At 48.1% G+C, this 144179-nt stretch overlaps 4 protein-coding genes and 1 long non-coding RNA gene across 5 annotated transcripts; 1 reads left to right on the forward strand and 4 right to left on the reverse strand.

Moving 5' to 3' along the window:
* Positions 1-16545: 16545 nt before the first annotated feature.
* Positions 16546-17207, reverse strand: LOC149365774 (uncharacterized). Its single transcript, XR_016282990.1, has 2 exons — positions 17060-17207; positions 16546-16946 (listed from the first exon to the last, which is right to left on the reverse strand). It is a non-coding gene; the product is annotated as an uncharacterized LOC149365774 (long non-coding RNA).
* A 5824-nt stretch (positions 17208-23031) lies between these two features.
* On the reverse strand, positions 23032-37952 carry LOC149365775 (uncharacterized). The gene is made up of 3 exons (XM_089544350.1): positions 37629-37952; positions 36192-36355; positions 23032-23286 (listed from the first exon to the last, which is right to left on the reverse strand). Exons 1-3 carry the CDS (start codon positions 37950-37952, stop codon positions 23076-23078), a joined length of 699 nt encoding a protein of 232 aa, XP_089400476.1. The 3' UTR covers positions 23032-23075.
* Positions 37953-60805: 22853 nt separating this feature from the next.
* Dbct (Dihydrolipoamide branched chain transacylase E2) lies at positions 60806-76955 on the reverse strand. Its single transcript, XM_089546000.1, has 10 exons — positions 76792-76955; positions 75118-75308; positions 72807-72991; positions 71555-71709; positions 69981-70071; positions 66310-66620; positions 65161-65238; positions 64547-64738; positions 63484-63555; positions 60806-61350 (listed from the first exon to the last, which is right to left on the reverse strand). Exons 1-10 carry the CDS (start codon positions 76870-76872, stop codon positions 61183-61185), a joined length of 1524 nt encoding a protein of 507 aa, XP_089402126.1. The 5' UTR covers positions 76873-76955; the 3' UTR covers positions 60806-61182.
* A 227-nt stretch (positions 76956-77182) lies between these two features.
* On the forward strand, positions 77183-79493 carry LOC149365777 (transmembrane protein 203). Its single transcript, XM_089546014.1, has one exon. The coding sequence runs from the start codon at positions 77409-77411 to the stop codon at positions 77811-77813; it is 405 nt and encodes a 134-aa protein (XP_089402140.1). The 5' UTR covers positions 77183-77408; the 3' UTR covers positions 77814-79493.
* Positions 79494-82900: 3407 nt separating this feature from the next.
* On the reverse strand, positions 82901-114200 carry LOC149365778 (uncharacterized). Its single transcript, XM_089544467.1, has 7 exons — positions 113941-114200; positions 94163-94462; positions 90975-91137; positions 89007-89268; positions 88057-88234; positions 86752-87018; positions 82901-84612 (listed from the first exon to the last, which is right to left on the reverse strand). The coding sequence occupies exons 1-7, from the start codon at positions 113988-113990 to the stop codon at positions 84507-84509; spliced, it is 1326 nt and encodes a 441-aa protein (XP_089400593.1). The 5' UTR covers positions 113991-114200; the 3' UTR covers positions 82901-84506.
* Between the last annotated feature and the right edge of the window lie 29979 nt (positions 114201-144179).

Consider the following 144179-nt stretch of genomic DNA (forward strand, 5'->3'; position numbering starts at 1 on the left):
CTTCTTTGCCGCCCATTCGCCGAACAAAAAAAGATAATAAAGTTGGCCAGTCTGCGCGTTTTTTTTTTTTTTCGGGGTCGTGTCGTCTGCCCGATTGACCGTTAAACTTATTTCTCCTCTTTTCATTTGCTTTCGCTACTCATTTGCCAGCTCGTGTTCAGGTATCGTATCTCAGTGTAATAGCGGGTCATGCGTAATCTCGCTGTCTCTCCTTAGGAGGAGTGGGTCGACCTGCCGCGGTATGCAATTAGGGGACATTCGAACGTGCGGTCTTTCCCGAAAAGGGCGCCGTGTGTGAATCTCGTGATCTGTTCTTGAAAGCACTGCCAAAGGATATGCACCCTTCACGCCACGAAGGAAGAAGGAAAGCTAGGGCATTAGCTCTACACAAAAGATACGAAGCGGGCAAATGAGCTCTCTATGTAGACGCGGCAGAATACACATCAAGCGGAGCGTTCACACCGGCGGTAGTGGACGTGCGCAGGCGGCTGCGGTCTTCGGGGTCGATAGTGGCAAAATCTTCTGAAACAGCGGAGAGAGGCAGCTCGGCCACTAGCAATGGCTAGCACTGGCGCGGATACAATATTCTCGGATTCCAAATTGGCCGTCCGTAGCTTTGCAGGGGGGGGCAGACTCTTGACTGCGTACAACAGATGCTAAAACTGACCAGGCAACCTCACAAAGAATTTGAGGTGATATGGGCGCCGGCTCACGCGGGGTGTCCCGGGAAACAAGGCGGCCCACAACATAGCTCGAGGTTTCGTCAACCGAGTCGGTAGGTCGTCGGTATCCGTGGATTGCTCCAAGGAGGGGCTGGCATCTTTCCACAATATCACAAGCCATTACAAGTTTGAAAGGCACAAATTTCCACCACCTGACAAAGCGTTGGATAAGGCACAATCCGAGAGAAATTGGCCAATGGCCGATGGCTGGTAACCCGCTGGTCTCGAATGGTAGCCGACGTGCTCGGCTGACTTAGCTCGGGCCAGCGTCGGGCAACGACTGGCCAACTGTTGTGTCGGCCTATGATTGGCAAAAGGCAAACAACCGACCACTGGCAAAAGCCTGACAATTGTTGGCCTCAGACGCGTAGGCAAGCAAACACAGGCCGACGCTGGGCCGCTGCTGGCCACCGACCACTTCGGGTAAATTCTGAGACAATTTTGCGTAATTAATAAACAGATTCGCAACAGCGCTACGGAACGAGGACAGAAGGAACACGAAAAACACAGGACGGGCGCTGACTATACCAACTCTTTATTGCGTGAAAAAACCAGTACAGATTTATACTATTTCTTGGACCACGTGATACACTGACATCCACGGGACACAGCGAAGGAACGCCTCAAACGTTTGGCGAGTCATAACACAGCTCGAAAGAACTCATGAAAAGTGCATGCATGTAGTGCTCTGACCAAACTGAAGATAAAAGGACTAACAGATACAAAGATGTGCATGACCCAGCTACAGCCTTTGACAACTACAGCCCAGATAGGAAGAAAATGATTACATGTGTAGTTGAGTACATGTGTGTAGTGCACAAGTGTGTGTGTAGTTGTCAAAGGCTGTAGCTGGGTCATGCACATCTTTGTATCTGTTAGTCCTTTTATCTTTAGTTTGGTAACGCTATAGTTTGATAGTGCATGCACTTTTCATGAGTTCTTTCGAGCTGTGTTATGACTCGCCAAACGTGTGAGGCATTCCTTCGCTGTGTCCCGTGGCTGTCAGTGTATCACGTGGTCCAGGAAATAGTATAAATCTGTGCTGATTTTTTCACGCAATAACGAGTTGGTAGTCAGCGCCCGTCCTGTGTTTTTCGTGTTCCTTCTGTCCTCGTTCCGTAGCGCTGTTGTGAATATGTTTATTAAGCATGAACCAACTAGCCCACACTAGAATCCTCTTTGCGTAATTAGGGTACAGCCACTGGTCAGAGCACTACATGCCTTGATCGTACGTGTAACAGTAGGCAGAAAGTTTTTTTTTTTCAAATGTGCGAAAGTATGACCTTCATGACACGCGCATGTCGCGCAGTCGTGGTGCCTGAGAAATTTTACTCTCATGAGGAAAGGGGTCGCTTTTCCTTCTTTTTTTTGAGCTCTGATGTCCTGAATATCATTCTAGAGGTTGGCGTTCAGTGTCGCTCAGTATTAAAGGGAACACGAGAGCACGCGTGGCCGCCGCACTTCGCAAAGCGCTGCCTTCGAGAGCTGGCGAGAATCCATCTACTCCAAAGAAGCGAGCATTGACGCTGGATCAAGTTCACAACGTCTACGTCTTGGGCCAAAGTGTGCTGTTGAGCCAAAAATGCAACCTCCTCAGCTACTCGCTATGGTAAGGCGGGTTGCCCGACGAGCTGACGAAGAGCAGGTCAGTAGATGTGTTTCCGATCGAGTGATCTTGTGCTCAGCGCTGTGCTTTGTCCGTTCCTTGTATGACTTCGAGCCGTTGCGCTGTTCTACAATAGAGAAAACACACACACACAGATATATATATATATATATATATATATATATATATATATATATATATATATATATATATATATATATATATATATATATATATATATATATATATATATATATATGAGAGAGAAGCCAACAGCCACAGAAACCAAGGGACACAGAGGATTTTTTTAATTAATTTATTTCGTGGTGTTGATCAATTTAGACTACTGCTGAAATGTTATCGCTTAAAGATAATTGATTAGAAAAACAGAAGAAAAAACAACCACGTGCCGCCGGTGGGAGCCGAACCCACGACTCCCATATATAAACGAAATATATATAAACAGGCGCTTCCAAACCTCAGCTTGCGGCGATGACAAAGGATCCGCGCCGCGCTGCGCAAGTCGGAGGGAAGGCCAAAGGCGAGCGGATGATCAAACCCACTCGCGGCCGTTGTATTCCTTTAGGCGAGCGAGCCGGCAACGCGCTCCCCGAGGCCATTGTCTCATCACAACAGCCAAGGCCGCCCGCAGCTGCCTCACCAATGCACACACGCCGGGCTCTCTCATATCCTGTCAGCGTCCCAACCGCATGTGTTTGTTGTTACCGCGAAAGCTATTGTCCAACGGGATGCTCGTGCCAGACCCTTTCGCTGTCGTGAAAGTACCGCAATTGCTCGGATGCTTGTGTCAATATGTAGTAACCTTGTTAGAGCTTAATTTGTTATACACAAGTTGTGGCGCCATCTTTCGGAAAATAAACAAACTGTTTATTGCAACTTTAAACGTTTTAAAACTCGTCGCCAATAGGTGCTAATTATTATAGCGGGCGCTTTTGCCATTTAGTTTTTGGTGGAATGGCTTGAAAGGTGCCCGAATTTAGAACCACAGTTTTGCAACTGGCATGTAGACTAGAAACTGTGCCGTTGCGTAAGAAAGCCCCAAGGAGCAGCCGCGAATCGAAAATGGAAGGTCGCGAAAGCTGTGCTCTGTCAGGGAGTAACTTCTGGCGCGTTTTGCGCACAACACTATAGCCACGGCCGCTAGATACGCTTTGCATCAAGCGGCCGTGCTATAGATGGCAACGTTTCCGAGCATTATGGCTTCAGCCCATTCTTATGCGGTGGCTTCGGAGTCATTCTGTTCGACGTCGGCTAGGCTTCGCCGGTCGTGTGTACAGACGCATTTGAATGCTCGAGACCTTCGGATTCGTCTTCAATGAGGCGCCGTAGCGGGCTGTCGTCTGCAGCGAGGAAGTTTATTAATGCGAAATCATTATATGACTCATCGACAACGAAACCTCTCGTTTGTGTCCACCAGCAGTGGCCCGAAAACACCAATGACGTCACCATTGTCTTCCATGACATCAGCAGTAAACCATGAGATAGTAATGGGTGACCATAGGCAATGAGGCAAAAACATGGGATGTAGGTATATGATGTTCGAAATGCTGTCTTGCGTCTCTTTTGCGGCGGTTTTGAACGAAGCGAAAGTACGCTATGGCTGCCTTATATCTACATATCTTGCTTCATCACGGCCTGCAAGGAAAAATAAAAATGAAGTTGCCTAATTGCGTCAAAGCTCATTGTACGATAAGAACCAGACATACGCAGGAACACTCACTGGTAGCAATTTTCGCCCGCACAAACACATTTAAAAATAGTTACTTCCCTAGAACTGTATCCGAATGGAATGCATTACCTTCTCATATTTTTCTGTCCAGCAATTTTGTCGCATAGTTGGAACGTCATCTCTTTATTTCGTGAGTTTTGTTTGTTTTGTGTTGCGATGCCTGTCCATATATTCAATTCTGATTGATTGTCTGACTTATTATTTTTTTTCTCTATGCATATGCTTGTCATTTCTTGTATTGCAAAATGTTTGAATGTGCCCCGCCTGCTAGGACCATGCATGGTCCGCAGTATTTCAAATAAATAAATAAAATATACAGCGCAAGAAAGCGACAAAATATTACTCGCAGCCATCTCGTTCAGTGATTCATACACACACACCCTCTTATCAACAGGTTTTTGAATAAAAGAAAAGGAAACACCTCAGCGCGCACCGCGACGCATTTACGCCTGTTCCGGTCGCATTTCAAATCACCCGCTGGGACGCCCGGTTTATAATCACGGGCCGTCGTGAATCTAATACGCGCTGATACCAGCCCGACCACGTTTGTACGCGTCTTGTTGGCTGTGCTTGCAATCCGCCTCGTCATAAGTCTCTTGGCTTCCTGCCTCGCCGCCTCGTCGTGTAGGGCGTGTGTACTTCATCATCATCATCATCAACACCACAAATTAGGGTGAAAAAAATAAGAGCAAATGCCGCGTGTTGCACTAGAAAAGGCCCCTGCTGGTTGAAGCGCGCATTGGTCGATGACACCGATAGTGTTACTGAAGCCTTCGGTGGACTTTATTAAGCTCTGCACGTGTCCCCTGTAGTTCGCATGAACAGGCTGCACGGCGTCACATTCCAATGACGCAGTGCACACGCTAAGGCGTCCGTGCAGTGATCTCAGCCGCCATATGGGGTGACGTAAGCGCCTCTTCGCTGTCCATGCGTTTAGGCCTCCGCATCACGTCCTCCGGTCCTTCGGCCCGTAACTCCCTTTCCTTCGTTTACGCAAGACTGCCGCTTGGACGTAAGACACTTCGATGTCTTGAGAAAGACGCGTTAGCCACGCACGCCGATTTGGACGTGGTTTCGTCTACAAACGTGCGTTGGTTCTTCTCTTTTCTCCATCGTCTGCTCAGCAATCTGTTGTTAGCTCAACGATCGAAGTTCACCGGCTGCGTGGGTAAGATCAAGCCGATGGTGCTGCTAAGCGGAATTTGCGTATTTGTTTTGCCGTTGAGGGTGGTGCAGGCGAAAAAACGAAATGTAAGATCACTATGGCTTCCCAGCCGAGCCACGCATCTAACAGCCGAACTTCGTTGTAACGAAACGGTTTGTATAACGAAATAATGGATATAACGAAGGAATGAAGATTCCCTTTGGAAGCTCAGTCAACACGGGCTGTAACGAAATTACGGCTATAACAAAGTGATCGCCGGGCACCTTCACCTTTGTTTAAGCGAGGTTTAACTTTCTTTCAGCACCGGCGCTAAAGCATCCCGGATTCCCTGTAGAACTATCCGGAGGTTGGGCTAAAGGAACAAAGAAAATAAACGTGTCGATGATACGAGCTTAGAAATCTTATACTTACTCTTGTCTCTCACTCGCTGATTGCTTTAAAAATCATTCTTCTGCCTTCAGTTGTGTTGTTGCGAGATTTTTATTTATTTTTAGCCCTGTGACGTCGCCTGCCGAATCTCACCAACCCCTCACAGTGCGTGCCATTTTCGATCTAAGACGGAAGCCAACGATCACCGAAACCAAGCAGCAGAGGGGATTAATATATATATATATATATATATATATATATATATATTCCCACCGGGCGCCAATGGTTCTGCCAATGGGAGAACCTCACCTGGTGCTCGGCTTCTCTGGGGTGATATAATTGGTCTTTGACACCACCCTGTGTACACCGAAATCACCTGCCACGGCACTCCTCGGCCAAAAGCGCCTTTGCGCCATTAAAAATTGTATTTGTCATCATCGTCACCATCATCATTTGCGATCACCGATTCCATTGATGCTTTCAGCTACGAAACTCCGAATCAAGTTCGGGGAATACTTGTTTAGTCAGTTGACGTAGGCTGTCAGCAGAGCCGAGTCCTATACGAGCTGCGAAATCTGATACCCACTCTCTCGAGCAACTTTTATTTTCAAAGTTTTTAGCGGCCTTCGCGAGTTTCTCTGGTTGCCTCTAGTGGCGTCACATCGAGCTTATCTCTTTACCCGCCTTGTTCTGGACCCATCGGAATACCGGAATGGATGCGTGGACACAGCTGCGAGTTTCGCACATATCGAACATATCTCTGCTTCGATCAAGCCAGTCTCGGAGTTTCGTAAGTGCGACGATTGACGAACATCGCCGTGTGGTTGGCGGCGCGAAAAGCACGTCTTGTGTCGCAGAGGCGGCTTCTGCGAAGCGACTGGTCAATAATGTTGAGCAATAATTAATTCATCAAATACGCAAGCCTTCACGTATATAGACATTCGGTTATAGAAGCAACCACTGTCTTCACGAAGGTTTTGAAAGCCACGAGCGACGACTAAGCCGACCTTTCAGTTACCCAGCTTAAATAGACATGAGCCTATTTATACTAGCATATCAATACGAAAATAGGCATGGGCCGGACATGTAATGCGAAGGCAGGTAACCGGCGGTCCTTTGTGGCAGCAGAATGGCTTCCAAAGAAGGCAAGCGAGGCAGGAGGTGGTAGGAGATCACGAGGAAGGGAGGCAACCCGAAAAGTGGTCGAGGGGGCTCTTTTTACCATCTGTCTGCTGACCTTTTAGACAACATTTCTTTCAGTCTGAAGTGACCCGACTTGCAGCCCTACTCTGCTAATACGGACTGATCATACCGGAGCACATCTTTCACCGAGGACAATTATACCTACGCCATTACTGCTTCGAAAAAGCACCGCATGCGGCGTCGAAAACGTAATGTTACCGGTGATGTGAGGGGGTTTTAGCATGGAGGAGAAGTACCAGCTTAGGCACATGTTTACCGGGCGCCTTCTGCGCATGCGCAGCTGGTACGTCTCCACTATGCTAAAAGCCTCACGATTTTAGCATAGCGGTGACGTATTAGCGTAGACGTGAACCGGATCAACCTATGCTAACTGCATACTCGCAGTGACAGGTGCGCACCTATCACTACTCATGTCATGTGCAGCGAGCTTATGTCGATCCGGTTCACGTCTACGCTAATACGTCACCGCTATGCTAAAACTCTCCGTCAACTGTGTACGCCAACGACCTGGGTTAACCTGTGCTAACTGCGCACTCGCAGTGACAGGTGCGCACCTACCACTACTCATGTCATGCGCAGCGCGCTTACGTCGATCCGGTTCACGTCTACGCTAATATGTCACCGCTATGCTAAAACTCTCCATCAACTGTGTACGCCAACGACACTATCGGGCACGCAGTTCTGCGCAATACGAGAGCAGAAAGATGGGCCGCTCGGCTGTCGCCTAAACAGCGCGGGACAAACATTTCGAGCGCGTTTTTCCGCCAGACTACATGACGACGTACGATCGGCCGTCTGTCGGAGGAAGTCGCGGCGGCGGCGGCGGCAACTCGCACGCAGGCGGAAAAAGACGCCCCAGACTCGTGGGCGGCAAACCCTCGGCTCCTCGAAAAGAAAAAAACAACAACAACAAAACAAGTGGGAAAGGAGAGCATGCGGAGGGGAGTCGTCGTCTGTCGGCCCCTCCTGCGCATGGGCGGCCGGGAGTCATGCGCGGAGAGGAATAGAAAGAAGCAAGAAGAGGGAGTCAAAAGGGTGTTGCTCGGAATCCGGGGGATTCCAGAGCACGGGGATCACGACAAACGTGTCGGGGGCGTATTACACGCGGTGGGTGCCGGCTAGCGGGGGAGCCGCTGCCGACGAGATGTATAGCGGTCTCTTTTAAGGTCTCCATTTTTTTTGCGCGCGTGTACGCTCTCTAGGGTCCTTCTCTCTCTCTCTCTCTCTCTCTTTTAATGTTTAAAACTTTCTTTATCGATATTTCTTTTTAATCTCTTCTGCCCTTCCTGTGATACTCAGCCTGACAAAGAATGAACGCTACACCCTTTCAAAGACGCCTGCAGCCGCTGGGGAAAGATCGTCGTTTTGGAGTTTCTTGCCTCAAAAATACATATATGCATTTCGAATGGGAAGATATGACAGCTAGCGGGAACAAACATCGACGTAGATCGAGCTGTGTAAATGCTTATATATTGCTTATATTTCATATATTAACTTATGTGCATATATTGAAAGAAAGACTGAAAGAAAAATTAAAAAAATTAAAGACAATTACGATTCTCCCTTATGCGAAATTTGAGCGTAGCTGTCTTGGTGTTTCAGCTGTGTAGGCTCATTGTTTTGCTTTGCTGTGTCGTACGCACGTCTGGCGACTATATTAGTTAGATAGATGTATTAGTTGAAGAAGACGATGTGCACTACAAACCGCGAAGTGTGTTGCAATTCACCACGTGACTTCACCGGCTGCAGCGATAGCCAAGTGCTCTCGTGCAGTGGCCATGGCTAACGCCTCAGCCGGCGAAGCTGATATGTTCGCGGCGCCGCGGGTTGGAATTCCAGGTCGCGGTAAAGTTTATTATTATTTATTTATTTATGACTTGGCTTGGCTCGGTTACACCGACGGCGGCGACGCGACTCAACCCACGAACGTTCGCTTAAGGGCTTCACTCTAAAAAAAAAAAAAGGAGCCATCGCTTCGATCACATGATATCAGAACAGCAGCTTGAATCCTTTTGTAAAGCGGTCTTCGTTGAAACAGAAGATTAGAAACTGTGATTATACAATTAGCATCCAAAGATATATGCCGTACGAACCGGTGGTTCTATCGTTATCGCACTGTAAGCATGTGAATCAATTTTCTACAGGATTTACTGTCTCTGCCATCGGGACGCTTCATCCTTTTTCGAAGCCGACTGCGCAGAGTTTGTCGCATTGTCCTTGCTATTCAAGCTCTGAACATATATGTGGCAAACGACCACCTGACAAAACCTGCGCATGTTGCGTAAATTGTTACTGGCAGGCGTTTTCGATGATGTTGGCATCTGTGTGGACCTGTTGCATGGAACATGAGAGCAAGTCTGTACGTACAGACTTGTCTAATCGGACCCGAATGCCCAAGCTCTCAGTCTAGTGCAGCATTAAGGTTATTTTCGCATTACAGCTGAACGTTTTGCCTCACTAGTCAGCGGAAAGAGTTCCTCAATAGACATCTTTAGCATACCGTGTAGCGTGTTACCGTTACCATTACCGGAGTACCGGGAGCCCGCCCACCGCCAGTGCGCACGCGCTGATTGGTTCAGATACGGCCGGCATTGCGCCCAGCTGCCAGGTGCCTGGCGTCCTCAAGGCGATCTGCGCATGCGCGCCGACGGCGCACAAGTTTCCTGTACTCCGGTAACAACTGCAGTGATACGGTACGCGATGGGCTAAATGTGTCTAAAAATACCATTGTTGAGGGACCGTTTTATGAATGTCGTTTCAGCAAACATGGAAACATAGGTTCCGCCCATGAGCTCTGACGTCAGCTATTGCAAGCATTCAATTACACACTCTAGAGACGTTTTAAGGGCGTATTTACGACTGACTCTTGCAATGCTTGGACTTTCTTCATCGCAAAAAAAAAAAAAAAAAAGTTTTCATGGTTTTCCCGTAGAAAATTTCTCACTGAGGGGAGCGGCCGTACCGCCTCCTCCCCTCTCATAAAACCTCCCCTCGCGTGTCTTACGTCAAAGGTCGTGCTCCAAATTTCGGATCAGATAGTGCGCTGGTTTTTGAAACGGGCATTTGTGGTGAACGACCCTTTGCAAACTAGAATGAATAAGGATGCCCGATACATGTTCACCTCCGCGTCTTGTAAAATGTCCACAGAACCGTCACAGAGCACTCCAAACCTGTAGCGGACAATCGGTGCTAGAAAGTAATTTGCTGTTAAATAAAAGAAAAGAAAACACGCATACTGACCTAAGGCCATCGCACCTTCGTTCTGAAAAGCGACGTAAAGCGATAAATTGTGGAAAACCCTTCAGAACTGGATCTGTGTTTATGCGACAGGCAAGGGATGTGAAATTCTTGCACGTACTACATAGTCTGCAGGCAGCGAGTATTGTGCCGCGTATAGAGTGTATCCACCGAGAGTGGAACATTCCATTAGCGAAGGCATCTTCTATCTGGCAACTGCGACGAGATCTGGAGAGGATCCCCCCCCCCCCACTTGTCGAACAAGAATCGCGTAGTAAACGTGTGATCAAGGTGAACCTGTTCGGGAGCAGACTCGATGTACGCACGTGTGTGTATGGTGGGGCTTATTCTTTTGTACGAGTCGTTCTTTTGTTTCTGGAGCTTCCCTCTCCTTGCCGCAACTCTTTCTCTCTCTCTCTTTTTTTCTCCCTTGACGTTTTTCCGGATTCTCCGGCTTTGGCACGCGCATATTTGTCTGACAGGCTCGCGCGGTCGCAAGCGTCGACTCCGAGCCGTCTACTAATCCGATGACTCATTGGCCGCACGCGCGGCGCTGACAACGGAGTCTGTGTGTCCGTTAGAACTCTACCCCTTTCATGGCACTTCCCCGTCGAGCATGTAAGCCTCGGTCCCGGCCAGTTCTAGCGCGGGCTTGCTTTTTCCTACGCAGTACGGAGTTCAGTACACAAAACATGATCAGACACTTAGATACACTTTCAAGGGGCTACATTCTAAGCAGAAAGGAGTGAAAACGGAGTACGCCGTTCTATACACCCTTTTATAAAAGGGAGTGCGCGCTATAAAACGGCTTACTCACTTTTTACTCCCATATAATCGTATTCGAATTTAGAGTGTACAAGAGCCAGCGAATTCGTTGCTGTTTTCGCTGTGAAATCCTTACATCGAAAGCATCTTGTTTGTGAAATGGGGCACAACCGTTGGGGACAATTATGTACTGGGATCAGCGTAAAATAAATGTTTTATAAAAAATTCCAACCTCTTCGCCCCGGTTGTAAATCCCGCCGCTACATTTCCTCTGAGTAGGTGATCACGTGGTTTCGAAGTGATGACGTCATGGGATTTGTTGGTTCGAAAAGCGCACGACTATTACGAAGACGTGGCCGCAGCACCCGGTGCAGATCTCGCTGTGAGAAAAAGATAATAAACACCTGGTATACCAATCCTGATGGTCACTTGCTGTGCTAGCCCTACAAATTACAGTGTGCGAACAGATTTCCGATGGCGTCGCGAGGTTGACTTAAAGTGATGATATTCTTTGGAATACGGCTACCCGTTATTAGCCTCAAATCGAATCCAATTACAGATAAAAAGCGTCTCGGACCTTAACGAGATCTTGATAAAAGCAGTGCATCTGAGAACTACACTCCAAACAGAAAGGAATAAAGAGGGAGTAAGCTTTCTCTTGCGCGCCCCCTTTTAAAGGGAATGCGTTTGAGGACAGCTTGCTACCTTTTTATTCCCATATGGGCATATTCAGGCTTAGAGTGTGTGACTGCAGATCGTACGCGAAAAGGTTCATTTAGAAAAGATAGTGTGCTAAAAGACTGCACAGAGACATAACAACGACTGGAAATGCGTTTCTCGTCGCACGTCCGTCATTTTGTCGTCCATAAACCAACTTTACGCACTTGTTTTGCAGTGTGCGTGTGTGTGCATATATATATATATATATCACTCCTGAAGAAGATCGGTCTTCCGATCGAAACGTCGAGTGGAATAAATATGTTTCCTTTAACGAAGCGTATACTTCGCTATATATATATATATATATATATATATATATATATATACTGCTCCGTACTGCGTACTGAACTCCGTACTGCATAGGAAAAAACAAGCCCGCGATAAGACTGGCTGTTGGCTTCTGTCATATATATATATATATATATATATATGTGGGTTTATGAGGATTTTAACGTCCCAAAGCGACTCGGGCTATGAGGGATGCCGCAGTGAAGGGCTCCGGAAATTTCGACCACCTGTGGTTCTTTAACGTGCACTGACATCGCACAGCACACGGGCCTCTAGAATTTCGCCTCCATCGAAATTCGACCGTCGCGTTCGGACTCGAACCCGCGTCTTTCGTTCGGGTATATATATATATATGTGTGTGTGTATATATGTATGTATGTGTGTATGTATGTATCTCCCAGGGCCAGCAGGAGAACCGGAGGCAGAAACAACGCACTTACAAAAGTACCTTTTTTCTCAGCCTTCTAACGCAACTATAGTCGCAAACATCTTACAACGCTTAGTGTACATCACACTCTGATCTCCTTTATTAAAAAAAAAAAAAGAAACAACCTTCTTTTGAACGGAGCGAAGCAGGGGCGTTTTGTATACGCGCAACAAAATGGTCACGACACCTAAAAGAAGAAAGAAAAATGTAGATCTCCCACACATATACGCTGCATCGCAAGCTTCACGCGAGCTCGTTATACGGCAGGGAGAGATATGTACGTGTGTGCCGGAGAAAAGAACAGGGAAGCGGCTCAGAGTGAGAGATATCTGAGGCCGATTCGGGCACGAAAAATCGTGAGCGCGCACCCATGCCTATACAACGCGACGGTCGGTCAGTCATACGAGTATAGAACCCATCGCTCTCGGCAGCAACCGACTGCGGGCTGGATTTCACCGAGATATGGCCGGAAAAGAAGCAACCGGTCTCGGCGGCAGGGACGGAAGAAAGGCCAGGCCGATGGAGCGGCGATCGGAGTTGGAGCGGGTGTTTGCAGTTTGCCTCGCTACATGGTGGCTTGGTTGTCTATTTTATTTATTTTTATTTTTTCTCCCTTCATATGCTGCAGCGGCTTTCCTTACCCGTACGCGGGCTCCCAGAAAGCAAAGAATCGTGGCTTACGCTAGCGCTATGCGGCCGAAGCAGTTAGACGGAACCGTCGTGAGTTACGTGAGCGTCGACTAGGCTTAGCTATAGAAGAGGCGGTGTAAGGCACGTCGTCCGAGCTTGCATGTGTCTTCTTTGCGGTCGGCAGCTTGGCAGGACGCGTTGTAGTCGTTCGGAGAGATTCGTTTCCTTCTTGGAAACAACCGACAAAAAAATCTATACCGTCTGTCGCTGTCCGTGCGACCTGTCTGGGGACGTGTCAGGAAGTTAACCAGGGATAGCTCTGTTGGTGCAATCCTAAGCTAGTAGTATTCGGCAAAAGCGTTATTATTACGCTGTTTCGAATTTAACAAACGCCGCGCGACGGGCAGCAGCGCGGTCGGCACGAAAGGGGTGTTTTTAATATTCCATTTGGGGCTTTCAGAGTATCTCGGCCAATTTACTCCTTTTCAGAGTGGGGTAAAACCAAGCGAATTCACCGTTTCGCTCGCTGATTTAATGATAGGAGTAAAGGTGCTTTATTACCCTTTTTTACTCCATACTGACTGAGCAAATATTCTACGACATGAAGTTTGAAGGGCGACATAAGCCATTAAAGCTCTCATTGCGGTTCATTCTTGTTTGTAGTGCATGCGCGGACGATATTCAGACATACTGCCCTTGATTCACACTTACACTTGCGAAGAATTAAGTGGTTCCATAGTGCTAAAAGCCTGAACGGTCGGTTTTACAGATATTCTTGGGTACCGATCACCCTATAGCTCGTCGGCACTAACTTCGTCAGCTATCATGTTCCACAGCTGTGCACATAATAGGAAGCACGCGCTACTTATTAAGCAGCGTTGACGCAGATTAGTTGGTAATAACGCTATTTTGAAAACTGGTTGGTTTATGGGGTTTTAACGTCCCAAAGCAACTCAGGCTATGAGGGACGCCGTAGTGAAGGGCTCCGGAAATTTCGACCACCTGGGGTTCTTTAACGCGCACTGACATCGCACAGTACACGGGCCTCTAGAATTTCGCCTTCATCGAAATTCGGACGCTGCTACCTGGATCGAACCCGCGTCTCTCGGGTCAGCAGCCGAGCACAGTAACCACTGAGCCACCGCGGCGGGTACTTTAAAAATTACCAGGAAAGAAAACGTTATGAATTTGATTGGTATCACGTTGACTCATCGTCCAAGTGGAATCACATCGTGCCGCTGGCTCAGACGGGGGATGTGCCATTAAAAGCCGGTGTTGAGACTGATGCGAACGCGTTTAGCGTTTAGTGAATGCGCTCTTGTTACCGCGTGCTCCCGTCACGTGTCGCAATGAACAAAATAAGGGCACCGCCCTTACGACACATTATCATATCCAAGCCGACGAGCGTGCACGAAGCATCAGCGCGGAAAGTGATCGAGGTCGTAACTTTGCCGACGCAGTTAGCAGAATACAGCGACGCGTCTGGCAACTATTGCCGCGCACGCGCCTCCTCCTCATCTCGGACGATCATGCAGACGATCGAGTCGGGGGCCGCAGATCGCCGGAGGCGGTGTCGTGACGGAACCGGCCGCCATCGTGAGCGGCGTTCGCTATCGCCCGAAAAACAATGGGTCGTAGTACATGCGAAGACGCTAATGGTTCCTTCGCGCGTTCTAATTCCCTCGAAAACAACGCCGCTGCCGGCGCCAAGGCGGAAACGATGGATCAATTCCAAGCGCACGAGAGATGAAGGGAGAAAGTGCGTTAGGCCTAGCGCGAAGAAAAGCAAAAGCCGTACGCTTGGCGGGCGCGATGCCTTGCTGCCTCGTGTTTAGTTAAAGCGGCCCGCCGCTTACAGTACGCCTCCGGATGGGGGTGTAATTGCAGCGGCGTGCCGATAGTCGCCCGCACGACGCCTCGATCGCTTTTTGAGCAGCGGGCGGTCATTGGTATAGCGGGCTGTGCAAATCATTAGGCCGTGGTTAAGGGTTTGTTTACTTCCTGGTTTGGCCGCACCGGAAGAGTCCGCGTACTTACCGGACTCTGAATGGCTCTTTTGGTTTGTTTCTCATGTTGGCGAGAGACCGAAAGAAAAATTATTTTCCTTTTTTTTTCGCATACAGCGTTTCTAGGTGTCTTGAGAGTTTCCATTTGTGCGGTGAAAAAAAGATATATATATATATATATATATATATATATATATATATATATATATATATATATATATATATATATATATATATATATATATATATATATATATGATAGTGCACGTTACAACTCCCGGTGGTGGAAATTTCCAGAGCCCCTCACTATGGTGTCCCTCATTGCCTGAGTCGACTTGGAACGTTAAACCCCCATAAACTACACACACACACACACACACACACACACACACACACACACACACACACACACACACACATTAATTTTAGTTTTATGTGAACAAAAATATGCACAACGCTTTTAACGCCCTGCATTCTTTATTTATACGGGGGCGTACTGCGCCTTACGCACAGAACTTTTTATTTCAGTTCAGGGAAGACAAGTTTGAACGATTAACAGGGTGGTCCATTCACATTTTAATCAACGTGACGCCTTTACGAGCAGGCGTCCAGTGAAAGCTTTCATTCGACGTCTTAAGTTCACCGAAACACACCCTGTTCTGCATAGAGTGTAAAGTGGGGAACGCTGCAACCCACAGTGTTCTCAAGGAAACATCCTAACACGTGAACGTTTAGTTTTCTACTTGGCATACAGCAGAACACATGCACACACTGACCACACTGAGACCCATCCTATAGTCTGAAAGGAGTACGTACTTGCGCGAAAGACGGGACGAAAGCAAGGGAACACAAACGACATGTATGCGCTTTGTACATGTCGTTTGTGTTCCCTTGTTTTCGTCCCGTCTTTCGCGCAAGTACGTACTCCTTTCAAGCTATGAACCAACTCGCCCAGATTAGAGTTTTAATTAACCCTATAGTCGGATACAACTTAAGTCTGCAGTGAAGCTCCGCCCACATTCAGCCTCCGCGGACAGAATTCCTCCACGACGAAAAAGTAGTCCGCTGGATAAACGTTTCTTGTTACCTGAGCAAGAAGCCTATCACAAGAAATAGATTATGAGCTCTAGAATTTTGATACGTGGCTTGTATGATATAGTCAAACATTAAAAAGCTGATTTCGTTACCTGTTGCGATTGGCCAGCGGAGCGATTGCCCGCGGCCCAGTGTTAGCAACTGCTGTTTTTTTAAGTTGCATCCTACTTTAGCTCTTCTACAAGTTAGACGGTTCAACATGTGCACATCCAAAGTGCTTCTCAAAAGGTACAGGCATCTCTGTTGTGAAATGAACAGTAAGTTTGCACACAAGAACAGAGGAAAATGTGTGTTTTCACTCATTCTCACGTATTTTTCATTGGTACCTTTGAGCACGTTCCTACCGAAGGTTTTCTGCAAAATGTACAGTCTAGCACGTGTACACGCAGTTCGTCACAAGACAACATCTTTGGCACACACTCTACCCCGAACTCTTCTTCGAAAACTACAATAACACACTCGCACAACCGACGCCTTCTCCTGGACATGCACCGAGACACGAGCACGTTCTGCAAAGCCTTCATGTTTCTCTTGTTTCGTATACAACAAAAGAGACGCCATCTAAGTGCTTTCTTTATTTTATTTTTCACCTTCTCGCACGTAAGAAGACAATGGCAGGTTCGTGTAACATTTCTTCTGTCTCCTCCCGAGCGGGCGACGCGCCCCTCTCGGCAAAGCAGACGGCGCGGCGCTCTTATTTCGGTAGCACGCTGAAGCCCGGCAAGCGTTCTGGCGGCCCGCTATCCCGTTTTGCCCTGAAAAGAAAGCAACATCAAAAACGGCAAGGTAGCGGTATAAAAACGAAATACGGTATGCTCACGGCAAGCATCGCCGAGACGCAAAAAAAAAACGAAAACGGTTACGGTGACGATTAGCGGCAACAGGCAGGGAGAGGGCAGGCATGGAGGAGGTGCGAAGACGAAACCCGACCGATGCAGCTTGAATCCAGGGTACCGCCGCAGGCTGCGGTCAACGGAGAAAGAACGAGTGAAAGAGAGAGAGGGGGGATTAAAAAGAGAGACTAGTAGACAAGAAAAGAAAAACGGCGTTGTTAGGCCTAACTGAGCCAAGCGCACAGGTGAGTGGAAGCACAGAGGTCCACGCTTGGCGTCGCCGTCTGCGAGATTCTTGGTGGCTCCCGGAGCGCCAACCGAAATCGTGACGGCGCGAGAAGCGCGCAGATGGGTCGGCTACGACGCTGAATGGAAAGAGAAAAGGGAAGCGGTCAAGCCGTCCGTGGTATGCAGCGTCGAGAAAGCTGCAAGGGACGCCGAGTTTACGAGGCCGATTGAAGAAGAGAGGGAGGGAGCGATCGGCCTCCGCGCCGCCGACGGGGGCGCCCCGCGTTGGTCATTACGCAAGCCGGCGGGTATTATGCGCGCGACGAAGAGGCATGGCTGACCGGCATGCGATCGGCGTTCTGCCTGCGAGGCACCATTTCCCTGCTCCCCTTTTATCCTCCTCCGTTTTGCTTCTTTTGATTCCTCGAGTCTTACGCGCGCTCTCGTCGATAAAACGCGTTTTGTATACGCTTTGCCTGCGAGGTTCGCGTGGAACGGATCGTTGAGAATTCGCCGGTGAGCGAGGTTCTATGCACGTATACGCGCGGTTATTGACGCCCCTGAACTTGGCTCGTTATTGTTCCTCTTCTCGTGGAGACTGCGCCGTGGGCGAGAACTTCTTGAGCTTTCGTCACAATACGCCCCGAACAAGATGGCAGCATACCTTTCTTTTGGTACCTAAGAGTTCATAGTCCCCATATAAGGGGTTTCATTGGGGGGAATGCCACGCGATTTAGAAGATTTCAGTTCGTTCCCGCGGAAGCCGTTGTAGACCGACCGGCTTCCAACAAAAACCGTTACAATCTGGTCGAAATCCAATATAAGTCATTCTAATCTAACTGAAACTCTCGGGAAGGCATAACACTGCGATTCCTCAAAGGTCGAAGGAACCTGTGAAAATCCACTTTTGAACACGTTTCAAGATATATAGAAGGGTAATCTAGCGCTGCTGTAGTCAACAGAGAGCACCAATATTTAGTGGTAAAATTCAATTTCTGTTTAAATATTAAATAGGTAACATCTAGTACAGCGAATTACCTCCTCTTCATGCCGCTTCCGCGTTTTTACAGCGACAGCTGTATATGCGGCAATCGGCGAAATAACGTCGGCGCCGTCCGCTCCCCCATCTCCCTCCGCTCCTCATTCTCTCTCTCCCACTCGCTGCACCCGCCGCGCCAGTGATGGATGGCGGGCGTCCGGCGAAGCAGACAGGCGCTGTGAGGGGAACGGGAGAGGGCGAAAGCGACCGTGCGTCACGCGTGCCTGTTTTACGACTCGTGATTGGTTACGTCTCCCGGCTGCCGCTCTTAGAAAAATCAGCTCTTTCTCTCTATGATGATGTTTGTCCGTAACAAAAGACGCCCTTAATTCGCATTTTTCACAAGATGTCGCGCCCTCTGGGGAGTGGCGAAAATTCGCCTGCCACTGGTTGAAAACAAACGCCCCTGCGAAGCGCCGGCGCGATCTGGTTCCACGAGGAGCTAGCTGCACCTGCGCTGTGGCAAGTGTATGTGCTTGACAGCTGCCGCCATCTGTCGCATGCGCCTGTCACTAACATAAACAGCGCATGCACAGTAGGAGCTGGAGGAGGAGAGGCGCGCATGCGCAGAATGGCCTTGTTGAAAAGGCGGGTTGGGGATCAAATGTCGTGGAAAGATTTCCCCGCATAGGGCAGCAGGTGGCACGCACCAGCTCTCCCGGAAGTAGAAGGCGTACGAGGTAGTGCGTTGACAGACATGAGTAGTATGACTAGCCAGTAACACATATGATAATCCCTTCAGCACATCAGATAAGCCCTTCATATAATACTCATACTGTCCTCTCATCTTTTTCAATTAAACGCCTCCCATCTTAACGCGAATCCCGACACCATTACTCCCTTCCAAAACGTTTCAGCACATATTTTCTCAGACGGTACAAACTTCCGACGGACGTCCAGTCAAGATCCGAACGTCCAGAAACGAATTCGGACATCAGCCGGAGGTACGACTAACGTACGACATGTACGTCCCGAGTTGGACGTCCATAGGACATCCAGATGTCAGCTTTTGGACGCTCGTTGGGCGTCCGTGGGATGATTGGCGAAGCTACTATTCCTAGTTTGCCAGATCCATGTCGGACGTAAACGGATCTCCGTTGGACGTCTGAACCTCCGTAAAAGGACGTCCGTCGTACCTTCATGGCCGTCTGGGTTGTCATCTGCGATGTCCTGTTGTTCATTCATGCGACAAGAGCTCCCAGTGGCGCCATCTAGTGCAGCGGCGTAGAAATGGCGGTGGACGAGGAAATAAAAGCAGCGAGGAACGCGAAACGTGGAATCCCATGAATCAGCCGCGCGACCCAGAAAAGCAGGCGTGGGCACGTGCCGCTTGGTGCACCCGTGGCCACCAGATTCCGATGCCTGGGCGTGCGAGAAAATGCGCGCCTTCGCGGCGAGCTCCTAACGCGGCTGCTTGTGAAACACAAAGTCGCTATCGACTGTCTTCAATGCGCATCACGTTGGATCCGCAACGTTGTTGACAGCATATACGTACACCGTTTTTTTTTTCAACATTTTGAGCAGAGGATCACATCACATTCCTCTGAGTCATCTCTATCCGGCACAAAAAAAAAATGTGGCGGGGTTTGAGCGTATCTAAACCGAGTAGACGTGCGAAAGCATGTGTTTAGCATGACTGGCGTATGGTTTTGCTTTGCTGGGTTGTCGGTGCGGCTGGCGACGATATTAGACTATTCGCACCACCCAGCAAACCAAAAACCTCTCAGAGACGTCTAGCTAGACGTCTCTGAGAGGTTTTTGGTTCGCTGGGCACCGATGGAAGTTGACGAAGGCGACGACGTGCAATGCACAGGTGTTGTAGGATTTTCGTGTTCTCTTCTTTCCTTTTACTTTTCTCTCAAAATTTATTTATTTATGATTATTACGTTTCAATTAATATATTTTAACCCTCACCTCTTTGTTTCCTCAATTTTCATTGCAGTCTCCTCAAAATCTCTCAAAATTCATTATTCGTTTTACAGATTCATCAAACTTCATTTATGAGCCGCTTGAGATAAGTCTGGGTGAATTTTTAGTGCTTTCGCACTGAACCCGGTTTTTAAAATACTGAGTAGAGGTATATTAAGAAAGAAAAACCAGGAAACCAAAAGTGAGTTTCAACCAAACTCTGATGCCACGACAGACTAAACTATGAGCTGTAGAAGGACCTGGCAGATTGGGCGAGTTGGTGTTCCATGGTGACAAGAAAATTCAAACACCGCTAGAAAACAGGACCAAAAGAGCAGGAGGCAAACAAGGCACTGAGTCCACGTGAGGTCACGGATAATGCCATAAAACCTATCGGGTGCGCGATGATTAGCTGAACTAGCGACTGTTAGTGACAGCTTCGATCGTTATTTGTCTTGAAATTGTCTTGAAAACAAACTTGAAATTTTGTCCTTCAGCAAACGCTCAGGGAATATCGACTAGCGCGCAAACTCTGACATAACACACCCAAGGTTGCCCGTAGAAATCGCCCCGACTGAAGATTTAAAAAAAAATGGGAAATTTAAACATTTTCGCTGCACAAACGCGCCGCCCGCGGCTACGAAATCTGGCGCACGAGATCAGAGCACTGCGTATAACGGATGGTGGAATTTTCAGTCAAATCTGTGGAGGTCGAAAAAGTTGTAGGGGACACCTTAGCTCCGCCTTAAGGACATGAAGCGACAGTGTTGATGAGTTAATGCCCATATATGCGCAATTGGTCATTCTCTACTTTACATTCATAGATCCCTGGGAGTCCTCACACCACTCCTTGTGCAACAGCGCAGTGGTTAAGAGATGCCCCACTTAAGTACTGCCTCCGGTGTGACATACGAACCAAGTTGCTCTTCCCGAGCGATCTCTCGCGATCAATCCTTAATTTAGCTGCCACCTGCCACGCTGGTTAGCTTGCTCACAATCACGTGGGCAGGTTGTGATGACGTCAGAAGGTCACGTGACCTAGTCAGCCCACCTACGCTGCTTCACCGGGAGGAGGCCAGTAGGGCCACCCTATTTTTCGCTCGCAACGCCGACGACGCCACATTTTCTGGACAACGGCAGCGTCAAGGCTATCGCGTTAAAAAAACTCGGAGTTGTCCGCTCACAGTTTGTACGAATTAATCGCGTGCAGTTGCTAAGATAGCGTGCGACTATCGGCAGCCTGACGCTCCTGGGAGTCTCCTGAACACAGAACACCACCTTCTGCAGTCACCTCTCGATAGCTCTTTGCTGCTCTATAGAGCGCTCAGAGATGGATAAGCTGTCTTTCAACGAGTCGCGTTTTTTTCACTTGTTTGCTTACGGCATCGCAGGCTTCGCCGACTGAAACGTTTCCTTCCAGGTTAGGCAACAGAGGAGAAGTACGGTTCTTAGTGTGTTCTAATGACAGCACAGTGCGTTTGCTTGAACGTGTCCGCCCTGCTGACCTCGATATCCGTGAAATGAATGAACTTCAAATGAACTTCAAGGTGGATCCTGCGCCTCGTCTCGATTCTTGCTTCAGCTTTGGAGAAAAACGTCGAACTCAGTTCAGAGGTCGTTTAAAAGAATTCTCTAGTTCTACTAAACTGGGTTAGATGAGAACACGCAGTGGAGGATAGTCACGTGACCCTTATTTTAAATAAAAATCATGGGGTCTCCTAAGTCACCTGAACAGTTAAATTCGATAGTGTTAGATTTCACTTTTGTCCGAACTTCTATTCCAAATTCTGTGTTTGCGTCAGTTTCTTTGCAAATGTCAATCAATCAGCCTCCATATTCGGACTGCCAGCTGCTGTCGCAGGTATCCGCTATGCTGATACGGTGGCGACATTTGCATCCTAGTATAAGAGGACGTTGCTCTCAACACGATGGGCAGATTGCGATATCACAAGTTCATATGATCTCTCTCGGCCAATTAATTTCCACATGCCACGGTGGGAAGATTTCTCACAATCCAGTAGCCAGGCTCCCGCCTGCCTCGGTACAGGTTGGGACGGCGTCACAAGGTTACGTAACCTCACGCGACCAATCAGGGTGGCCCATCAGGGCAGGTTGTGACGGAGTCAAGGTCACGTGACCTCTCGACACACGTAATCACGGTCACATTACCTATCTAGATCAATCAGCAAATTTTGTGACAGATCGGACGGCGGATTTGCTCCTGACGTGAACTCTAGTGCTTTCTCGTTAATATTCGGTGATTTAGTTACCTGGAACGGCTTATATGGTTGCTGTGACACCTGCCACGACCCTGCTTTAAAGGCCCCGATTTTGCCATCCAACCTTCCACTGTCGAAAGTACAGCGGTTTGCATTGACCGTCCCTGGGCTGCTAGTCGAGACTGACCAATAAGAACTGAAACCACTACTCGACCGACGGACAACTCATTGGTTCTTGATCGATTAACTTCTGTTTGCATCATAATGTGCTAGCGGGTATTGTTTAAAAAAAAACGTATTGAAATGAAATGTATTTTGTATACCTCTTTAGAAAGTGTAAACACTGCATTTGCTGTTTGTATAAGTTTCATGTTCATATTCATTTTGATATCTGCTGTGTGTTTAAATCTTTATGTAACCACTGCATTTGCTCTAGGTACAAGCTTCGTGTTCATATTCATTTTTATTGTGCTGTGAGGTCCACGGCGTGATGCTGCTTGGAGGACCCCAGGGCCCAGTCAAGCTGTCTGTGACAGCTTTTTGCCTGGGGGACCCCAAACTTGTAGGTTGGAAAATAAAGTGGAAAGTGGAATGATAAAGAGAGCTGAAGTGCACAAGGGCGGTGTTTATTGCACAAGGCGCGGAACGAAACACCTGTTTCTCCTGGTTCCTTGTTCTCCGCTGGAAGAAGACACCTTGAGGTCTCCTAGAAGACGCCAGCGTGACACTCGAGATCTAGCCCTCAGCTTCAGGTTTGCTTGCAGACTGGTCTGCGAAAGGTTCGCAGACCAGTCTGCAAGCAAACCTCTGCAGTAGCAACGACTGCGCAAGTGACAAGCGGCGGCCAGGGCAAGCGGGCGGTGGTCTAGACTCCGAAGGCGACCGAGGATGGAGTCTTGCTGCGGAAGGCCGCCAGGAAGGACCCGAGCAGGACGAGGCTTGAGCCGGTTCCCAGGGACACGTAGAAGAACGGGGTGGCCTGCACGAAGACGTTGAAGATCCAGCCGAACGCCAGGATGGAAAAGCCAGACACCAGGGATATCCAAATGCAGACCATCAGAAGGGCGGCCAGGGACCTGCATTATGCCACGCCGAAACAATCAATTTAATTTCCAAATGCCGTGAGTAGGTTGTTCACAATCCAGTGGTCAGGCTGCTAACAGCCATAGTGGACAGGTTGTGATGAGTCAAAAAGTCACATGTGGGGGAATTGAGTTGGTCTGTTATCCCACCTTGTGTGGACAGAAACACATTGTGACACGGCGCACTTTGGCCAAAGCTGCCCTTGCGCTATTTTAAAACTCATCGTCGCCAGCACCAACCACTGGTGACCAATAAGGATGACCCTTCAGGGTCCTTCAGGGTAAGTTTTGATGGAGACACAAGGTCATCAGCACCAATCACTGGTGACCAATCAGAGTGGCCCACCAGTGTTTGGTGCTGATGGCCTTGTGACTCCATTACAATTTGCCCTGAAGAGCCACCCTGATTGGTCAGCAGTGGGTAGTGCTGATGACGATGAGTTTTAATGGTGCATGGGCGAGCAGCGCCGTTTCACAATGTGTCCTTGCCCACACAAGGTAAAAGGTGGGATAAAAGAACCATTTCCCACGCATTTTATCCCAGAGAAGCCGAGCACCAGGCCAGCGGAAATCTTGTACCCATTGGGTAACCGTTGAGACTGAACCACCCACCTCCCGCATACTATGGGCAGAAGCTCTAAGCACTGGGCTATTGCTGCGGTAACAGTAGTCGTTGCCAAGATATAGTTGGGTGCTCATAGTATGTGCAGCCGGAGAAAAGGTCCGAGGGAAATCTATAGGCACGCCAAATCGATGGACCCGAATGTCCAGAGTAGTAAGAGGTTTTATTAAACATAGTAAATGGAAAGAAAAAGATTATTGCTAGCCCCGGAATATGCTATCGCTGCTGGAAGCTCCTGAGCTGGGGCAGTGGAAACAAAGTATAGCAGGCAGTGTGTAGAAGTGATATGAAAGAGGTGAGATGGTAGTAGAAAGGAGAGGGGGAGAGGTACACTGGCAATAAATCTATTTACATATCTGCCCTATCTATTTACAGCAGGGTGCCTTGTGCGGGCAGGTTGCTGTTGAACTGTCACCGTGGGCAGTTTGCTCACTATCCGGTGGGCAGGTTGTGACACGCCGCAAAGTCACGCGACCTGTGTGGCCCACCTGCCTCCCAGGTTGCTTTCTGGGCACCACCTGCCAGAGCCATGCTCACAACGCGGACGACACCGACGCCGACACCGGATTTTCTGGACAACGCGACCTCTCACGCTATCGCGTCAAAAGGTGAACTGAACTTAGAGTCATTTCTCAAAATCCCACCCAGACGCTCATACGTTTCCAGCGCGCTGCCAAAAAGGGCCGGCTTTCTATGCATAGCAGCGCGTAGCTCCGCAGAGGAAATACCCTTACGCAACGGTTCTGTTTTTGTCACCCGCCGGGCAGGCAGCGTTCGCTTCTCACGGAACGGACGTATAGAACAAAGCGCGTGTGTGTAGGAAGCAATGCGCCATCCGGGAAGTCGTCGAACCAAGCCAAAGGCGAAGCTAGGAGAGAAAAAAACAAACAAGCAAAAGGACGGCTTACATGGCAGATTGCGCACAGCGTGGCGCTGCTGCAGCCGCTGCTGCCCAAACGTGTTACGTACGCGACTCGCTCGGCGTGACAAGTGTTCGGTCACGCGGGCCTGTGCTGTGCGTGCGTACGTGTACGCAGTGTGATCCCGCGGGGCGGTGGCGGGGCGGCCGCATTGTCTGCAGTGGGAACGGGCGACGCGCGCGGTCGACGCCTTAATTAGCGTCCGCTTTTTCACGCGCAGACGACTTTTCCCAAAGACCTTCATCCTCGTCGCGCAGGCTCTTATTCTGTCTAGATACACTATTTCAGTTTCGGTTTGTGGGTGCGACCATATTGAAAAATTGAAGCAAGAAAACGAATAATATGGGTGGGTCAGCGACACAGAACAGCCCACAAGGTGGCCGCTGCCATCGACCGAAACGGAAATCTCTTGCGGCCGCGAAGAAAGTAGCCTGCGGCAGTCTCGCTTTTACTGCGTTAGCAGTATAGCCCTCCTTGCGCGGAAGAGCCGTGGTCTGTGTGAAGCCCCTCCCCTGCGCCCCTAGCAGATGGGAGCACAATTCCGGGCACCCTCCGAGCCGGTAGGTGTCACCTCCGGAGGTACCCTCCGGTACCGGTGATAATAGAAACTTTTAGCATGCCGTATATCGTGTTACCATTACCACTGTACTGGGAGCCCGCCCACCGCTAGTGCGCGTCCGCTGATTGGTCCAGATGCGGCGGCCGCGCGCGCAACTGCGCGGTACCTGGCGCCATCTGGCGCCCTGAAGGTGACCTGCGCATGCGCACTACCGACGCACGGGCCTCCGGTACTCTGGTAACGATAGCACAGTACACGGTATGCTAAAGGTACCTAATGCATATCCTACCTACGCATCCACGCATCACCCAGACATCTCCACCCTCCAGATGGCTCCACCAATCAGAAGCCCGTGCAGTAGTGCAACGAAAAAGCGACGGTGAAATCAAATTCAAAGACACAATGGGAAGGCGATCAATGTAAAAGCAAAATGTGAAACCAACACTGCGAACGATTTCTCGCATTGTATCGTATGATCGTCTGTGCGGTTTTTTCTTTCTGTTACTTATTTTGTGACTTAATTTCTTTCATCGTTGCAATCCTCCCCGGTTACATGTAAATGCCGACCTGGTGCTTTATTGTAAAATAAAAAAATATAGTTTGGTCTATGGTTTATGGGGGTTTAACGTCCCGAATCGACTCAGGCTATGAGGAACGCCGTAGTGAAGGGCTCCGGAAATTTCGACCACCTGGGGTTCTTTAACGTGCACTGACATCGCACAGTACACGGGCCTCTAGAATTTCGCCTCCATCGAAATTAAAACGCAGTTTTGTGGCCTATGAGCTGAGTGCTCGCCTCGCAGTCTAAAAAAAATAGTGACAAAAGACGCATGTGTTCTGTGTGACGTCAGTACACGTTGATAAGCCTCGACGTGGGTCAAATTAAACCGGAGGCCTCCTCCATTACGCCGCCTTTTTCTCTCTTCCTTTCCCTCTCTCATTACTCTTCACTCACTTCCCTTGATCGCAGTTTGAGCCACATAACAAATGAGACGTTCACCAAACAAAAAAGCCTTGAGAAAATTTGTCCTTTCTGTCCAACATTTTTGTAGCAGCTCAAACACCAATGATTAACACATTCCCAGTGCAAAAAAAAAGAATGTGCAAAGAGAGGGGCTAGGAGTTTCCTGAAGTGTTTTGTTTTTAATAGCATTAGAACCCCCATGATGCCATAATGCGTCGTCGGTCATTAAATTCACCCATTGGCTGGAGGGAAATGACGTCACTAGACCGGAGCATTTCCATTGGCTGAAGGTAAGCGACGTCGCCATCCGGCAACTGACATCACCATACCGAAAGTGGCGACACTAAAAGCGATTCCTTTACCGGAAGTCATTTTCAGCTGGTATTCCTTTACCGGAAGTGACGTCACTTCCTGTAAAGGCATACCAGCTGAAAATGAACGCATAATGGAATTGGGTGTCCCCGTGAATTTTCTTAAGGCCATATCGCTTAGGAAATGCGAGACTTGGATTGCCCTACTTAAGTTTATGCTACATTGCCTAAACGCCTCCACCGATGCATTTTTTGACCGCGGAGTAATGAGACTGCTTTTGGGCACAGCTCAGAATGAATCCACCTGACTAAATTGATTGAGCCTAGTGCAAATTGAATTAAATGTAGCTAAATTACCTTAATTGGAAAGAGCCGCCGCGGTGGCTCAGCGGTTATGGTGCTCGGCTGCTGACCCGAAAGACGCGGGTTCGATCCCGGGCGCGGCGGCTGGAATTTCTTTGGAGGAGAAATTCTAGAGGCCCGTGTACTGTGCGATGTCAGTGCACGTTAAAGAACCCCAGGTGGTCAAAATTTCCGGAGCCCTCCACTACGGCGTCTCTCATAGCCTTAGTCGCTTTGGGACGTTAAACCCCATAAACCATAAACCAAACCTTAATTGGAAAGAGGTGACCTTAACAGCACCCCTGTTGCAATATAGTCGAACCTAGTTATAACGAAACTGTTTATAGCGAAATAACGAATATAACGAAGGAATGACGATTTCCCTTTGGAAGCTATGGCTGTAACGAGGTTCACCTGTATATCGTACGGCGCGCGCACGCGGAAGCTAACGCACATGACGCCATTAACGAGCGCAGCAGACATTATACTTGAACTTTCGCTTTTGTTTTGTCTTCTGCAGGTGAATTTTCTTGGGGTACACCAGTGCTGGCCACGAATTAAGCCATGACGACTGGGCTTCCTGCGAGCGGTAGTTACGTGTCGAGCCATCGACTCCCGAGAAATCGAGCGCTACCTGATATTCACGCCCGCCATCGCATAACAGTGCAGTGCCGTGGGCGATACAAGGTGCGTTCAGTTGGCTACGTAGTGGGTCCGCGTTTCGAGGAACGCTGCGTTCCAACAATACTCCGATTTGGGGCTGTAGTTGGAATATCCTACAAAAAGCATGATTGTCCTTCCCGCCAAATTACACGACAGGCACGCAGAGCACACAGACTGCTCAGGAACTGACGGGAGATGCACTTGCCTGACCTGTCCTGCTGGACACCTACCTCTCCTGTTGCATCTATGCCCGGCCGGTTATTTTCTGCACACCCTGCCAATGATCTGTTCTTATCGAATCTCCATAACTCCATTGGTCAGTGTACAGCAGGCCTGTACTGTCGTGTCGCGTCCTGTAAGCGTCTGTCTCGCAGTCTCTGCTCCAAACATTCCACCATCCAAGCTCGCTTCTGTCCGTCTTAAACGAGACAAGGACAGGTAATGAACTTATGACGTCCTCACAAGCTCAGAGCCAGTCCTACAGCGTACATCTCTGGCGTGTTCTTACGTTTGCATCGTATATCGAACCACCAGCTTGTCCGACATGTCAAAGCATACGGCGCCTGTCTGCTGTCTTCATTGTATATACCTTTAAGAGCAGACGACATGGACCGATGCAGGGCGTAGCTTACACAGTACTGCACACTTCTTTGGGGCCAAGTGTAGAGTGTATGTGTACACACATACAGCTGTGCGCAGAGGCCACTTTACACAGTCCACTTAATCGAATGGGGCTCACACACACATAACACACCCTGGCTGCTGCCGCCGTTACGCCTCCCTGTCCCGACCAGCGGCCGCTCCCTGCGCTGGCTATTGATGAGATTAAGGTTCCCGATAGCAGACGAGACGAAGGCGAGCCAGTCCCGCTGAGAGCAGCGCGCGCGCGCCCAAGAGCCGCTGACCTGAATCGTCTGCTCACGTGGAGGAGCGCCGCGCGCGCCACTCTGTCCCCGCGGCGCTTTTATGCAGATACGAGCGTGTCGCTTGGCAGACGTAAACGCGCAGCGGAAGAAACCGTCTGCTCGACAGCCGACGCCATGTTCGACTGTGGCAGGCACGACGACACTCCCGTATGCGGGGTTGTCACAGTCTGAAAGCCACACGTTATATAGGAGTCAACAAAAGGCCTATGCCATCAGACGTAGATGCAGTCTCCAGGACTAAATCCGCCCAGAAACGCACGTCAAAGAAAGCCTGCTGGCTCTATGGGCATATGCAAAAGCAGTGCAGATTCTAAACAGGATTTAATGTCGCCAATGTGACGTCATCTCAACCCACACCCTGTCATATAACGAGGCACTCTGCAGATTTTTTTTGCCACCTAATTCACGTGTGCTCCCGTCTTCAACTACCACCTCACCGAAACTTGATCTTGGTCTTATTTGTCCATTACTCTTTGTAAATTGTTAATTGTACAGTTTAACTTCCTCAAAAGACACATAGGCTATAAGGGCCGCTGTAGTGGAGGGCTCCGGATTAGGAGGACGCCAAATAGAAAGTTTGCGGAAATGAAAAATATATATAAAATGGTTGGTTTTGAAGAAAAAGGTGTGCCGATGGACACCATAAATCCCGCCGTGAGGGAAGGGTGGAAGCCAGAAATGAAAGAAGGGAGAAAGAGGTGCGGTAGTGGAGGGCTCCGGAACAATTTTGACCACTTGGGGATCACTGTCATGCACTGAATTAGTGGTTTTTGAGGAAAGGAAATGGCGCAGTAATTGTCTCACTTCTCGGTGGACACCCCAACTGCGCCCCGAGGGAGGGAAGGTGGGAGTGAAAGAAGAAAGAGGTGCCATGGTGGAGGGCTCCAGCAAAATTTCGACCACCTGGGGATCTTTTTCGTGCGCTGAATTAGTGGTTTTTGAGGAATGGAATTCGCAATAATTCTCTCACTTCTCGGTGGACACTCCAACTGCGCCGCGAGAAAATGAAGGTGGAAGGGAAAGAAGAAAGAGGTGCGGTAGTGGAGAGCTCGGGAATAAGTTCGACCACCAGGAGATCTTTTTCATGCACTGAATTAGTGGTTTTTGAGGAATGGAATTCGCAGCAGTTGTCTCACTTCTCGGTGGACTCCCCAACTGCGCCGCGAAGGAAGGGAGGTGGGAGTGAAAGAAGAAAGAGGTGCCGTGGTGGAGGGCTCCAGCAAAATTTCGACCACCTGGGGATCTTTTTCGTGCGCTGAATTAGTGGTTTCTGAGGAATGGAATTCGCAATAATTCTCTCACTTCTCGGTGGACACTCCAACTGCGCCGCGAGAAAATGAAGGTGGAAGGGAAAGAAGAAAGAGGTGCGGTAGTGGAGAGCTCGGGAATAAGTTCGACCACCAGGAGATCTTTTTCATGCACTGAATTAGTGGTTTCTGAGGAATGGAATTCGCAATAATTCTCTCACTTCTCGGTGGACACTCCAACTGCGCCGCGAGAAAATGAAGGTGGAAGGGAAAGAAGAAAGAGGTGCAGTAGTGGAGAGCTCGGGAATAAGTTCGACCACCAGGAGATCTTTTTCATGCACTGAATTAGTGGTTTTTGAGGAATGGAATTCGCAGCAGTTGTCTCACTTCTCGGGGGACTCCCCAACTGCGCCGCGAAGGAAGGGAGGTGGGAGTGAAAGAAGAAAGAGGTGCCGTGGTGGAGGGCTCCAGCAAAATTTCGACCACCTGGGGATCTTTTTCGTGCGCTGAATTAGTGGTTTTTGAGGAATGGAATTCGCAGCAGTTGTCTCACTCCTCGGTGGACTCCCCAACTGCGCCGCGAAGGAAGGGAGGTGGGAGTGAAAGAAGAAAGAGGTGTCGTTGTGGAGGGCTCCGGAATAACCGTGCACTGATATCGCACAGCATAGGGCGCCTTTTTCGTTTCGCCGGCAATAAAACGCAGCTGCCGTGGCCACAATATGAATGGCGTTAGAAAGTAGGTGCAGAAAGGTAAGTTAAGGAAAGGTAAGGTAAAGTAGTAAGCATGCGTGGCTTCACTAAATGCTGACTCCTCAGTGTCGTGCCCTGCAGTGACGTCATGCGTGACGCCACTGCATGTTGAACAATCAGCGTGGTGTGGTGTTACGTCAACAATGCCGACATCGCTTAGACAATAAACTGCCATTAACAGATATGTTCCCTGTAAGACTGGCATAGTATATCAAATCCCCCTGTCCTGTGGCTTTGCCTACATAGGCCAGACTGGCCGCTGTATTAACGTGCGGCTCATGGAGCACGCTAATTCTTTAAAAAAGAAACCAACCTAGCTAAGCATTTTTCCACATGCAAATGCACGCCGTTTTTTGGTGACACTGATGTATTGTTCATTCTGACCAGCGCACTATAGAAGTAGCTGAAGCCTTATTATCCGGAAAGATAAAGGGTGCGTGAGTACGCCATCTGTAACATTATATCTTTGAGAAATGAATATGCTACATAGTGGGTAGCGGTTCTACGGATGCACACGTGCTTTTAAAGCGGTTTTCACCTTTTACCAGCACTAGGAGATTGTTGACATTGCGCATGTGCGCGGTTTTTTTTTGTGTGTGTGCATATTATGACGTGCTTCTTCCCAATAGAAAATCAGTTCTAGTTCAGTGCTGGTGTTGTGTCTCGTCTCCTCCTTGGTCTGTGTGTGTGCGCGCTGTTGACCCATCATTATGAATCAGCACCAACTAGCCCAGTCTGCAGTTCTTCTACATCAGCATGATGGCGCTGAGGGAAGAGATGTTGGCAGCTGCAAGGACCGCATTTTGTGACGCGCTTATTACCCTGGAAACAAGCGAGAGTGTCCCTACAATCCACGGGTGCTTACGACCGAGAAACTGCGGTAATTCGGACGATGCCACAAGCGCAGACGGATCGTCATCGGGCAATCTCCGTTTTCCCCGCCCCCGGAGGTTTTGAAACCGGAAGCAGACGTCACGAAGATGTGAAGGCGGCGCGAATCGTCTGCTCGCGCAAGCGCGCACAACAACGCGCCGTGGCATGCAGACGGCGCCTACGCCGCGTTGTGCTCGTCTGTTACGTCGCCTTAGGTCGTCTGCGAAGCGAGCAGACACCGACGCCGCCAATGTAGCAGACGCCGGTTTGCAACGCCCGGCCCACGCGATTTGGCGCGGTTGTGTCGCAGCTGCCATAGCAGGCCTACGCGTGTTTACGACGAAGGGTGTCTAGGCGTAATAGAAAAAAGAGAATGAAAGTGCGAAAGAAGACATTAAAGACGTGTATATTTTCATGTTTTAAGTTTGTCTAAAAACGAAAATAACACATGGTACAAAGACTGACGAGACCGCAATTGTTCATACACTTCAGCTTCGTCGTCAGGAAACTCGTATATTATGGCAGGAGGAGCTTTGTAGTCGTGTTTTTCGGTTAAGCCTGACGACTGAAGACTTCGCTAGAATTGAAAGCTGGCGATGGACGGTTTCGGTAAATTTTATAACGAAGATTATACTAGACTTCGGCGGTACGTAGCGTTACTGGTTATCAGGTCGCACTGTTGTAGCACGATGAGACACCAGAGTGTCCTGTTGTGGAAGTATTCTGACCTTATATACTGGCAAACTCACTTCGTCACCTGGATTCTTGAATGAAACCATTGGATGGCCGAGGTTAGAGAGAGGCGTGTACTGTCAGCATACGGAGCGAGCTACCATTTATAGTTGTGCAGAAAAGTTTACGGGACGCAGATTTGAGGAAAACAGTTTTTTTTTTTTCGTTAGCAGGTAAGCTTACTGACAAGCCTGGAAGCATGACGAGACATGCATGTTCCACCCAGTGAAACGAATGGCAGCTGGCGGTGTAACGAGCCAAAGCAGAATTTTTTCCGCAATTCCGCATCCCGTAAACTTTTGTCGATGACTGCACGCTTGCCATGCGACACGTAGTGCTATCTAGCTCTAAAATTCACGTGAGATTGACCGTCAGTCTCCGTCTCCAAGGTATGTAAGACGGGGGTTTATTGAAAGGAACTGGGAAGACTGGAGCAGCGGCGAAAACAGCCCGAGATCAGCCAGGTCTACTACAGACAACCGTGGTGACAACAGTACTGCTGATACGCATGGCCATCTTCGGCTTTGTCACGAATTCGCTTCTTTTCAGGTATAACAAATAGGACGTTTGTGGTCAGTTATGTAGATTTGCGCTAAACGCCGACTACATCGCAATCCCCGATTTCAGGCCATAGCTGCAGTCAGTAGCTTTAATGTCCTCATCTATGAATAAACTAGAGGACACAATACCGCCTTGTACTAAACGAAGCTTATTTTGTGCGAGCAGATCAGCTGTTGAATATGGCGCCTCTAGTATGGCTGCAGTACTACAAATGCAAAGTGACAGGCAAACGTTGTATCAGATTTCATGCACAAATAGCTGGCTTAGTCGAAGGCGCTGTCTTAGTTGCCACTACGCCAAGCTACACAGTGTAGAAAAAATTACCGACGATTACGTTACTTCCTAATGCGAAATTTGAGCGCAGCAAATAAGCTGTTTCACCTTTTTGATAGATTGAGGCAAAGAAATCGAGCAACACATGTATGCGCTATCACAGATTTTTTTTTTTTTTTTTCACACGTATTCCTTTAACAAAGACTCCACTAACAGTTCTTGACAGTCATGAAGGAAGCTTTGTGGTCGGAGAAATAGACTGATATATGTTCGACTTGGTACACCAATGCTTGATTCTCAAAGACGAGATCTATACAAGTGCCTCGCGAGGTTGTCACAGCCGTGGGACACGTTACGAGCGAGAGGAACGGGATGTTCTCCCGCATAAGTGTTAGGAAATTGCTGTTTGTCTTTATGTCAACATTAAAGTCCCCCACTACTAACATCGGTGTGGATCGATGGACGGTTAATGCGAGTTGCAGGAAGTGCACGACGTCTTTCGTGAGTGCGGTAGGGGCGAAGTAGGCAGCTACTACCAGCAAGCCGTTGGGCAACTTTGCGGCGCACAGTTCGGCAACTTCATGTGACGTGCCAAACATTTCGACTGGTATTGCAGAGAGACCTGTGCGCAAGTAGATAGCGACTCCCGCCGCTCTGTTGTGGTCTCTGCGAGCACCACAGCAGTATAGGAAATCTATGATTTCGAGAGGCTCTTCGGGATCCATCCAGGTTTCAGCAAAGCAAAGTACAGAGGAATGGTGCAGAATGTGATCGTGGTGTACGTCCTTGGCATGTGCGGCAAGGGAGCGTACGTTAAGAATGTGGTTGTGAAGGATGAATCAAGTGCTGCCAGCGAATGACGCGTCTATTGGCTGTCTGCGTGTGTTACTGATGTGTGGTTAACATGTTAAGCTTCGCCTGTAAGAGTGGAACGCGACAGCGTCTTGCAACGCTGCCAGGGAGTCCACAGAACGCCATCGCCAATTCGGCTGTACGCCTTGCTGGACGGTAAATTTATTTTTTGAGGAAAGGAAATGTATCTCTCTCGCATATCTGGGTGGACACCTGGGGAAGATGGGAGTGAACGAAGACGCCGTATTAGCTAGACGCGCCTTTGTTCATTCCAAACCATTCAGCTGGCATTACGGAGTGGCTAGCGTGCTCGTATCGCACTCCGGAGACCCTGGTTCGATTCCCCAACTCGACCAATTTCGTTCTCGGTTTTATTGATTTATGCGGTCTAACTAGAAAGGTTAATTAGGCTATTTCATATTTATATTCTTGTATTTCTTCCATCGTGTTCTGTCATTAACCTGTCAATTGTTGGAACTGTCTAGGATGTTCGACACAACGTATATGAAACGAGCAACGTCTTACTGAGTGGGGAAGTGCGTGGTGGTGGAGGGAACGCGGCTTCGTACTTATCTGTTTTTTTCAGCAGCGTCTCCTTCCGCGGACGCTGTTGTCGCTGCGGCGCGCGTCTTTCTTTTCTTTTCTTTTCTTCTGACCTCTTCATTCTGCAATTAACTAAACTCAGTCCAACTTAGTTGCAGCATCACTATACGATCCCTTTGATTGGTTGCATGGTTACTAGCCAAAGTACAATTGGCCCCATTTGAAATTCGCGCACTGTGACGTCACGAGCATTTCGACCAATTGAAAAGCGTTACATTGGGGGCGGAGCTGGTTACGAGGCCGACGCCGACGACGACGCGAAACCCAGGAACGGACGCCAAAGAGCTGCGCTCTAAAAAGTGGCACTCTTCAAGTGTTGTCGCTGCTCTTGTTTTTCAGGGGCATCATCGACCACTATGAAGCTGAGGGGAGACTGAGAACTCTATCCAATGTTTCTTCTTACTAAAAAAAAACTGGTTTGGTTTGGTTTATGGGGTTTAACGTCCCAAAGCAACTCAGGCTATGAGGGACGCCGTAGTGAAGGGCTCCGGAAATTCCGATCATCTGGGGTTCTTCAACGTGCACTGACATCGCACAGCACACGGTTAAACCTGTGTAGCCCGAGATTCAGTGACAGCTGTGGTAAAGAATTTGAGAGCGACATGCATATATATGTACAGTCCTCACAGCGGCTACGAAGAAGAGTAACTACGCTAGCACTCATGACGTCACTGATTGCGCACCACTCAGCGTGGTGCATTGCTTATAGGCGCATTCTAGAGACTTCCTGAGTGACGTCGCTGCACCCCCCCCCCCATCCGCGGTACGATTGTTATAATAGTTACCGCCCACCGGTTATGCCGACGCTAAACGAAAGGAACGGGCCGTTAACCGCTGTCGCTCTAAAACCAAATTCTACAGCTCATTCTGGGTATGCTGTTTTTTCGAAAGCAAAATGCGCATTTATTGCCGAGAAAAAATTCATTTAAAATTTTTCCAGCCACTAGATTCAAATTCTCGACGTCTACGCCGAAAAGGACTCCGTGATACTAGATTTTATGTGAATGCAGCATAGCCTAGACTCTGGGATTCGCGCGAAAAAGAAATGTCGACGCAATCACTAGCGGCGTTTACATGAACCCGACAGCGGCGGGTCGAGTCAGGGGATCGATTTGAGCAAGGTCAGCCCAACTCGACGACTGCGTGTTTACATGAACTCGATTTTAGCGAGTCGAGACCGCTTCAACTCCAGCGACACCAAGCGTCAAACAGCGCAAGCGGGAGAGGGCAGTGGCAGCCTCCAAGATGGCGGCACGGCACCGCTGTCTCGGAGGCGCGACGGTACAGGCGAAAAACAGGTTCGCATTTATCCTCTCCCCTTCCGCTTCGACTCAATGCTTTTAGAAAGGCGGGTCAAGCGAGTTAACCTACCCCCTGCAGGCGAGTTGACTCGCTCTGCCCCTTACTTACTCGACCCGACAGTGTTTACATGAACCCGACAACTGGTTTTTTACCCGACAAGCAAACAATAATAATTATCTTTCCTGCTGTCACCATGTGGAGACTAAGTCCGTGTCCAGTAAGTATATTTAAAGCCTCCTTTCTACAGAATCGGTTCCCCAATGTCCTGAAGGGAGCTGTGGTCTTCCGATACAGACCAACTTCAATTCGTCTTGAGTGTCCCTTTATAGGCAACGGGTGCGCGAATTCGAGATGAGACAAGATGCCTCGCCAGCAGCAAATTAAAGAACTGGCACTCACGGTGCAGCGGCCGTGTTCTCCCGCATGGCCCGGTAGGCGCGCGCCGCCTCCTGCTTCTTCAGCTCCCTCTGGCGGGCCATCATGGCCTCGCGGTTCTGCTCGATCTGCATGTGCAGCTGCTGCTTGTCGCTGGGGACCGCGCCACTGCCGAGGCCCACTTCACCCTGCAAGGGTTGGAGTTAAAGACGTTGTAAACAAATAGTCCACGCTGCGGCGTAAAAAGGGTCCACACCCTCACAAAAATTTCTGCAGACAATCCATATACTATAGTGTCCATTGACTTCTGTATGGCGATTAGACTTTTTTTTTCTGTAGACAGGCTACAGACTCTAGCTGTTCAACCAGCGCCGAAGTCTAAGCACACGTGCGCTCCCGCATTCTTCCTCCGTCGAAATGCACCGACTCCTTGCGGGCAATAGTGAGCCACTTCGTGGTAGTGAGCCATGCACAGCAGGGGTTGCCAATATTAGAATTATAGCGTAGCGCCATCCACGATCACTTACCGAGATGCGCATCCGCGCGCCGCCAGTGCGCACGCGCTGATTGGCCCCGATGCAGCATGCATGCGCGCAGCTTGCCGGCAACTGGTGCCCTGCTGTAACTGTTAGCGAGATAACAGAGTTATAGCATAGCGTGAAATGCGATCCGCTACTGTGATCCGCTTCCGCGGACACCACTGAGTACGCGTTGATTGGTTCCGACGCGGCTGGCACGCACGCAGACGACGGGCACGTGGCGCCATCTGGTGCCCTCAAGGCGTTCTGCGCACGCGCAGTGGCGCCAAGCGGACCGCGAATCGCGCTAAATTATAACTAGCGGCGTTTACATGAACCCGACAGCGGCAGGTCGAGTCAGGGAATCGCGTTGAGCAAGGTCAGCCCAACTCGACGACTGCGTGTTTACATGAACTCGATTTTAGCGAGTCGAGACCGCTTCAACCCCAGCGACACCGAGCGTCAAACAGCGCAAGCGGGAGAGGGCAGTGGCAGCCTCCAAGATGGCGGCCGGCACCGCTGTCTCGGAGGCGCGACGGCGGAGGCGAAAAATAGGTTCGCATTTACCCTCTCCCCTCCCGCTAACCCGACTCGAGCGAGTTAACCTACCCTTTGCAGGCGCGTTAACTCGATTCAGTCTCCTGCTTATTTTACTCGACCCGACAGCATTTACATGAACCCGACAAGCAAACTCGACTCGACTCTATCGAGTTCATGTAAATAGGCCTACTAATGCATGACGCGATCCGCTACCGAGAACCGGTTCCTCGTGGCGCCAGCCACGCATGCGAAGGAAGGCCTTTAAAGCACTCACCTGCACTGCACAGGCGCACATTATAGGTGGCCACGGTAGCGGATTCCGAATCATGCTAGGGCAATCCTTTGTAAAGTCGCGCACGGGGCATCTTCGGTGGTTCTCCGGATAAGAAAGGGGTGTGCTCACCGATCCCCCGCTGGCGGAGACGCCTCCGGAGCTGTGCTTGCTGGTCTTGCTTCCGCGGTGCTTGCGTGATCCGCCGCGCTTGGAGCGCGAGCCCTTGGCATGCAGCTCGCCTCCCGAGGAGGCCTGCAGCGGCTGGTACATCGGCTGCTGCTGCTGCTCCTCCTGGCTGATGTAGTAGGGGTGGCGGGCCCAGGCCTCGCGCGCAGCCCCGCCCGAGTCGGCCGTGCGCGCCGACGCGAAGCTGCTCTCCCGAACCGCCGCCGAGTCGGCCGACGCGTGCGGACGCAGCGGCAGCGCCCCTGGCGGCGGCGCACGATCTTCCATGGCTGCTGTTGGCTGCGTCCACGCCATTAGAAGACACCAGTCATTCCAGCTACGAAACTTCCCTGTTAAGCTACCAGAGTCGTTTACAAAGGCGTCGAGTCCTTTCCATAGCAGCGCAGAGGACGAACGCGGAACTGGAAAAGCACGGCGTTGTCTGATGTCTTTCCTTTGTCCAGTTGCGCATTCCTCCTTGTTCTTGACGCTGTTTTACGACTGTTAGTGACGTTCTGAAAGTTTTTTCCGCCATATCCCCGACAGCTTTTTATCCATTATATCCCAGACCAATGGAAGTGTGGATACTTTGTCGATATGGACAATTAAGTATTTTATGACGATCGTAATGAAAGAACTTAACTGCACATGCCAGCTTTAATGATGAGCGTCCAACGCTTCAGGGTAAGCGTGACAGTGTGCGCTGTAGCGTAGGTTGTAGCGTGTACGGTACAGCCCACATTACCAGAGAATTCGGGACAGGCAGTGGCGCTAAGCCTGACAGCCTATAAGGGGTATGCACTGGCGCACAGCAGCGGTGCAACTCTGCCGGCTGCCATGATTTAAGTGCACGTAGCAGACGAGCTCCTGCTCCGCAAGCATGTATTCTTTGCGTGTCGAAATCAGACTGCCGTTTGGAATTTGCGTGCATTGGAGATTCGGCTGGTAGTCGCCGCGCGCGATAGCCACACGAAACTATAGTATACGTCGTAAACGAACGCCACTTTGATTGGACAGCTGCGCTTGTTAGCGCTGCTCCAGCCGGCCGAGAAAACAGGCGCAGCGACGAAAGTTTGTTGCGGGTTTGGTTCCCCTGGATTCTGGGATCGAAGATTGGATACTGGTCAATCACAGCAGAGCTCCTGTGAAACCAGAGAGCCGCATACGCACAAAGCTATGCGACACGTGGTGACAACCAAGAGAACTAGAAGCGTTTGTGCCGAATTCTGCGTGGTAATATGCACATCATCAGACTGCGCAGACGGTTCCGACGCGCCGTGTCACGGTATTACAGGTTGATGGATTCGCACGAGCGCAACAACACAATGGGCTGTATGAAGCTCAGGACAGATATCTGCCACCTGAGGTTCATTACCATTTATCCCAATATCGGTATTCTGCCGTTTTACAGTTCGCCTCCATCGTCATACACGTGGTCGCTAGGCCTAAATCAAACCCGGGATCTCCGAAAGCTAAACTATACACGGAGCCACCGCAGATATGCACTACGCTTGATAGACTGGATATCTGAAAGACAGTTTAAAACGGCAGCAATCGTGGGTGCCCAAAAGTGAAGGCAGTGGTGCGTAAAAGCTTCGCAGCACCAAACCTTTCATTGTAAGAGGATTTTAGTGCCAAGGGTACACGCAATAAAGAAGACAGCGCTGGCGCTTTGTTGTCTTCCGATCAAAGCTTTCCCGTCCGTCTTTAAAGCGGGATACGCCTCTGTAACGGTTTACAAAGGTACACTATAGACATTCTCCCCCAACAGCGCGGCGTACGTGACGTGTTCCATCGCTTGGAAAATGCGGAAGTCTGCGACCCAGAACGCATTCACCATAGGCGCACAGATTCTCACTGGCGGAACCACAGCGGCGCGGACGCGTTGACGCGCCGATGATTTGGTGAGTCCATTCATTCCTTCGTTCATCCGTCCACTCGCCTATAGTGCACGCCTCCGGAACGTACCGACAGAGGCAGAAAATCAAATATCCCCGGTGCGTGACGGCGTCGGACGCTGCGCGAGAGTGCTGCCTCCTGGCGGACCGCGACCGATCAAACGGCGGCACGCACGATTTGAGGTTCCCAAGCGTGCGCGGGCGCCCATTCCCACGACCTTGGTTGCGGCAGCCGCTCCGGAACTCTATCCATGCCGTATGCGGTTGCAAGATGCCACCGCGCTGGCTTGCAGCAATACCGTTCGTTAATTCACGGCTGCATAATAACGCTCGTTCAGATCTATAGACTGCTGTATTTAAATGTATTTTGACACAATACCACTCTCTACACTGTGCCGCCGCTGTGGCTCAGTGGTTATGGCGCTCGGCTAAAGACGCGGGTCGATCCCAGCCGCGGTGGTCTAGAGGCCCGTGTAGTGTGCGATGTGAGTGCCCGTTAAAGAACCCGAGGTGGTCGAAATTTCCGGAGCCCTCCACTACGGCGTCCCTCATAGCCCGAGTTGCTTAAGAAGAGACAACCGTAAACCATAAACTATTGCCGCCGCGGTGGCTGAGTGGTTATGGTGCTCGGTTGCTGACCCGAAAGACGCGGGTTCGATCACGGCCACGATGGTTGAATTTCTTTGCAGGAGAAATTCCAGAGGCCCGTGTACTGTGCGATGTCAGTGCACGTTAAAGAACCCCAGGTGGTCGAAATTTCCGGAGCCCTTCACTACGGCGTCCCTTATAGCCCGAGTTGCTTAAGAAGAGACCCCCGTAAACCATAAACTATCGCCACCGCGGTGGCTCAGTGATTGCTTGGCTGCTGACCCGAAAGACGCGGGTTCGATCCCGGCTGCGGTGGTTGAATTTCTTTGGAGGAGAAATTCTAGAGGCCCGTGTACTGTGCGATGTCAGTGCACGTTAAAAAACCCCAGGTGATCGAAATTTCCGGAGCCCTCCACTACGGCGTTTCTCATAGCCTTAGTCGCTTTGGGACGTTAAACCCCATAAACTAAACCAAACTATAAACTATCGTATGCATAGCAGCTACAGGGAGCGGTCGCCACCGTTCTATACAGCGACTAGGTTACGCCTATCGAGGATAAGAATGATTACTCGTCTTACTTGCTAAGCAGTGTGATAAGGGCGCGTGCCAACGGCGATGAACGGATGATATCCTCAATGATGAAGTCCTCAGAATCCTGCACTTTCCGAGGGCGTTACAACTGGTCCATTGCGCGTCTAAAAACTTCTGCCGTATGCCGCATGGGCCACGATAGACGTGAAACGACATTCAGAACGATTCACGATCATGTGGCTGGCCACGTTCCTTGCTTGAGTACTCTCGACATAGCCCAGTTAGCTGACGCAAGCCATGTATACAGCCGTGAGCAATACGGAAGGGAACGGTTTCAGCATTAATTTATTGTTTACAGCAGAGCTGTGTAGGACAAGCGCAGTTTTCTGTTTTCTAACTAGTCTTCCTCTCGGCGTATAACACGCAAAGTCGTCCCCAAATTCATAGGTTAAATAATCAGTAAAGTCGCAATTTGATGCAACAAGATTGTTCCCTCTTATACTGCTCACGACTGTACGTGGGGCTTCGACAGAGCGCGGAAGCTCATAGAAGCTCACGCCTATAAGCGAAGACAGGTGGCGTAGAAAAACACTACACGTGCGCCCCATAAATCCTTTCTCCTCTCGCTAGGTTGAGTTACGGCGCTGCGATCGACGAGGCAAATTTTATCGTAGGCTGCAAGCAATGGTTCGAGAAATCAGTCTTTGCAGAGCATGTATTCACATATGCATTCTTCAAATATTCGGGATATCTGCGCCGGAAATACTAAGTCCCAGTTTACGAGGGGGCCTCAGCATTGTACCACAACAGAATACGCCCATTGATGCCATGGATATCGAACCCCTGACCTCGTTGTGCTCAAAGAAGCATATAATTGTAGTAGAACGGCAGATTGGGTGAGTTGGTGTTCCATGGTGACAAGTACATATAAACAGCGCTAAACAGGACCACATAGAGGAGTAGACAAACACGGCGCTTAACTTACAACTGAGTTTATTGGAAGGAAAAAATTCCAATATATACATACAAAAATGGGCACACGTGCGCACAGTCTACTTTGATGTATGACTGTGCGCATGTGTGCCTATTTTGTAAGTATATATTGGGATTTTTTCCTTCCAATAAACTCAGTTGTAAGTTCAGCGCCGTGTTTGTCTACTCCTCTTTCTGGTCCTGTTGTTTAGCGCTGTTTATATGCACTTGTCAGCATATAATTCATTATTTGCCACTCCTTGGTGAGCGAAACATTTACCTCAAAAACTCTTGTCTAGAGGGTGCTAAAATTTTACCCCTTACGGCCTCCTTTTATACCTCTCCATGCATAGGAGCATAAGAAGTACTCCTTTTCTGAGGAGTATAGGAAGCATCCTTTCGGGGGCGTACGCTAGGCGACAAGCCATTTACTCCTATCCAGGCGGATTTCTGGTTACAGTGTACAGCAGTTACCACATAACCGGCTTAAGCCTCAGCTGCTGGCGTAACCTTTCCGTTAACATTTTTAAACTTTTTTTTTCCTGGGGGGGGGGGGGGAGCAGGGTTAAATGCAAACCTAATTCCACTGAGCTCAGACTAAACTCAACGTTAAGAACCTTCTTGAGCAAGCCGCAATTACAACGGCTAATGAATAATCTCCGCTCACAACTTCAAGAGCCCAATTTCTTTGTACCAGCATAAACACAGGGTATGAAAACGCCTGCGGTACGTCGGTATGGCGGTCGGGAACAATTACGGGCGCATTAGCGCGCACCGGGGATCAGCCGAACATAATGTACGATCCCGCAAGGTCGTTTACGGCAACACCACACACTCGCGCGCTCAGCGCATGCAGTATTGCATGGCAGTCCGGCCGTTAAGTGATACACGATAGGCTCGCTGAACACAGCCCCATCACCCACGGCGTCCAAATCAGATGCAGGGGTTTTTTGTTTCGTGCTCTCATTATAGATGGCGCTAGGAATAAAGGTGAAGCCGCGTGCGCAACAGCGGAGGTGAAAAGGCGATCGAGCGGGTACACAGTACGTGACCGCCAGACCAAAAAGGTTGCGGGTGAAAGAGGGAGGTTGCAAGTAACGCTCTCCCGATAATAACAACGCTGCCAGTCGTCTCGGACGACAAGCAAATTAACATATAAAGAAACCAATCAAGGCCAGCAATTTTCCCTCCGGGATCCGTATCGTTAATCAGAGAAAGCGGTCACACGTGAACACACGCACGTTGGGTCCTTCCCGTGTACGTGTGCATAACGAGGCGTCCGACTCGGTTTGGTTGCGAAGATAAAAAAAAATATTAAACTAAAACAGAAAGACAGGAAGCGAAGTGAAATCACTTATCCGCGGACTGCGGCTTACGCGTTTCACAGAGATCGACGGCCAGGCTGTAATCATCGTATTTGTTATTATTTATTTAAAACTGCCGCGGGGCCCCAAACGGCGGGAATGGGTTCGTGGGGCAGCCGGCAGGAAAATGGTGTGCACGTGGAGAGATGCGTAGCCGTGCGGCAGTTAGGAGAGAGTGATAATTTCACTGTTCGTGGCCTAGGAAATAATGCGCGACTTCGGCGCCGGCTGGGACCATGTCGATCGGGGGGCGCGCGCTTAATCGTGTGAGTTCGCTACCACGAACGCCAGATTAAGTACCAGGAGTTTCAGGGAAGGTGATCATTAATCTGTTCTCTGAGGTAAAGAGACCATTTTTGCGACATAGTAGTACCACTATTGGCGGACGTCAAAAAACGGGCGAAACTTGCAATCTAACTAAATTCTAGTAGTTAAGTTGGTTATGGTGTTTAACGTCCCAAAGCGACTAAGGCTATGAGAGACGCCGTAGTGGAGGGCTGCGGAAATTCCGACCACCTGGGGTTCTTTAACGTGCACTGACATTGCACAGTACACGGGGCTCTAGAATTTCTCCCCCAAAGAAATCCAACCGCCACGGCCGGGATCGAACCCGCGTCTTTCGGGTCAGCAGCCGAGCGCCATAACCACTGAGCCACCGCGGCGGCTCTAGTAGTTAAATCTTTCAAATCCCATAGACTGAACCAAACCGAATCACTAATTACGGCGAGCAAAAAGGGCGTTCCCGGGTCCGTGGTGTCGTCGTTGTACATAACACCTGTGGCCTCACCACTCCGGGATCGCATGATCACCTTTTGACCATTTAGAATGTGCCTGACCAAGAGGTTCCCCATGCTTTTCAGCGATTCTTGCCAGCTCTGTTGGTGCAAAGCAGGGAAGAGGCATTGGCGGATCTTTTTAAAGACGCCTTGACGTGTATACGGTTTTTCTTTTAACGTCCTTTTCTCCCTTTGTTTTCCTCTCAAAAAGGGTGTACAGACCACGCAGAACACCCCTTATGTCCCACACTCACACCCTTTTGGGACTGAAATGGTATATTGTGAAATGGTATGAGCTTGCACAGCAGAGAGCATATAAAACACCACTGCTTTTATTGTTGTGTGTGAAAAATATGCAGGAGAGCACAATAACTGCTCATTATGTCATGCGTGGAGCCTATAAGGCTGAGTTGCCTTGCGTAAGGTAGGCAATATTCGGGCGTTAATCACCGTCGGTGACTAAACCCTGTTGGAAAACACTCTTCGACAGACCACTTGCGTCGATCGCCAGGAAAATTTCAATTGCCAAACTGCTTTTTTATCACCCGGATTAATCGATCAGGCGCGTTGTAATGGCGGTGGCGGCGACGAAGTGTACGCCTCGGTGAATGTCATTTGCCGCCGGACCGAGCCGGTTCTGTCGATCGATTACAAACATGCACAGCACTCGGCAGAGCGTGAAAGAAGTGCACATGACCGTCGTTTTATATGTATCGCGAAATGAATCTCGGTTGACCGCCGCCCGCCCCGGAGTTCGCGTTCGTCATCGAAGGCGCCGACGCAGACAGCCGGTTTCCCCGGGAAATTCGTCTGCTTTCGGGCTGCATGCGACGACTACGTCACTTCCGGCCGAGGTTGCGCATGGGCGTATTATTTGAAAATTCTGGATGGTATGATCAATAAAAAATAAGAGATCACGGCTTCGACCCGCATTGTAAGAACTCACGCCTCCTCGGCACTCGTCACCTCTCTTTGCCTCTCTTTTTTTTGTTAATTTAACTAGTCAGTTAGCGTAATTATCTTACGCTTTAATTAAAGATTGATTTATTTACTCTAATTACATCTTATTTTATCTCAATCAACTATTTTGATTTTTCAATTTGGCGCCGTTGTTGCTTTCCCGTTCACTTACTATATCCCTGTCCAGACTATTCAACCGTCCAATGGTTTTTGCTGATAATTAACTAATTAATCTATGTCAATGAAACTTTTTGTTCGATTAATGATCACTCATCAAATACATTTCAATTTTTCAAACTTTATTTTCACTCCTTTGCCTATGTTTGCACTGCTTTGCCATCCATGGCTGTTTTACGGTCCACTCGCTATATCGACGTCTGCGCTATTTCGATGTTTTTTCGACATTTTTAGCTCTGATAATTAACTAATCATCCTGTAGACATTTTTTTGCGCAGTATTCTCACATCATTGCCTTTCTATTGCAACCAACTCGTTGGATGCTACCTCTTCTGAGAACGTCACAACTGCTGTGGATACGTCTTGCGGACACGTTTTGGTGACACCACCCCGCCGACGTAGCCTAGAAATACTTTCGCAATAATAATACATTTCTCCAACCTTTTCTCCCCCATAACCTGTACTAGTGTTTTCATTTGTATGCTATGTCCGCAGATAAAAGCACATGTTTCATATGACAGCTTGTTGTTTATGTTTCGATCAATCTGCGCTGCTCTCTTTTGGTCTTACTATGTCGTCCTCCTGTCCCGAGCTCATGGGATTACTACAGTTCGTACGTATTTTCGGGCGGTCAGCATAGCTCTGTTGTGCCTATATACCTCGCTTCGTGATTTGCCGGATAACCTGTTAACAAGAGCACGTCACGTGGTGAAGATGAGACATTCTTGCAAATTTTCGAACAAAGTACCGATGTTTGCGAGGATTACGCTAGGTTGAGGAAATGAGCAGTGAAAGAACCGGCCAGTGAAGACCGGACACAGTAACGGCTTATTTTTCCTAACTTTCACTGCAATATATTAACTCAACGTTCAAGAAAGTTCGCCACCCAGCCCGGTTTCAAGCCTTGCGTTTTAGTGTCTGTAATGGCTCACTGGGGATAAACTAATACGCCACCCGTGGCGATATGCATTTTTCTAACTGCTTTACGACACCACTGTGTAGAACAGCCTTCAAGGCACATTTTTTTTTCCCCTCAGAGTGACCCAGCTGTACTGTTTCTCGTCTACTGAGAGACGACTACTTGACTTTGCAGCAGATCGACGTCAAATTTGTTTGTGGAACTTGCCTGATTGCTGCAAACGAAACTGTCTGCACAGAATCGTTTTATCCCCAGGCCAAAAAGAAACACTAGCCCCTTCTCTATGTGCAGACGGCTGCAACGGTTATCGACCCCTACAGTGAAAAATCTGTGACGGGCCAGTAATCGCGTCAAAGCCATGAGCGCGCACACACTTAAACTCGCATATATAATGCGTATATACACACCGGAAGTTTCTCGAACACGCGTTCGCAGAAAAGCCAGCAGCTAGGCTGCATTGCGCGAGCAACTGTGAAAAAAAAAAATAATCCGGTATGACGCTAATATTTTTTCTCGATCTTAATCTATTCGCATGCGAATATCGTTATTACAGGAACTCCTCCCCGGAACCAGATTACGGAACCGCGACTTCGCCCCGACGCGACCAGTTCTTATGTATGTTTTGTTTACAGAAAAACGGTGCACCGTTGTAAAAGCTAGGTACGGCGCGTAACGGCACCGCACTCTTCTGCATACGCTTCCGAAGCAAAGCGTCGCCTGCATTGGATAGTCAAAGCAGACGACACATACTCTGAGGTCAGAGTTGTTTCGTGACAGTTGGGTAAACATCCCGTCGCGCTCCTGTCTCTAACTCTGGTTTATAAACTCGGTGGCTTGGTGACTGTCGCGCCACCTGTGGCACTCAGATGAGCAGCTTTGCGCCCTTTCTCGGATTCTTTCTCCACAGTTTATTGTGGAGAAAGCCGTTGCACGGCGCTACCGATAGTTGGCTGGTCAGCTCCTAGGCGGCGCCTCTGTCTATAACCTCAAGAACTGGCTGCTGGGCACGCCCGGGCTTTAATGCAAACATTTGTCTATGGAGTGATAAAGGAAACTCTTCTGTGAGTTCAAAACACAAACAGGCAATGTGAAACCTGCCTAAACTTTACCTTCTGCGAGGCACTATCGTGATAACGGTCTCTCGGCACACCTCGTAGCCTTTCCAACGCTGCACCTTATTATAACGAGTATCGGCAGGGCGCTTTAGTTTATTTCGCATCAGTCCGTGTGCGCACATATCGCCGCGTTGTGTGCTCGCTGGCTCGCCCGAAAAGACCCGAGGCTAGCTCGTCGTCGTCCTGTCGCGTAATTTGCTCGGCTTTGTGCAACCGGTTTCTCCTTTCCCCATACCGCAAACGTCGTATATGGCCGAGAGAAAGCGCACAAAACACAAACACGAGCCCTGTCGTCTGCGCGCGGCCAGGCGCCAAGCAAAGGCGTTGCAGACGACGATAAAGAAAACAGCGGCAACGGCGCGCAGAGGTAAAAATGAAAAGTGACGCAAGGCACGCGACGAGGAGGTGAGGCAAGTGATTTTTCTTTTATCTGTGTGTGTTCTTTTTCTCTCCAAGCCGCTCTCGCACCCCGGCCCCTAACGGGACGTGTTTGCTGTAGCGACCGCGAGGCTCTTCCGGTATGGGCGTTATTTTCTATTAGTTTCCTCCTTTCGATTATTGTATTTGCTTTTTTCTCTCTCTTATCCTCCGTCGCGTGTCGTCATCTCTGATCTTCGCGCGTGCGCAGTGGATGACAAAACCGACGAGAACAGGATTTTTCATTAAGCCAGAAGAACCCCTCGGCGTGGCGTCATGAGCGTTTCGAAATCGTCTGTCCTCCGATGAGGAGACGGCCGAGCGCGGCTGCAGCCCTACGCATTCCGGGCGGTTCTTTGGGAAGGCTGCATGATGCCCAAATTGCAGTGTCAAACTACGCACGCCGCTTTTAATTTAGGCTTGACGGAAGGCAACGCGTCGATAGGAAGATTGATGTTGACCGAGCAGACGAATTGATGCAGGCACGGCGGAGGAGGGGAGGGAGGGCGGAAGGGTGCGAACTAGCGCGCAGAAAAAAAAAAAGATGGCAGTGGCTTAGCTCAGCTAGTGCAGGATATACGTAGCGAAAGCAGTTTCGGCTACTGACATTTCGGTAGCGACACGCCGTCGTTGTTCAGCAGCTTGGCGGCGCCTCTTCGCGAGACGTTCTCGTTTTTCGGGCGTTTCTCGCCTAGTTTTCACGCGGCGCGGAAGCTGTGCGTGGTCCGCCGCCTGCGCCATCTGCTGGGCCAGCGTCGTACATTGCAAAGGGGTTTTCAGTGGGTGCCGCATGATGGCACTTCTACTACACGCCGAGCACGGAGGAAATTTACCGGAAACCTTGGAGGAAGGAAAATTTGCCGGAAACAGAGAAATTGGTACTCGCTTGAGTGCAACATCTAGTAATTAACATGTTCATAATTACTCATATAGGCCTTAATACATGTATCAGGCACGTATATGACGGTGCGTCTCTGTCGCTGACATGCGCGGTGCGAGCTGCCTGTTATCACTTGCGGGCTATATAATCAGCACGCTTCAATAAACGCACGTTCTTCTTGTTCTGGACATCATGCTGTTGCCACGTTCTTTCCAACTCGGATACAATACATATCTCGAAGATGCGTTTTTAAGAACTGCGCATTCACTAGACACGCCTTTATTTTGCTTTAAACGTCGAATTGTGGCAGAGTGGCAGCGTCCCCTTCTCGCACGCTGGCGGCATTCGATTCCCACCAAGACCCCAATTTTCTTATGATTGACAATCCGAGCGGCGTAATGGTTGCCGTGGTAACGGCGCATGCGCAGTAGTAGCCTGTGTCAGGCACTGTGTAATGCGCTCCTGCTATAGCCTAGTGTAGCTTTCGCTACAAAATTGAAGGCCGGCTTGGTAAAATACAACAAAGCAGAACTATATAGTTTCATGCGATGCTTGCACAATCGCAGAATCGCAGAGCTCGACGTTCCAGGAGCCCCTCATTTTGTTCAAACTAAGCAGGTCTTTGTAGACAACAAGGCTATGCTGAGGTATATTACGGGATTGTGGCTGGCTTCTGGACCAAATCCGCCACTATCTGTTTTTTTCACCAAAATTTGGGTGCACAGACTATCCTGGCTGCGATGACCATGGTCATTCACGCGGTCAGCTTTTTAAGCTTGGATCTGAGCGAAGAAAAAAAAAAGCACAAAAAGTACAGAAGGTTGGGTGAGAGTTTTTCAAACTGTGAACCCCGAAAGAAGTAAGCATGCATCAGAACGGGAGAGGTTCGGATGCCCACAAGAAGACCAGAAGGTTTCCTAACGTATTCCAATACTCGCCACGACAGAACATTTCTTATCTGAGAACCGCCTGCCTGCATCCGTGTCACTGCAGTTCACAAGCAGGAGTCGATAGAGCTGACAAGCCCTAACAGGCTTCATCCCCACCCACTGCCTACTCGCGGAGTGGGCTGTCTAGACCATTCCCACGAAAGGCCACCGTGAAACTACCGGGTAGACGTTGCTCTGATACACATGTAGCACACCTGGGAAACGGGTCAACCTTTGCACAGCGTCGACGATGTCCGCGTCCGAACTGCCTACGACCTTATAAAAGCGTTTATCGCCTGTACCCCACACAGCGCACTGCCTGCTTTTATTGCCTACAGCGTGTCCACTCAGACCATGCAGTGCTTGCGTTACACACGCACAAATTAAGAGCATACCCGCTTCGTCGCCGAACAGCACGGTTGCAACGACCGGGACTGATTTATTCGCGAAAGAAACACAAGCAGACGACGCCGAAAAGGCTCCCGATCGAGTGTAGCAGACCTGTTCAGCGTTCCGCTTTTACTGGCGACGCAGACCGCGAAGTGCGTAACGTTCATGCGAGAAGCCGAATAGCACTCGCTTCGCTACCGTAACACCGTTAGGAAGCCATATATAACGGTGCTGGATGCAGAAGGCGGCGGTTATGGAGATATCGAATGAAGTAAACAAAGAGCAGACGATCTCTCCGCCGAGCAGACGAAAAAACAGCCACACGCGTAGCAGACGAGAGCGCCGTGACCGCGACCTCCGCGGGCCAGGCAAGAGGAGGAAGCGGCGGCGCGATGGAAAGAAAAACGGTTTCGCGCCGATGAACTTCGGCATTCCAGCAAGACTTGCGAAAGGGCCGTTCTTCTTGCATCGCATAAACGAACCGGCCTTTCTTGCGGCGGCGTCGGATGCGCCGTGAGAAAACCACGCGGCGAGGGCCACGACGCAGCTTGCAGCTTGCCCCGAACGCGAAACTATCTTTGACCCGAGCCGTCGGCCGCCAAACGCATCGCTGCTTGCAGGGCCGAAGTGCTGGAGGTCGCCGTGCGCATCCAGTACGACGAAACAAAGCTTTGGCGCGCCCTTTATCGCGTTGCCTCAACAATTAGCGCCGCTTGCAGCGGCTGAACGCGCATGCGCGCTTGTGCTCGTATGCGAAACGCGCGCATATAGTTGGCACGTGGCAGCGGCAGTCAAGGTAATGGTGTGTACATACTGGTTAGCGTTTACCACAGTGTCCCAGCTCACTACCACATCGTTACCATCGTTGTTACTGGCACTCTCGGATATCGAAACCCGTTGTGCCATAGGCGGGTTGGCCAGTTCTTCGGCTCCGCGCCTAACGAATGTGAGATCTCCAGTACGCCCACGTTCAATTAAATGAAAGTGTGATGCGGAAATCGCGCATCGGTTGAGAGTATCGTCGTTTCCTGTTCCGTCCATTTCGCAACCATGAAATCAGCTAGCGCGCTGATAACGATCGATGAACTAGTTCCAGTTTCCGCGTGTACTTGCACCTTCAGTGATGGTTGTGGGGGTCGACCTTCTACTTCGGTGAGGTATATGACAGCCGACGCGTTTGGAAATGGCATAATATTTCCAGGAACCCCGGAACAGGGTTTTTCCAGAGGGGGTGACATACACTGTGGCAGAACAAAGTTTAGCCAGCTTACTCGTTAGCACGCCAATACTGGTTACTATGCCGCAGAGACCATCTTTTTACCTCAAAAAGGCTATTTTTAAAAATTAATGGTGGGTTCCCAGGCGAAATAAACCATTGGATCCAATTCGGCTTTCCAATTGGTTCGAATAGTACAGTTGTAACCAACTGGTCTCAATTAGATAGTCCCAACTGGAGCTTTCAATTGATTCCAAATAGACAACTGAAACTAACTGGAATTCCAATTGGTTCCTATTGTAATGTCCAATTGGAACCAGTTGGTTCGCAATACTCGAACCTCGTTACAACGAAGTTGAAGGGGCCCGGCGATTACTTCGTTATAGTCGTAGCTTCATTATAGCCCGTGCTGGCCGGGCTTCCAAGGAGAATCGTCATTCCTTCGTTATGTCCATTATTTCGTTATAAACCATTTCGTTATAGCGAGGTTCGACTCAATTGGACAGTCCAACTGGATCCAGTTGGAAACCCCAATTGGACCCAGTAGTTTTCTCTTCGATTTGGCTCCCTTGAAATTTCTGCTACATAAGGGAGCATTTCGGGCGCAGGTGATTCTGCACCAACCACTGGCACGGCGGCTATGGGTATCGTGCGCTCGTACTCGGCACGATACGCATCTTGTCATGCAGCGCTCGCGTTCGCAACCTCTACGGCATGCTACGTTAGCTCTTGGTTATCGGCAGCTGGGAGGCTCATATCTTTTAATTAGCAGTAACAGCAAAAGGAATGGCCTCTTTTTTTTGGATGTCCAGACTGGCGCGGCTGCCGGGGCGGAGACGTGCTCTTCTGCAGTACGCGTGCAAAATTTCATAGTCTTCTCTGCTAACAAGAAGACATGAGCAAGTCTGTACCATGACCCCCTTATGGAGAGACCTGTGCACGCCATAGTCTTCTCTGCTAACAAGAAGCCATGAGCAGGTCTGTACCATGACCCCCTTATGGAGAGCCCTGTGCACGCCATAGTCTTCTCTGCTAACAAGAAGACATGAGCAGGTCTATACCATGACCCCCTTATGGAGACCTGTGCACGCCATAGTCATCTCTGCTAACGCGAAGACATGAGCAGGTCTGTACCATGACCCCCTTATGGAGAGACCTGTGCACGCCATAGTCTTCTCTGCTAACAAGAAGACATGAGCAGGTCTATACCATGACCCCCTTATGGAGAGACCTGTGCACGCCATAGTCTTCTCTGCTAACACGAAGACATGAGCAGGTCTATACCATGACCCCCTTATGGAGAGACCTGTGCACGCCAATGCCAACGAAACGGACTGGAAGCCCGCACATTCTGGCAATGGACTCGCACTCGCGCGAGCCACTTTCGGGAGACGAGCGATGTTTAATGGTAATCCAGAAGTTCTAGATCTGAACGACGAGGCAAGTGACGCGGGCAAATCTCGCCGAGTGATGGCCCTGCTTGTCGGCCTGGTTTTTCACGCTGAAGTTTGCGCACATGGATTTCAGCGTAAAAGGGAGCCTCGGGCTGGTATTAAAGTTGGATAAACGCCCCCAACTGACAGTTTTAGCACAGCACGACGGGCCATATTGACCCACGGACCAAACGTCACGTGACGTCCCACTTCCGCTCCGTGAGGTTCGCGCATGGCATGCGATGTTAGTGGACATTGCACGGCCAAAGACCGCGCGCACACCTAATTCGCGTTATCTGCGAAGGTGAAGGTCGATGCAGACGGCGATAAGCAGATCAGATATGCACGCTTTTCCCTATGCGGGGACCAGGCGCGGACCTCACGGAGCTTAAGCGGGATTTCCCATGATGCCCGGTCCGCGGACCAATGGTGCATCGTGTGAATCCAACTTTTACGCGGGGACACAGATGCACCTGCGATGTGGCAGGCGTACGCTCGGACCTGGTGCGCATGCGCAAATATAGCCCGCAGAGGAAACGGACCGCGGTAGCGGATTGTGGATCTCAGCTTCGAGCGATATATTGTACACGTACGGAGAGTGTTTCTCATGCAACCGTTACATCGATGAAGCATAGGCTGCTCTCATCCTACGTGCCGTTGCACTTTTCGATGTTTCTCGCAAAATAATTCGAGACAAGGGCTTTTTAAAAGTCTCGTCGTCTGCTCAAAAGTCCCGCGGGTAAGAGTATAGACAAAAACACGTGCAGACAAAGGTTGAAAGAAAAATTGCTGTAGTGGATATTTTCTGAAGCGGTAAGTGCCACGATTCACCCGCATAGTAACACCAGCGCACGTAGGGCGTCGAGACACGCGCACGTAAATTACGCGCTCGGCACACTAGCCGCCATCTGGTGAATGCTCCAAAAAGTAGCTCGCCACCCGCGCGCCGGCGTTCTCCGGGCCGACGGTTAAGGCATACATACTGGTGAACAGCGCAAAAAGGCGGGACAACGACCCCTGTTCACCAGTATGAGTGCATACCAACTCGCCCAGATCTCAGCTTTACTTGGTTAAGGCATAGCCTGCTCGATTTTTATAGTCAAGGCATTATTGCTGGCTAAACTCAAGTCTGTCCTCTATGTGGCGCACTCCATTTCAGGAGAAGGGTATTTTGACCAAGCCCTTGGGTAGATTTCCACCGCTAAAAATACGGAATACTTACGGTATGTAACGGACACAAATTCCCTCTTCAGAACATGCTAAGTTCTGGGAGTTGCGAAGATTTTAACCAAGGTTTAAATTTCCTCTCTTTGCTAACCTCAAGATCTCGGGTGCCACGTTTAGAAGCCTCCTCCCATTGCTAACTGCATCAGGTTACTATGCTTTGCGGTGGGAATATATCCGCTGCCCAGAGTAAGCATTCCACATGTTTAGCAGTCGAAACCTATCCTGGCAGCCTTAAATGAGAGAGCGCTAGAGAACGTCTTACTCCCTTTTTACTCCCATATGTTTAGAGTATGCGCTTTACAACAAAATGGCGTCCTTGAAGTCAATGGATGCCTCCTATACAGGAGGTAGCGTAGAATTAACAGCACAGTTATTCGAACCTCCTGTGAACATGGGCGTCCGGAATTGCGGATATTATTTATGCACTAGTTCCTTTTTGGTGCTAACCTACCGCCGCCCCCATCCCCGGACATCGGGTGCCCCCCTCCCCCCCCCCCCCCCCTGGAAAAAGTTCTGCGGATGCCCTTGCCTCTGAATGCTTGCTTCTACGTGCTCAGTGCACACCAAAGCCGCCATCTCGCAGAGGGCAGAGTTTTCGGCCCCAAGGGTTGTGGCATAGCCGGAAACTGTCGCCAAAAAAAATAAAACAAAACACCGTCGACATGCTTGGTATATGTCTGTGAATCAATACAACGCCTTCTCGAACAGGTGCCTTAACTGATCACAGTAAACGACGCCGCAACTGGCATATGTCAGCCCCCGGGAGTAAATTTCTGATTGCAGCCACTCCCGAACGCCAATTCACGCGCGCAAGCAGTTGGATTGGAGTTTTATTTGGTTCCTCGATTTACGAAGGGAGGCTCGAACTAAAGATTCTCAGAAGGCCTGATAAAGACCCCAGCCCCTCTGTATGCAGATGTCATTTATACGCACGCTGGAAAACTGTACATGTTAAGAGAGTGTAAACTCAGAGCTACAATCAGCTAATAGCAACAAAGAAAACGACAGCCTGATTTTCTGTGGCTGTCAAGGCTAACGGTGGAAAGTGAGCGGCAAACCGACAGCTTTTCCCGGAGTAAGATGAGGCCAGTGGTTGCGGTTGGCGCTCAACATATTGCCGGCCTTTCTGGATGAACGCGTTCGGCTTCGCCGCCCCAGTCTTCGGTATTCGGTATTTTTTTTTATTTCTCCAGGACAGCGCGGTAGGACGTGCGGTTACGCCAACTCACCACACCGCGACAGGTCGTTTCAGGGGACGATACAAACTAAGCGTGCGATCCGGGTTGAACGAGGTCATGTCACGACGGAGTAATCCACGCAGTCAGCATGTAGTACACTGCAAGTCTTCACGCTGCACCACTTAGCCGCGCACTTTGTGATAGCAAATTTCTAGGAGTCAGTTGAGGGCGACGGGGAATATTCTGTTTCAGTACGTCATAACATCGATGACATGCAGATAGTGGGCTGTTACCAGTCGTCGTCCAGAAATGAACATCGACAGAGCTAGACAAGTGAAAATCGGTAGAGGAGCGAGCCAACCCGGAGGTGAACGGGAACGAAGGGACGTGGGAAGCGAGACAGCCATAGTGCGGCGCTTTGCGGCACGCTCTGGATCTAAACCAAGGAGGCCCGTCATGTACGGCGACTCACCGGCGGAGTCCTTGTGTCGCTGTTGTTGCCCCTGGTCGCTGTGTGGAAAATGCGAAAGTCGGCGGTACCACCGGGCTCCGAAGATGGTCACCGCAGAGGCCCGGTTTCGCGCGCGAGCCCTCGGGACTGCGAGGAGTCGCGTGGCGCTGTGCCACGTCTTCCTCTTCTTCCCCCCCGTGGCTGACCGATAAGAAAACTCCATTTCTTTGGGTGTATGACGCTGGGCGTTTTCTGTCGACAAAGTCTTTCCTGTGGTGGCCCAAAGTGTAACTAACGATGGGGCGGTTTGGCAGGAGGCCGAGCCGCCGCGGTCCCATATCATATAAAACTGAGAAACCGCAATATTGACTAATTAAAGGCAAGGAAATACTTGCGCGAGAGTTCAAAAGCCTAGCAGCAAGAAATAACCCACTTTACGCCCACAACTAACATCAACTACGGCAGCGGAAAACGAAGAGTAGAGAAGACAATATTGAAACTAGTGTCCCGTCACAAGTTTAAAAGTAAGCATACTGAACAATAATGTCCCTCCAGTAAGGGGCGTAAGGCGAATCCAGCCAAGTTGCTGAAGACACTGCCGAATGAGTGGATTAGCAGGAATCCTTCATCAGCGACCGAATGGTCTCTGATTAGATGGAACAGGCCTTCAAAACCCTTGGAGGGTGTACAGCGAGGGAAAATATATCGAGGGAAGACACCGCGCGTATGCGACAACTAAAAGCAGCAGAGAGGTCACAGAAATAGGCTAAGTTCGTCCACATCAGGTCATTCGACCCGTTTACTAAGGGCACAGCCACAATAAAAAGTGTTCACAGGCTTAGTGCCTTTATTGTAACTTTTAGCCCGGGGTGTTATGCATAGCACCCTTTTTAGTGTTAATGCATAGGGTGCTCATAACACGCTCAGTGTCAGCCGTAGGAGTAACTTTTACACCCTTGAGGCAGTGAAAATTTTCAAAGTGCGCTCATCGGCATGAGAGATGTTAACCGCGACTGATAAGTCTTCGGAGGACCGCGGATTCTTCGGCCAAACGCGCAAGGCAAGGCAGAGACGTGTGCACGGTGACGATCGTGAGATTGGAGTGCGTCGTGTTGGTCGTCATCACCCGCCCGACTACGTGCACTGAAGTACAGATGCCTATCCCGTAGGTTCCTCCGATTAACCCTTTCCTGCGCCACCAAACAAGTCTCGGCCGCATCGATCGTTACGTTTGCCTTCCCTTGGAATCCCACTTAAGGGACCAACCAATCTGTCCTCCGCGTTACATCTGGCGTCCATTTTCTGAATTTCCGTCTGAATATTGTAAACTCAAGGAGTTTGTTGCCGAATTAGTTTTGACCATTTCCAAGACGCGCCAATAAGGAGTGCTAGAAACATACGGGTTTAGATTTTCCGGCTCCACTGCGCCGCCTCTTTATATTTCAAATCATTCATTTCATTTTAGTGAGACAGCATTAGAAGCCTCATCGAGAAGGAAATGTGTCGGAAGCTAAACTCACTGATTGGCTGGAGGGAGGTGACGTCACCAGACCCGGAGCATTCGCACTGGCTGGGGGGAAGTGACGTCACTTGCGGACCCGAAAGACGCGGATTCGATCCCGGCCGTGGTGGTCGAATTTCGATGGAGGCGAAATTCTAGAGGCCCGTGTACTGTGCGATGTCAGCGCACGTTAAAGAACCCCAGGTGGTCCAAATTTCCGGAGCCCTTCACTACGGCGTCCCTCATAGCCCGAGTTGCTTTGGGACGTTAAAACCCAATAAACCAACCAATTTTTAAAGTAGCGTTATTACCAACTAATTTGCGTCAACGCTGCTTAATAAGCAGCGCATTCTTCCTATTATGTGTACAGCTGCGGAGCGTGATAGCTTACAAAGTTAGTGCGGTTGAGCTATAGGGTGATCGGTACCCAAGAATGTCTGTGAAACCGACCGTTCAGGCTTTGAGCAGTATGGAACCACTTAATTCCCCGCAACCCCATAAACCAAACCAGTTTTGGTTTCAACTACTTGAGTGCACCTGGTGACTGAAGGAGACAAGATGTTTAAAAAAATTAATAAAACGCGGACATGTACGCAGAACGACAGGCTGCGGCGATGAACGTCTTTTCTGAGGCACCAGGAAACAAAGCGTCTTTGGTATTGGCGGCGGTGGCTCAAAGCCTGCGCAGGGTTTTTTTCACCTGGATACCGTTACCAAGACAACACAATATGGCACTCCAGTTGACTTTCTTCCGGCTGCCGCGGAAGGAATTGGCGCTGACGTCTGGATTGGCTGGACAGTGATATACATTAGGAAGTTTCCTAGCCCTGGCAATGCTTTGTGACAGCGGGCAGTCCTTTGTATGATGCTGGTGCAAACTGAGAAGTTGACATTTCGTAGCCATGAGAGCCTTCTAGGTGTTAAAAATTCGCTCTCTGACTGGCTAAAACCGTCCAAGGTTCTGAGTAGCACTCTATGGTGCTTTATCTGGGCTTCGAATTCGTAATGTGCGTCGGCCTCACCCGCACATTATCGCCCTAAGAAAAGTGTAAAAAGGTGACATCATCTCGGAGCCACATTATCGTTGGCACACCTGCTTTATATCTTGCAAAATTTTAGCACGAAAAACACGGACAGAAAGAGTAGACGACACGAGCGCTGACTAACAACTTATGTTGTTGCTTTATGTTGAGGGTACTTAGTGGCGTAAAATAACAGTGCTGTTATTCATAGCTAGGCTTTCACTAAGCCGCATGATATGACACCCAGCTACAATGCAAGGCATTATAGAAAGCACTTTTGCACTATATTTGTATCATGTTAAGATTAATCCAACAGCTGGTGAGACAGTACAGAAGGACCAGCGCAGTTACTTTGACACCTTTCAAGAATTCTTTTCCTCCCAAAATAATGGGTTGTTGAACCTTATGCTCTGGCGAGGTATCACATTTTAAAGTCACTCTTTCTATGGCCAGCCTCGTGGACAAAAGCGATTTTCTATTTCTACTGTGTTCATCAGAAAAATTCTGATGTGAAATCCATTATTGTTGGAGGCATACTACAGCACACTGATGTGTGAATTATCACAAAAAAAGCAACAGTGTGAGACTCAGAAACAAGTGTTTCTGTACAGTATGGTTTTCTTCCAAAGAAGATTTTTGGCTAGTGCTCCAATGCGGGACATTAGCCAGTGGAAAACACATCTTGAGATTTGCGGGGTTTGAAGTGGCGGTCACCACATTTATTTATACCATGGTCACCGAATGAGCTGCTGCAGGCATTTTTCAGTGTCATAAATGGCAGCCCTCACTCGTTCTTAAACATATGGTGACGCATAAGCTTTGCGGGAAAAAAGAAATGCTGTGTAAACCCGTCATTGCAGAAGGACCCCACAGTTTGATGCAATGGAAAAAGGCAAAGCACAAACAGCAGGACAAGTGGGGAAAAAAACGTCTGTACAAAAAAAAAGTTATCACAAGTTCAACTGCCCATATCGCTAAATTTAACAGTCCTTGTGTCCAAGTTAACAGAAATTGTGCCCAGCCAACCATCACTAGAACACAAAATGCTCCCTGTATCCATGTGCTGGTATCCAGTACACATTGTTGTTCGACTGCATTCGCTTGAATGCTTAACTCTTTAGGGATGTACAAAGGTTGGCCACCATGCCTACATATAAGAAAAGAAGAACTTAGTTGGATGTGTAACAGTATGAACTAAGCCAAAACTGTTAAGCGTATAATATACTTCCAACGTAACTTAACTGAAGGAATTACATTTTGCATGAGGCAGTAAAAAGATTTCGCACACAGACATTAGGTGTGGTGTAGTCCACTTAATTTGCAATGTGAACACTAAGGTAATCTCCTCACATGGTGCATATAATACCCAATATTTGCAACACCAATTTCACTGCACTAACAATACAGACTTCTTTTCTCAACTCCGATAAGCAGCAGAAGCTTGGTCGTCTCTCACACGAAAAATGTGGCAGGCAGACGAAAACGATCACAAAAAATTCACAACGCAAGTCGAGAGAAGTGCCTAGAAGGTGCATTATTACAAAGAAAGCAGCTTCCTAAATTTAAATGAAGTGAACCTTGCTGAAGCTTCAACATCTGTGATTCTTACTGGCATTCGAAGCACTGGTACTGCCATAACACAGAGAAACAATATACGGAACGCTTCCTATTACATTCTCTGAGAAAACATTTACAAAAACTTCAGTGCCATTTCACAACGCATCAAATTTAATGAGAAAAGCAAAAGTTATTATTATGCCTTCTTGTGAAAAGTGCAGGGCATTTCAACACTCATAAGCAAGCATCTGCATCCTTAATCAGGCAGCACATAGCTGTCGAAACCATTCCAGAGGTGTCCATAAATAAAGGAACACTGTCCCTGGTAAGACATTCTTCAAAGTGTATGCTGTGGCAAGAAAACACTCTCACCTGATGTCATCAGCACACATACACTTCAAGCTCAGAGTTCTGAGTAGCCCCTCCTGCACTTGGCACAAAACACACAGCACGGAGGACTTCACCAAAGTGACTTAAATTTTGTACCTTGTGGCTTTACCGAAGTCTACAATGCTGACAAATGCCCAAGTTTACAATGCTGACAAATGCTGGGAAACATGGGAATACAAGACCAGCGGAAATCACCCATTGGAAAATGTGTACCAGTTAAGAGATTTTGTAGCTGACCTCAGCAAAAGCAAGTGAAACACTTAGTAACTGTTTTTAACTGTCTGCTAACCTTACCATATGGCAAGAAAAAGCACTGCCTCCTGCGAAAGCTTCAATGAATGCTGATTCGCATGTTTTATTTATCAAAAACTGAATGCTAACAAGTGCTAGCCAGTAAGCGGCCGCAATTCTAACATCTTCACCTGGGCACTCTGAAATTAATTGGGCACTAGCCCCGTATCTTCATCCATGTAAAATAAAACGGCAAGATATTTGCCATTACAGCCGCACAATAAAAATTACCGCACCTCACAAAGCAGCTGCAAGTTTTGAGAGCTTGAAGAGACATCAATAAGTTCAATGGCAACAGTGTACACAACAAGCAATGACTCAAAAGAAAACATTCGACAGAAGTCTGTCTGGTTGGGAAATTTAATGTTAGGAGAAGGTAAGTGACGCCAACCAAGTAAAATACAGGAAAAAAACAGGAAAAACACGGAAAAAACCGACCAGCACTATCGGTCGCCTTCTCCCCCGCCCAAAAAACCGGCAGCCCAGAGAAAAGGCCCAGGGCGTCGTGTACAAAATTCCGTGTTCCGTCTGCCCGGCGTCGTACATAGGGGAAACGAAGAACTTCGCGGAAAGGATGAACCAACACAAAGCGGACGTCCGTCACATGAATCGTCAACGCAGCGCCGTGGCCGAACACTGTGAAGGGTGTGACCACCCAATTGACTTCGACAGCACCATTGTATTGGAAACGGAAGCTAACCCACGCAGGAGGCTTCTACTCGAGTCGTGGCACATACAGCAAACACGAGAGAATGTTAATCGTTCCCTGGGGACTCTCCCCTCATCCTACGTCCATGGGCTGCGGCCATTGACCCGCAGGTCCTCCACACAGGGGCTTAAAAAGCCAAGCTGCGCTCGCCCGTAGTCACACCGTGAAGAAGGGGCCGAGCCGGTCCCGAAACGTCGTGTTTTTCCTGTATTTTACTTGGTTGGCGTCACTTACCTTCTCCTAACAACAAGCAATGAGAATGCCCCTTGTGGCACTGTTACTGGTAAATTATTCCTCACAGCAGCGACCCTCAGACTTGAAAGACTTTGTTACCAGCCTTTGCTACCCACTGAACACAACACTTGGTCACTGTCGTCTATGCCCTTGTCCTTAGGAGAGGGCATGGTGCCCTGGCTTCCGTGAGTCTGCCCTTGAAGGAGACGTATTACGACATGCGCCGTTCACAAGCAGTCCAGCATCCTTGCAATGATGCCTCAAGAGTTGCTGCTGTGCGAAAGTGCTGCTCAGGTGATGACAGGACGCCGCACACAGTGCCGGCCAGCCGAAGTCTGTTCCTCGATACTGCAGACAGCCGCAGACTGCACATGTGTACACGCTGCCAAGGTCTATTTGAGATGGACCAACATGACTGCTGGCGTCTCCAGGTACATCTTCCACAAGTTCGAGAAGCGCGACATAGTTGCCCCATCGATGACCCTGTGGTCCGCCGACCAGCTGACTTGCATGATGTGGGCCTTGATTAAGTTGTCCTCAGCATCGAATCGTGGCAGCTTCTATAATATAAGAAAGGGTATTCCACATTCAGCTCTCATATGAAAACATTCATTGATCAAATAATCACCTATCATCACTTCTAGAGAGAAACAACATGGCAGGAACACAGCACCAAGGTTAGATGGCACAGGACAAGTGCTATGTGTCACTTCATGCAATGTAAAGTGGCGCTGTTCACTTCAGACTGCATACCTACCAGCTTGCCCAGTGTGCCACTATTCTACACTGGCTTAACAGAATAAAAGACAAGAATATTAAGGTACATGAGATAATCTAGTCTGATGTGAACACTTTTCCTGCTAACATCCCCATCTCTTGATAGAGATACAATAATTGCTACGTGTATGAAGCATCACAGAGAGGAACCTATTAGAATGTTAGTTTCGTTTTACCAGCAACAGCTTTTCACTGCTTGGCAGATCTTCCGTGTATAAGCACTCTTGAGGTGGCATGTGTTAGCAAGATTGAAAGCGCAGTTGAAGGCCTACTTTAGCACCCCAAGATTCTCTTGGCAGGCACAGAAATTTCCGATCCATCTATGCTAGTTGGTGCGGTGCAACTAATTAACTTTCCTAAACTCAAGGTCAGAATCAAATATGGAACCATTCACTTAGCACCAAAGCGCCCCGACATGCACTGCACACAGGCAGGCTGTGAGCAAATGTTGTTTCCACAGAAACATCAAAACAGCACATTTCTACCATCTCAAAAAGAGAGAACGCAAAAGCAGCGCGCCATTCAGCTGACAGCACACAGATGTGCTTGTTTGTCGCTTGTTCCATGCTAGGACTGTCACTGAGTGTGCCCGATTTGACTGTAACTGAATCAAAAGTGTGAAAAAAAAGAAAAGGAAGACACACTTCTGGCTTAACACCCTAGCCTTGCCATTGTGCCACTTGGGTGTTCATCTGGCTCAGTCAAACTAGTGAGCTACGATGGAAAAAATTATTTGAATCCTGATCGATGAAACAAATACCATATTTACTCGCATAATAGGCGCACTTTTTTTCCAGAAAATCCGGCTCAAAGTTCGGGGTGCGCCTATTACGCGGGGTAAAATTTCCGGAAATTTTACGACTCTCAAAATTGAACGCACCGCATAAACGCACTCGTGTACGGGCCGCACCCCGTTTTCCCGCAGAAAATACTAAAAAAAAAAAGATCCGTGTAAGGGCCGCACCGAAACTTTCCACGACCCACGCGGGAATAGCCTTCGGAATGCACGCGCCGAGGCCACTGCGATCGGCTCCGGCTGCGCGCAACGGGCGCTTGATCGTGGAGGCCACACACGCGCACAGGAGCTTCCAGACGCCACCCACGGAGGGCGCCCGAGGTAGAGCTTATCATCATCATCAACGTTTTCCTCCGCCGCGAGCTTTCGCTATCCATATCGCCATCAGCATCTCCAGCTCGTTTTTTTTTGTTTTTTTTTTGTGTTGCTGTCAAGTGCCGGGATCTGCGGCAGCGCGATAGTTCATCGTGGTTTATGGCTTTGCCCCGGAGCGTTGCTGTTTTAGCTCGACGGCCAAGCACCTTAACAGCTACACGGCTGGGAGTTTGCTCTCGAACACGGCTAGCGTGCGGCAGGTCGGAAAATACGACGTGACTGAGAAGTGCGGCAGTTGCGACTGAGGCGTCCCTAAATTTTCGTACGCGACTCCAAGCGCCGAGGTTTTCGCGGGCCTAAGTCTGCAACGTTTCCGGCTGGAGATGAAGCTTTCCAAACAGACGTTTAAAGTGAGCATCCCTGAAAACTGTGTGCGGCTGTTCTACGCGATGTCGTTGTACTACGTGCTGTGGGTTCGCAGCAGCACTAGTGAGGAATAGTAGTCAGTTCAGCAAAAACTTTGTTAAAATAAAGATTGGGGAGCGGGGGGTGGCGAGGTGTCGGCTTGCAATCGTGTAAATACAGTATTGATCACAGTGCCAAGTTCAGGGTGCGCCTTTTATAAGCAGAAATAAAAAAAATCTAATTTTTCGCGCCAAAACTAGGGGTGCGCCTATTATGCGAGTAAATATGGTAGCTGATAACACCGTCAAGGGCCTTTTTCTTGTGGCATCACCGGCAGACCTGGCAAGTCACTTCAAAAGGAATGAAAGAAAACAGTGCCACCAACCCAACCCAAACGCACCTGAATCATTCCGATCGCTCCAATGCACACCATCGGTCTAGCAATGACTGGCTTGGCATATGTTCCGCCAACCTGAAAAAGAAAAAAGATGAAATGAATGAAGAAGGTAGTCTCGAATCTAGACTGATATTCAATTCAAATGAAAGCCAAAGAAAAATTGAAGAGCCATCAACGGTAGTGTTTACTACTACACTCGTATCAAGAGAAGAGTACAGGTTAATAGCTGTAGCTACCTCATCGCCAATGGCTACTTTAACTACTGCAAGTGCCGTGAGGCACTGCTCCACAGACGAAGCATGGTGGCTTGCCAATGGTGTCAAGTACGGCCGTTAAACAATGGAAGCTGCAACATGTTAGGAAAACGTTCATCGAAACATGTCCACAGCGCCCTACGGCATGGCCAATGTATGTTGCATCAAACACTACACATGAACGCAAACTGCGTAGCAGCTTGCTCAAAGCGCCATTCAAGGTCCACTAACGACAAATCTGAACTCGTCTTTTTAACGCGGGAACTCGATCTACATGTTCCAAACATTGTTAAAAGCTTCGAATTATTGTCCTGTGCAGCCAATTTCCCTAATTTAAGTTGGATAAACGTCCGGGCTCCTGATTCAAAGTATCATATTACTACTACTACTCTTTCTGCTCACGCACGAGCCACTGGTGTGGCTGTAGCCCAAGTTGCGGCTATTTTCGGCTTGTATAGATTGCATGGGCCTACCACTTGCATTACTGCTTGGAACTCCTAGGAGATCCTAGGATACGTGTTACTGCTTGGAGCTTGACTGATGTTATTGCTGTGAGACAAAACCTGAAATTGAAACTGATTCCTTCAATGTAGTTACTCACAGGTACGAAGAACAGACTTGAGTTAGTGATACGCTACCACAAATAAAAAGGAGAGAATCAACTTGCACAGGTGTGTAATGCAGATAGCAGATCACAGAAAATTCTTTGGAAGCAAAAGTAGATTCTAAGAGAAGGGAAGCACAGTGAAGGCCATGAGTGAAGGTCAGAGGGAGAAAGGGGACCCCTGTACTGGTAGGGTGCGGAGACTTACCGCGCCAATGTTGGACAGCGTGATGGTGGCACCGGTGAGGTCGTCCTGTTGCAGCTGCCCCGCAGCCCCCAGGCTCTGGAGCCGGTTTAGGTCACCAGCAATCTCCAGGATGCTCTTGGACTCGACGTTCTTCACCACGGGAACCACCAGGCCATGGGGGGTGTCCATGGCAATGCCCACGTTGTGACAACCCTGTGCAAGGGACAGGAGTGAGGGGCATCCAAAACGCAGTAAGCTGACAAGACTTCGGAGGAAGGCACTCGGCCTGCGAAGTGAGTGAACCGAGGAAGCTGACACATAGCCACGGACATGAAATAGGAAGGACCTTACAGAACCCACTACTGCTGTTTCATTTGCAGAGAAAAGAAAGAAAGTGGAAGAAAAACAACATGGGCACAGGTCCAGAGTGAACCCATGTCCTCTGGATCTCACATGCATGCTCTTACAAGAAGCACGGAACAACACTGGCCATCTTTCCATTTGGTTTCACAGGCATTGACGCAAGATATGCGGATACATGAATTCTCGTGGCGGCATAGGTGAGACCTGATTGAAAGCAAAGAAGCTAACAGCAAGAGGGCTTAACTCCAAGGCAAGGAGAAACAGTTCCTTACCTTGATTGTGATGTTCTCAACCTTGTCGTCCACAAAGGAGTTGAGGATCGGATAGTCAAACAGCGATACAGACAGCGCCTACACACAGAACAAATCGGCAGTCCATTACTGCAGGAGATAGCAACTCAACAAGACAGAAGAGAATTCTAGACCACTGCATTTAAAACAACAGTGATTACGGCTATGCATGCGTGTAGTGGATTTCGGTGACAGTTGGCAACTGTTGATGTGTTCTGAGCCTTTCCATGTTTATTTTTACTTCGTGGACACCGAAGAAGCTGCATTTTTTCTGCCTTCAAGGGACACTGAGGACATCCTTATCCTGTTATTCTCAGTAAAAAGAGATTCTCTGGCTCTTGCTGGTTATGCAGTATATTTGGCCTCGTGCTGCCCTTACCAAGAAAACGGGTTGCCACTGTTTTGAAGTGAAAGGCTGAGTAGTGTATCCTCCGGGATCAAAGCATAAAAAGCGGCGTCGAGCATACATTTCACTAGCAAACTGGCCAGTGATGACAACGCCTGTATCTTGTTTTGGGGGCATTCTCTAGCTTATGAAAGGCCCGTTTTTAGTGAGAGTGGTCTCTTTGTCATTAGAATGCCACAGTCCACTGATACGAACTTCAGTTTGTCCGCAGTGCCTCTTTAATACCCCAAATTCCTGCGATTTGTAAAATGGATCATCATTAATTTGAACTCGCATAGCAAAACTTGGTGCTGGGCTAGCTGGTGACTCTTTCTTTGAAAGTAAAGGTAGCACTGTAAAGAACACCACAGGGCTAAAGGATGACACGACAAAAAAGAACACTTATACTTCTCTGTTGTGTTGTCTTTTCACCCTGTGGTCTTCCTTATAGCGTTACCTTTACCTTCAATGAACTCAGTTAATTTGGACATTTCAGTCTAGTGAAACTGAAGCTTTGGCCCATCAACCTCAACCTCCATGTAACTACTTCTAGCAACTTTTTATTCCCTTTCAAATTCAAACTACCGAGAGCTGAATGCATCCCACAAAAATACACCAAGGTGCCACTGTTCCCGTACTTTGATGAATAGCCATCTCCACCACTTGCAAATAATGCTTGCTGTCAACACTCGCTCAAATGAATGACAAACACCTGCAAATGGTAGGCATGAGTAGAGCAGACTGACCTTCAGAAAGAAGGGCATGTACGAGAGCCGGACGCCCACGCGGTCTGCGAGCGGCTTGAGGATCGTCCGTAGCTGGACAAGCCGCGTCACGTCCACCTCGTCGCAGTAGCCAAAGTGCGGGATGACCAAAGACTGGGCCATGGTCTTGGCCATAGCCTTGCGGATTCCCTTCACAGGCTCCACACGGTCCTCGATGGCCCGCAAGAACTTCACAGGCAGTGGCTTGGCAGGGGCCGGAGCCGGAGTCGGTTTCGGAGCTGCCGGCTTCATCGTGGCTGTGGGTGGCGCTGTCTTTGCTGGTTCTGGTGCTTCTGCACAGCCAGACATCACAAGCTATGCGAACACTGATGCCAAACTCAGTGAAAAGGCTTGCCTCGGGAAGGGTACACAGCAACGACTATCCAAGAACTGCAGAATGAGTTAGGTCAACATGAGGGATCCTAGCAAATGGAGTATGCTCTGGTTAGATATGCATTTATGTAATGACAACAGATGTCATATGTGGAAATGTTGCAACAAATGTGTCCTACAAAACTCCACAGAACAGAAGCTGTGGAAAGTACAGTAAAGGGCACAGCTAATCAGGCTGAGCCCCTATTCTAAACTGCAATATGGCCGATCCTATGTAAACGGCAGCCGTGCTCTCACCAAACCACTACCTGGAGGTTCGAAATGTCTTTTTTGGCTGCACACAGAAATTAGAACAAAAAAACGCAGCATAGACACTGCCCTATTCATAAAGATCACTTGCATGGTGACAATGTACAGAGGTGAGAACAGCCAATGCTTACACCTTGCGCGGGTGGCTAGAAATCATCAATGTGCATTTTTTCTGTGCTCGTACAACACTGCCGATAAGAGATAAGACACTGCAACATAAACTATTGCAAGAAAACGATGAAATGATGAAACGATTGCAGCAAGAAAATGATGAAACCGCAAGAAAAAGGAAGACACTGGATGACTACAGTACAAGTACTTGTGTTTACTGATATAACATTATATTTCACACCAAAAAACAAAAACACAGATGTTGGAAAATAGCTAAAGCAAAACTAGTGGCTGGCTCATGATGACATCGCGATCCAGCCCTGCTGTCTGTTTTCACCATGTTTGTATTGTTTAATTAAGATGACGCTGACATCATGAGCCAAGCAACCCTTGCTTCTGCTGTTTTCTGATGTTTGTGCATGAAATTGACTGTGGGAGTCAATGCTCTTTCAAAAAATTGGAGGGAACACTAAAGCTCCGCCTTAAAGGGCCCCTGCCCACCCCCTGGTAGCAGACACTCTCTACCTCTCTTTGAGCGAGCCTCCTCTCCTTCCGTTCCCTCCTCGAAATTTTTCTCTCCCGCTCCTCGTCAAGTAGGCTCGGCAAGGCAAAATCACCCCTTCCTTCTCCGATGTAAGCCGGAGGCGTGGTGTCTGTGGAGTGCGTCACTACATCATGGCCCCGCCTTCAATAGAATTCTTTTCTTGGTTTTTGCTGCTGGGTCTGTTCGAGGGGGGGGGGGGGGGGGGGGGGCGCTGCGGGCGCGCACACTAAACGATCGAGAGGCGCGATCGGCTCGACCACCTAGACTTGTTAGCGAGCGCATCCTTTCATACATCTGTTTGTCATTCCCAGTTAGCCAGCCACCTTTTCATTTTTTTTAGGCCTCCCCACCGCTTCACGAGCGGAGGGGCGGAAGTCGGTTCTGTTCGAAACACACGGTGAAGTGCGGACCCGGCAACCGCCCGTTTGCTTTTCTTCATGTGTGTTTGTGTTCTGTATGTTTGTGTCTTTTATCCACTCCGAAGCCCATGTCGTTCATTGGAGTCAAGCTGTACGCAAGGTGCATGAAGGATAAGCAGTGTCTGTGCGGAGCTGTCATGTGGGCGAGCGAGGGAAAGGCTCTGCTGCACTAGTAATTAAAACCTTGTTTTGGGGGGCTTGCATACAAGAAAAAAAAACTGAGAAGGGAGCGCGCACGCAGAGCGTCTCGTGACGTGATCATGGCGGGGGGGCGAACCAACTCCCTCAGTTTTACTATTTTTTACTTTTTATGGCTAGGGTTCAAGGCTGTCGCCGCACGCTCCCTCCGCAGTTTTTTTTTTTTTTTGTTCCTTCATGCGGGTTTGTAGGCATGAGCCAGAACAGAAGGCGCTGCGGAAAGCGTTGTGCAGACGACGCGACGCCAAGGCTACGCCCAACCTTCTCCCGTCAGTCAGAACGATGCACCAATGGAGTGCCTTTAGCGAAAGTAACCCCCCATGACGTCAACGGGGTTCAGAGTAGTGGGGCGGGCCGTTTTTGTTGAAGGAAAGAACGAGCGGGCTTTGATTTGAATTTTCGCAGCTTTTCGGGGCGCGCATGGCTCTAGTATTTTGCAGAGGTTATCTTCGATGCCTCATCTATGCAGTGGGCTTGTTTTTCAAAAATGTCCGGACCCTGGGCAGTGGCCCTTCAAGCGTATGACGGGATAGCGTTGATGTGTGTGACGCGATAGCCCATACATGCGGAATTGGTCATTCCTGAATTCACATTCAGTGATCCCTCGGAGTCCTCATACCACTCCTGGTGCAGTGGTGCAGAGGTTAAGAGATGCGCCACTACCCTGCGATGGCAGGTGCTCCCAGCGGTGGGCCTTGTGGAGCCCAGGTTGCTCTTCTCAAGCAACCTCTTACGAGCAGTCATTAATATAACTGCCACCTGCCACAGCGGTGAGTTTGCTCACAATCTGGTGTGCACACCACAAGGTCTCGTGACCTAGGCGGTCCACTGCGGTTCATTCTCCGGGGATATTTTTTGCTCACAATGCTGACGCCGGATTTTCTGCAGAACGGGAGCCTTAATGCTCTCACGTTAATAAACACCGATAGGTGTCCACCGAATCTACCTTCTTTTTTTCTTGTGGTTCTATCTTTTTCCTGCTCATCCAGACAACTCCCGTGGAAAATAAAGAAAGCAATTAGGAACTGAACATAGCTGTGCCGTCTTCAGACTAACAATTTTGCTGATGCTGGACAATTAATGAACATGTCACACTGTTCCTTACGTTACTGTAGTGCTGATCTGTGCCGTTGTGCAGATTTGCAATGATAGATTGGGACACTTTCAAATGCAGCCCATTTACAAATGTAAACTAGCCTCCATCTTTCACTGCATATTCAAGCAAGCCCTTTGGAGAAGTGAATGCACTGGCCAACAGTTGCAAGTTTCCAAACGGCGGCACGAGGCAAGACAGTAGCCAAATAGCTGAGTCAGGATTTTCTGCCAGTTAGCATCACGCATTCACACTATGGACTAGGCTAGCATATTCTTTATTTATGGGCACATGTGCACCAAATTTGCACTTTTGTGCATATTTAGTTCTTGATCGGCCACTTCCAAGCAGGAAACATTTTTGTCCTGGAACATACATGTATAGTTTCTGTTTACTAGGGAGAGTATACTACTACATTTTTTTTTTTAGAGGAAACTTAGCCACTGAACAATGTAACTTCTGGAAAACTTGCCATGTAGAAATTATATACACAGCCCCAATGTAAGCTACAACAGATTAATGAATATTCTAGGCCCATGAAAATCGAAGCCAGCTTCTCATAATGCAGTGTAACAAAACCAGCACAAGACGCCTGGTGACACCACCCAACGGCAACCCAAACAAACAGCCAGAGAGGACGACTCACTTGGAGCTTGCTTGAGTTCAATGTAACGCAGGACATCTTCCTTCAAGATGCGGCCATCCTTGCCAGTGCCCTTGACGTCCAAAAGGCGTATCTGTGTATAGGAAGGGCAGTGAAGAAGATGACACGGCCTCAAAAAACTCCACATTCACAGCAACTGCGTGCTCCTCGTGCATATCATTGCGGCCATTGCAAGACTTTAACAGCAAATCTCTGTCAAGAACTGGTGGAGTTTAAATTGGGGAGCATCATATCCAAGCCTCACCTTGGAAGTGAAAGCGGAGATGAAATTTCACACTAACACAGGTGCTATGTAAGGAATGTTAGCAGTCCACAGTAAGGCCAAGGCCATGCTGAAATACATAGCCTCATACTGTTTGTACTGAAGTGGGTGTAACTTGGATGCAACAAAGGCAGCAAGATGGAAATGGATGCAGAAATAACTCCCTTAAGATTGCTGACTGAGATTCACTAAAACATCAATAACTTACTAGAGCAAAGGCAGATAGATAGATTCGTTAAAAATGCCAGCAGTTTTCCTAAGGAAGTGAAAATACACTGACCAGTAAGCTGGGAAAAGTAAAGGTGCCAACAAACCACACACACACACACAAGACAAGAGAACAGGACGGAGCGCCACTGTGAGCGGCGCTTTAGTTTTACAATGAATTACCAACTCGCCCAGCAAGAAGTTCTCTTAAAGGTGCACTGAAGAGGAATCTGAACTCGTCTTTTTGCCGCGGGAACTCGATCTACACGTTCCGAGCATTCTTAGAAACTTCGACTTATTGCCCTGTGTGGCCGATTTCCCTAATTAAATCGAATTAACGCCCGGCTCCCGCCTTTTTTTTCAATTCTCCCTCGTACGGTGGGCAGAGTCGACCAACGCGCGGAGTGCCTTTCACCCAGTCCCGTGACGGCTTGCCGCTCTGCCATCAGCGGAGTAATACGTAGTAGTCTGTAGAAGCAAATAGTCCGTGCGTATTTTTATTTCTGTGGGCTTATTTTGCGGTTATATTATCTGCAAATGAAACTAATTATTCGTGGAAACCTAAAAAACAAAATGAAGCGAAAGCAAAGCCTCCACGGAGCTGGCTGAAAGGCACTCCCCACGTTGGTCGACTCCGCCCACCGTACGAGGGAGAATTAAAAAGAAAAAGGCGGGAGCCAGGCGTTAATTCGATTTAATTAGGGAAATTGGCCACACAGGGCAATAAGTCGCAGTTTCTAAGAATGCTAGGAACGTGTAGATCAAGTTCCCGCGACAAAAAGACGAGTTCAGATTCCTCTTCAGTGCACCTTTAAGTAAGCTGGGAGGCATGCGGCAGCAACTTGGTACACTCAAGTAGGCTCCCGCAGGTCACTAACTCAATGAGTGGATATAAATAACTGAATTTGAGAGCCCAGGCAGAATTTCCTTCACCGTAGACAACTATAGTAAAGTCATTAGGAGAGCAAGCCCATGTCAAAATGCTAGCTTCCATATTTGGTAGCCAGTTTTTATGCTCAGTATGTCACGCTGTCACAGCAGTGGGCGTCAAGTGGTCCAACAAGCATAAGAGAGGCCTTCCACTCACGTTGTTCTCCATGGCAATCCGTCGAACCGCTGGCGTTGTGAGCACCTTGTCACCGAAGGCACCACCAGATTCACCGCTAGCCAACTCCAAGGACTGCCCCTCAACACTTTGAGATCCAATGTCCTGGTCCTGAACTTCATCGTCATCCGACGAACCTGGCCACAGGCGAGGCATTCAAGCAAAGCTCAAGTCAGAGCCACTAGGTGACTGCTGTCCACTGCTAATAAACTCAGCCCCCAAAAAGGGCGTTGATGACTACACGTGACCCTTGCTGGCTGCCAGAAGGGCTCAGGAATGTTTTGGTCAGGCTTTTCTCAGTGTTTCTTTCAATGCCTCACCAGATTTGAGTGGCCTTTGCTGTGCTGCTGAAGCTTAAGTCACACCATTATGCAGTTTCTTTGCAAGATTGGATATAGAAGTATGCTCACAAATGCAGCATTGAAAAAAACGGACGAAGCTGGATTTTGATGTGTATTCACATTGGATGATTGACATTCAGCTGACCACTTCTGAATGCAAACATAAAAAAATGGCTGAGGCTTAGCTAAGGTTAAGCCTTGTCAGATGCGAAGCATATTGATGGCTAGGCTTGGTAATACATGGCTTTCCTTGGTTGAATACTTGGTCATTTTAATACAACCACTAGAAGCCTTCGTCGTGGGGGAAGACAACGGCATGGCTACAGCGGAACGCTGACTAACCCCGAGACGCGCGTTGGGTGAGCGCCTGGATTGCCACGGAAGCCGCGTCCGCCTGCCCGGTGGAGCGAGCGTTTCACCTACACCGAGTGTGAACGCGCGTTCGAAATGCGCGGGAATGCCGCTCGAGGACATTCCGGCGTCTGTGCGATGGCATCATTCTCCCTCTCCCAGCGCGTGACGGCGATCTGTCGTGACGTCATCGTGTCACGTGGTTGGTCGCGTACAGCTCCGAGCGACGGCGCGAGGTGGGGGACCTGTTTCTCATCTGTCATGACGTCATCGTGTCACGTGGTGTGACGTCATCGTGTCACGTGGTTGGACGCGTACAGCCACGGTGACGGCGTGGGGCATAGCTCTAGCAATATGCTTCGCATAAAAGATGCCAACCACACAATCTGTGCCAGACCCAAGAGTGCACTGCAAGTGCAATGAGCAGATTTCTTTTTATAGAGCAGAAATATAAGACCCAGTTTCAGCAATTCATGCCTGCAACAGCACACACTGGGTGGATGCAATGCAAAGGTTTGGAAACAAGATAGAAAGTGGCTCACTTAGTGAGTCGTCATCCACTTCAATGTCGACAAGAGGCGAGCCAACTTTGCATATGTCATCGACTTCGTGGTAGAGCTTCTTGATTCGTCCATCATATCGACTTGTTATTGTCACCGATGCCTTGTCACTCTGCACTTCACAGATGCTGTCAAACTGGTTCACTGTGTCACCTTGTTTGACGTACCTGGAGTAGGCACCGCATAGTGGACTGGTTAGTACAAAACTATGCAGGGATTGGCTGCAGGACAGAGGAAGTACGGCCCTTTCATCATGCACACAGTCTTTGTGCCCTAGTGAATGCAAAAAAGAAGCCCTTTAGCAGTGGTGAACGTGAACAGAGATTACCCCGTTTTAAGGAATAAGTGCTGTCCTTCAGCATATCCTGGTGATCTCTGGTGTCTATTCAATGTATCAGGTATAAAAAAAAAATGGGGTAAATGCTCTGGTGTTCGCATAGTGTGCATGTGCTAGCCACAAGAAAATGGAAGAGTGGGGGGTAACCTACTCTTCCAGGTCTACCCAGAAGGTATGCAAATATAGGTCTCCTCCCTGTTCTTTACAACATTATTCTTCCAAGATCCGCTTTCGAGGCACTAAACCCTATGCAGACCATGGAAAAAATTAGTGAGTGTTGGCTAGGCTGACGTATTCAGTGGATGTACTTCTATTTGGTGGCGTTGAAAGCACTCGGTATCTGTGTTTACAGCTTCACTGAAAATAAAATGCTGTGGAGGACAGGCAAAGCTGTCTTCCAAATTTTAAGCCCACTCTACAAGGATATAGGCTGCAGTAAAAGTGGGTGCACAGAAGGAATTGTGCTACAAGCACCAGTTTTTGATGGTTCTGGACAGAGTTCTGGATGCACAAGTATGGTGGCCACAATGGTGCCAGAACACGCCGGCAGAAGATTAAACACATAATGTTGTCCTAAAAAACTCCAGTAAGCACTCCGGTAAGCAAGGTTGTTTGCACGGCACAGTTGCACTCAAGGTCACCTGCGACTATAATGAAGCAATGGCTATAATGAATAGATAGATGGAACTGCCTGACTTCGCTATGAGGTTCAACCATACCACAGCATGAACGAAATGGCAATAAAACATTTCTGCTATGGACAACCACTTTTAATGCTCTGCCTCGTTTCCAAGACCTCAGCAATACGTGTTCAAGGAATCGCCAAACAGGATCAGTCCTAACACAAAGAAATAGATTCCCCTCTGCTTCCCTCCCCAACACTGACAATCAGGCAAACAACAAGAATTATTCTTTTTTTTTTTTACATTCAAGAAAAGCATACAAGTGTGCATTCATTAAGGGCTCAGTTGTAATACTTAACCTTTTTTTCAGCTGGTAAAACTAATCTTACAGAATAAAATGCAGAAAGCATGTCTTTTTTTTATGTGAACTCTTGCCTACCTTAGCCGAAATCAATAATTCTATGCTCGTGAAAAACTACACCAGTAATATCCACGCACATGCATGTGCAACAACACTTTCCTATTTTCACTCGATAATGTGTAAGAAATGTCGGAATGCAACATTAAAGGCATCACCGCATTCTAATCACAGAGCGACCACTCTCCCCAAAAATGCGGTTTCTGTAACATAGAAAAGACCATAAAAAGAAACATATATGTCGCTATCACCTCCTGATTTTGCAATTTAACTGGTGCATTGACACAGAATTTTGGAATGATTCCAGAGGCTACGCAATGCCATCATAACAGTGATCACAGAGCCCTTTTCGGCGTAGACATCACGAGATTGACTTGAGTGGCCGCAAATTTTTTACATGCAGTTTTCTTAGCAATAATCGTGTCTCCTGCTGCGAAACAAATATCAACATACCCGGAAAGAGCCAAATAATCATTTTTTCTCATGGAGAACAATAACTGGATGGAGTTGCCCTCATGCCTATGTGTACTATCACCCACAAGCATAATCAGAATATGAAAGCAATTTTAAATATTCTTCAGTCAATGACCTAACATAACACACAGAAGATGACAGGCAAGGAATGTTTCCCAAATGTGCTTGCTTCTACAGGTTGATTGATTGATTGATTTATTGGGGTTTAACGTCCCAAAGCGACCCAGGCTATGAGGGACACCGTAGTGAAGGGCTCCGGAAATTTCGACCACCTGGGGTTCTTTAACGTGCACTGACATCACACAGTACACGGGCCTCAGGTCTCAGGGATATCAGGTTTCAAGCAATAAAATTTCAAAGCTGCTCCGTTGCATTTGCAGCCAATAGTAGCGACATAGCCGAAGTGATCAGAAGTGAGGAAAATGAAATGGTCACACCAACCATTCTTTGATTGTAACCTCGCTGATGCCCTCGCCAATGTCGGACAGCTTGAATGCCACGACCTCTTGCAGCCACGAAGTGGTGTGCAGGGCACGTGATGACGAGGCCAGGTGAGACCGGACGTGAGGCACCGCCAGTCGACGCGGGACACAGCTTGCTGCTCGAGGAGTGTGCAAACTGCGTCTAGAGTGCTGCAGAGGTGCCAGCATGTCAGTGGCTGTCTCCAGTATGTAGCACTGGCATAACAGAATGAATAATGTCAAATGAAAATGCACTAAACCTATTCTAGTTGAACAGATGAGCAAAAGGCTTCCTGATTATCACTATCATCATCAACACCAACCAGTCTAGTACCAGAGCTCTTTGATCTAAAGAGCTCTGGTGCAGTACAACGGCCTCTCTTACTGGTCCCAGTTGACCATTTCCTGCACTGGCAGTCATCCGTACCCAGCAAGCTTCCTAATTCATATTGCCATTCAACTCTTCACTGCTCGCAATAACATTTCCCTTCCCTTGATGTATGCTCCCGTGCTTTAAGAGACCAACTCTGCTTTTAGGAAATATTTTATTTACTCGCACTAACACCTAGAAACAAAACAGTTTACCCACTCGAGGTATGACGGCGAAAAGCATATCTGGTCAGACTGATTTAAGGAACAATTTCCCAGTTGATTCCAGTTGGCTCCCAGCTGAGTTCCAGTTGCTGCCAACTGGAATCCAACTGGAATCAACTGGGAAACTGTTCCTTAAACCAGTTTGACCAGTTACGATTATTGACAAATAGTTTAGCATTTTGTTGTTTTGGCTGATGCATCTGCACTAATTTTATACATTTCGAACATAGCATCATGAGTTCAATTAAACTTTAACTTAGATATGCGCGCAGTGAACAGCGTCGTATATAATACACAGACATCCCAAGGCGCTTGTCACATCTGGGGACAAATCCCGGCCGGATTTATGATTCGTGCCTTTTCTGTCATCAAACCTACGAACCGGTGCGGCCTGAAGAAAGATGTAAATATTTTCAAGTGACAGGGACAAATTAAAGCTTTCGTTAGAAGAAGCGCCGCACTTTCCGCGTCACTTAAAACTGACCGAAAACATTATCAGAGTCAGATTAGCGAAACAATGCGGACACAACATTTGAGTTTACTTCGAAAGTCCTTTGAAATAAACACTGACCACATTTTCACAGGCAGCACTAAGATCGGCACGTGTGCTATGCAACACCAAAAATAGCGTAGACCACTGAATCAACAAGCAAAAGGTGCGACATTTTCTACACTTAAAAAAAAAATTATGGCACTGGAAGTTCGTGCACTTCGTTCAACAAGATAGTAAGATGTCGCCCAAATATACCGTACGCGAAAGCTTCCGTCCATACATCATCAGTAGCCGGTAATTCCAACATTAGCCTGTCTGTCAGTTTCCGACGTTTAGTTCATGCAAGAAAAGGGCATCGAACCCGTCAAAACAAATGTGGACGATAAGAAGCGCGGCTACGGTGGCGTGATTATCCGTAGCGCGTGAGACGAGCAACCTAGGAAATCAGCAGATGTTACGCCGGATACCTCGTCAATCGCTTCAGGCGAGTGCACCGTCTGCGCGCCCGAATCCCCTCATCGCTGTCCACTAAGCTTTAGACGTCTACAGAATAAATAAGCAGGTCACCCATTTTGACGCCTGGTGCCGAACTTCGCGGGGAACGATCTTGAAATCCCTGGGAATCAGCCGAATGAAGACCGCTGCCATGCTCGCGATGGTAAACGCAGCAGTTCAGTTGTACGGCGGCAGCCAACACGCCACCACTCGCCGTCTGCATCGGCGCAGATACAAACCGGCTTGTTTACTTGTTTCATCGTCAATGCGAAAGTGAACCATAAAAAAGGTAGAAGTTTTTTCAATCCTCAATTCTGAAATCAAAGAGAAGTTTCTTGAAAACAAGCAAAGTTTCACAATAAGTCAATTAGGTTCGACAGTTATTTCTGCATTTTTTTTCTTTCGTTTGAAAGATTTGTTTCGCCGTTTTGGCTTTGCTTGGCTAGGATACTCCATTGTGTATCCGAATCCAGTAACGAAGCCGCCTCAACAAGATAAACAAATCATGTGCTTCATCGCGAGCGGGCGAGAAATGCGAGCTGTACCGCGACTTCCGCCAGACTTTTTCCGTTCTAATGTGACGACGAGGTAACTCGACCCTTCGTGAAGACATGCCGCTTCTGCTACTGAAGAGGTACAGGATTGCCTCCGACTATCCTCGCTGAGGAACCAAGGGACGCCTCATCGCCATGTTCAAGCTGAAGGAGTTGGCCCGATGGCTGGGCATGACGGTGTTCGAGATGTTCGTGCACCTCGTCTCCATCACTCTGTTCTCGGTCATGGTCGTCCTGAAGCTGGACAGGGCCTTCGACGTGTCCTGGTGGACGGTGTTTGTATCGCTGTTCATATGCGACGGCTTGAACGCCTACTTCTGCGTCATCGTGTTCATACGGCAGTACATCGAAGGCGTCTACAAGGCGGGAGCGTTTCGGGCTGTGTGGAGCTTCATGCAACTGCTGCTTATGTTCCTATTCAAGCTGCTGCTGTGTCTCAAGGCTGAAGGGCAGAAGAGTAGCCTCGTCTACTCGGAAGTGTTTGCGCCGCTATTCATCCTCCTCATGCTTGTCATGGTGCGGGCCTGTCATCTGCACTGACGCCCTGACGCTGCCTGTCAGACGCTTGGACGACGTCGAGTCGGAGGTCGCGTTCGTCTGTGGCTGTGCCCTCTGCTTTATTGTCAGCGCCCATTGTCTTTCTCTGTACATAGCTACCGAACGTACTTCTGTTTTTGTTTCGTCGAATTAATTTATTTCGTCAGTTGCGTCCTATTGTTCGATATTTTAAATTTTCGCTCGCTAATGAAGTGAAGTGCTTGATAATTAGCTGCTTTTATTTTAGATTGGCGCGCCTACTTACAACGGAAAAGCAGTGCTGTGTAAATGAGCTTAACGCAGTGCAACTAATCTCTTTATCTGCACTGACAGCTGCAAAACCATGGTGAGAATGTGCTACGTAATGTGGGGCAGGTGTGTTTCCTTAAAGAGAACTATAGGAGTTGCCTTTTTATTGTGCATAAAGGCAATTTATTCCAGTTAATGCCTCTGTTAAAATCAAGGCATGTGCCAACCACACCACTCAATAACTAAGTCCTTGACAGTTATATCCAATAAAGCTCCTTTTCGTATGGCACATGTATTATACGAAGGTTTTTGGTGTTTTTTTTTTTCAAAACTGCAGCTCCTGGCAGTGGTTTTCGGATCTGAAATTCCATCTGCATTACATGTGGCCTACTACTTTATCACAGGTGATTGTGAGCTACTTACATCATTATCAGCTCAGTCTGTTATGCATGAGGCTAATCACTTGCAAATCTTCTGTGCAGACAAATCACCTCTTTAGTGCTGGTCAGTATACAACAGGCTAATGTCTTCTACCCATTTTGTCCTTTGGTGTTTTGTATCACACCCTGCACTAACTAGCTTGCAATGGTACCTTTATCAACTGACTCTTGAAAACTTCAAGCCTGTCACGTGGAAGCACTTACACAAAGTCGGACGATACTGAGTGAAGACAGCAGGCGTTCAACAAATATGTAAATATTATAGAGAAATTTAGTATTGCAGGCTTTGCGTAATTGCGTGCATAGTAGTACAGCAGGTCCAGAGTGCGCATGCACAGAATGCTAACGGTGAAATAGCGTTAGCGTGCTCACGCAGTTTTCAGAAGTTAGCGTTCGGCTTTTGAACCCTTAGCGTGAAAACATGGCGGCGTCCTTCCAAGCGAGAGCCGCCCGCTTCAGCTGACTCAGCAGTCCTTGAGATTCTAGTCCACATGTTTACAGGCAACTACTGGTGTTTTTTTCTTTTTGCTATGACTTACGTTGCTTCGACGATAAAGTTTAAGCTGCAGTTCAGCCCAGTTTTTGAGATATGTTATCGATTCTGCAGCGCTCAAGCCTATTGGGATCTCAAGCCACGCTGCTACCGTCTGCAACTGTCCGAAACGTAACACAAGCGTCCGGAACAAAACAAAAATAGATTTTGAGCTTTTTAGCGGTGTTTTATGTACTTAAATGATGTAAGACAACAATTTATAATAAATTTACGAAAGTTTTTTAAACATTAGATGCATGTGATGGAAAATATTCTTGCTCGGACGGTTTGTAGTTAACATTGCCTTGGCTAGATGGTGCCACTGTTATGCGTTTTTATTTCACTTTATTTCAATTTATGAGTCATTTTGCTGGCAGAAATAAGAGCTGCTGTAATAATTGGCTTAAAAGACTATGAATTATTATATTTTGGCAAGTTAGTGGGAGTGGCGACCGTTTTAGAAGGACCTTTCCCTCCATGAAAAGCAGATCGCGTTTAATGTTTTGAGAATGCTATACTAAAACTGTCTTTGGGAATAAGTTGCTTGCGGCAGGCTAACATAATTTCCCTTAGGTCCGCTATCACGCTAACGCTATACTTAAACTCTCTATTGTTAGACGTGAAGACTGTTGTTGCAATCTTTTTTCCGACAACAGCTGCAAAGAGGAAGCTTTTCTTCCTCCACAGCACTTCCAACCAAGAGACATTAGGAAAGTGCCCACAATGTGCAGTTTAGTTCGGATGTAATGGTTCATATAAATCAGCCAGGGCCTTACGCATATTTGTTCCTTGCCTTTAATCATCGACTGTGGCTGTATTCTTAATCCATGCATTGTTGTTTCCTAGCTCTTGTGAATTTGACTAACGAAGATATCAGCATGCTAGTGCAAGAATGGCACATAGGATGGGTAGAAAAACGATGTAGATGCAGCTATCTGTTTGTGGATTGGTACGCCAAGTATGATGCGTGCCCATATGTCGGCCATTGGAGGCGAACATATTTGTGGCATCTTCTTAGTGATCCAAAAGAAGAGAACAAGCTATTGAGCTGAACTAATCTATTTCAAACATATGTTCGTCTAGGCTATGTCAGTGCTAGTTATCTGTTCTCGTGTCTGCATTACCTTCCGCTCCCATTGTTGTGGCATTGTGGTAGCGTCACTGCTTGGAATATGCAGCACATCATTTGGCTTGCCTCAAAGCAAGAGTCCAGTAGTGCAGAGTAGCAGTTCGAGGGCTTTCCATCATAACACATGTTATGATGTGTTCCCTGGACAAATGAGACAACAGGCCTTACCTGAGCACAGATACTAAGAAGAAGAATATTATAACTGGCAAAAGGAACAAAGATAAGACTGATTTGTTGTCCACCTGTTAGGCAGGAACTATTTCCTTAAGTAAGACATGCTGTGAATGCATTTAGTTTCCACACTTCGCAAGCTTGAATGCATGTAATTATTCAGACTTGTTTCACGCTTGGTATACACCTGTGTTAATCGCAAAATATTTTGAAGTAACAACAGCTGCTGGATGGAGGTAGGGAATTAGATTAGGCCTTTACTGCGCCATCATTTGGTCTTATTGTTTCAGTCTTTATGGTTGTTGATTATGGGTACTTATTATTATATACTATTGCAGTGGAGGGAAATCTGAATTCATGGCATGTAGCAAGGCACACTCTTAAGGCACTTCATTGCTCACTAAGGCCTGGCACTAGCTTCCTGAATATCGATGTTGCGATACCACAAGCTTGCTGAAACGTTACTGCAGGCACGTGGTCTGTGTGTTGCTGTCGGCCACAGTGTTGTGTATTCAGTGGCAGCAGTGCACGAGAACCGAAAGACAGACAGGCAAGCAAGGTGATGGCATTCAAATGTTTTTATCAAAAAAAGTGTACAGGGAATACAAGATCAGCCAGACGTTTTGGGTCGCATCGCGGACGAAGTGACAGTATACTACGTGAAAAAAATAAATACTAGACACCCTACAGGGCCTACACAGATGAGCTACAGCCTTTTTTTGCAAAAATGCCCGTGAGGAAGAGAAAAACAATTATATAGTTTTCAATGTGCAACCTTGCCCCCCTCCCCCCTTGCCTTCTTCGGATAAGAACTTGGCACAGTGGTCGCAGTTTTTTTTTTCCTTCTCATTATGTTTCATCAGTGTGTTAACCGGTCACCAAATAAATGGCAAGAAAGCTTAAGGTTGTCATAGTACAGAGGGGAGCCAATGTCAGCTGCAAGCAAGGAGGCAGGAATGGGGGCTTAGAGTGCGAGGCTCTTTCAGCTTTAGGCACGAAGTGACTAAGGGATTACCCAAGTATTCGTCTGCATTTCGTCTGCGCAGCACAGTAAATGCAGGCAGATTGCATGCAAGCGCGAATAGTGTATGCGTCATCTGCTCGATAGCAACATTCAGCGAAGTTAGGTAAAGCTACTTGGCGGAAGCTAAGGCATTTAAACATTTCCTAATGACCGAGATTCTCTATTAACGCCACATTTAACAGCGAAAAGGCACTTGGACAGCGAGGGGGGTTTTTTGGATAGTTAGACAGAATGTGTCTTTCCGCTGGCTTGTCGTGGGTTCAGGGTGGGGGTTTCGAACTCAGCTTGGCCGGTGTTGTTACATGTACATTCAACAAAATTTTTGTTCTCTCCTCGGCACATAACCATCAGGCCTGTTTAAAGACATGGCCAGCTTCTGTATTGTGCAGTGTTTGAAAGATTACAGTTAGTTCATCAACCATAAATGGTGACTGACTTTTCAAGGAAGAGCTAGTGTAAATATGCTTTTTCTTTTTCTTCATTGTCCCTGAGTCAGTGTGGAAGCGTGATAATTGTTTCTGCAAAGGAGAGGAAAAAGGGTTAGGAACGGTCTGCGTGTTGACAGTGCTCTATTCATGAAGCAAACAGTCTCTGGTAGGTGGCGCCACTTCGTGCCTAAAACTGCTAAACTGCTCCTTTCTTTGCGGTATTTGCCGAATGCATTGTTAACCAGAAAAAAAAGGAGGATGTGCATGTTGAAACGTTCAGCCGTTGCTCGCTATCCAGCGAGAATTTATTATCACCGGGTGGCATTCGGAGGTGGGTTTACTTTTTTTTCGAAAAAAAGTCCCTCTAAAATCAACCTCAGGCGAGATCGGGCACGCTCGCCACTATCCACAAACAAGTAAGAAAAAAAAAAAGGCACCAAGCCACGGTACAAAGCACTCTTGCAAGGGATAAAACATTCCAAGAAAAAACAACACAACTCCACACACAAGTACACGCTTACAAACCATGGGCCACGCTAAGGAGTTAATCGAGATGTGTAGTGAATGCCGCAGAGTTACTAGATAGTAAATAATAATAACCGAAAATAAAATAGGACTAACCGAAATGCTAAGAGCTGACGATGGTGGGAGGGAAAAAACGGTGGATTTCTTTACGAAGGATGAGTGGTGATGGCGATCGTATGTGTTGCATTCCAAAAGCGACTCAACTGCTCTGCAGCCTCGATCGCATTTGGTGATACGGTCGTGCTCTGGCGTTCATATCAACTACAGCTGACGACTCCTGTGACGTGAAAAAAAAAATCAATGCTGACCTCAAAGGTCACGAAGAGTGCATAATGCGCGCGCTTTATGCGGTCGTTCATCGCCTGCCCAGTGAAGCAGACGATAGTTTTATCGTCATCTGAAAAAGCAGACGGATAAGCATTAGGCGGGATCGTCTGCTCCACGCGCAGACGGCAATTACAGAGGTGGAGTTCCAGGTGGAGCACTATGCAGCGCTGTGCGGCGTCACTAAATTGCTTGTGTGCAACAGCGACAGTGCGAATTATATCACACACGGGCTATTCCTGAAATACCCCCCCCCCCCCCTTTTTTTTAAGGTGCAGCACACGAAGAACGTAAAAGCATTAATGTCTTGCACGGCATATTTCAGTGCAGCCAGTTCTCAGCGTCGGCTTACACTCGCCATTCTAGCAGTCTGGAAGGCATAAATAGATGACGTAACACGGTGGGAGGTCGCTAAGTTGCTGCGGCAGTCAAGTTTGAATTGAAAACAGTGGGCGCACCGCGAAATAAACGTGCCGTAGAACATTGTCAAAGGTAGAAATTAAGCTGATAGTGTTTCGCACTTTGGGATTCAGTCTACACGTACTACCATGCAGCTCGTTGACACCTGCGTCAGTGTTTTGGCCAGAGTAGTGCTCTGTTAGTCCACACGTGCTGCTATTTAGTTTTTTGACACCTGTGTCAGAGTGTTTTGGCCAGAGTAGCGCTCTGTTAGTCCACATGTGCTACTATGCAGTTCGTTGACACCTGCGTCAGAGTGTTTTGGCCAGAGTAGCCCTCTGTTAGTCCACATGTGCTGCTGTGCAGTTCATTGACACCTGTGTCAGAGTGTTTTGGTCAGAGTAGCGCTCTGTTTAAAACTATTAAAGCATCATAGAAGGAGACTGCTCGGACGTGCTCTCTGCCATCCTAAACCATGGACAGTATTGTTGTCGCTGTCAAAGCTATATGAGAAAGATGTTTACAGTAACAACGAAAATGATGCCATAGAGCAGTGAGCGTTTCCTTTTGATGTTAATAGGAACCAACAGCAGGTGCCAAGACGTTGCTCTACTCAGTTAATTTCTTCCTTTGTTGGTAGGAGTCACCTCCTGTACTGCAACTGCGTGCGAGAAAATCACGAAATTCGCAGAGCGTTTGAGACGGACGCGAATGTAGTCTTAGGACTGCGCTAACTGTTCGCAAAAAAAGATACTCTAGAAAGGTGTGTTTTCTGAAAGTTCACCCTCAACAGTCAGGGTGATCACAGATCACTCTTTGGGGGCACAAAACTGATCTCGAAATACCGGCTAGGTGATGCATTGTGAGTCCGAGTCAAAGTTAGTTGCCTGGTGATTGAATCTGAATTCGTCGCAGTCCTTCCGCTGCCTTCGAGCTATTACTGCATCGTCTTTGTTCACACCTGGTTCACGCTTGCAGAGCGGCTTGCTCCCGCACCACTAGGGGTGTCTCTCGTAGGGATGAAGCCCGTTGATCCTCTAGTCAACCTCTCTGCCGAATAGGAGGCTTTAGTTTGACTCAAAGCACTGTACATTACTGGATCGCGTGACCGTCCCGCCTCGACCCAGACGAGTTCACTCGACTCTACACTCATTCATCTAGGCACAACACTTGATCCCGGTGCTTAATGCAACCCCTGAGCCTCGAGCTCACTCGCTTTTTCTAGGCCCGTCTCTTGGGCGAGTAGAATAAATGCGAGAAAAAAGGAAACGCGCTGAAGTTGAGGGCAGAAGAGAGAGAGGGTGATGAGGAGGAGGTGGGTCGTCGACTCGACACGCCCTCTGGGGGGGCCTTTTCTACAACGTGTCGCATGGTTGTTTTTCCTTTCTTCCGCTTCGTTCGCCATTCGAGGAGGGTCGTATCTCGTCATCACCGTCGTCGAGGTCTAGCGCTGTGGGCTGGACCCGTGCCTGCGCTCAGCACTTGTAGCGCGAACACTTGGTCGTGTCGACGGTCAGCGCCGCCGACTTGAACACGCCCATTTTGTTGGTCATCCAGCCGGGCGCGAACTTCTCCATGACCCTGCGGCGAAGCATTCAAAGCACACGTCAGCGATTAGCGGAGCACTGCTTCAGACGCTACGAAGATCCGTCTAGTGCACTGAAGTATGCACCGTTGGGGGCACTGTAGGAGGGGCTTTAGGCACCATTGTACTTTGTTTTGGGCGCTATTATACACCTTTCCAGGCAATACGGACTTCGGTTTAGGCACTGTGAAACTCCGCCTATTTCAATAATGTACAACATTGTGGCCACAGTTAGGTACTGTTTTAGGCCCGTTGTACATAATTTTATTATATACCATTTCAAGCTCTACGAACTCCGTTTTAAGCAATGCGGAACTTTGCCTGATAAAACTGTGGGTGCAGTTACAGACTGTTCTAGGCACCACTGTACATTTTGGGCACTATTAGACATCGTTTCTGGCAGTACGGACTCCGTTTTAGGCACTACTGTACACCATACTGGGCACTAACTTAACCACCGTATTAGGCACTTTAAGTTAATATAGCGTTACAGTGACGCCACTTAAAATATCACCTGAACGGCTCTATTTAACTAGGTCGCTGATTAAGTCTTTGCACGTAACAGTACCTCAACGGCTAAGCTGTCCTGATTATCGCCGTGAACAGCGCCCAGAAGTGCTGAAGAGTTGCGTGCGCCCCTCAGACAGTCTGCTGCCAGACTTTAGAATCGAAATTCGGGCGTAGCCCAGTTTCTGGAGCTTAGCCGATGGTGGAACACCCTATATACGCCAGTCAATGAGCCACTATTAGGGAACTTTTTCGTTCCTCGCCACAACCATGGTACTCCATTTGAGAATCGCAAGTAGCTTGACAATCAGCCATCCTTCAGGTTTTCCGGCCTTAAAGTCTTGGACCAATCACACAGCGCCAGGTTTAGATGCCTGGCTCCGTGGCCTGAAAGGGGAAAGTTCCGCTAAGGGACTGGGGTGAAGGCGCAATGTACACTCTAAAGAGAAGGGAATAAAAAAGGAGTCAGCGTTACTCTGGCGCACTCCCGTTTATAAAAGAGTGCGCCAAAGTACAGCTTAGTCCCTTTTTACTCCTAGATCGGCTACTACACTCTAACCAGAAAAGAGTAAAAAGGGATACTCCTAGATCCTCGTATTTTTGTGTTTAGAGAGAAATTTCTGTTTAGAGTGTACACTCTAAACAGAAAGGAATAAAAAGGGAGTAAGCTATTCTCTAGCGCTCTTCATTATACAGGGTGTTTCACGTAACTTGAACCAAGGATTTAAAAAAAGCGGTAAACCGCAGCCCGCTGAAACCAACGACGCATTGTTCGCCATCATGTGGCGCTCCTCAGAATATTTTTTTAATTGCGCTTAATTAGTTAATTAACTAATATGAATTATGCAAATTTTCAAATAATCATTTTGGTGTCAAGACCGTTACGTTAGGTTGTAGAGCCGGTTAACCGATGCAGTTTATTGCAGCATGGTATCTCCTACGGGGTCCTTTTTTCCGGCACCTAAAGAAAGCCCGCGAAATATGAAAAAATGCCACGTGACTACGCTCGTGCGCTACATAATTGCAGCGCTCTCAACGCCGCTTCGAGCAAACGGGAGCGTGCCCGCTGACCGTGGCGAAGTGACCGGCCGTCGCACCGCCGCGAAAAGTGCTGACGCACAAGCCGCTGCTAAGTGCGGCGGCCGTTCACTTCGCCACGGTCAGCGGGCACGCTCCCGTTTGCCCGAAGCGCCGTTGAGAGCGCTGCAATTTGGTAGCGCACGAGCGTAGTCACGTGGCATTTTTTCATATTTCGCGGGCTTTCTTTAGGTGCCGGAAAAAAGGACCCCGTAGGAGATACGATGCTGCAGTAAATTGGATCGGTTGTTTATAAACCGGCTCTACAACCTAGCGTAACGGTCTTGACACTAACATGAATATTTGAAAAATTGCATAATTCATCTGAGTTAATTAACTAATTAACAGCAATTAAAGATATTCTGAGGAGCGCCACATGATGGCGAACAATGCGTCGTTGGTTTCAGCGGGCTGCGGTTTACCGCTTTTTTTAAATCCTTGGTTCCAGTTACGTGTAACACCGTGTATAAAAGGGAGTGCTCTAGAGGACAGCCTACTCTTCTTTTTACTCCCATTTGGGCGTAATTCGTGTTCAGAGTGTATACACTCACGTGAGCAGCGCCGACTTTCCGCGCACGCTGCTGACGGCGTCCCCCAGCTCGCAGATGATGCGGTTCATACACTCCTCGCTCTCGACGGCGGCCCGGTAGATCTTGAAGTACCGCTCCAGGCGCTCGGCGTAGTCTCCCAGGTGGGCGCGGCTCGCGTCCTCGATCGAGCGCTTCTTCTTGCCACTCAGGCTGGTCACGGTGGGGATGAGCAGTCCGAGGCCCGCCAACGCCAGGAGGGGCATGATCACCGAGCCCAGGCCGTAGTACCTGCACAGAGGTCAAGCGGAATGAATGAACGGGACACCTGCAGCCAGCCGTGTACAGCTCTCGAAATAATGTTTAAGGGATGCTGGTTCGTCGAAAACAAAAGATGGTTTTAGTGCGCTCAGGCAAGCCATTTCAGTGAAAAGCCCTGAAGCATGAGAGGACGCGCTACTGCCGTCGAAACGAATACCAGCTGACTAGGTAGAGAGGCAGTCGCTTAATTTTTTTTTTAAATCCATACAAAGAAATTTCTCCATGACTGTACATAATGTAGCTAAAAAAGACTAGAGCAATAACGAGTCATGCAGGTAGTCTTTACGGCATGTCAAGCTGGTGCCACTGTAGAGTCCTCCGGATGAAATTTCATCTTGGCTGCGATACTTTAACTCAAACGAAAATCGCCGTACGCGACTAGTTTTGCCTCTCGCCTAGCCAGGCGTTTTTGCCGCGCGGTGACCTAGGCTGGGGATCGAAACCGCGACATATATTGGCCAGAACGCCGTGGCCATTGCTTCTTCCCAGATCGTTCAGTCCGGTTTTCAGCAGTCTCTTATTTGTACGTGACTTAAGGCATAAAATTGTTAGAAAAGAGTGCGACCCGGCAACAACCCGGGCCGCGAGCATAAAGTGAGAGCTGTCTTATCCTTTACTCTACATATTTTGCTTTAGTCTTACATCTAGAAGTGTAGTCTCGTAAACTGTGCGATGTCAGTGCACCTTAAAGAACCGCAGGTGGTCGAAATTTCCAGAACCCTTCACTGCGGCGTCCCTTCATAGCCCGAGTCGCTTTGGCACGTTAAACCCCCGTGAACCATAAACCATGTAGTCTCGTAAACGTCCCGACTCTCTGTTATGGATGACCTCACATGCTAAAGCTTTTTTTTTCTAATTCATTTCATCAACCATAAGTGAGAGGCGCCCTAGTGGAGGGCTCCGGAAGAGTTTCGACCGCCCGTACGGGCTTCTTGAGCGTGCGCTGACATCGCAAGCACTGCTACTATCGCAACCGGGCTCGTAGGAGACAAGAGCAGGTGCTCATACCTCTTGGAGGTGTCGTAGTTTCCTTGGAAAGATGGCGACGGGTAGGATCCCCCTCCGCCGCCTCCTCCTCCGTACGGTCCGGCTCCCGGCTGGGCGTACTGGGCGTACTGCTGGGCGGCCGCCAGCTGAGGGCCGTACTGCTGCGCCAGCTGGCTCAGGTGCGCGTACTGAGCCGCACCTGCGAAAGCAGAAAGAAGATAAACGGAGAGAGATGCGCGTTCACACTTGCGGCGGTGAAGTGCCGCAGTGCGTCTTGCGCTGGCAATAGGTGAGGATCGCTAAGAAAAAGAGAAAAAATAAGGGCAGGGGACGGGGGTGTGTAGTTTGTTTCGGTGGACAAAATCTGCCCCAAGCATGTTTTTAACGCTGTGTTACGTGCGGCTGCGTCAACTTGTGCACTGCGCGACGAGCTAAAGCGGCCGTGGAATGTGTGTGCGCTTACTTAGCGAATACGGAAGAGCGGACATAACTGTTTATGTCCGCGAGTCTATCTTCGTGAACTAAGCGCACATGTATTCCGCAGTCATGAACCAACCGGCACGTCTGGCGACAATATTAGTTACATAGAAGCACTGGTTGATGAAGACGACGACCTGCAATGCGCAGCGAGTGTGTTGCAGTTTAACACGACTCGTGATCGGTTGCTGCGATAGCATATAATGTTATCGTGCTCAGGCCAGTGAAGCTTCCTATTCGCGCCGCCGCGGGTTAGAAACGTAGTCATGGTAATGTTTATTGTGGCTCAAACGGCCACTTCAAGATCAGGCTTCAGCGATGAAACGGCTTTTGCAGCATTGGTCGCGAAGTAGAGCTTTCGCTCCAAAAAGTTTACGCTATAGTTCTCGCTGAATTTGGGGATTTGCGGGACAAGCGTCAACCTAAATTGTCAATTATGTTTTGTCGTGTCTTGCCCCCGTTGGTTAGAGAGAGAGAGAGAGGGTTTCACTCACTTGGTCCGTAGTGTCCCCCTCCTCCGCCCTGGGCTGCGTAGGCTTGCAGCTGCTGCTGGTAGCTGGCGGCCGCCGCCGCGTTGTAGGCGGCCGCGGCGGCCGAGTCGTGGTCGTAGCCCCCGGACGAAGAGGGGCCCCCGTCGGCGCCGTAGCCCGTCGACGAGGAGGCGCTCGCCGCCTGGTCGTACGAGCCGGACGAGGAGGACGACGAAGAGCCGCCTCCCGGCGCCGACACGCCGGCGTAGTTCTGCGCCGCGCTCGCCTGCGGAGGGACAAGCCAAGAGAATTGCAGAGGGGGCACAGCCAGTGTACGTACAGTCGTGAGAAATATGAGAGGGAACAGAGTTCGAGCGCATTCATTTATTGACTACTCCATATATGTGTGTGACAAGCGCAGTTATTCCTGTTTTCTAACTAGTTTTCCTCTTGGCGTACAATATCCAAAAACTAAACCTCAAATTTAACGCAGAAATAACCAGCAATCTTGGGCAAAAAGCTTGTTCCCTCTCATATCGCTCACGACTGTATGCCGTAGACGTTCTCGCCCATCCGCCGTCATGCGGAGCTATTTATCGCAAAGGCAGGCACACGATCGTCTAGAACGCTGGAGTGGCGCTAGCTGCTGTTTGGCCTCCGGGTTTCACTGTAGAGTTTTTGAATGATACCTGGAGGGAAAAGTGGGCGCTGCGATAGTTCATCCATGATGGAGAGGCGAAGGAATGCCGGGAATATGAAGTTTAATATTTGGATTGGCTCTTGTTGGGCATGAAACGAGGGTTCAGCAGTAACAACCAGACAGTACTTGAAGCAAACCTCGAGGAAATGCTGTAAAAGTTCGCGTACCGCTTCAGTCTAACATTTGCGTTAAATTTATGTATTCATTTAATAAATAAATTTAAGTTATTTATATGTTAGGCTCTCAAAAGCCCCTTTAGGGATATTACATTAGTGGTGGGAGTAGAGTGGGGCAGTTATGATAAAAAATGATTTTCCATGGCAGTCTTGGATTGTTGAAGATCTGTTAAGGAACTGATACGGCCGGGAAGGTCGTTCCAGTCCAGGGCAGTACGGAGAAAAAAAAATTTTTTTTGAATGTTGTGGTATGGGCTAGACACTGGGGGTAGACGGATTTATTGAAGAAGTGAAAACGCACTATTAAATTAATGTAACGTGCGCTCAAAGGAGGACATCGCAGCGAAGCTACTGACTCAGAGGCAGTTTCCACATCTTCAGTCCAACAATAGCCAAGCCAAGTACGAAACCTCGCTTTCCGGCAGTCCCGCGATGGATGAAGCGTTCTTTAGTGAACCCGCATAGACGCTGGTGCCACTTTTTTCTCTAGGTAATATAGAGAAACTTCATGGGATCCATATATGAGCCACTCGGTTACGAGACGGTCAGCACGTTACGTGCACGTTGTTCCACTGTGCTGCACGTCGCTTCAGCGCCCCAGGCGAGCGTCTCTGTACCCCTTGTGGAGCTGTCTACAGGTCCCGCGTGTTATAAGCGTTACGCAGAACCCGTTACGTATATTAGGAAGCGCGAGAAAAAAAAAAAAGAACCTTTGACAGTTGGAAAAAGAGTTCCAGGCAACATGATGCTTCCAACTGTTTCCACTCACTTTACGTGTCACAGTAAGAATCATGTTTATTAACGCATTGTTTCGCTGAATAAAGAAAAGCATTGAGAAGTAATTTCCGTCATCAGTGACTGCGTTGGGATCTCCGTTGTAATAACTCGATTCATACGGTATGCGCTCGCATTAGTATGAGTAGTAGTAGTGGTACGGAACGTCCTCTGCAGTGATTTTATTAGAATACACGTATTCCTAATCCTACTTTGATGTTCATATGCCGTGGTAATGGTTCGCAGTGGTTCAGTGTAGTGGCATTTATCCATCGTAGCGGCTATGTCAGGACTACGCGACATTGAAACGCCCGACCCGCAAGTGAGCGAAGCACCCTTTACCTGGTACTCGGCGTCCGAGGCGCTGGAAGCCTGCTGTCCGCTGCTCTTGGATACAGGGTAGTAGTAGTAGTAGAGGTTGCTGTTGGGGCTCGCCTGGCTGTGGTATGTGTTGCTGGAGGCGGCCGCTTCGTACGCGCCGCCGGAGCCGCCCGCCGACCCGTAGCTGAGGGAAGAACGGTCACCTTGAATCGGGCTGTACGGATCGACGACAAAGCCATACACCTTTGTCGATTGAGCTAGCTCAATTGATAGAGTGTCGAACCGAAGACTCTCCCAGCGTCCGCGCGTTTATCCCTTGCCGACGCCCATGAAGGAGTTTTTCCGTTGAAGAATAAGCACTACTGCACTTTCTAACCTGCGCGCGCTAACGTTGGCCCTTTTTAAGTACACATTGTGTTCCCTCTTATATTGATCAAGGTCGTCGTAGACTTTGCATTTTCGGTGGTTACGACTTTACGTCCACTGAAAAGTGGCGGTCACGTTTAGGCTAACCGATTCAGCAGTGAGTGATTTCGGGATTCTGTACACTCAAGAAGAAACCTTTGAGACGATTTCAGGGCAGATAGCTACAGCGGTGTAGTTATCAAATCTAGGTAGTGATCTCGCGCCAGTCCCGTCTAATCCGGAAAATGGGACGTACGTACACGAACGATGCTCCTAGAAGCTACACGTATACGCTAGTACGTCTGCTCTATGCTGCAAATATTTAATAGTAAACGATAGTAAAAATCATGATTTATTTTCTCTTTCTCTTCTGAGACTTGCTATGGTTACATTTCTTCCGCTCGCAGCCTGCGCCCACAGTAACTTAGGCTTTCTCATGAACCTCGCAGCCGCGTCCTACACCACGACTAATCTGTCTAAGAGTGCTGCACTCCGAGAGCTCTGTGATCATACAAGTTGCAAATAGTCCTACATTCCTGTAGGACCCATGTATCGATATCCGATGGTTTCACTGGGACAAAAATTGGAAGGAGGCGACTTCCGCGTTGCCTTTGGGAGACGAAATGAACTGCGCACAAGTTCCTACGTGAGTTACCGCTGCCAAGGTAGCCGGCTGATACAGCTCAGTAACATGGTGACGCCTTGGAGCAAAATCAGCGAGATATATATATATATTTAAAAAAAGCAATTCACGGGAACATCTAATTCTATCATGCGTTGGCAATGCGGAAGCATTAGCAGCTGTTAATCCGTTTCCCGCATGCGTCTTCACTTCTTATCTGGTGACGTCACTTACCTGGAGCCAATGGGTGAATTTTGTGACGGACGATGCCTTTTTGTCCCATAAGGCTCCTAATTCTATCGCACTAAAATGCACGAATTTAATTCTGATAGATAAATTAAGAACTGGATCAAGCAATACATCTCAGCGCTTCTGAAGTTAATGACGACGAAGACCGACAGTTTCTATTTGTTGCTCCCAGCTGGCGCCTATATCTGCTAACCTCCGCAAAATGGCCACAGGGAATAGCCGAGTTTCGAAGTGGAGTTTTTCAACTAGTTCGACGTGCCTTGGCATTTGCAGCAGCCCCTGGATTCCTGGACTGAGGGCCTCATCCTTGATCGAATCAGCACCGTTTTGACCAAATAAAATTCCTTCTCTCAGATAAAGTATGGCCAAGAGGTCTGTTGTACTTCTCCGTCCAACGGTATGTCAGCCTCTTGATCACGAATCCGTTAGGAAACCACCAAACACAGCTGCGTGCTCCACTTTTATGGAACGTTGAGGGCGTGAATTAGCTCGATACAAAGACGAAGAAAATCACGAAGAAACTGTGCTTGAACGTTCTCAAGTGTACACCGACCTATCCGACAGTCACTGCTCTTGCACTAGCCGCTGGCTTGATTTCGCCACACATACTTGGGATGTTTAATTTATCTATGACTCGATAATCAATCGTTTGCTTATCATCTATGTTTATCGCTGAAACGATTTTACCTGAAAGTTCGTTTACTGTGCAAAACGACAAATCCAGCAGTCGATAACGTTTGTAAAGTCGGCTTTTCCTCGCAATGACTCTTTATGCAGAGAAGCACGCTTTCCGGTGGTGACACAACGGGAAGTCAGGTTCGCAATGCTTTGTGGGCTCTCGTAGAATGTCACCAGGAAGCGGCTGCGCTTCGGTTGTTAGGTCGGCTTGGGTTAAATTTATTCATTTTTACACTTGCACTAAACGAAGAAACCAAATATCCGCTTGGAGCGAGGAAGTGCTAGTGATATTTCTGTCATCTATGCTTCACACTTAAAAACAGGATACTTCCCCTTTAAGGACAGGGAATTAAATGTGCTCCAAATAGCGCAGCGTAACTTTGTGTTGTACTTAAACGTGAGTGAAATAGGGGAGTAATTGCTCATTAGCGTTCACCCAAGCGCACCCAAAGCACATTCGACCAACTGCGTTGGAATGACGCATTTATAAGGGACGTTCGCACAAGTACGAATATAAATAAGTTGGAAACGCGCAGACGCGAGCTACATGCTTTATTTATGATTATGGGAGGACTGAAGCTCCGGTTAGAAAATTAAACCATTTTATGTGCGAAGAAGAACAGTTTGACGGATATTTTACACATAAATTGACTTATTTACTGCAAATATGGCACTCCCCCTTCAGCTTACGTGCAGTTGTCACTAACCTGTAACACTTCCCATGAGCGCAATCACATCTTGTCTCTGTATGATTGACGAACCGCCATGCCATAATTTTTTCCCATATTCGTACTTTCCGTATGAGTGAAACCGTTTACTGAGGATATTATCGCGCAAGTAGCGCCTGTCCTTGTGCTTCTCTCTTCTTCGTGGATTATCTTTGTTTGCGCTTATCGTTCATCTTACGAATATCATGCAGCAACTAATCCCAACCGAAGTTTTATTTTAATTTTGCTAAACATTTCGGGATTTTTTTTTTTTTTTTTGTCGTCGACATTTGACCAAACTCTGTCCTTGTTAAGGCACAGTATCTATAGCATACATATTGCTGTGTTTTCTACGCACAGGTCATTTTCTCTTTTTTCGCTCTTCGGCGAGTGATTCCCCTCATTTTTCACATGCAAGCTCGACGAGGGGGATCGTCACGACTCACAGGCTGCAGCTTACGCAAGGGGCACCTTCGATGACGGAGCAACTTATCTCTTTTTCATTCCCCTACGATTACGCAGGCAGACGCTGTGGTGGGAGGACTCACCCTACGGATCCGGCCCCGGAGTATCCGGAGCCCGAGGTGCCGTACGGGGAAGAGGCTCCGTACGCGGAGGACCCGGATCCGGCCGAGGGCGAGTACACGGGGTGGCTGGATGAGGCGGCGGCGCTGAAGTCGTCCCTCTTGGTGGACGTCGAGCTGGACGAAGAGACGACCGATGTGGACTGGGAGGCGGACACGCTCGGCGATGACGACTGCGAGGGCGACGAAGAGGACGAAGGGGAGGCCGCCATCGACGCTCCCAGCAGGCACATGAGCACCGCAGCTCTCGGCATCATGGCGCACCTGCGAGGTTGAGGAACCGAAGAAGACGGGTTTCAGGCTGGGAAACGCTTTGCAGCGCTGACTTAATAGAGAAAGTTTCTCTCGCGTTATTGCCGGTCGCAACAGCGAATCAAGCGACGTCAGTGTCGTTGACAGTGTCAACGTCAGCGACAACGCAACAGTGTCAACGTCAACGTCAGCGACAACGCAACATCAATGACAGTGTCCTCATGTCAGCGCAAAGGACGGGGACAAAGATCGCTCAACACAGGAGCGTGCGATGAGGGGCCAGTTAGCACAGTGATAGACAAAAATTTTGCGGGTTGCGAGTTTGAGGAGAAAAAAAAGTTATTTCTGCGCAGTTAGGCGAGGTAGACTAATGAAAATCATAGGAACATGAGGAGACATGCATGCTTGATCAGCTGGAGCGAACACCAGGTGACTGGCTGACGAGGTAAGGCAGAAATAATTTCTCTACGCCATTCCTCATCCTTTAAATTGTTATCCATGTCTCTGCATCATGATCTAAAATATAGATACTGCGAAGGAGGTAGGACACAGATTACGAGCAATAAATTTACGAGCAATAAATTTATTAAAGTAGCAAAAATTATAGTGTTGAATTAATTTATTCTGAACACAGCGGGGAGTTCTGCGTATGCGAGGCAGCTAATATTTCTGGGGGTGAACCCGCGCTTTCAGCCAAACACTGGCCAACTCAAATACACATTTCATATTTCGCGGCGTTCTCGTAGTGAGTGAAGTGCTCTGTAAGAAATCGCATAGACGGTGGCGCCTCTTTTTATCTCTCGGTGACCTTGAGAAACTCTTTGGCCCACAAGGCACGCAAAAATTCGATTGGGAGTTTCGCGTTGACGAAGATGAAAAACGTCTGCTTGCAGCTGCACTTTCTTGTGACGTTACGGAGTCTAGTAGACGCAATTTGAAACATTGGGCCAGCATTGTGAGATGATACAGCTCTCGCTCCCACTTTTGCGCATACTAAAAGAGAAGGAGTGGGTAATGCTTTAAAAACGATCTTTTGTAGTAAACTATATTTAAGGCCGCATAAGCGGTAATAAACGAGGTGTCGCCACTAAATTGTGACGTCATAGAAGTTTGAATAGAAAGCACTTAGCGGTAAAAAGAAGCGCCAACAGCTTTTAAAAAAAGAAAAACTACAGCGCATTCGCATATTCCGAATCGTGTTTTGTCGCTGGCATTGACTTCTCCTAGAGTTTCGAGCTGAAGAAAGAGAGGGAACAACTGATTAAAGAAAAAGGAAGAGGATCTCGAAATTTTGATGTCAGTACCCTTTGACATTGAATACGTCGCTATCGTCGAAGCATGGAAGTACGCCCGCTTGAATCTGCGCGCCCAGGTAAATTAGTTACACACGAACCCGGAACCAAATTCCGGCTTTGTGGCATGACCCGTGTGTCAAGCGAAGCGGTTGAATTTGCACGAATCGGGCTGGCTCCCTCTGACGGCAGCCAAAAGTAGCAGAGAGTGTCGTAATGCCAGAAAAGAAAAGAAATAATATAAAGAAAAGGAAAACTGAGGAGAGGTCGCTGCTTACAAACACCGCGAGAATCGAATGAACCCAGAAGTCGCTTGAACCACATCAGTGCCAGTTATCCACGCTGAATCGAACGCCGTTTAACGACAGACACAGGAACAGCCGGCGAGGGTGCGTTGCTAATAGTTAGTTGATTTTTGTTTTGTTTTGTTTTCTTTGCTTGGCGTCAGTAGGCGATAAGTTTTTTTGAACTCTAGTTCGCCCCCCCCCCCCCCCCCCCCCCGTTGATAACGGTGAAAACAGTAATTTTGAGACTCGACAACTTTATTGTTTCTTGCCACTCCAGCTGTCGTTTTGTCCTTAGTAAGGTATGATCCAGCGTACATACATTTCAAATAGGCGCGCTGTGGGACGCACACATAGGAACGTGTTCCTGTGCCCATGTGGGCCCGCCCACTAATGACCCTGTCTTATCTGCGCACTTATCAGCGCTGACATCAACACTGAACTGCTCATTTCGTCAGTTGGGTTGTACTGCCATGGATGAAAGTTTATCTTTGCTTCGGCAAGAGCTACAACTATTGTCCCCAACTGTGCAGAGCAGCTTCGAACAGCACGCTCTGCGTTTGGGAAGTCGGTTCACACCCACATCGATTTTAGATTTGGCGGCGTGTTAACTGAGGGCACTTCACAAACTTGCCATGCCATGGCTGTTCAAAGTCAGACTGTGCCTTGGGCAATGTTCCTTTATTGATTGAGACTCAGACTCAATAGCAACGCGTAATATGTCCGACACGTTAAAAAAACAAAAAAACATCCGGGGCGTAGACCGAGGTGTTTCGTAGGACCTAGGTTTAAATCGTGCTGCAGAGGTTACCTAGTCGGCTGTCTCAGATGCGCGCTTAGCATCATCCCTTCAGTATCCGGTTGCTTGCTTGAGAGGGGGAATCGAACGCGTGACCTTGCTGGGGTCGTTAATGGACCGATCTATCCGCTTCTGCATACAACAGACGTGCGTGTTTTTGTGTCCGGATTTGTTTGTTCGATCGAATAACAGGCGATCAGAAAAGAAATTCCTGCACTGTTCTCGGGTATTAGCTTCGAAGCCACGTCTTCGACAAGAAAGCAAAGCGAAGAAAAAGAAGAAGAGGCCAGGTCCATTATGCCCGGTCCTCTTTTTCTCTCTCTCCCGAGGAAGGCGAGGATAGGTGTGAGAGAGAGAATGCCGGGCGGCCGCCGGAAATTTGGAACTAGGTCACTCCAGCCTCGCCGTGACCCGCCAGCGGTCACGCCTCGTGCAAGGGACGTCATTCCTGACCTTGATCGTTGCGTAAGAACAGGCTCCAAGACCAAGAAAATAAAAAAAGACCTAGGGAGCCAAGCAGCCAGCCAGCGGCGGGCGGACGATAAAAGAACGAAGAGAGGAAAGAAAAATAAACTAAGCAAATTTTTTTTCTTCTTTGAACTTTGCCGAAGGGCCGTGGGAAGGGACGACCGTGTTCCGGGAACGAGTGTTGCTGTCCGCTCTTGGTGCTGTTTTTTTTCCCGGAGTGGTTGTGTGTTTTGGTTCTGCGTCTGTCTTGCAGACGTTGTCGTCTGCGCTGAAATTGTTCGTCTGCTATGCGCGGCCGGCGACGACGTCGTCTGCTTTGGTTTGCTTCTTTTCTTGGCATTCTTCTCGGTCGCTCTCGATATTATCGTCTGCTCTGTTTTTCCATTCAGGTTTTAGCTCTTGGTTTTCCCGTCGCCTTTTTGCGGAGCGGCTATAGGCGCTGAAGCTAGATGCTGGCTTCACCGGATCATGCGGATTTTTTGCAAGCTTCGCCGATTACGCATAGCGTCAAGAGCGAACATGTCTAAAGTTTACTGTTTTTCAGCAATTCCTTATTCGCTGATGCGTGCAGATGTTCTCTGGACGACCGCTTCGTAAAATGATTCTTGTTTTGGCCAGTCTATTTGTTTTCGTTCTTTTTTTCTGACGGAATGTACTGTATTTCATTTGGTTGTTCCAGTGCGCGGTATAGAAACTATCAGTTCATATTTCCTCTTTTCAGTTTTCGTTCCACCGTTCGTTAGTCATGTTTTTTTTCTCGGCGTTTTAAAATGTGTTAGCATGTGAGCCATGAAAGACTGCCTAACTGAGTCAATTTGCCTACAGGTAGAACAAAGCACTACGTATCGAGTTACGACGGCAAGGCTACCTGCATTTCAGTTCCATGAAAATGATTATAGAGCCAGCATCGGAGCTTAAATCATGAGGCGAAAAGACGAACGTCCAAGACATTAAGGGGTCATCCTTACAAAGGATTTGGACGGTCTTTAGACAGTCTACGAACTGTCCATTTGCGATTTTCCAGCTCGTCTTCTGCACACTAGCTGCTCTTCTGCACACGAGCTGCTGGTCTTCTGCGCACGAGCTGCTCGTCTTCTGCACACGAGCTGCTAGTCTTCTCTACGCTAGCTGCTCTTCTTCTGCACACGAGCTGCTAGTCTTCTGCACGCTAGCTGCTCGTCTTCTGCACACGAGCTGCTCGTCTTCTGCACACGAGCTGCTCTTCTTCTGCACACGAGCTGCTAGTCTTCTGCACGCTAGCTGCTCGTCTTCTGCACACGAGCTGCTAGTCTTCTGCACGCTAGCTGCTCGTCTTCTGCACACGAGGTGCTCTTCTTTTGCACACGAGCTGCTAGTCTTCTGCACGCTAGCTGCTCGTCTTCTGCACACGAGCTGCTAGTCTTCTGCACGCTAGCTGCTAGTCTTCTGCACACGAGCTGCTAGTCTTCTGCACGCTAGCTGCTCGTCTTCTGCACACGAGGTGCTCGTCTTCTACACACGAGTTGCTCGTCTTCTGTCCACGAGCTGCTCTTCTTCTGCACATGAGCTGCTAGTCTTCTGCACGCTAGCTGCTCGTCTTCTGCACACGAGCTGCTAGTCTTCTGCACGCTAGCTGCTCGTCTTCTGCACACGAGCTGCTCTTCTTCTGCACACGAGCTGCTAGTCTTCTGCACGCTAGCTGCTCGTCTTCTGCACACGAGCTGCTAGTCTTCTGCACGCTAGCTGCTCGTCTTCTGCACACGAGCTGCTCGTCTTCTGCACACGAGCTGCTCGTCTTCTGCACGCTAGCTGCTCGTCTTCTACACACGAGCTGCTCGTCTTCTGTCCACGAGCTGCTGATCTTCTGCACACGAGCTGCTCGTTTTTTGCTTTTGCCCACGAGCACACGAGCAGCTGGGGTTGTGTCATGAAAGCAGAGCAGACGACGCGGCAAACATAAAATGCTGTGAATGTTTCCATTCTAGCCTAACACTTGTGTTAAAGGAAGCAGTGAAAAACGCACTATTAAAGCAATTTCATATGCGCGAAGATTAGAGCATCGCAGTGAAGCTGCCGATTCAGAGGCAGAATTGATGTTTTCGTACCAACGCTAGCCAAGACGAACACGAAACTTTGTTTCCCGGCATTCCAGCAGTGGATAAAGTGTTCTTTAAGAAGCTCGCATAGACGGTGGCGCCAGCTTTCCCTCTGGGTATATTATTGCGAAACTCTATGCTTGGATGGAGTCGAACTTACGAGCTGCGCAGCACACTGTCGGAGTAGGCCTGAAACTTTTCTATCGCTTCCTCTCGAGCAGCCGTGGACGGTTACATTTAACGACACCTGGGGCGCGACAATTAGCTGACCAGCGATTGTTTAGGCAATCAGTGTCTAGAATTTTTCAAGCATGCGTGGAATGCGCTGGAATGAAGGTCCGTGGTGTGCTGTGTTCTCTGCTGATTTGGCGCTGAGGCGCTGTAAAAGGGCACACAAAAGCTTCATACGGGATTCCAAAGCCACATCGAGTCATCGTTGAAAAAAAATGCCTGTCCGGATCATCACAAGAACACCGAAAGGCCTCCAGAGCTCTGACTCAGAGGCGTAGTCAAAGGAAGAAAACGCCCTTTTCGCACCCTGCATTCAGGCCCCGTAATGACAACTCTCAGCAACTGTGAAACTGCCGACGCGCTTGCCCTGTCATTTTCACGGGCCCGGCTATTATAATATTCGTGCTTCGAGTGTACAGCGCACGCACTGGAATTTTTAGTGAGGTCAGCGGTGGGGTCACTCCGAGGTGCATGCAATTTATTTTTGGCTGTGGCAAATCGGAGTGGCTCGAGTCACCACTGCAACACCTTGGCGGCATTTTAAACGTCCGCTCTAAGGTTACCGTCTGCAAAACGGGCCATGCACTGGCCGAAGGCAGCCAAAGCGCAAGCCGAAGACAACCGAGCACCGGCTCGATTCGTCTCCCCGCCTCCCCGTGACGTCATAAGAACGGGGCTGCCCGTGACCTGAACCGGCGGCTTGACTCGGATTTTGGCTTTGCGTGCATGCGAACATTGGCTCAGCCTGTTTCGAGAAGCACTTAATTCGAATCTTACCACCTTTTGCACCGCTGTATACCAACTTCTTTTATCTTCTCGGTTTCCGAGGTGTAATTTGCGAGATAATGCGCACCTTCCGCGCAGACGGTCGTCAATTTGGACGCCTGCTAATGTAGCAGACGACACATCATCTGTCTTCTGCGCATAGGCTGCTTCCACGTCACGCACAAGGGCGTGGCTGCAGACGATGATTGCAGAGAACCCGGTGATCAAATTATGAAATAATCAGCCGGATTTCGTGCCTTTGTGATGCCGTCGTGATCGTTTAAGATCATTATGATGTTCGTAAGGGACGGTTGGACTGGTACGTTCGCGCCTGCGGTTGTAGACTGCTCACGTGGTCTCAGTAGCGCAGAGGCGTGCAGGCTTTTAGGGAGGAGACTTAAACGCTGATCGCGCGTGGAGTTCATGTTTTAAATTGCAAAATGTACCTTGGCATTGCCACGAAGGTCAAAGAAACAGAGGCTGACAAAATTCTACATAGTTTCACCTTATGAAAATGGCGGCAAGAACAGGGAAACAGTCTGTCAAGCATAACTGTCAAAAGAAAACGATCGGCTGTGTAAAGTCATGGCTCTGCAAGTAAAATCTTCGAAAGCATCGTTTAGTCCGAAGGTGCAATAGAAAATTGGCTTGAGAACAGCATTCGTTGACTATAGTTCGTGTACCATCGTTGTTGAAGACACGCCATCGTGAAGGAGTACGAACGCTACTTCAGCAACTGTTTTAATCCCAGGACCTGGATCCTATAGGACTCCTAACTTTAAAACTCCTAGTCCTAGTCAATAGCCCTAGATCTCGAGTCCAAGCACCACACTCATCGCGCGTGAATCAGCGCTATGTACACAGGAGGCGAAAATGTTGACGTGGTATAGGAAACTCGGACCAAACGTTGCAGTTTTGCTGAGTTGTTCGGATCTTGCTAGAAAGAAAACTCGCATTCCGCGAAATCTTGACGGATGCAGTAAGCTGAAAGCCGAGTTATAACCTACAACGCTCTCTTCCAAAAAAATACTCTATAGTTTTATTTACAGGCTCTTCGCTGTAGCTTTTTTGGGGTTTTTTTGCTCGTTATATTCAGTTGGAATCGTACATTTCAGACGTTATTACGTGTATACGTCCGAAATGAGCTCCGCTACTCTGTCGCAGCGGTTGAATCTGGTAAGTACCAAAGTAACGTACGGAACTGTGTTAGTGAAACATTACCGCGGGCACCAAGTTAAGAGCATGCAACCACTATCACCAGTTACGAACGAGCGAGCTTTTACACCTGGCTGTTATTTAGTTTCAATTCAGTCCCTTACTTTGGCCAGCGTTTACTTTTTATATCTTTTATTGTTTTTGAATACCTTATTTTACTCTCCTGGTTTATTCTTACTCTGCCACGAGTTTCCTCTGTGATCTTACTGCGCGCTTCTTACAGCCTATTCCAGTCGGCCTTCCGGAGCACCGCTGCACTGTAAACACGAATACGCCAGTATGGAAATAAAAATAGAGTAAGCTGTCCTCTAGCGCACTCCATTTTATGAGACGGAGTGCTTTAGAGGACAGCTTACTCCCTTTTCACTCCTTTCTGTTCACAGTGTATGAATCCAAACTGACAACTGGAGCAAAAGAGTGCGCTAGAGGACAGCTTACTCCGTTTTCACTCCCCTCTGTTTACAGTGTATGAATACAAACTGACTACTGGAACAAAAGAGTGCGCTAGAGGACAGATTACTCCATTTTTACTCCATTCTGTTTACAGTGTATGAATCCAAACTGACAACTGGAACAAAAGAGTGCACTAGAGGACAGCTTACTCCCTTTTCACTCCTTTCTGTTTACAGTGTATGAATCCAAACTGACAACTGGAACAAAAGAGTGCGCTAGAGGACAGCTTACTCCCTTTTCACTCATAATAAATAAAATAAATAAATAAATAAATTTCTGTTTACAGTGTATGAATCCAAACTGACAACTGGAACAAAAGAGTGCACTAGAGGACAGCTTACTCCCTTTTCACTCCTTTCTGTTTACAGTGTATGAATCCAAACTGACTACTGGAACAAAAGAGTGCGCTAGAGGACAGATTACTCCATTTTCACTCCATTCTGTTTACAGTGTATGAATCCAAACTGACAACTGGAACAAAAGAGTGCACTAGAGGACAGCTTACTCCCTTTTCACTCCTTTCTGTTTACAGTGTATGAATCCAAACTGACAATTGGAACACAAGAGTGCGCTAGAGGACAGCTTGCTCCCTTTTCACTCCTTTCTGTTTACAGTGTATGGATCCAAACTGACAACTGGAACAAAAGAGTGCGATAGAGGACAGCTTACTCCCTTTTCACTCCTTTCTGTTTACAGTGTATGAATCCAAACTGACAACTGGGACAAAAGAGTGCCCTAGAGGACAGCTTACACCCTTTTCACTCATTTCTGTTTACAGTGTATGAATCCAAACAGACAACTGGAACAAAAGAGTGTGCTAGAGGATATCTTACTCCTTTTTCACTCCTTTCTGTTTACAGTGTATGAATCCAAACTGACAACGGGAACAAAAGAGTGCACTAGAGGACAGCTTACTCCATTTTCACTCCTTTCTGTTTACAGTGTATGAATCCAAACTGACAACTGGAACAAAAGAGTGCCATAGAGGACAGCTTACTCCTTTGTCACTCCCTTCGGTTTACAGTGTATGAATCCAAACTGACAACTGGAACAAAAGAGTGCACTAGAGGACAGCTTACTCCCTTTTCACTCATTTCTGTTTACAGTGTATGAATCCAAACTGACAACTGGAACAAAAGAGTGCGCTAGAGGACAGCTTACTCCCTTTTCACTCCTTTCTGTTTACAGTGTATGAATCCAAACTGACAACTGGAACAAAAGAGTGCGCTAGAGGACAGCTTACTCCCTTTTCACTCATTTCTGTTTACAGTGTATGAATCCAAACTGACAACTGGAACAAAAGAGTGCCATAGAGGACAGCTTACTCCTTTGTCACTCCCTTCGGTTTACAGTGTATGAATCCAAACTGACAACTGGAACAAAAGAGTGCACTAGAGGACAGCTTACTCCCTTTTCACTCATTTCTGTTTACAGTGCATGAATCCAAACTGACAACTGGAACAAAAGAGTGCGCTAGAAGACAGCTTACTCCCTTTTCACTCCTTTCTGTTTACAGTGTATGAATCCAAACTGACAATTGGAACACAAGTGTGCGCTAGAGGACAGCTTGCTCCCTTTTCACTCATTTCTGTTTACAGTGTATGAATCCAAACTGACAACTGGAACAAAAGAGTGCGCTAGAGGACAGCTTACTCCCTTTTCACTCCTTTCTGTTTACAGTGTATGAATCCAAACTGACAACTGGAACAAAAGAGTGCGCTAGAGGACAGCTTACTCCCTTTTCACTCATTTCTGTTTACAGTGTATGAATCCAAACTGACAACTGGAACAAAAGAGTGCGCTAGAGGACAGCTTACTCCCTTTTCACTCATTTCTGTTTACAGTGTATGAATCCAAACTGACAACGGGAACAAAAGAGTGCACTAGAGGACAGCTTACTCCCTTTTCACTCATTTCTGTTTACAGTGTATGAATCCAAACTGACAACTGGAACAAAAGAGTGCACTAGAGGACAGCTTACTCCCTTTTCACTCATTTCTGTTTACAGTGTATGAATCCAAACTGGCAACGGGAACAAAAGAGTGCACTAGAGGACAGCTTACTCCCTTTTCACTCCTTTCTGTTTACAGTGTATGAATCCAAACTGACAACCGGAACAAAAGAGTACCATAGAGGACAGATTACTCCTTTGTCACTCCCTTCGGTTTACAGTGTATGAATCCAAACTGACAACCGGAACAAAAGAGTGCACTAGAGGACAGCTTACTCCCTTTTCACTCATTTCTGTTTACAGTGTATGAATCCAAACTGACAACTGGAACAAAAGAGTGCACTAGAGGACAGCTTACTCCCTTTTCACTCATTTCTGTTTACAGTGTATGAATCCAAACTGACAACTGGAACGAAAGAGTACCATAGAGGACAGCTTACTCCTTTGTCACTCCCTTCGGTTTACAGTGTATGAATCCAAACTGACAACCGGAACAAAAGAGTGCACTAGAGGACAGCTTACTCCCTTTTCACTCCTTTCTGTTTACAGTGTATGAATCCAAACTGACAACTGGAACAAAAGAGTACCATAGAGGACAGCTTACTCCTTTGTCACTCCCTTCGGTTTACAGTGTATGAATCCAAACTGACAACGGGAACAAAAGAGTGCACTAGAGGACAGCTTACTCCCTTTTCACTCCTTTCTGTTTACAGTGTATGAATCCAAACTGACAACTGGAACAAAAGAGTACCATAGAGGACAGCTTACTCCTTTGTCACTCCCTTCGGTTTACAGTGTATGAATCCAAACTGACAACTGGAACAAAAGAGTACCATAGAGGACAGCTTACTCCCTTTTCACTCCTTTCTGTTTACAGTGTATGAATCCAAACTGACAACTGGAACAAAAGAGTGCACTAGAGGACAGCTTACTCCCTTTTCACTCATTTCTGTTTACAGTGTATGAATCCAAACTGACAACTGGAACAAAAGAGTACCATAGAGGACAGCTTACTCCTTTGTCACTCCCTTCGGTTTACAGTGTATGAATCCAAACTGACAACGGGAACAAAAGAGTGCACTAGAGGACAGCTTACTCCCTTTTCACTCCTTTCTGTTTACAGTGTATGAATCCAAACTGACAACTGGAACAAAAGAGTGCACTAGAGGACAGCTTACTCCCTTTTCACTCATTTCTGTTTACAGTGTATGAATCCAAACTGACAACTGGAACAAAAGAGTACCATAGAGGACAGCTTACTCCTTTGTCACTCCCTTCGGTTTACAGTGTATGAATCCAAACTGACAACGGGAACAAAAGAGTGCACTAGAGGACAGCTTACTCCCTTTTCACTCCTTTCTGTTTACAGTGTATGAATCCAAACTGACAACTGGAACAAAAGAGTGCACTAGAGGACAGCTTACTCCCTTTTCACTCATTTCTGTTTACAGTGTATGAATCCAAACTGACAACTGGAACAAAAGAGTACCATAGAGGACAGCTTACTCCTTTGTCACTCCCTTCGGTTTACAGTGTATGAATCCAAACTGACAACGGGAACAAAAGAGTGCACTAGAGGACAGCTTACTCCCTTTTCACTCCTTTCTGTTTACAGTGTATGAATCCAAACTGACAACTGGAACAAAAGAGTACCATAGAGGACAGCTTACTCCTTTGTCACTCCCTTCGGTTTACAGTGTATGAATCCAAACTGACAACCGGAACAAAAGAGTGCACTAGAGGACAGCTTACTCCCTTTTCACTCATTTCTGTTTACAGTGTATGAATCCAAACTGACAACTGGAACAAAAGAGTGCGCTAGAGGACAGCTTACTCCCTTTTCACTCATTTCTGTTTACGGTGTATGAATCCAAACTGACAACTGGAACAAAATAGGCGACCATCGATTCGATGGGCAAGGTGGAGCAGTCTGCCGCGGAGCGAGTTGCTCCTGATCCACGACTGGAACTCAGTATCTGAATCCAACCCTCCCACTGAAACATGCTCTTTTTTTGCGGAGCAAGAAAAACGCACTTCGGATCACCGATTTTCAAAATACGCGATTACACTCTAAACAGAAGGGAGTAAAAAGGGAGTAATTTGTCCTCTGGCGTACTGCCATTTAAAGGGAGTGCGCCTAGAGGAAAACTTGCTCTCTTTTTACTCCCATATAGGCGTATTCGTGTTCAGAGTGTAGTTTCACGCCGCGCTCGTCACTGACTCGACTTTTCTGCGGTTTGCAAAAGTCTCGCCGCCGCGCCAGAAAGTGACAGGCGCACGCCATGTTCAGATTATTGGCGTGCAAGCAGGCATGAGTTCTCCGAGCGCTTTCGCTTAAAAAGACATACTCGTCGGCGTTTCGCTTTTATTTTTTTGTGTTTCATACAACTTCCTCAAATTTTTCGGCTCGCCCGTAAGCGTGCCCAACAGAGCCTATAGTCGTTCCTTGGTTCGCTGATTTTCGCACGAAAGCTCGCGCTGACAACAAAAAAATAAAACCTACGGCCGCGCTGTTTTGTTCGCAACAAACCGTGCGTGTTTTATGCGTGGTTGAAGACGGCCTGCAAGCTTGCGACCTATGTAAACTTTCCCGCTTCGGTGCTTTCTACTTTAAAAGGAGGCGATCTATTATAAAGGGTGGTATCTAACCGTTGAGAACTCCGGGAATGAACACGGGGTATCCATGCACGTCTTGAGAGAACGCGGACAATCCAAAGTGTGCTCAAGCTGTTTGATCTTTTTTATCCTTTGAGTGGTGTATCCTGTTTTAGTATCCGTCTGTACTGAAGACGACATTGTCACACATGGACGCTTATCACTGACGATACATTTGCGGGAACGGTCTGTTAGCTCCTCGCTATAGAGAAGACACGCTCTGTGGTGACCAGATACGGCTGTTTTCTACACATCCGTAGGCATAGCCGGATGCGGAGTTTCTTGGAATGCATCCAGAGCGTGTAATTTCGGTTTCTCCGCCAACACTGCACCTTACTGGCTGGACGGGTCGCTGACCCATCCAAGTGGGTCTATCCGCGTGCCTACAGTTATGCACACACTTAACCAGAACGCGAGCAGAGCATTCTCGAAAGTGTGTAACCGAACGCGTTCACGCTTCACTCTAAACACGAATACGACTGCATGAGAGTCAAAAGAGAGTGAGGTGTTCGCTTACTCCCTTTTCACTCCTTTCTGTTCAGGGGCGGCCGAAAGTTAGGTGAACAGATGAGCTCAAGAAGTTGGCGGGGATACGGTGGCCACAACTAGCAAAGGGCAGGGTTAATTGGAGAGACATGGGTGAAGCATTTGCCCTGCAGTGGGTGTGTTCAGGCTGATGATGATGATAGCTGTGAGCAAAACACTAAATCATAGGCCTGTCCTCGGACAAAGGAACAAGCTACCGAACTCTCTTTCAGTGTGTTGGCCAGATTCCAGAGCAAAGCACATGACGATGGTTTCAAGTCCAACGTGTATGCGTTCGTCCAGATAAAAAAAAAACAGCACCACCAACAACCACACTTGACTTGGCGTGTGTATGGGACGAAAGAAGGACCCCCTGTGGGAACTGGTCTCGAAAATTGCCGGACGGAAGATAGCGGAGCGATCCCATCAAGACCTCCCTCCTCGTCTCCTGGATGCCTCCCTCTCCCGTCCGGAATGATCCGGTCCTCCGTCGTCGTCCCCTCCGCGGCCTTCCTTCCTTGGTGAGGCGGCCCATACTCTGACCTACTGGCTTCGACCGGCGCCGCTTCTGTAGCTTCCTCGTCGTGCCGTCGTCGGGGATTACCGGGTCAACGGGCCGGACCAACGGCCCCGGCAGACAGACAGCCCGGGGAGCGAGCGAGCGGTAAGAAAGAAGCGAGCAGCGAAATAGCAGACGACTCGGAATGGAGCAGAAGGCAAAGAAAAGCAGCAGACGACACGGAATGGAGCAGAAGACACGAACAGAAGAATAGCGAAAGAGCAGACGGACTCGCCGGTGGAGGCAGCGGCGGTGGTAGCAGACGACGCATGCCGTGAGAGATAGATGGAGCTACAACGCAGACGACAGGAGAAAAGCAAACACAGTAGCAGAAGACGCCATGGGAGCGGAGGGTATGGCGGCTCCGTTAAAAGAAAACTAAGATAGGCGTTCGTTCAGGGGGTCGGTCGTAAAATGGCGGCTCACTCTACGGTTCCCCCTCTCCGAAGCGTATTTCTTGTCAAGGACGCGAGCGTTCTTTCTTCTGTGCCGTGAACTTGACCTGCCTAGCTCCTTGATATGTGTGCAGACTGCGCTGCCGCGTGTTCCACAAAGAATGACGCGCCGTCTACTGCGAAGCGCGTGTGTGTTCGCCCGCGTGTGAGTTGATCCTCGTAAATTACGGAGAAAATCTGTAAAGGACAGTTTAAAAAAAAGTTTACCGAGATAGCCAGGCACAAAGCAGGTGTGAGCTGAAGCCGTTCGAACTAACGGCCGAGAAATGTAATCGAGCGCTCAGAATGTGAACAAGTACTAGCACAATAGCGTCGGTTCAGAGCGAATGTATGTGCAGGCGAGCTTGTTTAAATCATCTGCGTGTAGGAGCAGCAAAGTCAACTATATTGACACAAAAGTTAACTGCAGAAAAGCAGTTCTATATGAATAGAGTAACCTCCCTGTGATCCGTGGCTCGTGTGGACTGTGTATAGATATACTTTGGTGTCTATATGGTTGCATGATGTGAGCATCATGCAGTACAACAACAGTATACAGCATCATACACCAGTGTTCTTTGCTAATAGAATTAGTATTCACTATTGCTGCTATTGTGAACACAGATATCTATATCGAAATTATTGTAAACTTTGGGGTTTACAATGTCCCGAAGCGTCACAGGGGCAGTGAGGGACACCATAGTAGAGGGCTGCGTATTAATTTCAACCACCTAGGAGTAAAACAGCATGGCAGAACGACAGTATACTCTGCTAATCAAATTAATGTGCAGTATTGCTGCTATTGCGAACGAAAATATCCATATCGAAATTATCGTAAATTGTGGGGTTTATAATGTCCCTAAGCGGCACAAGGGCAATCAGGGACACCGTAGTAGAGGGCTGCGTATTAATTTCAAACACTTAGGAGTAAAACAGTACGGCAGAACGACAGTATACTCTACTAATCAAATGAATATGCACTATTGCTGCTATCGTGAACGGAAATATCCATATAGAAATTATTTTAAATTTTCGGGTTTATAATGTCGCGAAGCGGCACAAGAGCAATGAGGGACAGCATAGTAGAGGTCTGCGTATTAATTGAACCACCTAGGAGCAAAACAATACGGCAGAACGACAGTACGCTCTGCTAATCGAATTGGTATGCACTATTGCTGCTATTGTGAACGGAAATATTGATATCGAAATTATTGTAAACTGTGGAGTTCATAATGTCCTGAAGCGGCCCAAGGGCAATGAGGGACACCATAGTAGAGGGCTGCGTATTAATTTGAACCACCTAGGAGTAAAGCAATACGGCGGAACTGGGGTACTCAGCGAACCGAATTTATATGCAGTATTGCTGCTATTGTGAAAAAAAAATGTCACGTGACGCCGTCTGGCTCTCTGCGTTCGGGACAGTGACGGCCGCTTCCTGCGTCGGGCATACGCGACCTCCTGAACTTGACCTGGTCTAGTTTCTGTCTCGGCGCAAGACCTTTCTGATGTGAACGGCTGGGTTCCTCGAAAATAACAGCAACAACTGTATACGATGGGCATGTCCCAAATTTCGAAGGTCTGCTAGATGTTTCGGTAGTGGGACTGCTTGCATGCTTTGATTTTTAAGAAATGGCTCTGCAGTACTGGCTCATTTTCTTCGCATCGGGAAAGGTGGCAGATTTGTTCCAGCTCGCCTGATGTGGCATGTCTCGGCTCATATCCTATTCACGCGCTAAACAATAGTCAATAGAGGGGAACATTTTCAAAATTTGATATTTTTGTAAGCAACGAGTCACAAGTCTGCACAAAAAATTTCCAGTTTCTCAAGTGAATAATTGCACCATTTCTGCCGGGTCCTCACAAAGCCACGTTGTGTCTCAAAACTGCTTTCAGTGTTTCAGCGACTGATACATACGGCATTAAGTCAGTATGTATTAAAAAAAGTACATTTAAGACACATTAAGGCATATATGGTTGCATAACAAGCAAACCGAAACAGTCACCGCAATACACGAAGGTGTCTATTTTAAAAACGATTACCTGCGTCATCCGCAAGCCCGGCTTGACATGTTTCCACGCCCTATTTTTCAGGTATCCGCACATTTCACTGCGCCCAGAGTAGAGGAAAGTGTGCCTTGTATGCGAGAAATTTGATCGCGTTCTGGTCAACCCACAAATACAGACGTAGCGCTCCTAAAAGCTAATACGGCGTGTGCTATGAGCTGGACTGTGCGGTAGATCAAGTAAAACGGAAGCATAAGGAAAGGGCAGTACGAATGAATGAAAGCATTTGCGAGCGTAAGAACTGTTCGTGACTGGCTGAGCCAATCATTCTTGCGATTGGGTAGCACTGTGGCATACGCGCTGGTTAACTGACACACCTTGCATACCTATTAAGCACAACGCTTTCTGATTTCGATATACATAGTGTAGTGCACTGAATTCAATTGAACTGTAGAGTTTATCGTCCCGAAGCGACACATAGGCTGTGAGGGACGCCGTAGTGGAGGGCTCCGGATATATTTAGACTATACCTGAGAAGGTGTACATAAAACAATATTGTGTAGTGTTCTGCAGCGTCGTCGTGGTATCTGTGCACTTGTCCCACAGCTTTTTCTCGTATCGGTAAAATTCCCCCACAAAGCACATACATAAACACGTTAACAGGAAACAAAATCCATGTAAAGGAAAAGTCATCGCGATGTTCAAGACCACACCCTCCTGACGTTGTCCTGACGTCGGTGGCTAAAAAGACCGGGGTGCCATTGGTGTAAAGCCAATGTTCGCCCCTCCCTCCAACGATCGATAGCGATTCGCGCCATCTGGGAGCAGGTTATTGGTCGACGCGAGTCCAATGGCGGAGGCGTATCGATCAAATCCTAACGCAATGCTCTCCTGGCTTTTCCGGCCTTCCATCTGCCCGCTCCTATTCACATGTTATAACTTTATTGCCCTTTCGTTGCCTCCATTCTCAATCCTATTGAGGAAGCTAAAAATGTGACGATATTTTTAAACAAAGGTGTTTTAAGCAGTCTCCCTGAGAGCGATGTGTGGTCGGGGTGGACGTGCAGGCAGACGAAAGCTGCACTTGACGTACTGGTAGCTAGTTGCTAGGAAAAGCTGAACACCGTGCATGGACTCTGATATAAGCTCAGTTAAAAATCTCACGGATTAGCATCAGCTTAATGGACGCTCGCCTCGTGTACCACTTCTTAAACTCTTATTTCAGAATTTTTTTGAACTTAAAGGAGTTGCTTTCACTTGAACACTGAACTTGAGCCGCATATATACTATGTAGCGAACTATTACATTGAAATGCTTCAACGTGGTCAATGCTGTACTGTATGACGTCGATGAAACGCTACCTACTCGCAGTTAATTGCTGCACCGACGGCGCGTGCTGTATTCAGAACGGTCCCCAATGGCCAGCTACCATTTGGACGATATTGTGTCCTCACAGAATTTACCTGGCAGCATCAAGCATAGGCTGTGTTAGGTAGGTGGATTTCGGTATTACACGTTCTCACGCAGGACCGGCGATGCCTTTCCAAGCGCTACATCGGATGGACACTCGATAGCATTTTCTTGCACTCACTAGGAGTTTCTGTCGTCACAGCAGAGCTTAACGAAGTCGCTACTCCATGGTCATATGAGATCATAGAGCGTTATCCCTTCCAAGTGTACATGCTAGCCCTGAGAGGTCTGTGTCACACCTCTGTGGTCACGTGATGTAGGAAGGATCGGGTGCTTTCAGACAAAGGGCGAGAACTGTATCACAGGCCCACGTGCATCACGCTGCAGCGGGTTGTCTGTCGACCCCGAGACGCGAAGGCAGAGGATTATAGCGCATATTACATGTCATAAAAGGGTGTCGACAGTTGGAGGACATACCGACTCTGCTTTCAGTGAATGAATTGGCAGATTTGGCACGCATACACAAATTTGTGGCGACAACGGATCACTGAAACACCATATACAAGAGAGAGCCACGGTGCTGAAGGTTGCCTTATATGTGCGCTCATTCTGGTTAGAGGGTAACAAGTCCAAAATCACATACGACGTAAGAAATGGTTGAGCGACTTGAGGAAATAATTTCGCACTATGAAGGTGTCCTTTATACTCTCGAATGGGTGCAATTAAATCCTTGGTGTTATCGATGCGGGTGCAAAGGCATCCTTGATACTCCCGAATGGGTGCAAATGACAAGATCAGATAACGTACATGTACGAAGAGAACCTTCCGGTGCGAGTTCAGCGCGTCTTTCAAAACGTGTAGTAGCGATACGAAACTTGTGTTTATCTTTACTACAATTCGCCACGCGGACTGGGTGTCCCCAGCGATAAAGAGGACGTGGCGTCGGCCAGCCAATGACGAAAGCCGAAAAGGAATATAATTAGAGCAGAATCATTATATTGCGCCATTCGAGGTAACGTCCGGCAATATCGCGGTGGTTAAAGAGGCTGCCCTTTCCATTCCTTGGAAATTATTTGCACGTTAAGTATGATTAGTAGGTGACGATACCCAATCGTGCAAAATTCGCCACCCCTACAGAATAAAAAGAAAACTTTAGGTTGATGATTACATCACGTAGTTGCGAGCTGTATACTGTGAGCTCTGATAACGCCAACCTGTACTTTTCAGAGCATGGCAACACGATTTGGCCGGTGTTAGTTATCAACTGTAAACGCTAAGCACCGGGGACATACTTATTACAGGGCGTGCGCGATCAGAGGAAACACTGTACACTCCAACTGGGAGACCATATTTTAAGGCGCTAATACTGTATAATAGTTATGTCACAGCTGTAACACTCTGTAGTACTACAGCATGGCTCTTTATTCACGTTATAAAGGTGTTAGCTAATTAATATTGCCTAGACAAGTATGAAAGATGGCCCACTAGGGTGAGGATATCTGCGAGTTCGGAAATGCAGTCGTATCGACTACTTCAAAAACCACTGAAGGTCAAAGCAGGAATTGGCTTGAGTTTAGCATGGGAAGGACTCCGCCAGAAACTGTGATCTGCACACACTACGATACCGCTGGTCGTGCTCGTAAGGAGGGCGATATTGCTCTCCACCAAAGTTTCGCTTGAAATGTCTCTCTGGAGGAGTATAGACACTGGCACGTACGGGTGGCACAAGATTTTCGCACAACCAGTGCGAAGGGGTAAAATTTCACCGGTACGCAGTTACACAATCGTCTCCTTCACCGTCACCTCGTCAGTCCATTCGGCTTAATACCAGAGGGCCACTGATTGCAAAACTAACGGTTTGATTTTATGGGGGTTTAACGTCCCAAAAAGACTGAGGCTATGAGGGACGCCGTAGTGAAGGGCTCCGGAAATTTCGACCACCTGGGGGTTTTTAACGTTCACTTACATCGCACAGTACACGGGCCTCTTAAATTCCGCCGTTATCGAAATTCCGCCCCTGCGGCCAGGATGAAACCCGCGTCTTTCGGGTCAGCAGCCGAGCACCATAACCACTGAGCCACCGTGGCGCTTTTCAATAGGTGATAAACGGTTTCAAGTTTGGCTAGTTTATGATTCGCACGGCAGAGAACAGCAGATGCACACGTGACAATGACACGGGGTAGGCAATCCGGAGCACGCTTGCTTGCTCCGCGAATCCAAAAGCGTGATTCAGTGGGCGATTTGGATTCAGATACTGATTTTGTGCTTCTTCACGGATTCGGGGCTCTGCTCCGGAATTGCCGATTGGAATACGCCATGAGAGCGACGCACACTCGAAGCTCTGCAGCAACTGCAGCCGTAAAAACTCACCTGTTATTCGAGCGGCTCGCCGTGAAGTGACGTTCCCTCTGCTGAGACATCGACTGCGCTGGCAGGCGGTGAGGGGAGGAGGAGGTTCCGACGGTCACAAATCCAGGGTCGCGTCACGAGAAGGGAGAGAGCGTCGGCCCGAGGATAAACAAAAACAGCAAAAAACGAGAAAAAAAAAAGTCAGGCGCGCGCTCTGTACCAGCGCAGAAGGCTTGCCGTGGTCCGCGTGCTGTTCTGTGCTGTTCGATGCAGTCGGTCCTCGCTGGCTGGACACGAGTGTGATTGTGCGGACAGTTTACCTAGGTGCCCTCACTTTACGTTAAATACCACGCCAGGCGGCGCCACTGCGGCGCTCAGTCACGTGACCAGCCGCGTCATTTCCCGCCGGTGCGCTGCCATTGGCCGCCTTCGAAGGGGTCGTCACCTACTTTGCCCCTGAGGAGAAAGACGCCGGCACAAGTTGGGCCTGTACACGGAGGCCCGTAAGAGACTTGCAACGTTACAGCACACGACGAAAGAACGGGAGAGGAGGCTTCGCAGGCAGGCGCGTTCACCCACTGGCAAATCGCGAGGGGGGGGGGGGAGGGAAGAAGCAACAAAATAGCGTGACAGAAAAAAACCGAGGAGGACGATTGTCGCGCCACCCTCCCCCAAATTTGAAATAAATGGTCGACGTCGCTTCTGCCTCGCGCGGGTAATTTTGGATCGGGCTTGTTTTCATTTTTTTTCTTTTCCTTCTCGCTACTTTGCCGCGGCTTCCTTCCTTCCTACCTCACTCGCCGCGCTTCTTCGATCGGGAACCGCGCAACCTTGACCGAATCAAAAAGCGCGGACGCGCTCCTCCAACCCTCCCCCTTCCCCCTCTGCGAGCCATCCTCCTCCCCCATGCCTTCCGCATACCTCGCGAGTCGTTCAACCGCCATGTTAAGGTGAAGGTCACTCGCGGAGCTCCGTATTTTTTGTTTAGTCGCTTCGCTTCCGTAGCGCTTCTTACGCCTGTTTATTTTGTTTGTTTGGTTGCTGCTTCCAAAAACGTCGTCTCCCCAGGGAAGCCAACAGCGAGCGAGGAATCCCTGCTGGCGACGGGCAGACGGCGGCGACGCTCGGGCAAGCGCACGGAAACGCGGAGTTTCCGTCTGTTCGCGCCAGTTCCTAACGGCTTTTCTGTCTCGCTCGTGCGTGTGTGCGTGGTGCGCGAAGACGTACCGCGCGCCCGCCTTTTTCCGCGTTTCGGCGGGGCTACGCCTTTTCCTCGTAAGGTTTACCGTGCCGGACGACGCGATACAGATCCGCCGCATTTTGCCAGCAACGATAAGCTAGAACGAAGGGCTTCACGCCGCGGCAGCTCTACGTCGTTTGCTTCAGGTCATTTGCGGAGCAGACGACGATGACATCATGGAGAACGGCCGTTCGCAGACGGAGCTTTTTCTGAACGCCAGGAAGAGCGCTAGAAAAGATGGGCTTTTTAAAAAGAAAAACGAAACAACGACGTCACCGCGCAGGACAGAAATGCACCCGCTTGGCAAAATTCCCGGAAGGAAGTACATAGAGAAGGGGCGGTGCTTTTGCGTAGCACAGAAGCAGACGGCGGAGAAAATGATGTGCGCCGATGTGGAAATGGGATGAAGCGCTCACGATGCGAACGATGCCGCTCGCATCGACAACGAAACCGTTACTAATGGGTGTTGGTGTACTTTACTTCATCTTTTCCGAGTCACTAACGTGAAAACTTGATACCCCGGAGAACTCCGTTGAGGAGCATTTAGGTTCTCTGCTATTCATGAATCGTCCCCTCCATCCTGTCTCAGCGAAGCCGAATGGTGCTTGTCGTCTGCTCGTGCTGATGTCGTCTGCTCCCGGCCACTTTTTAGACACTGCTGGCTTGTTGGCTACGAAAGAAACGAGAAAAAACTTTTAGCTTAATGAAACGCCGCTGAGCAGTTTGATGCAGGGGGTGGGAGTCCATATTCGTAGTATATTTTACTGCGTTAATAGTATAGTCTTCTTTCGGGAAAAAAAAATGTGGTCTGTGTCCGTCACGTGTCCAAGGGTGGGCCCTAGGCGGTTGCCTGCCCCTTCCGTTCGATAGAAGAAATTACCTAGTGCCCCTTCCGAACAAAGTTTCTGGCTGCGTGCTGGACTGTGTCAGGCCTCCATTCTCTGGAGGCACACTCCGATGGGTGCACCTACCGGTAAAAGTGTATCTCCCACCTACGAACCGCCACCCGCCGCCCAGATGCCTCCACCTAAGAGAAGCCCATGGCAGCACCTGAACGAAAAAGCGACAGCGAATTCAAATTAGAAACACAATTAAAAAGAGAGAGAAAGCTCTTTAATGAAAAACAGAGATTTTAGCCGGCGTGAGTATTCGCTGACCTGTTACTCTGCGTAGGGGAGGGAATAGGGAAGTAAATATTAAGGCGAAAGACTTTAATGCCTCATCGTTGTCGACAAAAGGTTGTCAGCAGAGGCGTCCCGCTTTTTCTAGTCAGACCAGAAAAAAATCTTTGTGCACGATGGGATTCGAACCACCATCCTATTCCGCAGCCGAGCTTGCTAATGGCTCGCTACTTCCTGCCAACCAATATGTGGTTCTCCTTGTCTAGGACGCTGGAGAGTGTTTGCAGAAAGGCGTCGAATCAGACGGATGCCTCCCAAACGCACTCCAGTGGGTCCAGCAGTTAAGATTCACAAACAATGGTGCACTTAATTAACATCTTTACCACACATCAGTGACACAAGCAGCAACACCGCGCGAAAGGCTTTCTCCTCACCGCACTTTAGGTCATCAAAGTGCCCCCCTGAACTTTTCGAAAGAGATCAATGTAAAATCGAATTATAAAACCAGTACTGCTGACGCAGGCTTGTGACACCTCATTGAAAAAGTTAGTGACGGCAACGAAGCAGCTCCCATGTTCGAAACCGGAATGGCAGGTCCGCAGTGGTTAATGGTATCTATCAAACAGCCTCGCGAGGCACGTCGAGTATCATTTCCCTTTCCCTAACCCTTTCTGTCCTATTTGGAATGTTTGAACGGTCGCTGTTACGGGAGGTTAGTGGGCGAAAGCAAGAAATGTGATAGCCTCAAAGCATACGCAAGGAAAGCCCAACACTGAAAAGCGATCGACGTTCAGGGGCAGAGGAGAAGTCATGTTACTAAAATGCGGCTTGTTTTATAGCTGGTTCTGTTTTGTGGCATTCTTACGTGAGAGATCTTTTTATATTGGGCAGTTTTTGTTTTTGTCTTTTAGAGGTTGCTGCACGGATAATCCGGCAAATGAGGCTGAATCCAGAAAAGGTTTTCGCGTCTCTGAGACTGATTTGCTGGTGTTTGATTAGCTTGACTAGACAGCCATGTTTTCCTTTTGTTTTTGCATCCTCACATGATGTCTGCGTTCGCCGGATTAATATTCATAGTCATATGCGTTACTTGAAACTTAAAAAATTTGAAAAATTATATAATCTCGTCTTAGAGCTCGCACAGGACACAGCTAATAAAAAATCAAGAGTGGAGACCTTTGTCCAGAAATGGGCGTACTCGTAGTTGAGCTGATAATATGATGATGAGATCGTTATGATATAAATCAATCTGATATTTATTTCAAACGCCCAAGAACAATCCTATGGTCTTGTTACTGCGACTACTACTACTACTACTACTACTACTACTACTACTACTACTACTACTAATAATAATAATAATAATAATAATAATAATAATAAATTAAAATGATGTCGATGATGTTGGCGGTGGTTGTGTATCAGCCCCACTCCTCGCACTACTAGAACATCTTTGCACAGGTATAGCGTTGTTCACTAATCGAAACTACATCCATGCGGATGCACTGGCCTAGTCTTTCTTTCTTTCTTTCTTTCTTTCTTTCTTTCTTTCTTTCTTTCTTTCTTTCTTTCTTTCTTTCTTTCTTTCTTTCTTTCTTTCTTTCTTTCTTTCTTTCTTTCTTTCTTTCTTTCTTTCTTTCTTTCCTTCTTTCCTTCTTTCCTTCTTCCTTTCTTTCTTTCTTTCTTCCTTTCCTTCCTTCCTTCCTTCTTTCTTTCTTTCTTTCTTTCTTTCCTTCTTTCTTCCTTTTTCTTCCTTTCTTTCTTTCTTTCTTTCTTTCTTTTTGTACTCTGGTGCAATCAGTGGGTATCGAGGTCCTAAGCCTGTATGGCCGCGGCAGGGATGGTCCTCGGCGCGCCCTAACCGGTTAGACGATTCCCGTGGTATACTCGTTAGCCGGTAGCTATAAGTGGTTAACAGGCCAACCGCGTATGTACACGCACAATCCGGCGCTCGCTGTTAAGTACAAGTGCCCGGTGCAGGCCATCGCTTCACTGCGCTCAAGTACGGCAGAAGACGCAGAGTGGCGTATTGTCGATCTCGAAGAACCACCGGAGATGAAGTGGTCAGTTTGGTCACACTCAGCGCGGAGAGTAATTTGTATGCGCACAGTTTTCAAGGCGGTTCATTTTCTAATTCGCTGTTTCCATCGGAGTTGTCGTTGCAGCCGCAGAATAAACGCAGCAGTTGAAAGCTGCGTACCTCCGCTGGCAACGCACTCGCGTCGGATTTAATCATTTCAGCCTAACTTTTAAGGGCTGCTTTAGCGAGCCTCAGAATGACATTGCGGATATTGATTGAAGAATTATTTGGCAGTCTTTGAGCTTTGCAACTCCCTGGCTAACATAGTCGCGGCCGCTGTACAGTATAATCGACTTCAAATACGGGAGTAATTACTCACTGACATCCACCCGAGCGCAGCCAAACGGCTACAAAGGACAGCTATGCAGCTTTGTCAGAAACTTCGCAGTTGAAGGAAAATTCGTCCTGGTCCGGGGTTCGAACCCGGGACCACCGCTTCACCGGAGCAGTCGCTCTACCAACTGAGCTAACCTGGACGGCAAGCTATGGTAGGGCGAGAGCGAATGGATCAATAACTCGAAGTGGAAACAGTGTTCGTCAAATGTTTAAGGGAACCCCCAAGGTGGAGTAGATTTGTAATAAGGGAGTAATTACTCAGAGTGACTGCTCCGGTGAAGCGGTGGTCCCGGGATCGAACCCCGGACCAGGACGAATTTATTTTTAACTGCGAATTTTCTGAGAAAGCTGTATAGCTTTCCTTTGTAGTGGTATGGCTGCGCTTGGGTGGATGCCAATGAGTAATTACTCCCTTATTGCAAATCTACTCCACCTTGGGGCATTCCCCTAAACATTTGACCAATAATAGACTTGAGCGGAGAATCTGTCTACTGTTTGTTGACTGTAGTGTGGCAGCATCCACATTTCAGCGCTGGAGATTGGGGATAAAACTCGCCATTATCTTACATTTAAGTGTTCTGAGCTCTAGTGGCTCACTTGTGTGATTGTTTTTTCTGCCGTTCTTAGCGTGCTCCGCCGTGTGGCACACACCCAGCCTTAGCTACACGGCGCCACGGCAGCGCTTCACATAAGCCTCCGAGGAAGGGTAAAATCAGACCGAGTGGGATAGAGTTAGAATAGAATGGTGATCCTATTGCGATCCGGCATATCAAGCTTGCTTAACCCTTTGATGACCGAATTACGAATGAATCAAAGAAAAAAAATCACTACCTCCACATTATTTTATATGTAGCCAGATTGGTCATCCTCGACTTCACATCCATAGATCCGTGGAAGTCCTCGTATACCCCTCCTGACGCAGTGGTGCAGTGGTGCAGCGGTTAAGCGATGCGCCACTGTCCTGTGATGGCAGGGGCTGTCACCGGTGGGGCTTGTGTGACCGAGGTTGCTCTCCCCGAGCGAACAGTCAATAATTTAACTTCCGCCTGCCACGCCGGCCAGTTTGCTTACAAGCTGGTAGGCAGGTTGTGATGACCCCACACGGTCACGTGACCTGAGCGGCCCACATCGGTTGCGTCTCCGCGGATTTGTCAGTGACGCTGAAATTTTGGAAATCGGTATGTTGCCTGTTACCAACAATTAACGTTTTGTCAGTTTGGTGCGAATTGTGTGAAATACTAAATCGAACGCTCTCAACCAACTCGAAGACCCAGAGAAAGTACAGAATTGTATAACCAATGTGTTCGTATTTTTCCCGCGACATGCATTGTAAAAAATCAGACGAGGAATTGCTGGGCACTCGCCGGAAAATGTGCACATTTTCACCCTCTCTTTCTTCACGCTGTTTGCTCACAGTGGCGCCAAATACTTCTTTCTCCGGAAAGCGCTGGCTACTGAGAACATTCTGTCTCTCTGTGTGCAAGCTCACTTTAAGGATGAGTAAACGGCGTGCGAAGGTTATGCCACGAATACTCGATACTGGGTAACAAAGGGTTAACTTCCAACACCAAATACACCTAGTGGTGAACACCTAACTTTGTTTTGCCGTCATTTAGCGAAGGAAATGAGACCACAGTCTTCTGGACGTTTTCAAATGATGAGAGCATTTTTTCTAGAGCCTAAAATTTTTGCTCACTGTTATAGCTTTTATATCTAAAAGCTAAATTTTAGCTATAAGTATAATTAGTGCCAAATTTAATTATGCCGAAATTATATTTTTATTGATAAATATGTGAGCCTATTACATTTTTGCATTGCAGGGGCCTTTAGTGATGAAATCCTAGAAGTTCATAGCTTTAATCCGCCATTTCAGTGCCTGAGCACTCCATTGTTTACTTTTTTAACCATCTTCATATATACAGAATAGTGTTTCAGTAGTCGACTACGAAAGAAAGTAAAATAGGACGCACGTGAAACACGAGCTGAATTCTTTCTATGGTGGTCTTCTGCAATTTTTAAAAATCGACATTTTGAGTTATAAAAGAGCGCTTTTTGCCCATAGCATTGTCAGCGGTGTCGCGCATCAGAATACAGCTAACACGTGCTAGCTGGTAGGTTGGTTAACTGCTTTTTAGTAGTTAACTTAAATAATATCCGTATCAGTTTTTAGAATTTCGAAAACGCAGTTACTCTCAGCGCTGTGGCCCAACAAATTTGTCCTACATCGCGTCAAAATACATGCGCTTTTGAAAAGCCGGCAGGTGAAGCAACCCCTCCAGTGCACGTAACTTCTTTATGGCTGTTTTTATTTGTTCCTTGCTTGCTCCCCAACTGTTTTTTTTCCTCTCTAATAACTTCTCGCTTTAATCATGACGTATGGCTATTTGTGTCCTATCAAAAATATAGTAGATGAGTCCTATAGCAGAGTGCTCCCCGGGTACAACTCAACAACGGGTGCAACTCAACGGGGTGCAACTCAACAGCGGGTGGAACTCAACAGCAGGTGCCACTCAACAGCGGGTACAACTCAGGAACGAAAGGCAGATGCCCCTCAAAAGATGCCCTCCAGTCAACAGCATCGACCAATTTTCGTGACGCTGCCGTTTATCCCAATGTGCCATGATTAATTTCTTTTTATCCCCCACGTCCTGCGATTTCACGCTGGCAGGTACAAGTGGTTGACCACGACGTCACGAGAACGAGTCGACGCCTTTGGCTGGAGGTCCACCTTTAAGAGGCGTCTTGGTTTGTTGTTTATGGGGGGTTTAACGTCCCAAAGCAACTCAGGCTATGAGAGACCCCGTAGTGGACGGCTCCGGAAATTTCGACCACCTGGGGTTCTTTAACGTGCACAGACATCGCACAGCACACGGGCCTCTAGAATTTCGAGAGGCGTCTTCCACTTCATTCTTGAGTTGTATCTGACTATACTATCTCTGTCTATTTTTTTTTTTTTGCACATCCCTCTTCCGGCAGTAATGCGCCGCGGGGAGCTGTAAGAGTCGAAGTAATAATGTATAAAGACGGGGTATATAAAAAAAAGACTCATGCAAACCGGACAAATGCCGCCCGCGACGTGGTATAGAGCATTTATACTCTCGGAAGAGGAATAAGCTGACCATAAAACGCTCTTCTGTAAAGAAAAAAAAAACTCTCTTATTGAATTATTTCGACTGGACGGCCAATTTTGAGGCGGTTAGTTGGAGCTGTGTGCTCCCTCCAAACGCGTTCCGCTTCGGGACCCCCTATCACACACTGCCGCGCTAGGATGGCCGCCAAACGAGCCGTATACCTAGGTCCTTTATTTTGTTTTTGTTTGTTTTTTTTCAGCAGCACATCTCTTCGCTCCGGTAACTGCGAGCTCTTTTGAGAATCGTGGAGGACTTTGACTCGAAGGTGAGCGCCCCCAAAAAAACACCTTCCTCGGTCTGAAACCTGCTTCAAAAAGGCGTATCTAGCGCCATAGCCTGTTCCTTTCTCCAGACAATTTCGCACTGATCATACGCGCAGAGACCGGGTGAGCGAAGAAAAAAAATTTTACGAGGATGCCGGGAGGTTGGAAGGGGGGGGAGGGACGAAGAAATTATGAAAGAGTGAAAAGCGACGAGAGAGCTTAAAGAAAGAAAAAGAAACAAGCCAGGTTTCGGCGCAGAGCGCTGCTCACTCAGACGCCTGTAGGTGCGTGAACTCGGCTGACCCGTTTGGAGGAGAAACAGCCGGAGCTGATGCTGCTATTCACGCCGCTCCGAACTACGTTATTCTTCTTTTCTTTCTCTTTTTAGTTCACTCTATCTTCCTTCACAGCCAGATGAGGTGTGGAGGTAAGAAAACAAGAGGAAAGAGGTAGCTGAAAGAAAGGAGCGTATGAGGTAAATCTATGGAGTTGAAAATAAAACGAAAAGAAAGAAAGAAGAGAAGAGAGAAAGAAAGAAGGAAAGGAAGAAAGAAAGAAAGGAAGAAAGAAGGAAAGGAAGAAGAAAAGAGAGGAAGGAAGAAGGAAAGAAAGAAGGAAGAAAAGAAAGAAAGAAGGAAAGAAAGAGAGAAAGGAAGAAAAGAGCGAAAGAAAGAACGAAAGAAGGAAAGAAAGAAAGAAAGAAAGAAAGAAAGAAAGAAAGAAAGAAAGAAAGAAAGAAAGAAAGAAAGAAAGAAAGAAAGAAAGAAAGAAAGAAAGAAAGAAAGAAAGAAAGAAAGAAAGAAAGACGGGGAGGAAGGAAGGATATTGTAAGCCACACTCTAAACAGTAAGGAGTTAAGAAGGAGTGAGCTCTTCTCTAGAGCCCTCTAGCGCTAAACAGATGCTTCCGCGCGTCTACTCGGTTTAACCACGTCAAAACCCTACCACTTTTCTCTTCCTGACGGGCATTTTGCAAAAAGAGAGAGAGAGAGAGAGGCTGTAGCTCATCTGTGTAGGCCCTGTAGGGTGCCGAGTGTCTATTTTTTGTGACATAATTTTAAGACATTTGTTAAGGGTTCGCTTCACGGTTTTGAGGCGCTGGCGTAACCACTACACGGTTATTATTAGTCAGCGTGCAATACGTCACGCATGACGTCACTGCACCGCGACAACCTGAGTTGTCCGAATGCTATGACACCACGAGTGGCGGCATACTGACATAACGCGCACTATACCGGAGAAGGAAGCAAATCATCATCATCATCAGCCTGGGTACGCCCACTGCAGGGCAAAGGCCTCTCCCATGTCTCTCCAATTAACTCTGTCCTTTGTCAGTTGCGGCCACCGTATCCCAGCAAACTTCTTAATCTCATCCGCCCACCTAACTTTCTGCCGCCTCCTGCTACACTTGCCTTCTCTTGGAATCCACTCCGTTACCCTTAAGGACCAGCGGTTATCTTGCCTTCACATTACATGCCCTGCCCAAGCCCATTTCTTCCTCTTGATTTCAACTAAGCTGTCATTAACCCGTGTTTGTTCCCTCACCGCAATATATCGGAGAAAAAAAAAATAATAATCAAGAAAAAATATGATGCATTCACCCGTGCCAAGAGTTCTCGGTGAATTTCGCCTTAAAGGCTTGTAGACACCAAATTTTCCGGAATGTGTTTTTGCTCTGGCATGATGCGTACGACATTAGAAAACATCTATCACCACGTGAAATTCGTCAGCACTCAATAAATCATTTGTAATTGCATTTTTTCTCTGTAGTTTCATTTCCGGTTTCAGTTGCCAGATGATGGTTGCGACGTCACAAGTGAATGTTTATGGTTTGCTTGGGTTTCACGTTCCAAAGCGACTCAGGCTATGAGGGACACCATAGTGGAGGGCTCCGGAAATTTCTACCTCCTGAGGTTATTTACCGTGCACTGACATCGTGTACTGTGCGATGTCAGTACTCGTCAATGAACCCGAGGTGGTCGAAATTATCCGGAGCCCTTCACTACAGCGTCCTTCATAGCCCGAGTCGCTCTAGGACGTAAAACCCGATAAACAAAACCATAAACATTCTGAGATCACTTGAGGCGTACAAAAACTGCAATATATCTGCTGTTTTGTCGTTTTATTTCATTCAGACTCTTGAAATAAACTGCTTCAGAAGTCGGAAAGACAAGTGAACAAAAGCTATTGTAATGCAGTTTTTGCAGACATCACGAGATCTGGTGCTCACTTGTGACGTCGCAACCGCCTTGCTGAAACCGAAACCCACTGCTGCATGGAAGAATAAACTCAGTTATAAATTAGGTACTAAGCGTAGGTGAATTTAACGTGGTTATTCATGTTTGCTAATGTCTTAAACATTTTTTGAAGCCAAAAATTTGGTATCCGACGTGATAGCTTTAGTGGGTTAGCGCCCATATATTTATTTTTATTTTTTATTTATGTACATACTGCAGGCCATGGTTAGGTCCAAGCAGGACGGGCACTGTACAGACTGAGTAAATCAGAAAAATCACATGGCAACAAAAAGTCACATGGCGAAAAAAAAAGAAAAAGAAACATGCATACAATTACAAAGCATGGCTGATGTCAAATATGTCAGTGTTGGTCCGTGTGGGGCAGAGAGTTCCAGTCCGCTATTGTGCGCGGAAAAAAAGAAAATTTGAACAGATTTGTGCGTGCGAAATATGGTGCTAACAGGCTGGTGTGATAGTGGCGTGTGCTTCTTGCGGGCTGAAGGAAAAGATATAATGACGGGTCAAGTCCCAACTTACGGTTGAGCAAGAGGGAAAGAAAATCTAAACGAGTACCTTGTCGACGACACTCAAGGCGGGGAATACCATGAAATTGCATTATTTCGGAGGGTGAATCAGATTTGGAAAATTTAGAGAACACAAACCTAACTGCCTTCCTTTGTATTTTTTCAATCTTCTTTATGTTGGATGCCGTATGCGGATCCCAGACTACAAACGCGTATTCGAGTTTTGGCCTGATCAAAGATCGATAACTAAGAAGCTTTACATTGCGAGGGGAATTCCGAAGTTTATGTCTCAGGAAACATAGTTTTCTGAACGCAGATGAACAGATGTTGTTAATGTGGGCGTTCCATGACAGATCATGAGTGATTGTCACACCCAAGTACTTTACCGAAGTGACTTCCTTAACCAAGAATATATGCATGTTTTATCGGATTTCTTTTACGAGTAATGCAGAGAGAAACAGTCTTCTCCGGATTTAAAGCCATTCCCCAACGACTGCACCAGTTCACTATATTAGTGAGGCTATTATTCAGGTCTATTTGATGACGAACACTGGAGATTTCGCGAAATAACACACAGTCATCAGCATATAGTCTAATCTGAACACCGGGCAAAACTTCATTGACAATATCGTTAATGTACAGTAAAAACAGTAAAGGCCCCAGGACGCTTCCTTGGGGCACACCAGATGTGACAGGAAGAGAGCCGGATCGTTGTTCACCAAGAGCAACGTATTGTTTTCGGTTATTCAAATAATCACTTATCCAAGAAATAAGAATACGCGGGAGGCGAATGGAATGTAGTTTTAATATTAGGCTGCTGTGGGGGACTATGTCAAACGCCTTGCTAAAATCTGGAAAGATTGCATCAATCTGACCATTAATATCTAATACTGAGGCAAAGGAATGAACTACGGATACTAGCTGCGTCACGGTAGAGTAACCTTTCCGGAAACCGTGTTGGTGATTTGTTAGCACTGAATAACACTCTAAAAATTCGTTAATGCGGCTGGCGATAACATGCTCCATCATCTTGCAGCAAGACGAAAGTAATGATATAGGGCGGTAGTTTCTTAATACGAGCCGGTCACAGGTTGTTTAAAAATGGGCACAATTCGGGCTGTCTTCCATTCACTTGGCACTTTCGCTGACAACAAAGAGGTGCGAAACATAATAACAAGAAACTTGGCAACAGATTCGGCATATTTACGGAGAAAAATGTTTGGAATATTGTCGGGGCCGGACGATGTTTTAGTTTTCAAATTTAGAAGCATTGAAAGCACACCTGCATAAGTAATAAAATTCGCTTCAGAGGGGTAGGCAGGTGCAGCATAAAGTGTGTATGGTTGTGACACCGTGAACACGCTGTGGAAGTATTCGTTGAAATGGTGAGCAATGGCCCTTTGATCATTTACCAACGTATCAGCAACTAATACTTCAGAAACCGGTTTCTTTGTGTCGCTTATAAATCCCCAGAATTTGCTAGGGTCATTTTTTATGAAGTTTGGGAGAGATATTTTGAAGTAGTAATCTTTTGATCTGCGTACTGCGCCCGCGAGTGCCTCTTTAAGCTCCGAGATCAGATCAGGTTGCACGTGTTTTTTTTTTTTTTTTCAGTATATGCGTCCATATATTCTAAACTTAACATTCACAGGTCCCTGGGAGTCCTCATACCATAGAGTTTCTTACTATTACCTATAGGGAAAGCTGGCGGCGCTGCACTTCAGCCACCATGGACGCTCAAAGCATCACGGGGCGGTGAGCTACTTGTTGCGGGACAGTCGTAGTTTTTGGGGAGCACGGAGTGGCACTACTAAGACGTTTCATTCCGAAAACGCTGTTCGTGTGCGCAGACGACTTTCGCGCGAACGCAGTGTGCAAAACCCATAGTAGTGAAAACGCGACGACACACGACGCAAATAAAAGGTTTTACTTTTATGAAATGCCATTAAAAACCTCTTATAGTGTTTAAGCAACAACATTTTTTTTTGAAAACATATTTACTTTTAAAAGTGCGCCTGTTAATTACGAAATATTAGTTTTTGTAGTGTTCATTACTTGGCCAATAGGAGAGCTAGCCATGCCTTATTTTGGGCGAACTTTGCACTTAAATGCTTTTCTGCTCGTTTGTTGCAATTTACAGACAGAATATTGAATGTTAGGACATTCTTGATTATCGAATAGCGCTTATTCTTGCATTATTTTTTGGCCAAAAGTTGAAGTTCCGCAACAAGTAGCTCACCGCCCCATGATGCTTTGAGCGCCCATGGTGGCTGAAGTGGTCCTCGAGGGGTCTCCATGCAAACTCCCATAGACAGGCTGCCAGCTTTCCCTCTAGGTAATAGTAAGAAACTCTATGCCTCATACCACTCCTAGAGCAGTGGTCAAGCGATGGCCCTACGATGGCAGGTGCTGCTTTCGATGGGGCTTGCGCCACCCAGGTTGATCCACCTGGGCAACTACTCGCATTCAACCATTAGTTTAGCTGCCACCTGCCAGGGCGGTGGCCAGTTCGCTCACAATCCCGTTGGCAGGTTTTTAGGACGCTGCAAGGTCACGTGGCCTAGGTTGCCCGCATGCTTCACCCGGGATTTTTCGCTCACAACGCTGACGATGACCACGACGCCGGATTTGCTGCGCAAAAGGAGCTTTAACGCTATCGCGTTAAAATTAACTACGAAATTTTTCTTGTCTCTACCACTTTAAGCAGTGATAACCGCCCTTTAAGCAGTAATAACCGCCCTTTAATCAATGATAACCGCCATTTAAGCAGTAATAACCGTTTTTTAATCAGTGATAACCGCGCTATAACGCCCTTCAGGCAGTGATAACGCCCTTTACGCAGTGGTAACCTTCCTGTAAGCAGTGATAGCCGCCCGGTAAGCAGTGATAACCGCCCTTTAAGCAGTAATATCCGCCCTTTAATCAGTTATAACCGCCTTGTAAGTAGCGATAACCGCCCTTTAACCAGTGATAACCGTCCTTTAAGCAGTAATAACCGCCCTTTAATCAATGATAACGGCCCTGTAAGCAGTGATAACCGCCCTATAAGCAGTATCCGCCCTTTAATCAGTTATAACGGCCTTGTAAGTAGTGATAACCGCCCTTTAAGCAGTGATAACCCCTTTAAGCAGTGTTCACTGCCCGGTTTCGCGGACGTGGCCGCCTCGCTAAACGGCCCCAATCACGACACGTTCGGGTGCATCGCATAGAGACGGAGTTGGTTCGCGTGCGAGGCGGCCGGAACGCCGAGACCGGAACGCATAGCCAGCAGTGAAATCGAATGACTCAGTAGACAGAAACTCCCGAGCCGTAGCAAAGCTGGAAGTTGCGGGCCCGCCTGGTTTGCTATAGCTTTCTTGCTTCCGCCTGAATTTGAAAGAAAAGTACTTTCCCACGAGCGTGCGCATACACATGTGTCGAGAGTGTGTTTGAGTGCACTCAAACACGCTCTCGACACCGGTCAGTGCGGTGTGAAGGACCTTGCCGTTAGGGGTCGTTGTCGCTTGCCCCGTGAAAAAGGCTTAACACGGACTCGTTGCTGGTTCAGAAAAGCCCAAGGTGGAGCAAAAAGAAAATGAGTACGCAGGCAGTTATGGATGGATTTTTTAACCCGCTGAGTCCGCAGCGTGCGATGGACACGAAGAAAAGCGCCCTGTTCCGGTTGCGGATGAAAGGGGGCGCGCGCTTCAATGCGGTGAGCAAATTTATCACTCAACGGGTGGTGCCACGCACCATTTCTCCGGTAGGTGTCACTAGCGGCCACCGACAGGACCTCTGAGCTGAGCCGGATGTTGACCGGATTCGCAACAAACGTACAGGATCACTTTCCACTGGAACTTACACTGCGGCTGGTTGTGGGGGTACCGGGGATTCTGCCCTTAGAAGAATTGCTTTAGACAGTCTATAAACTGTCCATAGACTTTCTACTATGAAGTCTACAAACTCTCCAAAGACAATTCCTCTAGGCATATCCTATAGACTAGTCTATAGGCAATGCAAAACATACAGGCAGTCTACAAGCAATCTCTAGATTTATGGCCACACACTTTTAGTAAACTTTTGCTATAGACAGTCTAAAGACTATGAATATACGAAAGGAAATGTCTATATGAAGGCAATGGAATATTAAAATGTCCATAGACAGTCTATGGACCATTTTTATGAGGGGTTCTGCTTTCTGCAGGGGTTACGACTCTGTTGCGGCAGTTCGGATTAGGGTCTAAGATTTGTTAGAGGACCTTTAGCTTTCCGTTAATGCACTGAGCTTCACAGGCAAGTGATGAGCATGGTGTGAAGAGTGTGGTCAAAATATTCCTAGGAGTTACTGATTCAATAGCATTATAAGTATTACAGTGCAAGTTGGGACCGCGCAAAAAGACAAGGGGCGAGGAAGAAACCAACAAGAGAGAGCGCGGAACTTGGACTGAGTTTATTTCAAAGGTGCGTCACATTTATACATTCATCACCATCACAAAGTAACCTAACAAACGATCATGGCTAAGGTGAATGGCTAAGGATGAATGAAATCCAAATACTGCTGGGAAGAATATATAGAACTTTCGACAAACGGAATGGTGACGTCTCGTCGCCAAGTAAAAAAGTGGTAGCATGTGTTTCGCCTCATTGTTTCATGGTTTAGCTTTGTTGGTCGTCGGCATGTCTGGCGACGATATTAGACGCAGGTTAAGCACTGATCGCGGTTAAGTTGATCAAATCTGTTCGCGCCTCGGATGAAAGTTGTGAATAGGACCATGTGCGATGCACAGCGCGAGAGCCTGTTGCAGTTTAACACGAGGCGTGATCTGCTGTAGTGACAACATAGTGCCCTCGCGCACTGGCCAGCACAGCTGATCCGTTCGCGCCGCCTCAGGTTTCAAACCCAGTCGCGGCAATATTTTTTTTTATTTCTGCGCCTGCTGTTGATGTGCTAGGTTTGGCTAAGGTCACCCTCAAGGTCACTCACTCATTGGCTACAGCTGGTGCGACGCTCCTCCGAACTTACCCGAGCCTTCCTCCAATTGGCTGTAGCTTGTACGACGCTGCTCCGAACGAACCCGAGCCTACCCGAGCTACTCCGAGGATTTACACAGATTCTTGGTTGGGACCGTGTTATGTAGCGCTTTTGCACTAAAATGAAGGGAAATTTTTGTTACCAGAAAAATGGAGTCGTTTGTATTCGCGATATGTATGGGAAGACAGAGTGCGCGAAACTGATGTGTACCTCCGAATTGCCGCGCAGCTAGGTTGATCAGCGTCACTTCTGGGGCAGGCCGGGCGAACGCTGTGAGAGCATCCTGGCTGCATGATCCATGTGTTCACTCGCGAAGAGGACGCGACCGCTCGAGCATCCAGGGATGCACGACACATTTAGAAATGTCTTTGCGAATAACAACGGAGTCACCGACTGTACGGCGTCACCTCTTGCGGCGAGGTGATGCCTCCAAGTCTGCAGAGGCGCGTATGGTGGCGTATCACTACCTCAGAGCCACGGTGTTAGAATATATTAAGGCGAAAGCCTTTAATGGCTCATACTGGCGTCCGTTAGCAGAGGGTGTCACACCTTTGGCGGCGTTTAACTCGTTTTAACAAGGGAGCTAAAAGATAGGAGAAAACGAATGGTTGCTTCAGATAGAGGAGGAAAAAATGAACCTAGAAACCACGTTTGGTGTCTGTAGAATAATCAGTTAATTAATTACAGTCAAAAATGTAAAAATTGCGTCGAAATAGCGCGGACGTCGACATACCCACGGGAACGGTGTGGCGTCACATCCACCGGAAGTCGTCATGGCATAGTGAAAGTTGCCACAGAATGGTCGGAAAAACGTCGGATTTGTGTCAAATTAGACGAAAAAATGTGTAATTAAGCGTAATTAACTCTTAAGATCTCCGAAAGATGTATAATTTGGGTATGGATGTAGCCACGGAAACGGTGTGACGTCACATCCACCGGAAGTCGTCACGGCATAGTGTCCTCGGCTTTCGCCTTTCAACACTTTAGTTGCCAGTGTCCGCAATTTTTCTTATTCTCACACCGTGCTCAGAGTGCACAACCGCACTACGTAGTCCAACAGTACACCGTCTCTCCGCCTCCTGCCTTCCTTATAAGCCGGTAGGAGGCTTCCTTACTTCGAGGTTGAAGGGGGCTGATTTTCCTGACGTGATTGTCCTGGCAGTGGTTCAAACATTGGCAAAAAAAGTCAAAATCCACTCAGAATGTCAACACTGGTGTAGGTAACAAAACGAACAGGCCAGTCGTACAGGCCAGTCGGCCACGAACAGGCCAGTCGGACTGCACACAATGTTAAGAAAGTAGGAAACAAGCATGGCGTCCCACTGGTTTTCTCGGCACCCCGCAAGCTGAGTCACCTTTGCGCCCGCATTAGATGAAGGCACACCACCGAAAAGAAGCAACATGGCTGCGGCGTTGAGCACAACAACCCTTATATGGCCTGCCAAGTTGGCGTTGTTTACCTGATCCCCCTCATATGTGGCAAAGTCTACATATCAATCAATATTCAATATCAGTATATGCGCACTCGTGAACATGAGCGGTCTATTGAAAACAAGGAGCAGCGTACGTAGCGTCTTGGTCTCAAATGCATGCATCTGCTCAAACAAGTTAAGATTCTGCGCAAGAGCAAAAATGAGAAAGCACGGGAACTTCTGGAACGGTTTTTCATCCAACAGAAAGGACAAGAATGCATAAGTGATACATGAGACTGTATACGAGAGAGGCACATTTCCTTGAAAGCATGATGAAGTAAACCGGTTTTTTTTTTACACTGTGTGTGCTTGTGATGGCCTTTTGCGCCTGCTCTGACATGCATCATTTAAATCTCTGTTCTTTGTATAAATCACTTCGTTTGCGCTTGTCCCGTCTTATTTCATGTGGCTGTCCCTTTTGCGCAACCCATCTTCACGCTACAACGAACCAACTTGCCCCACAACTCATCTTGCTGAAGTATTATATTGAAGGCCTTTCTGTGCCTCACGTGACCTATAAACCAACTACACGTCCCAACCATCGTTCGGTTGATGAAACCGAAACAGAATAAAGAATCCGTTCAATTATAAATTACTTAGCGGTCTTTGGGCGAACACTAATGCGGTGAACGGTGAACCACATATTCTAATGTCCAACGCATCATCTCAAAGAAGAAAATGCAACTAAAATTTGGTGTGTCTAGGCTTCTTTAAGAGCACTGTCAGCTTTGGAGACAAGCCGTCCAAAACTCAGGCAGAAAACATCGCAGCAACAGCTGCGAGCGATCGCGCTATTGGTTTATTGAGGTTTAACGTCCCAAAGCAACTCAGGCTACGAGGGACGCCGTAGTGAAGGGCTCCGGAAATTTCTATCACCTGGGGTTCTTCAACGTGCACTGACATCGCTCAGAACACGGGAGTCTAGAATTTCGCCTCCATCGAAATTCGACCACCGCGCCCGTGATCGAACCCGCGTCTTTCGGGCCAGCAGCCGAGCGCCGCAACCACTGAGCCACCGCGGTGGGGCTATCGCGAGGTCATCAGTGCTTACACTAAAGTGTCTACGCTAGAGAAATCCTATGCGTAAGCTCATTACAATTTCGATGGAGGCGAAATTCTAGAGGCCCGTGTGCTGTGCGATGTCAGTGCACGTTAAAGAACCCCAGGTGGTCGAAATTTCCGGAGCCCTTCACTGCGGCGTCCCTCATAGCCTGAGTCGCTTAGGGACGTTAAACCCCAATAAACCAAACCAAACCAAATCAATCGTTGGACCCTTCTAACCCGGGCCGCGCGCGTGTCCGGGGACCCTTCAAGCCACGTCGGCAGACCGACAGAAGGCAAGTGCTTCGCACGGCCCGTCGCCAGCGCGGGAATCACAAAACTTCCGCTCCGCGCCGCGGGGCCCTGGGCGGAGGGCGGGGAGCAGCATCTCGGATGCGGGGCTTTTCCCATCCGCGTTTCGAGTCCCTCCTCCTCCCCCTTTTAAGGGAGAGGGGGAGGCACGCGCGCTCCGCCAGTGACCCAGTGACCTCCGGCAACCCAGAATCGCGGGCAGCATTCTCCGGCCGACTCTGCAGCCCTCCGGCTATCTGCTCGCTCGGGCATTCTTTCCCGGCTTGTACAGCTCTGACTCTGCTTACGCGTCTTCCTCCTTTCTTCTTCTTTTTATCGCTCCACCTTCTTCCTCCGTTTGGGTCTCGCAGCGTTGCGCAATCTTCTTTCCTCGGTCTTCTTTCTTTCTCTTTGGCTCTCCCGCACCCCCCTGCGGCCGGGGAAGGAACCACGGCTCGCGTGTAGTGTGCTATGCTCGTTTCCGACGAGCAAGCTGCGGCGGCGGCGTCTGCTTCCTTTTAGCAGTTGTATGGAAGCAGGTGAGGGAATGCTGGCGGACGATTATGGATCCAGAGGATCCAGCGGCTCTCCAGGCGCCCGCGTGTGGCGAAGGTTCGCATTCTTCGGGTTCTTGTCGAGCATAGGTTGTTGTTGTTGTTGTTGCTAGCGTTATTCGAGCAAACAACGACACATATCCGCATTGGTGGTCGACCGGCCAGGAATCGGCACGTTTCAGGATGGCTGATTGCGTGACACGGTTTTTCTGAAATAGAAGGCTGGTTGAAAAAGAAAAGAATAAAAATTTGGTACTCAGGAGCACGGTGAGAAAAAAAATCACGCGCGGTTGACCATAGCCAAGTACGCGTTATGTAAACGTGAGTGTATAGTTTGCAGTCGGTAAGCAAAGATGAGGTGTTGTTTACCTCAGTAAACATGGCACATACCCACGCTGGGGGATCAGCAAAGGTACGGTGGTGAATGCCAAGGAAAATCATGTATCTGCGCAGGAAAAAAAGACATTATGCAGCGAAGTAGAATAGTGGAATGACTAAAACTATAAAAAAGTAATAATAATTGACAAAAAATTTGAGAAAATAAATAATTTGGAAGTATCAGGATAGAAAAAATACGCATATTTGCACATGCAGAAAAATATTGTACGTAGTTAACAAGGCAACCTACCAGTTTCAATAATGTAATTCTGAAGACAACCTCAAACCCTACTTAATGCGAATCCCTTGACGCGCGCACCGAACGAGAGAAGAACTGTAAGAGACACAGGGAATCCTAACCTCAAAAGAGGGTCCTCCATATACGTCTTTATCTGAATTTTAAACCGCCAGCAAGAGAGGAGAAATGTTCTATTGTTTCAACTTCCCCACTTAAGTCACAAAGGTTTGTCGGTACGAACCCGCTTCTACATAAGTACAAATTTAGGTGACTGGCACCTCGCTCAGCGTTGATTTACATGACTGGACATTCGAAGAGTGCTTTAAGTGCCGAAAATCCGAGGTACTGAGCAACGGATCACTTAAGCTGGCTGGGATATGTTCTCCTTGTTTCTTATTCATATAACTTAGTTCCCTTCTGTGTTCGCGGTCTATGTAAACAGGACGATGATAATGTTATATTCCTTTTATTTTTGTTGCCATTTTCGGGTGTAAAACATGCTTCCGTAGAAGAAGTAGTAGTAAGAGACTTTAATGGTAAAAAAATGGTAGGGCTTTAACGTATAAACCGAGCGCACATGCGAAAGCCTGTATTTATCCTGACTGGCTCATGGTTCCTCTTTGCTGGGTGGTCGGCACGTCTGGCGACTATACTAGACTCGGGCTTAGCTCTGATCGAGGTTAAGCTGTTCTGCTTTGTTCGCGCCGCAGATGGAAGTTTATGCAAACGACGATGTGCAATGCACAGCGCGATTGTACGTATGTTGCAGTTTATCCCGAGACGAATTTATCGATTGCAGCGATAGCATAGTACGTTAATAAAAAAAATGCAAGACTTCCGTCGGGTAATCTGGCCATGGTAATCATCATGTCCGCGCAGAATCGCCCGGAACTCTTTAGTTTTCTCAGAACTGCGAGTTTCAAATACCCCTATTCAGTTACGCGGTCATAACTATACTGGCGGCCGACAGATGGCTCTAGTTTCTGAACGTCCATAGGATGCCTCATCGAGGCGCCCAAAACGTCCAGGAAAGCTGGGCATGACTAGGGGCAACGATGAATACGCGTGACAGTAGGGCAGATGTAAATGTATTTTCTTGTCATGTGGTGCACGGATGGAACATTTGGCCTTGCTTAGCCCGAAATAAGTACCTCACGTATTTAGCGCGGTAAAAACGTGAGACACTGAAATGTTGATGTTAAAACGCCACTTGGGTTTTACAGCCCCTGAATTGGAGTCTTGTCTTTTTATGAAAGAAAGAAAATCCGGCCAAAACTTGCCCTTGTGGAAGCGACCGACTATTCTGCAAAGAGCGAGTTATAGGTACAAAACGAAGGCTACTTTTTGTGGCACTGGATAGCACATCGCCTATATTGTGTTGTACCAACAGAAATACTAAAAAAAAAAGTGGTAGGGTTTTAACGGGGTTAAACCGATAGCCATGCGAAAGCATGCATGTGTTTAGCCTGGTTGGTTCATGGTTTTGCTTTGTGTTTAGCTTGCGTTTCGCTTTGCAAGAGGCGTGTTCGGCTGCGGCGTTAGCAGAGTGCTCTCGGGCATTGGCCAGCGAAGCTGATTTGTTCGCGCCGCGGAGGGTTCGAAACCATGTCGTGGCAATATATATTTCATTTCTCCAAGTTGGCCGTGGTCACCATCGAGGTCAAGCTTCACACGAGATTCTTGGTAGGAACCGTGTTAAGTAAGGTCACCCTCAGGGTCAAGCTTCACACAAGGTTTTGGTTGTAACCCCGTTAATGAGTGTTTTCGCATTAAAATCTCTGCGGTTTTGTGAGCCTTCTTATGAGAGAAATAATAGTGGCGGTTCTGCCGGCCCTCCCCAGACCTGCAATGGACCTTTCCGGGGCGCGCAGACTGAAACTTTAATCACGTGACCACAGACGGCGCATTCTCAATGGCCGATAGGGGAGCACGACAGAGCGCAATTATTACTGGCCCCAGTGAAAGCTAGCAATGCCGCGTTTGGGCGGTGGTTACGTTTACGGTTACTCAAGGCATGTGGCCACTGCAGACTACTTATTGCACCACAACTGCCAACATTGCGTTGAAACGACGAGGGCGCCCTCACACAACCCAACAAAATAAGTCACCGCTGCAAAACCGGCCGACCGACGCTGCTGAGATTCTGTCTTCTGTACATATTGTCGTCTGCCTCACATTTATCAGGTTCTGCTGTCGCGAGTGGTATCAAGTTGACAGAAAGTTGACTTGTGGCAGCGGGTCTCTGTACATCGCAAGATACACGACTTACGTACTGTGTTTTCAACATCTTTATTAACTATGCACCGTACTTGGACCACCTGTACCCTTGGTCATAAGGCTACCAAACTTGCAGCGCGATTCTGACTTCTCTATTTTACTCGTGGTACGTTTAGGCCTCTCGAATAAAAATTAGGAACCGGAACCTATCTGCTTTAATCTTTCTTTTTTTTTTCTTCTCTACATCTGAGCATCCTGGTTGGCCGTCCTTCTTTCCATCTTCGTCTCATTCGTATTTTCTTGCAACGCTCCCAAGAAGAAAATAAATGGCCGCTTTCGGGATCCCTCCGCGCCGCTATACAGCAGCCTTCAAGCAAGTGCGCCTGGGGCCCCTTCTCGGACAATTCAAACAGGCGCGCATATAACAACACATAAACGCACACCTCTCCTCGCGTGAGAGCGGATGAAGAGAAAAAATCAAAAAGCAGAAAAGACAGACGGCGCACTGATAGGCGTGGTTTCTTTCGAAGACCGCCAGGGGCGCTCGGTTCGCCCCCCTAAAGCACGGACGTTAATTGTTATTCGCCTCGGGTTCCAGATACGTCTGCCACGGACCGTCTTTTTCCCACGTTGCTGCTTTTTTTCCCGGCATCCTTTGCCGCACTTCACGCCCTCCTCTCCCCTCCACGCAGACTCCCATAATACCCTCTTCTGGCGGTGCAACTAATAAGAATAATAAAAAAAAACTCGCAATGGGTATAGAAGACGCAGGGTAGAAAAACGCAAGCGGTTCGCGCTGGAGGCATCCGATAAAGGGACCGCGATACATGAAGACAGAGCTGCGGCGTCCTTGTTGCTAGTACGTGTTCTGGTGTCTTCGCGTGACCGCAGAGACTTTTTCTCGGGAAATGCCACCGGTGTGGCGGCTCGGTAGCTCGCCCGCGAACTACGCAGTAGACCCGGTCCAAATTCGGCCCGGTTCGGGTTTAGCTTCATTTATCGCCATTTGCTGAACGAAGATAAGCTCGAAGAGGCCTGGGAGTTCAGTTGGTGAACTTTCCAGCGCCTGCGAAGGCTCACCCAGGAAAGACGTGTGGCGATGCGCGTTTGATTCTATTCCGAGCGCCATATTTTGTGCTGTCCAAGGACGTATACCCAGAAGACGCGCGTCGTACATACGCGGATATCTTTTGGTATGTCTAGACGTCAGGCTCAGAACATTGCGGCGGGCGATTCAAAGGAAAATGATAAGTGTAAGAGACAGGAAGAAAGCTGCTCGAATTAGTCACCAAGCGGGAGTTGAAGGTATTTTAGTGGATATTAAGAAGAAGAAACGGACACGGACAGAGCATACAATGCGCGCGGGAACAATAAAGTGGTAGGGTTTTACCGTAGCTAAACTCAGACGTGCGAGAGCATGTATTTAGCCTGGTTGGTTCATGGATTTGCTTTGCTGGGTCGTCGATACGTCTGGCGACGTTATTTGACTCAGGTTAATTAAGCTCTGATCGAGGTTAAGCTGATCTGGTCTGTTCGCTGGGCAGGCGGAAGTTGATGAAGTTGGAAGTTGATGATGATGAAGTTGATGAAGTGTGTAGTACACAGCGTGAGAGTGTGCTGCAGTGGTGCTGAGCCGGACACAGTAGAGCGCTTTCTTCTCTATTGTCGTCGCTATTCGTTGCTAAGGAAGCGACTGTTGGAAGTTCGATTACAGAAACTCAGTTTGCCCCTGTCTTCTGCGGTTGCTCTATCCCTTGGCGCTTCTATGCTTGGGCATACCAATGGGAATGTTTGCTTTGCCGTTCAAAATTTTCTTCTAGAAACTAAACACCTACCATCATAAGTTTTCGTAATGCCCCTTTTACCATTATATGGCTATTTCCTTCTTGCTATTCCTATATGTTTCTTTTTTTCGTTACTCACTACCTGCCATAAATTTAAGCTTACTAGGCCCCCTTACAACCCTCGACCACCTCTTTCACGGAAACTGAGTTGCCCACGTTTTTGAGATCATCCCATGTTTGCCGCATGCAATTGGTTGGTTGGTTTATGGGGTTTAACGTCCCAAAGCGACTGAGGCTATGAGAGACGCCGTAGTGGAGGGCTCCGGAAATTTCGACCACCTGGGGTTCTTTAACGTGCAATTTGCAATACAGGTAGTCACCACCTTATTATGGCCAATCTCCTTCGTGGGCATGTGCCATTTCATGAGGCCAACAACAACAACAATACGAGGCATACGAGGCTGCGGTGATAGCATAGTGCCCTAGTTTACGCTGTTTCCTACAGTGTGGCGAATAGTGTGTAACTCACAGTCAATATACAGTCGCAAAATCCGCGTATTCTATTGTTCCAGTTGTTGTTTCTTGAAGACGCTCAGAGGAAGTTGCCGAATACGCGCTGTCAACTACGCGGAGCCGAGAGATTACAATTCCAGAGGCGCGTGTACTGTGCGATGTCAGTGGACGTTAAAGAACCCCAGGTGGTCGAAATTGCCGGAGCCCTTCACTACGGCGTCCCTCATAGCCTGAGTTGCTTTGGGATAATAAACCCCGATAAACCAACCAAACAAAAGCAGACGAAAAAATGGCAGCAGTTTAACTCAGCCGAACCGAGTTACATAAATCGTTGGTACATCTTTTATTGTTTCTTAATTCTCTCCACCACTTCACAGCCGCTTATTCGTCTTCATTGATTGGCTTGATGGAGGCGAAGACTGATCAATGGCCAGTAAAGTAGATAGCCGCTGTTTCGATATTGGACGCGCAGTAATTAGACGTGCGAGTTTCTCGTTGGTAAACCAAGTCAGTTGTGGTCCCCCACTGCTTAGTCTGAATTTTAGGATCCAAGGCTCTGGTTATATATACCCCATACCTGACGTCACAACTGTGAATTGAGTCACGTGCCACAACGTGATTACCACGGGGATTTCTTACTACCTCTGCCGACAGCTTTATCATCATCATTAGCCTGACTACGCCCACTGCAGGGCAAAGGCCTCTCCCATGTCTCTCCAATTAACCCTGTCCTTTGCCAGTTGCGGCCACCGTATCCCCGCAAACTTCTTAATCTCATCCGCCCACCTAACTTTCTGCAGCCCCCTGCTACGCTTGCCTTCTCTTGGAATCCACTCCGTTACCCTTAAGGACCACCGGTTATCTTGCCTTCTCATTACATGCCCTGACCAAGCCTATTTCTTCCTCTTGATTTCGACTAGGATGTCATTAACCCGCGTTTGTTCCCACTCCGCCCGCTTCCGATCTCTTAACGTTACACCTATGATTTTTCTTGCCGACAGCTTGCAAGATCAAAATTCATTGTCAGAGTTCAAGATCAAAATTCGAGGTCAAAAGTGATAGGTCAAGAACAAAGGTCGAAGGGCAAGGTCCAATGTCAAGCTCAAAGTTCAAGGTCGAAGGGGTTCCACTAGGTGGACCACATGTAAGGTTAGGTATATGTGCATAACGACACCAGCCATGACATCTCAAGGTCGTTTCAAGGTCATTCGAAGGCTCTCGGCGAAATGCGTCCCTGCTATAGTAGTGTAGCTTTCGCTACAAAAGTTCGCCCACTTCTGAACAGCATTGCGAAACAGACGACGTGCTGTTTGCGAGGAGAAAAGGCTGCACTTACGATAACGGAAGAGTACGAGTCGGAGCAAAGAAAGAGCAAAATTAGCGTCAACTTGAAGAATGGACTGACCTTAGTACCACTGCTAACGATGTCACGCAGAGGAGCCTGCGCGAAATCGGGATTGAAGTCATTTATACCGAAGCCCACGGCAAGTTCGGGCGGCTGAAGTTGAAGCAGTGATAGCGGTGACGATTAACGGCAAGAGATGCGACTACGTGTCGTTTCTTTTGAGCGCTTTTCCTTAGAAACGTCTCATTCCTCTTCCGTTTTTTACTTCTTGCCACAAGATACGACATTCGGAAGATGGCGCAACAAGCGAACCTTATGGGCCTTGCGTTGACCCGAGTGAAAAGCGCTTGCAGGAAGTGCGCTCGCAGGAGCGGACGAAATTCTTTGACAACTTTGCTTCCGTACTCGATAAACTCTCTTTTCTGTTGTTGTTCGTGACTGCTCAAGGGCAAACGAGCTCCTTCCTCAGGACGCGTAACAATTTCCTCCGAGTTCGCAAAGCTGTGCGAAAAGTTTCGCAATAGGGCGCCGCCCGCCTTTCGTGTGTGCCTGGATCGAACTTTTGGAACGTGGAGCTCCACTTTATTCGCATTTTCTTTCGGTAAGCGACGCCAAGAGTCGAGTTCCGCTTATACGCCTGTTACAGTCGTGAACAATTATAGAGTAAACAATTGTTATTACTCCGTAACCACGTATGTGCAGCAAGCGCTCCTTTTTTTTTTTTTGCTTTCCAACTAGTTTTCCTCCAGGAGTGTAACATCCAAAAGTCATTCTCTAATTTAGTGAAAAAATAACCAGAAATAACCAGAAAATAACCAGAAATAACCAGAAAATAACCAGAAATAACCAGTTTGGTCTCCTCACCAGGCTTACTTAATTAACACCATTGAATCCATTCAGAATCGTGCGGCACGCTTCATTACTTCAGATTACGATTTTCACCACAGCATTACCGCTATCAAGTCATCCATCGCTATCAGCCCACTAGCCCTTAGACGCAAAGTTTCTCGCTTATGTTTATTGCACAAATTATATCACAATTTTCCTAACCTACGCGAGTCCCTTCTAGTCCCTCCTGTGCGCACGTCATCCCGTTTATTCAACTCCATGAGCATCCAACGTTTACACGGATCAACTAATGCCTTTAACAAATCTTTTTTGCCAGCCGCTATTCAAGACTGGAATCGGCTTCCAGAATCGGTTGTCATTGAAAGCGCTCCAGAAAGGTTTAAAGAACGTCTGATGTGTTATCTTGCTGTATAAATGGTTTCATTTCCCTTTCGTGACTTTATTTCTCTTTATGCTTTTGTTGTGTGTGTGTTAATTCTTGTTTGTTCTTCTTTTTTTTTTAATTCTTTTTTTCCCCACCACTGTGAGTCATGATGAATGTACTACTCCCCCCCCCCCCCCCTTATGTAATACCCCCTCCCAGGGGCCTTTAAGGGTCTAATAAATGATGATGATGATGAAAATGTGTATTTTTGTTCAAAAAGATTGTCCCCTATATTAATCACGACTGTACAGTCTGTCAAAAGTATACAGTCCAAGGGGTTTGCTTCTGACCCTTGCAGCGCGGCTCCTCTTGCGTACTCAGAAACCCCAATCTCACGAAGGCGGAAGGAACTTAAGCCCTCAACTCTCCCAAGCTTAAGACTGTCAAATGTGCTCAAGAGCCCCGCTACACGGCTTGGAAGCAAGCCGCTGGGGCTGTATACTTTTGAAAAAGACTGTACTATATAGTTCAAACTATAATGCAGTCACGCAACGGCCACGAGTGACGCAGGACGAAGGTATATGACAGTTGTCTGCAACGGATTTTTTTTTCTTTTTCTTTATAGCACGTTAAGCAGTACCTCGAGTCATAACAGAACAGCGCTATTAGAATGAAACATGGTCGATGATTAAAAATTACCAGGCGACGATCAATGACGTTGATAATTGCAGCGCTATAGCGGGTCGCTTAACAACGAATCACTGTGATGTTACTGGTGAAAGAGGGTGAAGACGAACAGCTAGAACTGAGATTTCGCAGCATCTTCCAGGTTTTTATCACTGACCGGGCACGCAAGACAAAACGGGTTAACGACGATGAACTGACGCTCGAACGCCCGAGTGTTACTAACACGGAATATGCTACATGGCTTTGAAGTGCAGACTTGGTGGGCTGCATATTTTCGGCAAAGGCTGTACAAGTTTTGGAAACGAATTTCGGAGAAGAAAAGGTCAACTGTTGTTTGCGATCACACGGTCAGTATGAATATTGGGCGGCTGTTTTAATTGCGGGTCAGTCGGCTGTTGCAAAAATTAACGCGTTTAAACCGAGTGAACTGGAGCAAAATCGTGGTTTGAGCTAGTTGGTACATCTTCACAACTTCACCAGCGCTGCGACGAGGAACAAAGACAGAGATGGAAGGAGCTTGTCCTTGTCCTTCCTTCTCTGTCTTTGTTCCTCGTCGCAGCGCTGGTGAAGTTGTTAAACCGAGTAGGCGTGCGAAAGCATGTGTATAGCCTGGTTAGCAAACCCACTGGTTGGATACGGTTGGAAGTTGATGAAGACGACGATGGTTTGGTTTGGTTTATTAGGGTTTAACGTCCCAAAGCGACTCAGGCTATGAGGGACGCCGTAGTGAAGGACTCTGGAAATTTCGACCACCTGGGTTTCTTTCACATGCATTGACATCGCACAGTACACGGGCCTCTAGAATTTCGCCTCCATCGAAATTCAGCCGCCGCAGCCGGGATCGAACCCGCGTCTTACGGGCTTGCAGCCGAGCGCCATAACTACTGAGCCACCGCGGCGGGGCAAAAGACGACGATGTGCAATGCACAGCGTTGTAGTTTAACAAGGAATTTTCACATAAAGCCATCGTGCCGTATTCGATGTCCCCTGCGTTGCGCTGCCCAATCTGTCAGCCTATACCCTATTACTGCTCTTTTTTTCTCCTCTAAACGCTCCTGTTTACAGCAATTCAGCGCCTGTGTCTTGGCCACTCCCTCTCAGTGGGTATGTGCCACCTCTATGTGACACCAACCAACCAGCCAACCAACAAGGAAGGCGTGATCGGTTCGACCTCCTGCCTGGCTGCCTTTACTCGATCCATGTGTATCTCCCGGAATTTTGGTGTGCGGTCAAATGAGAGCAGGATGCTAGTGTGACTGTGTATGACTGGTTGCGGGACGCGACCTGTTCCCGACGCCGCGGTTTTGAAACCCAGCAGCGGCAATGTTTATTTTATTTCTGCACGAGCTGTTCCTATGCTAGGTTTCGCCAAGGTGACCCTCCCATTCGCAAACGCTGGCGCGATTGACGCTCCTCCGAACTAGCCCGGGCTTGCCTGGGTTATTCCGAGCTTCACACAAGGTTATCGGTTGGAACCCTGTTAGGTAGTGGTTTCGCACTAAAATAATGGTAATAGGAACCTGCACAAAAAAAAATATTTCACAACTTTATTTTCCATCAAAGTTTCCTCCTCCTTCTCATATATGCCTTCTCCGGTGCACGCTGGATAACCGAGAGTAGTTCGTTAAAATCGAAGGGATTTTTTTTCGGATGCAGTGCTAAGACTGCAAAAGATGATGGCGTTGACTAACTATGGTGCGCGTGACGAAAAGGCCAATCCCCCCTTGTGGGTATGTGCCATTATAAAGAGGTGAAGAAGAAGAAGAAGAAGAAGGCTTGCCGTATGTGCCATTCTACTTGAGGCCGTCTTGGTCGACACGACTCTGCAGACACGCTCCACACTATAGCGGGAGATCATGGCTGAACCTGAAACCGAACCTGATGCTGATCACGGAGCTGAACCTGAGGCTGAACCTGAGGCTGAACCTGAGGCTGAACATGAAGCTGAACCTGAGCCTGAGCCTGAAGTGGAACGTGGAGCCGAACCCGAAGCAGACACAGAAGTGAGCGCGGTGCCCACCCCTGCTCCCCCGGAACCGAAGGTCCGACGCACGTCCGCACGCGCGCCGCCGAAGACAGCAGCTTCCCTGCAAGACCTGCGTCCTCTGATGGTGAGCTGGACGCTTCGTTCCCTTACAAAAAAAGTTTTAGACAGTCTATAGAGTGTCTATAGACTTCTGTCCATGAAGTCTATAGACTGTCTATAGACAAATCCTAGAGAACAGTCTATAAGCAATACAAATGCCATAGACAGTCTATAAACCATCTGTCGATTTATGGCCATACACTTTTAGCAGACTTTTGTCTATAGACAGTCTGTACACTATGAATAGACAAAAATCAATATCTATAGGAAATCAATAGAGCCAAGAAGAAGTCTATAGACTGTCGATAGACCATTTTTGTAAGGGTTGGCTGGTATCTCATCGACTCGGTCGCTAACTCTTGGCTCCGACTCGATCGTAGGGAAAGTGGGTGATATTTCTCCCACACCTCTTCCAAAACCAACGGCCTTACCTGTACTTTGCCCCTCCCTCTCCTGGTCGCCCTAAGGGCGCAAGATGTCGCCATGTGCCGGCAATCTG

The sequence above is a fragment of the Amblyomma mixtum genome, chromosome 1 (assembly GCF_055824585.1).
Source record: "Amblyomma mixtum isolate Tamu chromosome 1, ASM5582458v1, whole genome shotgun sequence".
Classification (NCBI taxonomy): domain Eukaryota; kingdom Metazoa; phylum Arthropoda; class Arachnida; order Ixodida; family Ixodidae; genus Amblyomma; species Amblyomma mixtum.

Excerpts from the sequence above, each read along its gene's own strand:
- Dbct (XM_089546000.1), bottom strand. The coding sequence starts at position 76,872 with ATGGCAGCGGTCTTCATTCGGCTGATTCCCAGGGATTTCAAGATCGTT. Across the intron at positions 63,556-64,546 it reads CGCTGTCCAACATTGGCGCG|GTTGGCGGAACATATGCCAA; the intron begins GTAAGTCTCCGC and ends TTTCTTTTTCAG. Across the intron at positions 61,351-63,483 it reads GAGCGATCGGAATGATTCAG|AAGCTGCCACGATTCGATGC; the intron begins GTGCGTTTGGGT and ends CTTATATTATAG.
- LOC149365777 (XM_089546014.1), top strand. The coding sequence starts at position 77,409 with ATGTTCAAGCTGAAGGAGTTGGCCCGATGGCTGGGCATGACGGTGTTC.
- LOC149365778 (XM_089544467.1), bottom strand. The coding sequence starts at position 113,990 with ATGTCTCAGCAGAGGGAACGTCACTTCACGGCGAGCCGCTCGAATAAC. Across the intron at positions 89,269-90,974 it reads CCTCGGACGCCGAGTACCAG|GCGAGCGCGGCGCAGAACTA; the intron begins GTAAAGGGTGCT and ends GTCCCTCCGCAG. Across the intron at positions 87,019-88,056 it reads AACTACGACACCTCCAAGAG|GTACTACGGCCTGGGCTCGG; the intron begins GTATGAGCACCT and ends ACCTCTGTGCAG.
- LOC149365775 (XM_089544350.1), bottom strand. The coding sequence starts at position 37,952 with ATGGAAGATCGTGCGCCGCCGCCAGGGGCGCTGCCGCTGCGTCCGCAC. Across the intron at positions 36,356-37,628 it reads TCTCCGCCAGCGGGGGATCG|GGTGAAGTGGGCCTCGGCAG; the intron begins GTGAGCACACCC and ends CAACCCTTGCAG. Across the intron at positions 23,287-36,191 it reads GAGAACACGGCCGCTGCACC|GTCCCTGGCCGCCCTTCTGA; the intron begins GTGAGTGCCAGT and ends GGCATAATGCAG.